Source organism: Manis pentadactyla, chromosome 9 (genome assembly GCF_030020395.1).
Source record: "Manis pentadactyla isolate mManPen7 chromosome 9, mManPen7.hap1, whole genome shotgun sequence".
In the NCBI taxonomy this organism is placed as follows: Eukaryota; Metazoa; Chordata; class Mammalia; order Pholidota; family Manidae; genus Manis; species Manis pentadactyla.
The window spans coordinates 70,192,773-70,336,951 of NC_080027.1; positions in this window are offsets into that span (position 1 = coordinate 70,192,773).

Genomic DNA, 144,179 nt, shown 5'->3' on the forward strand with positions numbered 1-144,179 from the left:
ATGGCAGGGGTTCCTTCCTTTTTTAAGGCTGAAAAAAATTTTACTTGTATATTTCACATTTTCTTTATCCATTCATCTGTTGCTGGGTGTTTAGGTTATCCCATGTCTTGGTTCTTGTGAATAATGACACAATGAACAGGACAGGGCAAATATCTCTTTGAAATCCTGAACTTCATTCTTTTGGAGAATTACCCAGAAGTGAGATTGCTGGATCATATGTCAGTTCCATTTTTAATTTTTTGAGGAACCTCCATACTGATTTCCATAGTTTCTGTGTTCATTGTACATTCCTATCAACAGTATGCAAAGACTCTAATTTCTCCACATCTTCTCTGACACTTATCTTTTATTTTTTTATATGTCTTATTTTTTTTTATAACAGTCACCTTAAAAGATGGGAGGTGTTATCTTGGGGTTTCCATTCACATTTCCTTGATGATTAGTGATGTTGAGCATCTTTTCGTGTACCTATTGGTCATTTGATGTTTTCTTTAGAGATGTATCTATTCAAGGCTTTAGCTCTTTTCTTAATTGCATTATTTGTCTTTTGCTATTAAACTGTAGTAGTTCTTTATACATTTTGGTTATTGACCCCTTATCAGATATATGATTTGTAAATATTTCCTCCCATTACATAGGTTGCCTTTGTGTTTTGTTTATTGTTTTCTTTGTTGTGTAGAAGCTTTTTAGTTTGGTGTATTTCCACTTGTCCTGTTTTGCTTTTCTTGTCTATGCTTTTGGTGTCATATCTAGGAAACCATTGCCAAGACCAATGCCATAAAGGTTTTCACTTATGTTTTCTCTAGGAGCTTTCTCCCAGAAAAGGTTCCAGACCATGGTATCCATTTCTAAATAAACACAGTCAAAGATTTTAGCACAGAAGGCATTGTGGACATACAGTGACCCTTGGTGGTTTATTATTCAGTTGTAAGACCTCAGAAATTTTTAAGAAAGAGGAGGATTTCAAAGTGCTTATAGAAATGTTATTACAGAAATAAAAGTAAGTATGACTTAAGGAGGTTAAGTCAAAGATACAATGTAAAACCCAAAGAAAAGTCCCAATTTTTTCCAAAAAACTGAGAGCTGGGAAATCAACATTTCATAGAAATGACAATTATAGATATAAAATCTTTTTTTGGAAAAAATATAATTTGTCAGCAGACATTCATAACCATTTACTTGCTGCTTTATTTCCCATTTACCTTAAGAATGAATGTGCATTATTATTTATTTGCACTGTTTTTCTAAATCTAAATCTATTTTTCTAAATCTAACTCGGTAAGCCCTGATACCAAAGTTGACAAGTCATCCATACCAGTTATTCTTCATGAATACCTCTGCCTCTCTAGGATTGTCTAATCATCCTGGGGTTCACATTGTCTAAACGTTTGAAGGTAGACTTCCGGTCTTCAGTCAGTCAGGCTCACACGGCCAGGCTCAGATGGACCATTCAAACACCTGAGATCCAGCTCCCTACCTGACAATCTGGGGAACTGAGAACATTTGCCATAGCCCCAACTCCAAGCATCAGCCTTCATTCTCACCTTTCTGACCAACTGAACTTACAGTCTTTCTTGGAGCCTGAATCACAAAATATTTTGCTCTCCTCTCCCATATATACATACATACTTGCTCAGGCTTCAGAAATGTACTACTGTCTTTTCTTTCCCAGAATATGGGAATAATAAAAAGAAATTAATTTTTCCCTGATGATTTAACAGCACAAGAAAGAGGGAAAAAATATAAGGTAATTTTTTTTCCCTTGAACATTCAGTTCATATTTTAACAACCCATATTTACTTTTTTGAGCACTATTTTATGAAAATGGAAATATGACTCAAGATTTAAAAATTCTTACTGAGCTCCTTTAGTCCCCATCTTGTTGATTTGTTAAATTACAGTTGTCAAAGAAATATCAAAATATCTGCAAGTCTCCTCAGGAGGCCAATCGCACTCTTCTCTAGGCAAACTTGGACTTGGGCAGCAAGGACTCTGGATTTAGGCTGACAGGAGAGAGGAGAAAACTCTCTCAAGTCTAATGGCTATAGGATCAGTATCTCCTTTCTACTAAAATTACTTGGGAAAGGTACCCCATGGAATCATCAGCCCTTTGAGGGTTTCAAACTAGGTACCTTTTATTTATATCTAGGGTGATAAAAGGATTTAGAAGAGGGAATTATGTTATATTCCATGTGAAGTTTTCTGGGATAAACTGCTGCTTTTGTACTGAGTAATATTTCTACAATAACACAGATTTGTATATCAGTTAATAATTCTCCTTACATCACCTCGGGAAAAATGGTGGGAGAAGGGCACCTGAAGAAAACCTCTACTTTCTGGGGAAATGAGGTATAAAAGATGGGTCCCCACATCAGCACAAAGGGATCCCCATAGGAGGACATAACTGGAATTGCTGCAATTAATGCCACTCTGGAAATCTCAGCCAGCCGGAAGACCAGGGACATTCTCAACAAAGTTTAAGCCAGAGCAATAAACACCAATAAATGGTGCCAAACTCCAGCCAGGACAGAGGTGAGTTTGAATAACACAGCTTGCCCGCTGACCCTCCTGCCTGGCTTGCGCATTAGGCTTCCCCGTTCATTTCATTAACCTTCTAGTAACATAGTATTTTATTTTCTAAAATATGGTCTAGTAACCATATTTTAGTTGGCTGAATTATTTGGATTGGAATCTGGTATGAATCTTAGTATGCAAGGCAGATAACATTTTTCTGTTATCCAACGTAATTTTTATTTAACATTCACAATTTATCAGAACAACATAAAGTAATGTCAATCAAAGTGGAGCTTTCCCTTTGTACTGGAATGTGTCTAAGGGGCTTACCTACTTCCAAGTCAGGAAGGGGGGTAGGGAGGTGACTGTTCATCAATATTCCTTGAGATGTCCACCATTCCAAATGATCATCTATTGCTGATCTCAAGATCACTTTTGTCTCTTTACCATCTGTGGGACTGGAAGTTCTCTGCTATGTCCGTAACACACACAGAGATTTGGAACTATCTACAGCCTTTCTAAGAACTCAGCTATTTACTGTTCACAGACATATCAACTCCCTGGCCTCTGACTGGCGAAAAGACACAGGACATTTCTGAATCATGTCTCCTTCCATCCCTCTTACCCCAATCTGGAGTAATCTGTTTTCTGATTGTCACAGAAATCCCAACTTCTTTTAGAAATACAGCCTGGTTCCCAAGGGAACTCTATCCCTAGACCAATTTCTATAATGACTCAAGGTTCCAGTTTGTTCATGGAAATTGACCTATCTCAAAGTTTGACAATAATTATGGATGGCTTAATTTTAGATCCTATTGCTAAGGCTTTATCTGCATTCTCTGACATCACAGGTATGCAAATCTACATAAACCACAGTCTCAGGCAGTCATTGCTTTCTTTTGACTATATTTCCTAGGCTAGTGAGCCTGCACCTGCCCCAGGTTTCATGCAGTTAACTTGATCCTGGTCTCCTACCTCAGACCTGGAGCCTTGACTCTCATCACTGCAGGAGGCACATCCTAGCTGTACCCAGACCCAGAGCCCCACAGGCCCTGGCTCCAGTCCCTGATTACTGACTTAGCACTGTGATTTTCGATTCCTTTGCTGGTCCATGGAGACATGTTTCTTGTTTTGAGTTTACCATATATTAATCATTTCCTCATTCTTTAAAAATTTTCTTTCCTTGCTGTGTTTAGAGTTGATGGATAAATTCAAGCTTAAACTCATAATGTCATCCTGACCCTTAGATCCAACTTTTATGTTTCCAGTTGCTTAGTGCTCAGAGTGAATTTGGGTATCATGTATGTGAACACCCAAGTAGGCAGGAAAGTCAGCACTCCACCCTGTTCACAGCCCACCTGATCCAAGAAGGAAGATTAATTGTAATTGTGCTCCATAACCTACCTCATTTGAGATGCAAAGACAGAATTAAACACTGTAAGGTGTTTTTCATAATGGAGTCCTCGATCAAAAACAAAATAAAATCCCAAGAAGGGCTGTGATTGAATTGTCTGACAGAATATTTCCAAGCATGGACTTGCCTTGGAAAATTTACTATTGTGCCTAATTGCATTTGCAGTGCACACTCACATTCGGAGCACTGGTTAGTCAGTCATTGAATTAGTGGTTATAGAATCCTATTTCCTGCATGAACATTCACAAACATGTGAGTGATGGTAGGAAAGCCACTGAATCCTTCACAGCATGTCATGTATTTTTCCAAAGTAAAAATGGGAGTATTAATCCTTACCAATATCATGGTACAGCTATGGAGAACAAATGAAACATGGCCAAAGGATGCTATAAATCTGTTTTGAGACTATCTTCAGCACACTAACCCACTAGGTTAGTTTAGCCTTAGCTGCATTAATTTTAAGAGTTTTTTTAAAAAGCTAAGAGTAAATCCAAGGATCTAGGAAAATAACTGTAGAATACATGATACAATAAACAAATATTAAAATTATTTAACCAAAACAGCAGGTGTTTAAAATATTAATATAACTAAGACAAGACTTTAAATATTTTATTTACTGAATTTATTGCTGAAAATATCTTTGTGCTTTCCTTTTTTTCTTTACAAGATGATATTAGAACCATTTTATGATTCTAATCCTTGAAAGTGTTGATAGAATGAGCTTTTTTTCTAGGTAAAATATATCTATCAAAATGAGATCAGAAAAACTAACCAGTTCGAATAAATCAAATACAGCAAAGAATCTGTAAGCAAAATCATGGATTCCCAATGCCCTAGTATTCACCTGATGGTATTAGATTCTGGCCAAAACAAAAAGAAACAAATAAGCTTTACATATTATGACCTTTCCAGATTATAAAAAGAGGAATAACTGTCCAACAAACTTTACTATTGTGTTTAGTTTGTGATGATAAGAATGTCCATTTGCTGATAAATTACTGGAACCATTATTAGACTTTATTATTATTGCTAGAAAACTAGGTCAATATGCAAAGGTCGATAGAATAGAAGAGTCAGCAGTAATAACAAAAACGGGTAGAGCTGGGGAAAATATTCACAATGGCAGAAGAACCTTTAAGATACTAGGAATCGAACAAAATGGAAACAAATCATTATGGAATAAATAGTCACAAAATATTGGTAAAAGATTTACATGAAAATAAAAACAAGTGGTGAAATCTCCTTAGTATGGATGGGAAAATTTATGACAGAAAAGTGGTCAATTTTTCCAAAATTAAAGTAGAGCCTTCAGCTAACAATAGTAATCCTGTCCTTTGATCATACAGTTATATTTGTGATTCCTACTCAATACTAATCTTACAGATTCATCTATTTCTAAATGGTTTTGTTAAAATATTTAATTTAGTAAAATAAATATGAATTAAATACACCAAAATAGCAATCCTTATCAATTTTAGTTAGAATATAAGAATATACATGTTTCTAAACTTCTTTTCAACATTTCTGTATAAATTTTTATCAAAATATAAAGAACAAATGAGAAAATACATATGCATAAGCCTTATGACTTTTGAAGTGGTTTACAAATGTTAAGTATATATTATACATAAATTCCGCATAGACAGTGAATCTAAGCTTCTATTATTGCCTTATATCTTACATTCTGTTCATTTAAATTTTCATAAAATACTTCTTTAGATCTGGTCAATTGTAGTAATAAATGATTACCTATGTCGATGTGATGTTTGAGTATAAAAATGTTCTTTCAACTCAACAATACTTCTCCAGATCAATAAGCCACTGAAATTTTCATTCTGCCTTTTGCCTTACCCTCAATTGATTAAGGTTTTTTTCTTCTTTATTAGACAGTCACTGTTAAAGTTGAGGATATTCCTCAGGAGAAACAATACTTGGCTCAGGGACAAGGCAGATAACAAATGTGTAAAGTTGTGGTCAGAAGCATTCGAAAATAGAGGGAAATATATGAATTTGAGAGTGTATTTGTTAACAAATTCATTAATTGTTAACACAGAACCAAAGCAAACAAGTCTTCCAGCGTTTGTCTAGAGTCACCATTTTGGAATCTTGTTTCAGCTGAATGGATAAACTATCTCTAAATACCACCCTGTGAAGGAACAAGACTGGTGAAGTAAGTTTTAATGAAGAACAGACAGGGAAGAAAAATAGGATTACTCTCTAGGATCTGGGAGCCTAAAGTCTCCTGGCTTCAGCCAATGCCATTATAGTATCCTTACCTTCAGAGGCACCCACGCTTCCCTGAGGGCTCTGATGGGCAGGCTGGGCTCATGGGAAAGGAGCCTCTACCGACCTCATGGCTCTTTCTGTATCACTTACTATAAATAAATCCTTTTCAAAATAGTAGCTGTTGCACTGTTCTCATTATCTTCTTAACCATCTCAGAGAATTATGCATAAAACAATAGTGGAGAGTTGTTCTTTGAATGAAACAATAGTGAAAGTTGTATCCTAAACTTTGTTTAGGATAAGACTCAACAATGAATGTCACTGTTTTATTTCTGATAAAATCTAATTTTAATCTTTGGCCTTCAACTTTGACATTGTGCATAGTAAGCTGGGAAGACAAAGAAGCTCAGAAACCTAAATATTAGCAGTATTATTGCTGAAATTCTGTTAAGTGTAATGCAAAGCTATTGTGAATTTTTAAGGTCTTATAACTATTATTATCATTTTGCTCATCATTTTAATCAAATTTTTAAGCCAGTGAAATTTCATCATTTTTATGATATTTCAGCCAATGACATTTGGGAGACTAAGAAATATTTGCCAAACTGTGGTCACCCCCTGTATGAACAATACTATACTACATAATACAACATTTTCCATTGTAAAGATCCTTGCCTGTGTTTTAGAATATCTAAATAATTTTTAAATATAGGAAAGTGTCTGTTTGAAGAAAGTATCCCCATGCTACCTAATCTTTAGGTAGTCTTTCCCAACACACAGTTAAAACTTGACAGAGCCATCAAAAGTTCCAACTCCAAATCAAATGCCTTTTCTGCTATTCTCTGCTTCCATTTACTGTACTAGATCATCAGCTAAGGAGGAAGGTTGCTGCCTGTCACTGAGTTGGTGAATGCCATTTAATTAATTATTCATGTGCTCATTCAAAAAATATTTGTTGAACTTTTCTTGTAGTTCTGCTATTAAATAAGATGATACAGGGACAAAATACATGAAATAAAAAGTTATATGATGAATCATTTACTTAGAATTTTAATAAATTATTTGAAAGAGTAATATAGATTCCATGAGTGTATAAAAGAGGGGAAGTTAACTTTGTTTAGGATAAGACTCATCAAGGAATCATAAAAGTAGGTACTTCTAGGAAATTGGTAGTGCTATGAACAGAATGTTTGGACCCGTAATTCATATGCTGAAATCCTAACCCCCAATGCGACAGTATTAGGAGGTGTTTTCTCTGGGAAATGATTAGGTCATGCAGTGGAGCCTTCATTTACGGGACTAGTGCCCTTATAAAAGAGGCCCTGGAGAACTCTCTCCCACCTTCTGCCATGTGAAGACACGGTGAAAAGATGGCTGATTTGAACCAAGAAGCTGCTCTTCACCAGACATCACACTCTGTCAGCACCTTTCTCCAGAACTGTGAGAAATTAATTTCTGTTGCTTTTAAGCCACCCTACCTATGGTCTGTTGTAACATCCCAAACTGACAAATACAGGGATGGATAGAATCTTTTCAGGAAGAACAAATAACTTCATACAGGATCCTCACACACTGGAGTAGATCTTTGTACATTAGAAAAAAAATCAAGTCGTATGTGGTGGACTATAATGAGTCAGGGGCAACGCTGTGCTTGCAACGGAGAAAAGCTCTGCTCCATTTTTGCCTTGCAAAGAGCCAGTGTTGTCCCTTGCCTAGGATGCTGATGTGTTTTCCAGTAGCCGAGAGCAGCGATTACCTGGAACAGCTACTTACCCTCAGAAACGAGAGGCATTTTAAATTTCATATATAATTCACATCTTGCCATTGCAAACTTTCCTATGTGAATGCCTACTGTGGTACCTAGAGATGCAGAAATGGAAACAGATAAATAACCTAGCTGTACAGTTTGGAAACACTGTGTAAAGACTCAATTTCCTCAGGATTCCCATAGAGAGAATATTAAAAAGGAATAAAAATTAAGCTATATCCAAAGCAAGGAGGAAAAAAACTACACACACTTTAAATTAGAGTGTTATTAAACTATCTACTTTATAACTTGCCCAGGTAATTAAGTCCCAGCAATTTCAATGTCAGGGCTTGCAAAGATGCCAGCTGCTAAAGGGGAAGAAGTTTTTTTTACCTGTTTTCTCTTACAGTAAAACCATGATGTCAGTTTTTATGCCTTTTCTCTCTGTTAGTTTCCTCTGAATTAGAAAGTTTGACGGTAAGTAAGTTACTTTTCATTATCAGAGGTGTAGTCTATGACTTCCTATGTCTAGCATTCATTTTCTTCACTATTAGGAATTCTAGAGAGAGGGAAGATAATTTTCTCCCAAAGATTACATTTTGTATATATTTCTAACCAGTTAGTCATCTTTCTTCCTTTTTGTTTAGGACTAATTTTGATGAAAGAATTACACACATGTATTTGTGTATCTTCAAACTTTACTCATTGTCATTATCAACAAAAGTACTATTTATAACCTAACTATGCAAAATTATTGGTGATGCAAATGTCAGCTCAGCACAACATTTGACAAATGATTACAAGGTCACCTATTAATTGGATGAGAAAGTGCAATATGCTGGCAGTTGCTAAGAGCAACATCCTCCTATCTGTCAATACCATATATATTAGGACTTTTCCTGAAATAGAAAAATACCCTGACATAATTTATGAGTGAGTATTGCATATAATATATTCATCTGGCACATTGTAAATTGACACAAATCCAGGGAGAGTTGATAATGTCAGACTTAAGCATATACCATTCATCTTCGCTAAATAATATCAAAGGCCAAGCTAAGGGCTAAGAAATTAGTTGCTATTGTTAACACTGAATTCAGGAAAATTCAATCATGCCCACAAAACTCACCTGCACAGACAGATCCATCCATTGTCACGCTAAATTTTGCACTTCATGAATGTCTTGGGTGATTCACTATTTATGACGTTAATTCTGAACTGGATTTCCCAATGTCTGAGATAGTTCTGAACATACCCATTCAAAACTGACCTAATATTTATTGAATAAATGTGCTAGATAATTCTTTTCCAAAGTGTGGTACACTTACCTCACATAGTATACTCTTTGGTTTTAGGTGGCATATATCTGTACTTTAAAAAAATTATGAATTATTTACTTGAATGTTTATTAGAAAACATAGCTGGCATTCTAAATTCAGGATTTAATGCTATGATAAATAAAAATTTTAAAAAATTTAAATGAAAACACTAAATAATAGTATAAGTGATAAGTATTTGGCTATGATTACAGTAGTGTGTTTTTTCTTCAGGAGGAATAAAATGAATGCTTGCCCACCTTTAATTGCCTATATCCATTAATTGAAGAAAGTGTTTTTAAATTATAGTTTTTAGTATTTGTGGATCCCTTGGTTTTTTTTTTATGTAGTCTTGGTACCCATATGTTGAAACTTCATTACCTATCTTCGATACTTGTCATTTTCTCTTTTTATCTCTTTTTCATTTCTTTTCTCTCCACATTTTTCATCTCCTAATTGCTGTAAAGCATTATAATCCAGCCTCTACCATGACACCAGTGATCCCTGTCTCAGGAGAGTCAATGCTTTGCTGGAGTTGTGGGTTCACCTAGGGACTCCCTTCTAATAAATGGAATTCACCAAAACCAGTGGGATTCCACTCCTGGGATTAGGTCACAAAAGCACTGGGACTTCCACCTTCCTTGCTTTCTTTTACTTTCTCATTTGTTCAGTTAGGCCTACCACCAAGGCATCAATGTCCAGGTAACAGCTGGGAAGGACCTGAGGCCTGAAATATACCATGAAAAGGCTTGAAGGCAGACTGTCCCCTGTTGAACCTTCAGATGAATTCACTCAGGCTGACACCTTGACTTCAGCCTTGGGAGAGACCCTTTGTTAAGGGCATCCAGTTAAACTGTGCACACTCTCTAGCCTGCAGGCACTGTGAAATAAATGTTTTTTTGTTTGAAACTACTACATTTTGGGATGATTTTCTATGCATCAGTAGATAATACAGGCATTATGTTTGTGTTTATTCAGTCTTGTGTTCTTCTACATTAGTATTCATTTCTGAAATCACTTTTTCTTATTTTGAGTTCTTTCCCCATGTTCAAAAATCTCACATCAGAGTTTTTGTAACTATGATTTATATGTTCTTTATCATTTTCTTATTGTGTCTTAGCACTTTAAGGGTGGGTTACAGTTTTAATCTTTTTTGTAGCCGTGGCTATATTTTATGCTGTCTGTAAAAATATTTTGCCCCTTATTTTCCTTTTGTAATTAACTTGTATAGCATTTGACCTAGATACTCATTGAATACTCATTTTTATGTGAAATTAGTTTTCCCTGAACTTTTTGAAAGCATATTCAAGGTAGCTTTTCTAACTTCATAGAGCTCTGTCTTCTTATATTTTCATGTAGAGTTATAAAATATGGCAGCCTGCTTTCTGAGCTTTCCTCTCTCTGTTCTCTTCCCATGCATACCTTCTCTTTTCTCCATCTTTGTTATCTCTTTTCCTGCTTAGTTTATGTCCTAGTTTCTGAAATTGCTTCTTGGTAGGGGGCTATGTCCTAAGAAGAGAGCTCTGGTTGGTCAGTTTTAAGAGTTTTCAGACCTTGGACTGGTCCATCCTCTTCCATCCTTGTTCAGGGTTCTTTGTGCTCATTCACCCACTCTCAGAATGGACAACCTTTCTTCAGTTTCAGCTGCCATTTTCAAATTGGCACACCACTCTTTCCAGTAAATGCCTCTTGGCTATTTTGGGGGTTCTCTTGTTTTTAGGTCTATAATACTCCTTATTGTAGTACTCCTGCTTTCTGATGCCAAATAAAATTTGTAACTATAGGTGGTTTTTTTCTCACCACTTGTATTTTGAGGTTTATGGAGATAAATTGTGTCTATATTTGGTTTAAGTGTCCATGGCTTTTTTATTTTGCTATCTAGCTCTTTTTCATATTTTTGTGTGGGATTCTGAGGAATTAAAAATCTCTGCCCTGCCACTGCTGCCATTGTCCTGAAATCTGTACAGACTATGTATTCAAACCCCAGCTGGACCTCTCCTCATGACCAAGAGCATAATTTGCAAGAAGATAGGTGAGGTATAGGGTAAAGTAGAAAGAAGGTAAGTTTGCCACAGTGAGGAAATATATCATTTCTTAAAATTTTTATAAAATACGATATCTAACAATTGATAACAATTAGCTATAAAATGCATCTTCTCCCAGCCTCTCTGCTTATAGTCTCCATCTTCTTATTGTTTAGTGAACATGCTCTACTTCCAAATGAGTCTGTTGAGAACAGAATATTAATCTGTTTAGGCACACTGGTTTTAAGAATGTCATAGAAGGAAAAAAGTATATCATCAATTTTTTAGTTGCAGAGAATGGACCACTTAAGTCTCTGATAGAAAAATCCAGGTTCCCACATGCTACTTTCATTAACAATAGATGGAAGAGCACTAAAAAGCAGAAATTACCATTTAAGAAATAAAAACATAATGAAAAGCAAAACTGGAACCCCTAGTTTTGTTTTTCTCTCATCTCTTTACTTATGAGTTAGTAATGTTAGTCTACAAATGTTTACCAGTTACACTGCATTTCCTTAGGTACTCTTTTTTATGGTAATGTGGCAGGGAAATGGATATAGTATTCAATTACCAAAGTCAAAATGCTTGATTGAGTATGCTTCTAGGCAGTTGTCTGTGCCTCTGGAATAGACCTGCTATCTAAGAACTTCCTTCTTTCCCTGTATTTATGAGCCAGTGCTCAGAATATGAAGCATACTTTGTGACTTTCATAAAAGTTGGCAGGAATGAAAAGGAGAAAATTTTTTACAATGGACTTGCTTCAAGACCAGGTCTGCTCCTACCATTGTATATGAAAAATAGGGCTATGAGCAACACAATGATGAGAGTTCAAATTATAATCTAGATTGACAGCATTTTTATCCGAAATGCTCTTTGATAGTCACATCTATGGAACAAACAACTTTTATTTCCACAAACAGTGGGCTTAAAAGCAAGCCAGGGCTATTTAAATACATGTATGTTGCATGTGTATTACATCAGTGTGTCTCTGTGCACACACACACCCAGGCATACATATCTGTATCCAAGGAGCAGAAATGAAACAAGAACTCATGAAAACATATTTGATATTCAGCTGCTGAGAAATTTGCTCTGATATCTTTTAAGGAAATGAAATATATTAAACTTACCTTCCATTTGAGCAAATGTTATTATACAGTTCTTAAGGATAAATTGATGTCCATGAGGATATTGAAGGATTTTTTTAAATATAATTTTTATTTTTAACTCATCTCAGGGAGAGGACAACAGAAAGATAATACTATGTAATTAAACAAATTCTGCTAGTAGCAACAGTTAATATTTAAGTCTCCTTATTTTTTTCCTACAGAATTAAGCAACAGTGACAAGAATTAAGACTAAGTATTATCCAAAGTCAACACTGATGATCCTATCTTATTATAATCAGTGTACTTGCAAAATCAACAGCAAAGGTATAATAAAAGAGAGTCCTCATTAACTAAACTGAGGAATAGAAATCCAGAGTCAAATGTGAATAGACACTTCTATATATTGATAACAATTTTGAAAATCAATGTTGTCTTCAGATATATATATATTACCTGAAGTTTCTTTTTAATAGACATTTTGATTTATAAAGACCTCCATGTCAAACATACATGTACATACACATAAATACTGCCATATAAATAGTAAGTGCTCAACAAATATTTGTGAAATTATCTAATTTATAGCAGTTATGCTTTTAAAGGAATCCTTATTAGCCAATAAAATATTTTCAGGTCTTTGCAATGAAAAATTTGTGTAGGTAGACACATGCTATATGTTTTTCACAATAGCCAAGGCATGAAAGCAATCAGGATGTCCATCAATAGATGAACATGAGTAAAGAAAACATTGTATTACATACAAAATGGAAAAATTATTCAACCTTAAAAAAGAAGGAAATCCTACTATTTTCAACAACATGGGTGAACCTGGAGGACATTGTGTTGAGTTAAATAAACCAGACAAAGAAAGAACAAATACTACATGATATCAATTATTTGAGAAATCATAGTCAAACTCATAGAAACAGAGAGTAGAATGGTGGTTGCCAAGGGCTTGAGGGAAGGGAAAAGAGGGCTATATTAGCCAAAGAGTATAAAGTGTCATTTTTACAAAGTAAGTCAGTCCTAGAGATCTACTGTATAGCAGGAAACCTATAGTTAACAATACTGTACTGTATATTTAAATATTTACTAAAAGGGTAGATCTTATATTACATTTTCTTATCACAAAAGATAATAAGTTAAAGTGGGTGGGAAGAAACTGTTGGAGGTGATGGATAAGTTTATGGTATAGATTATTGTCGTGGTTTTATAGGTGTATACTTATCTCCAAACTCATCAAATTGGATTAGTTTAATATGTACAGCTTTTTGTATGTCAACCATATCTCAATAGCTTTAAAAAATACTATACATGAAAATATTCACCAATGACTAACCCGTTATAAAATTAGTCTTAACAATAGATTCTATTTCCGTTATTATGTCACCCTCTGTAGGCAGGTTTCTCCTATACTTAGCAATAGAGTGAAAATGTAATTCAAATTAATTTTAAGATAAAATATCAAATTTTACAAAGTTATAGCATTATATAAAGTCTCTAAGTGGGATGCAGGATGTGATTGTTGAGTTTCTTGAATTACCGATTAAATGAAAAAGTTAGATTAGGTAGGATTCTATCATTTAACAATTGAAGAAAAAGAATTCACATGGATGATGCTATAGTAGTTGCTTCAAAATCATAATGATATTAATATCAAAATAGTCAAAACCCTTGTATATTTTAATGATTTTTTATACTCATACTATGAAAGTTAAAAAAAGAGAACATTTCATTTATTTTTCCTTATTCTAATAAGCAGCTCACAGCTTCATTTAGAACCTAAATTTCATTAAGTGTACAATCAGACATGGGTGCTCACTGACGACTCCTGCTCAATTGCAATAGAAGTCCTAGAGAGAGCAATCAGGCAAGAAATAGAAATAAAAGGCATCAAAATTGAAAATGAAGAAGTAAAATAGTCTCTGTTTACACTTGGCATAATTTTATATTTAGAAAAACTAAAGCCTCCACAGAAAAAGTTATATCTAATTAAAAATATTAGATCAAATTTAATCAAGTTGTAGTATACAACATACAAAAATAAATGACATTTCTATACACCAACAATGAATTATTTGAAAAATAAATAAAATGATCCCATTTATAATAGCATAAAAACCAATAAAATATTTAAGCATAAATTTAACCAAGGAGATAAAATATATTTACATTGAAAATCACAAGACACTGATGAAAGAAATTGAAGACACAAATAAATGTAAAGATATTTCTTGTCTGTGTATCAGAAGAATTAATATTGTCAAAATATCCACACTAACCAAAGCCATCTATAGATTCAATACAATCTATATCAAGATTCCAATGGCATTTTTATAGAAATAAGAAAAACAATCTCACAATTTATATGGATGCACAAAACCCCTTAATAACCAAAGCAATCCTGAGAATGAAAAACAAAGGCATCATACTTCCTGATTTCAAGCTATATAATAGAACTATAATAATCAAGATTGTATGGTACTGGCATAAAAATATACAAATAGACCAATGGAACAGAATCAATAGCCAAGAAATAAACCCATGCATAGATGGTCAACTAATACTTAACAAGGCAGCCAAGAACACTCAACAGAAAAAAGATGGTCGGTTCAATAAAAGTGGTGGGAAGACTGGATATTTAGATGTAAAAGAATGAAATTAGACCTCTATCTTACACCACTCCCCAAAATTAAGTCAAAATGGATTAAAGACTTAAATAAAAGTCCCAAACCATAAAACTCCTAGAAGAAATAGAGGAAAAAAGCTCCTTAACATGGGTCTTAGCAATGATTTTTTTGGATATGACAAGCCAAAAAATCAAGAATAAACAGGTGGGACTATATCAAACAAAAACTTCTGAAGATCAAAAGAAATGATCAAAAAAAATGAAAAGACAACCTTCATAATAGGAAAAAGTATTTGCAAACCATATATCTGGTAAGAGATTAATATCCAAAATATACAAAGAACTCATACAATTCAATAACCACCCCCACCAGAAAAAAAGAAAGAAAAAGAAAAAGAGAAACAAAAATAATCCAGTTTAAAAAAAATGGGCAAAGGACCTGAAGAGATAATTGTCCAAAGACAATATATGAATGGACAACAGGTTTATAAAAAGGTGGTTAACATCTAATCATTAGGAAAATGCAAATCTAAATCACAGTGAGATATCACCTCTGGCCTGTTAAAATGCCTAACATCAAAAAGATGAGACAAAAATTTTGGCAAGGATGTGTTGATTGGACTATAAATTGATACTATGGAAAACAGTACAGGCGTTCCTCAAAAAATTAAAATTAGAAATACCAATTGATCCAGCAATTCCACTGCAGGATATTTATGGGAAGGAAACAATCACTCTGTTGAAGAGATATCTGTACCTCCATGTCCCCTGCAGTGTTATTTACAATAGCTAAGACATGGAAACCCCCTAAGTACCCATCAAAGGATGAATGAAGAAGTTGTAGTGTATACACATACAATGAAATATTATTCATGCATGAAAAAGAAGGAATCCTGATATTTCAGACAATACAGATGGAACTTGAGGGCATTATGCTAAGTGAAATAAGTCAGAGAGAGAGACAAAGACTGTCTGATCTCACATGTGGAATCTGAAAACAAACAAACAAATAAATAAATAAAGAGATCAGATTTGTGTTATCAGAGACAAGAATATAGGAAGGGAGAATTGAACGAAGGTAGTCAAAGTACAAACTTCCAGTTATAAGATAAATACTATGGATGTAATGTTCATCATGATGACTACAGTTAACAGTGCTGTATGTTATATTTTAAAGTTGTTAACAGAGCAAATCCTAAGAGCTCTCCTCATAAGGAAAAAACCTTTTTTTCTCTTTCTCCTTTTTTGGTACCTACATGAGGTGACAGATGTTAATTAAACTTACCGTGTTAATCATTTCACAATATGGTAAGTCAAATCCTTATGCTGTACACCAGAAACTTGCACAGTACTATATGTTAATTATATCTCAATAAAACTGGGGTTTAAAAAGAAAAATCGAAGATATTTATTTAGTAACATTTACTTTCATTTGTTAAAAATAAAATATCATTTTATTTCACATTTACTAAAATCTGATGGTTTTTATTCTAATAGAACCATTGAAAGAAATATTTTATTATCAACTGTCCACAGATATTTCTACAGTGCCCTTCAGGAAGCTTCCATTTCATTATTGTATAAAGAAAGGGTTGGAACAAAGAAATAATTTCTTTTCCAAATCTTGGCTTTCAATTACATAATCCTGTCAATTATTTCATTATGATTTTGATAGGCAGAAAGACAGAAATGAGGGGGATGTAAAGGAGAAAGGGCCCCCCAAAGATGACTCATTGAATTGATCAAATAGAGCCAGAAAGCCACAAATGACTCAGAGAGTTAATCAGATGAAACCACAGGGTCCAAGAGTGACTCAGGAAATGTCCAGGGTCTCCCAGGTAAGAAACACCAGAAGCACAGGCACAGCACAGCCCCTGTCCCCATTTCACCAATCAGAACAAGCCTAGAGAGCTGACAGCTGTCAATCAAGGACCTCTCTGCACTGCCAAAAACCACATAAAAGAAGTCAGAGTGAGCAGCCAGGCCTGCCTGTCTTATCTTAGGCAGGCCCACTCTGTGACTGTGCAGAGTGCATTAAAACTTACTTTGCTTTCTTGACTTTGATATCTCATCTCACTATATCTGACTTCCCTGAGACACTGAGCCGAGTCCTTTCCTTCCTAACAATTTCACTCACAAAGATTCTTTCTTAACATTCCCACAGTTGCCCCTTTAGCTCATGTTTAGCCTACTCTACTCCATACCTTATGTTTAGTAGGCATTACAAATATCTACTGAACCAATTTAGATTATAATGTCAAGAAATAAGCATACGTAATACAATTACAAGCAATCCTTCCTACATTAATTAATGAACATAAAAAAATTTTAGATCACTGTTGTACAAAGACATAAGAATTGCTTTAAGTTAAAGAAAAGTTCAGGAAAGCAGTTTATCATAATGGTCGAGAGCACAGGCTTTATAGTTGAGTCCTCAGATCAAAGTCCACTTAAACAGGGGCAAGTTAAACCACTTTAAGTCCTACTTTCCTTAACTGAGAAACTTAACTATAATAGTATTCAATAATTATTTGTTGAGTGAAGGATTAAATAAGATACTGCTTATGAAATATACAGTGACCACCTAAAACATAGAAATCTCTCTTTGAATGTTAGCTATTATTGAGTTTCAGGATGAAGGCTCCCTTATCTCATACTTGGAGATAAGTCAGATATCCCAACCACTCAAACCTATAGTATGTTAACATTAGTGAATCATGCAGGGTCCCTGCAGGAAGTAACATACTCACATATATAAGAAAATTACAAGGGGATAGTGCACAACCATGAAGCTAGTAACTGTAGAGCTGCCATCACCTGTAGGTCTGAAGAAATAGGGCACAAGAGATTCTCAGCGTCTGGATGGAGAGTCCTATAGGCAGAGAGGCAGGGACATTTCAAGGAAAAACACAGCTAGCCTGGAGTAACCTCTTGCTGAGAGAGCCAGGGGGGCCCAAATCCTACCTTTTTCCTCTCTTCATCTGATCTCTTGCCCTGACTTCTTTATTGGCAAAATGCTATCAGAAACCAGAAATCAAGGGGGCTCCTCCATGTGTTCACAAAGTTTAGACCCATTCAGAATGGAGATGGCTGCAGAGTAGGTCTGGAGAGACAGAAAGTGATACCTGATACAACTAGCTTGTCTCTTTCTGTCTCATTTTCTTAACAAATAATTAACTCAGACCAAACAAACCTAAGAATGGTTCTGACATAGGTTTTACTCTGATTTAAAAAGTAGCAAAAGAGAAAAACTCTAAGAACGCAATGAACATGTGATACCATCTATTATTGGACTTTGCTATCCTAATGTTTCCCTTAGGGAAGTTAAATCTATAATGTTATTAATATTTAAACATTTACATTTTATATCAATCCAGCCTTCAGACTGATACAGAAAGAGTAAAAACTTGGATATATTTTCCTTAAGTCAAAAAGATTTACTGCATACTTAGAACTGGGAAGGCACATTTAATGTACACATGAGTAATTGGCTTTGATGCAACTGGCAGAGTGCTCTTATGAATTTTGATAAAATATTATTAATCCCAAATGAGAGTGATTGCTTTGCTAACATTATTTAATGTCAGTCACTGTCTCTATGCTTTGCCCCACAGCAAAACAGCTACAAATTGCACAAGTAGTCCACTAGAAAATAAAAGTCCAAGATACATATAGGGGAGTAATGGAGCAGCAAAAATTTCCAATACCTTGTGAACACAGTAACTATCTCTAAAGAACAGTGGTAGCCAAATGTTTTCTGGGAAGCCAGGCACAGCTGGGCTCAGACAAAGCCGTTTATCAGGGAAGGAGATGAAGGAAATATACTTAGAATCTCCCAAACAAAAACAAACTGCTTTATGTGAGGTCAATGGAGTGCAGGATTGATGTTATTAAAAACGTTGTAAGAATGAATAGAAGAATCTAGAAATTAGCAAAGGCAATGGGGTGTTACAGGACCATCTTGCTTGTGGCAAATAAAAGTGTATTTTATAATGACAACCAGATAAATCTCCACAGGGTCTAAAAATCTCACAGTAAAATCAAATGAGAAAAGCATCTCTGGACCTCATGAATACCCTTGAACAAATGGTGTACAAAGGCTAGTGAATCAAGCTAAATCATCAACAAATGGTATTGATGATCTGCTGTGAAAAAGATCATTCTGTGCCTGTTACCCCAATAAGTCGATAGTGTAGTCTTCTTTGAACTAGCCTACATTTTATTTACTTATTGAATAAGCTACCTACTTATAGAAAATACAAGTCAGAAGGTTTAGAAATCAAAACATGATTGTGTAATGTCCATTCAAAAATATTATATATCTGATTGAATTTCCACTACTGAAATTAAATGAGCTCTATTATTTGTTTTGCCTCCAACTCTGAACCCTTCTTAGAGGACTGTAGAGACTCATCACTGACCCAGAGACATCACTGAGAATGAATGCTTTCAGAGGGATAGCTTTATTAAAAACCCTCACAGGTGATCAGATATTCAGGGATTACATAGGAAGGCCAAAATTCCTGTGGGTCCTCCCAAGGGTTCAAAGCCTTCATTTTCCTTCTGTCTATTCACCTTTGAAAAATGATCATCAGAATGGAATCTGCTAGTGTAAGCCATTGATGCATCCTGTCCTCTGGATCTTATGACAACTACAGAAAAACAAAGAATTCTGTAAGAGAAAAACAGAACCATTTGATTTCAACAACCTGAACTTGCCCGCCCCAAATTTATACCCGGGGCACTTGGTAGTGAAATTTTAACTCTTAGAAGGGAATATTCCTAAACCATTTACATGACCAATTGGACATAGAAATTTTATGTAATCCAGTAACTATGTAAGCATACTTTGTGCCCAAATCCTCACTGAGCTCAGAGCAGCCACAGGAGAAACCAGGAGTTAATGCTGGAAGGGTTTAGACATCCAATGTAATGAAAGTCCAAATAGAGGCCTAAATATTCAGTGCCAGGTTCAGAGAACAAAGGGAAACTCAGAAATGCTAATGTTTTGCAGAGCATGGATAAATGGATCAAATTAAAGTCTCCACTTGTTTGAGTAACAGTGATTTTTTTAAAAGCATCTGCTGAAATCTACCTAAATCTTCAAGGCTTGTGCAACAAGACAAGACATAGTAAAAGCTTGCTAAATCATAATTTAACATTTTTAACAAAGTCAATGATAGACTTAGTCATACTTGTTTATTGAGATTTCATTGCTATTGAGGTTTTCCTGGAGAAGAGAAGACACAATCCTACCTTTACAGCTGGTTAGAATTCCTGAACTTAAATGTACTTTAGTGGGCATCTAATGTTGGTTCTCAATCTTCACTATGCAACAGCATGAGCTCTGAAGATAAGAAATGGTATCGTAGCCCCACTCCTGGAGGTCCTGGTTCATCTGCTATGGAATGAGGCTGGTCTGGTATTATCTCTTGTGTTCCCAGGGTAATTTGGTTGCACAATGAGAGCTGATAACCACTGGTGTAGCTGAACCTGAATCAGCCATTTTGATGCCGGGGTTCACGTTCACGGAGCCAAAGAATGAACTTCACAACTACTCAAGGTAGGAGAACAAGGCAGAAGCTTTTATTTAGAGAGAAAGCAAGACGACAGAGCTCCTGGCTCAAGCCAGGAGGGTACAAGAGAGCCCCAGGGTGGTGCATTACCTAGGGGTTTTATAGGTGGTTGAGACACAAAGGGCTAGGGGCTGTACACCTGCTAAGTTGTCCCAAAATATTTACCTTTGAAGAAACACTGAGTTTCTTATTAGTCTTCCTGGTTATTTACAAGAATTTTTACTGCTCTGATTTCCTCCCAGGATAGCAGCTTCCTCTTCTGGGGGCGTATCACTCAAGACTGCTTGCTTTGCTCCCAAGGTGGGCTGAGTTATTGTCTGTTTGTTAAGAAACTTAATTTTTAACTAATTGGGTTTTAAGATGCAATCTTCTTTTCAAGACGGAATCCTTCCTGTTTTTACTATGTTGTTTGGGCTTGCTTTTGCTACATTGCCCAAGTTGCAAATCATTCGTTTTAGGGCTGGAGGAAGAAAAGCAGCCCCTGGGTAAAGTTAGAAAAATAAACTGGGCCCCTTAGCAAGCCAAAGCAAATCTCACAACGGATTATCTTGCTTTGTTTTTTCCGGAGGCCCTCCCCCTACTCTGTCTAAACCCATGGTACCTGTCTCAATTTCACCATGTAAGAGAAGAGCTAGAGAGGTTGTGTGATCTGCATAAAATCACTGTTAGTCAGCATAAGCAACACTGAGCTTGTGATCAGAGATACGGGTTTAGCGTGGCTTTCTTTGCTGAATAATAACGTGAGGTTGTGCAAATCCCATTAGCTCTCAATTTTAAGATACTCATAAGGAAAATGAAAATATAGTGTCAGCTTGATTTACTTCACAGAGTTGCTGAGAGGATCAATATAAAAACTATGCGACATAAACGATGTAAGATCACTTGGTAAATGCAAACTATTGCACATGTATTAGGAATGATTATTACTGGTAGTAGAGGCAAGGCCAGGACAGAAGTCTCTGCTATCTCCTCCTAGTTCATTAACTTTTTAAACCGTTCTCTTTCTGTATCAGTGACTACATTATACTACTATTTATCAGGTATTATATAAATTAGCATGTAGTATTAACTAGGTTATTCCCAGACAGCGGCAATTAATTTTCATAATCATGACCCAGATGTTGTACAACTTCACTATTCAAAGTATGGTTGGTCCAAGAACCAGCGGCTTCAGCAATGCCAAGCAGCTTGCTAGAAATGCAAATCTCATGCCTCACCTCAGACCTCCTGAACCAAATCTTCAGTTTAACAAGATCCCCAGTTGATTTGATGCACATTAAAATTTGAAGTGAAAGGAAGGGAGCAACACACAGCAGCAATTCACCGGAGAATTCCGCTTTATTAGGGAAAGGTGCTGGGTTATATAGGAAGGGGCATGGGGTGATTGTGGTGTTACTTCTACAGGGCTGGTGGCTATTGGCTAGGTGCTGGAATTAGGGGGGCGAGGGGTGATTGGGGTTCAGATGGCGCCGGCGGGAACTGAGGACCCGGAAGAGAAGCAGGAGGTTGGCCATCTTATGGGTGGGGGCCCTTCATGAAGAGTACTGTTCTACAAGATCTCAAAATGTCTTTGGCATAATGAAACTAGGTTCAGTGCCATTTGAGCAGTTCCTTTTCTGTTTTAATTTTTCAAAAACTAGAAATGTGTATGATATATACATGTGTAAAGAAGTAGGTTCTAATTCAAACTATTGGTATAAGTATGTCCCGTTTCTCTGTTTCAGCTGAAATAACAGCATTCATTGCATTAAATTAATCAAACTCTCTTTCAATTTCTCTTCGTAATAATCAATTCCTAGCAGTAGTTTAGATTCATTTGAACTAATCACTATTAGGTCCTGTGGAGGATTAGGGATTCAACATTTTCATTTCAGATGAGATTTTTTTGAACAGATGTGATTAGACTCTATATGATCAAAGACCCCCAATGACTATTACATGCCTTTCCTTCCATTCTCCAAAGCCACAAGCTCCTTTTACCCAGCTCCGGGTGAAACTAATTTGTGATTCTTTAGCTCACTTAAGGCATGCAGCTTAGTTTGTTATTTGATTACATTTTCTTAAAGAAGACATATCCTTGGTGATTCTAGTTAGAATATCACAATTTTAGAGGAGTTAAGGAGAAGAATATGGTTTAATTATTCAGACATTTTTTTAAAAAGGAAAAAAAAGAAGTAAATAATTTTCTCTTTTTTTCTCAAAGATGCTATGCTCCAATTAATTACCCTGTCTTAAGTCATTCTCGAGGCTCTGCACAAATTAAGAGTGTCTGAGTGGAAATTAAATAAGGTGAAATCTTAACAAATGACAGTTACATCACTTACTCAGCCATCACACAGACTCTGCATACTGAGTGAGTGGAAATTTTCCTGCAACCCCAGATTTCCCTCCACAACTAATTGGGTGTAAATTGCTACCTATTTATAGTTGATCTATGAATAGATGTCAGTCCAAAAGTGTCATGGATTTGAGGTATGTTGCAAGAGGCTTATGATGAATTTGTTTCCACAGGAGGTAATGATTTTTGAAAAGTGTGGCCACTAAACGTGAGCAAGGCAACAAGACGTGGCAGGAAAGATGTTTCCTAGAACATCTTTTAAACCTTTTGTGAAATGAGCCAGCAGTAAGAAAATTCAAAGTGATCCACAGAGTTTTGGCAGAAGAAGGGGAACAGCATAAGGACAGAGAGAGAACCTAAGCCCCAGACATAAGGTAAAAGCTTGTTGAGGAGGATGAATTTGCTCAAATAGATTCCATCCCCCACCTCCACTCCCAAGAGAAATACTGTCAGCTATTAAAGAGGTGAGAGCTCATTATTTCTGGCATAGTTCTCTGGAGTACAATATAGTAAATGAATTAAATAGTGCAAAATATACAACCTCAGTGCTAGAGATAACGTTATCAGCTATGTATAGCACTGGGCTTGTTTTACATTAATTCCCCTAAGTCTATATCATGTCACATGTCCTTTTCAATTTAATATGACATAGGGCTAAGTCTTTTTTTTTCTTCACCTTCTATAGGAACATTTCATGCTAAAGTGACAAGAAATGCTCATTGGTATATTCACCAATGTTGATTGTCACTTTGGCTATGTTCTCAACGTCCCTCTCACTGGTAGCATTTCTCCCTGTGCTTCCTCATCCCCATTCCAGTCATAAGGACTCATCTCTGTCAGGGTTTGTAGGCAACCTGTACAAATACATTCTTCATGGCAGTGAGTGTGTTCCTCCTCCGTTTATAGACAAAGAGATAGTCTATCAAGTACAGTGCCTGGGGATGATAGAATGGGTATTTATAATTAGCAATAAATAACTCTAAATTTCCCAGAAGTTTCCCTGTAGATAGAGAAGTGCCTAAAAGTTTTTACTTTTCAGTAAATGCTCTACATTATGGAGCACTTGAGAGGTTCCAGGTCCAGTAGGTTTCATGGGCCACAAAAACACTTAAATATTCTAGCTTCTGGCAGAAGGGAATAGAAAAAGAATCAGACAAGCAGGTTTCCAATATGGCTCTACTGCTTATTTACAAACCTTCCTCAAATCCTTTAATATCCTCTCCTGGAAAATGTCCACCTTGATGTGTTATTGCAGTGATAAAATGGGATAATAAAATACATCTAAAATAGTGCCCAGTAGACAGTAAGAAGGTTTTCAATAAAGATCATTTCCTCTGTTTACTTATTTTAAAAATCATTCACAGTATTTTCAAGAAGATCAAAGAAAATAAATGGTGCACAAATTAACAGGATAACATAAAGATAGGCTATGAAAATATAGTAAAGGGCAAAATGTAAATACCCATATACTATTTGCAATTGGTAATTCGGAGACCATGGAGGTTGATTTGAGTTTCTCAGTTTCTAAGTTAATTTTGAGTATACTAAGAATCATTGAAAAATGGTATGTTTCACACACCCAAACTCTGTGTCTAGATTTGTTCTATAACTTCTTTTTTGTCAGTCATGTATTTAGCACCTCATACATTTTGGAACTGTACGAGCTGTTGCTTTTGAAAAATAAAATTCAATTTTTATCTGGACTTTGTAAAACCAAATGCCTCATCTATCCCATCCCCAACCAACATCTTCTGAGACATGGATATAACAATATTTCTGCCCCTTTGCAGTGTTATATACTCAGAAATGCAGCATATGCCAGCAAACATAGCATGTGTATCTTCTGATCCTCTGATATTCTGCTTCTATGTATTGATAGAAATGTATCGGTGACCAAATGAAGACTGAAATACTGCTGTCACTTGGTAAATAGCTAGCTACTGCCCTGAGCCTTTAAAAGGTCCTCCTATTCTAACTCTTCCCCTGGAATCTTCTACATATCCTCATAATTCAGCAACCAAACACATTTGTGCTTCCAAGGTCCTGCTCTGGTATTAGTCTGTTGTCCTTTCTCTGCATCTGTGTTGTGCCTATTATTAAGTAGTTGTGCCACTTAGTCATCTGTGTCTGGGTCCTGGTCCTTATTTCTCCCCAACATAGCATAGAACTCCACCACCTGCTTGTTTCCATGTCTGCTTTGATTTCTGCTGCTCATGCTCCCTCTGCTATTCCACTGACCCTTGACAATCATGGTGCTGAAAGAGGCTGAAGATAAATTTCCTCTTTTCAGTCCTCAGTTTTATCTCCTCTGAGTCACTTTGGACCCTCCCTTCCTCACATTGAGGGCATGAGAGGTTGTTCTTAGGGCTGCGGCAGCAGTCCTGTCTGGCAGTATACCCTCTTAAGAAAAGCTAGATGCTTCTTAAAGGGCTGACAGAGAGATACAAAAGAAGAACATGTGATCCTGGCTGGCTCTGCCGGAATACCTTCCAGGATGAGGTGTTTTCCAGAACAATAAGATGTCAGGATAGATCATGGTCAATGCATGAATGAGTTATAGTGTGGCCATCCAAAATTGATCAGTTTCATTATTTCATTCTTTGGGGGTATGGGTGATGAGGCTTTCTGGAATTGTAAGATTTAAATGAAAGATCCTAGGCTGAAGGACTTTGCTCTAATTTTATATATGCCATTTCCTCTATTCCTGTCCTACCTGCAGAGAGCTTCAATTGGTCAAGTTCTGCCTCAATTCTCTCCCTTCTGCCTTGCTCCTTGTTAACCTGTTTTTTTCATTCACCTGGCTTCTGACTTTTTTATCTTTATTCTAACCACCCTTCAAATCTGATGATTGGTAAGAGTTTCTCCAACCTGAATCATTGCTCCCAGATTTTGAGGACAAAGATTTAAATTAGCCCTATGAATCTATCCAATTTCTGTGACTCTTAAAAATTACCCTGCCCTCTTCTACTTTCCACTTATTCCATTGGCTTATATATAACAGTAAGCAATAAAATGTAACCTTCCTAAATTGCCTGTATATATTTCAGAATTATTCAACATTAAAAATTGAATATAAAATTATTTTCCTACTAATAAATAAGCCATTTATACCTATTCTTCCAATATGGGGAAAGGTCACAGGACTTGACACAGGCTCTGAATTGGTCTGTGAAGCACTGTGTATGAAGGATGATCTCTTTTCTTTCCCAGTGGCTTGACAGCCACTGTATTCAATTCTGGTATTGGGCTTCTTGCTAAAGCAATGTCCAGAGATTCCAGCCAGAGACGTCAAGTTTTAAAAAAAGCAGAGGATCTCATGTACCTGCAGCAGGAATAGGTGACATTGACCTATGGAAGCACAGGGATATTAAGCTCTTTTGTGAGGAACTGCCGTCCTGTGATTGGTTCTGTTTTTACCCTTTTAATGATTTTATATGCAAAGTAACTAATCTTAATTGTTGATTCAAAATATGGTGAACATGTTAGTGCAATGACCTATCTGGCATTGATTTTTCTGGATACAAAAACTCTTCATGTGTTCATTATAACATGCTGTGGCCAGAACTGAGACAGAGAAATTCAATTAAGCACTTAATCCTCCTGGTTGTCCCCACTTGGCTTATTTTCCAGTGTGGCCTGCCTCAGTCTCTCCGATTAGGAAGACATTAAGTGATGCCAAAGGAAATCACACCTGTTGATTTGGGAGGTGTTAAAAAGTATTGCATTTTTAGCTATAATAACTCCTTCCTAGTTTTGTAGCTTATTTGGTGAAACAAATGTTTTTCTGTGCACTTAGGCAGTGATAGAATGAATAGAAACCCATGAGAAAACTGCCCTATGGATTTTCCTTCCCTCCATCTCTGAACTTTACCTGGAAATTGGCTGTTGAGTTTACTTTTAAATGTGGCTCACTGGGCCCCACCTCTAAATATTCTGAAGCAAAAATTTCTTTAGCAGTCAGAGCTCAGGAATCCAGATGTTTAACCAATCTCCAGCAGAATGTTGGTGTAAACTATGCATTGAGGCATACTCCATAGGGACCACCAGGCCAATTCAGACCAGATGCTGCTGCCTTCTTCACTGTTCGGCAGATGCGGCCACTACCTTAAATGTGCATCAGTTACTTGGTCAAGAAGACAGACCAAGGAAATACAATAGACTATTTAAAAGTAAACCAGAGTTTATAAGGCAATTTGATATTATTATAAAGGTGGCATCTCAAATTAAGAGGGAAAAGAAATTTTTTTTCAAGAAATGCTATTAGGACAGTAAGCAAGTGGGAGAGGAGTTAGAGACAATGGACTGGATTGTTAAGGGCCATGTAGGCTTAGGTTATGATTTGGATTTCATTCTGAACAAGGCGGAAAGCCATTGGTTGTAAGCAGGGGAGAAACCTTCTATGACTTATATTATGAAAGGATCATTTTGGCTGCAACGTAGAGACTACACTAATGGATTGGCCCATAGTTCCCTTCTCATAATGATCTGGCTTAACATCCAGTAACTGTGCACCCATGAGCAAAATACTTACCCTCCCTAAACCTCAACATCCTCATTTTTTCATGGGTTAGTAATCAATACTTCACAAGATTGTTGACAGAATTAAATGAGGTAATGTGCATAGGCACCTAATTTTATATGCCTACCAATCATTTCTTTCTTTTCCTTTTATTCCTTTTAGGCTGGTGTCTAAGTCTTAACTATCCATATGTAGAGTTGTTTACGTAAGGTGACAAAGCCAGAGATGGGGACCTGGGTAGGAAACTGTTGTCTACCGAGAGGTGGGAGGTCCCACCCTCAGAATCCTCTTTGTTCTTGACAATGTTCACAGTCCAGCTTTAAGGTAAAAAGGATCTTCCATATTTGGTAGATAGAATGAATAGAAACTCATGAGAAAACTGCCCTATGGATTTTCCTTCCCTCCATCTCTGAACTTAACCTGGAAATTGGCTGTTGAGCTTACTTTTAAATGTGGCTCACTGGGCGCCACCTCTAAATATTCTGAAGCAAAAATTTCTTTAGCAGTCAGAGCTCAGGAATCCAGATGTTTAACCAATCTCACTTCTTGTGAGTTCCTCAAAATTGTAATTTTTTTCCTCTCTAGTCCCATCAGGAATTTGAAAACAGAATTCACTATGCCTTATAGTAACCAAAATGGCCTTTTCCCTCAGCTTGACTAAACTTCAGACAGGTTTCTTCCTGGCATAAGCTCCTGACCTCCCTTTGCTTAGAACTTTATTTTAGAAAACTTTATTTATTTATTTTACCTCCCTTTGCTTAGAACTTTATTTTAGAAAACTTTATTATAAATTCTTTCTCTGCCTCTTTGATATATAAATGTTCTCCCAGCCTCTTGCCAGTTTTGCAACTCGGGAATGTCTTTCCCAAGGACCTGAGAGCTATCTCTTTGGAATGCAATCATCTAGAAAGACAGTGCCCCTGTCTCTTCCATTCTCTATGGGAAGGCAGGAGCCTCACTCTGTGAAACACCAAGTAGCAAACACAAGTGGCCCAATCACATTGACCAACCTCCACACTATAATCCTTCTTTACTTTCCCCTAGCTCACCCAGTACCTAAAAAACTCTCCTGCCTCTGTTTAGTAGATTTGAGCTCAATATTGCAATAGCTTTGAATAGTCTTCCCTGCCTGTTTAACTCAGTCCCGTGCAATTTTTTTTTGACAGCAGATACCATCTTGCCAAGACCAGTGTGCTCATTGAAGCCCATGAATGAGACTTAAAATCCAAAATTTCAAGGAAAAAAGTGCCCTGTTTCAATGCTACATGTGACATTCTTATAGTCAGACTGGACAGTTACTCATACAGTAAGGACCTACTTAAACAATTACTCCTAGGAATAAAAAATTGTTCAGAAAGGCATCACAGCCTGCTAATAAATCTTCCCTACCTAAAATATTACTGGTTATATTAACCAGAAAATAAGAACAGCAATGAGAGGCAAAGCATTTATTTGCTATCAAGGAATTGTAATTTGGGGAGCTGAGATTCGGGTAGAAACCCAAATAGTGTCTGTTTATAGGATGAAAGCAAGGGGTTTATTATGGGGAAAAATAAAGAGGGCAATTATACAAGATGAACAAAAGGGAAAAATTTCTATGGGTGTTTACAAGCTAAGCTCATCTGGGCTCTACATTGATTGATTACTCATTCTATATTCAGAAAGTCCTCAACCACCAGTCTTGTGATCAGGATGTGTGTTCACCCACTGACTTTTCAACCATTTGCTTGAAACAATTGTCATTTGCCCAATCCAAAGCCCCAGTTCAAACAAAGCTGGGTAAGGCAGTTTCTCTGCAGTGGCCACTCTGACTTTATTTTAAAATGGCTCCAATCACACCATTTTTTCAGTTTGCATATTCAGTTATTTAGTAGTGTTCTGTGGGGAAAGTGAGTTGCTAATCTTCTGCAAATGACCATGTTCCCTCCATCTCTGTGGATGTCCAGTAAAATGAACTTCTTACATTGTCCATCTTTGAAGCATGTCTGGCTTCTTCAACAGGTAAACTAAGTGCATCAGAGACCATTGGTTGTGGGGCATACGTTCAATGTATGTCTTTGATACTGAAACTGAGGAAAAAGATCCCAGATGCCAGAAACATTTGTAGACAGAAGGTTGTCCTAGTTTTCATTTGCATCTCTTTATTCTCAGCATCAAAGATACTTGTGTAACAATTGTCATAAAGGAGAGCTTTCTACTTGCTCATTATATCCATCTTCCTGGGGTAGCAAAATAGCTGGCATTTCCCTTGCTAAATCTCAAAGGCTCTGAGTAAGACACCGCCCTGGACTAGTGGCTTAGCCTCAGGTGAAGCATAAGCCTTCTGCTTCTTGGAGCTTTCTTTCTGTGCTATGCCTGAAGGAGCCTTGAAAGAGGAATAAGGTCTGTGCCTACACTAGCAATGAAGGGCACATGAAATAATGATCATTGCTTAATCAAGACCGATGGGAGCCTTGATTATGTCCAATTTCCCAAAAGAAAAAGTTGCTTTGACATGTTTGGAGTGAAGGCTGAAAAAAAGAGCTATTTATTAAGTCAGATAAGAGATAACCTCAAATCTAGAATTATACCATTGTGAATTAGCAGAATTAGAAAACTGTGGCAACTTAGTACAGAATGGAGGCTAGAATTTGGGGGTCAATTAAGGGAAGAAAATTTTAACAGTTAAAATGTACAGAACAAGTTGGTGGTAAAGTTTCATGGAAATTCATGAATGAAAGAATCAATTATTTCTACCATTTCTGAAATTACTGAATTCTTTATGTTAGATTTCCAGCAAAAATAAGTTGAAAGCATAATGAATTGCAACAGGAATCTGCACAGATTCTACTGGACTTTTCCAAGAGATTATTTTTGCAAGGCTTTCCTTTATGTAAGTTTGGATGAATACATTCAGCAATGGAATTATTTGGCAATTGCCAATTTTTTCTTTATATTGATTATACCAGGTTATACTTCTGCTAGTGAATTATAAGAAGGCTAGTTTCTCTATGATCCAGCAAACCCACAGTGTATAATCAAACCTTCTGACCTTTGCCAATCTGAGAGATAAATATGAAGATTCATGTAGCTTTAGTTTACACTCCTTTTATGATGTGTGAGCTCAAACAGGTTTTTATATGTTTAAGAGTCACTTGTGTTTCCTTTTCAGTGAGATGTTTGTTCATTTCCTTTGCTTTTATTTATTGAACTGTTGGCCTATTTCTTATAGATTTATAGAGCTTACAGTCATTTTTCTATGATATGATTAGCAAATGCCTCCCAGTTTCATATTTGCCTTACGATTTATTGTATTTTTCTTATATAAATTTCAAAACCCTTTTAGTGGAATTTGTCTTTTTTCTCCTTTATTTCCTTTCACTTCTGAAAAAGTAAAATACTATAAAAACATTTGTGTCATACCAGAAAAATATTTTAAGAAATTACTCTCCATTTATTTGACCAATATTTTTAGTAGTTCATATTTCATGTTTAAGCCTGGAGTTCATTTAGGTGTGGATTATGAATGCAATTTTATTATTTTACAACTGAGTGCCCAGATATTCCAACAACATTTATTAAATAATCTATCAGTTCCTCACCAATGTGAAATGTCACATTTCCCACATACTTCAAATCTCATACTTATTTGGTATATTTGTTGTAATTCTATGTTGTCCCATTAACTGGTCTGTATGAGTAATAGTACTACACTGTTTTAATTACTCTAGTTTTATAATATGTTTTAATATCTATTAGGACTATCCCTTTCCCAGATAATCAAACATGTCCCTGGACATTGTGATTTATTTTGTCATAAGCAATTTTTCCAGTATGAAAATAATGGATGAAATTTGTATTGATATCACATTCAACTTATAGAATGAATAACTTAATATGAATTGTTAGTACTATTATGTAAATCCTTATAAGAATATAGTATTTTATTTCATTTCTTTGAATTTGGGTCCCCCAGGAGTATTTTAGTTTTCTTCATGTAGATTTGCATATTATTGGCCAAGTTTATTTTCCCATGTTTGTTCTTTCTTGTTTCATTCTTTGTTCCTTCTTGAAAATGTGGAATTTTCAATATGGGACAGAGATTTTTATTTTTAAAGGAGAGAATTGGTGTGTCTGGAATAAATGGTGTATGATAAGGAGTGGCTGGAGTCTGTACTGGAAAAGAACATCGGAGACAGGTTTGAAAGAGCCTTGAGTGAAGGAGAGAAAGGGGCACAAAAGTTCTCAGTCAGAATACAAGTTGGTCATGAAGATGGAAGTACAGCGTGGAGAGTACAGCCAATGATTCCGTAACATCTTCCTATGTTGACAGTAGTAACCACACTAGTGGGTGGAGTGGATTTAATAAAATGGGTAACTGTTGAACACTGTGTTGTATATTTAAAACTAATAGCAGACTGTGTATCAAAAATACTTCAATAAAAAATGTAATCTCAAAAAAAAAGCCTAAAGCCTTGAGTGCTATGATTTTGAACCTTACTCTTTAAATGACAGCTTGTTTCCCTGGGTCAGGGCCTATCTGTGTGACTCACACCTTGAATCCATGCCTTTGGCAGTTTCGGATTAGACCTCATTCTCATCTCCCATAACATTTGGGCCTTTATTCTTCCACACCAGTGGTGGCTCAGCCTGGTTTCTGGACCAGCATTTGTCATGGCCTCAGATAAGAGTCCTATTCATCAGTTCTGGTCCCACAGAACCACATCCTCAGCCCACCACTGGACCAACACTTTAAATTTGAAGAGGGAAATTGAAGGTTGATTGTGTCTGAAGATCAATAATACTAAATTCAGAAGTCAGCATGAAAGTGAAGTCACACTTCATGTGTGCTTGGCTTTCACTCGTTTGATGTCCTCCATCTGCAGAACAGTTGGCTTGCAGTAACACCTCTGTCCCTCATTATTTGAGGTCATCTTCCTACTTTAAAATCTTAGAAGGCTGCCATTGATATCACACTATATTTACAAATCCCTTTGGTTAAGGTAACCAACTTGTCCCAGTTTTCTCAAGGCTTTCCTAGTTTAGCATGGGAAGTCCCCTATTCTGAAAAATCTCTCAGTCACGAGCAAACCATTAAAATTGGTTACCTTACATCTGGTGTGCAGTTCAGGCTCCATCTTGTGTCTTTTAGCATTGCTGCGTGTCTTCATCTGGAATGAAATTTCACATCACCATGGCCCCTACTCAAGCAGGTACCCATTTCCAAGATACTAACACTCCCATTGTCTGCTTTGTCACCATCCTGCCTCTAATTCTGACACTTCTGGTGCTTGCCTCTTGCTAATCTACTTAAGCACACTCTATTCCTTTTATATTCCTGCATCTCATTGTTCTCATCAAGAGGGGTCCAATACAATATCAGCAATACTAGGAAAAATTCGACTGAGCATCTAGGTATTACAAATACTTTAATATTTATAGATTTCATACTTCCCTTTCCTAGGAAACACACACACTACTCAGATGGTTGCTTCTGACTGGTTTCAAGTACACAAATAATGCACTTATTCTTGGAGTTTCTTTTCCCATATGACCCTCAGGCTCTATTGTGGAATCTGGCCAAGTTAAATCTTTCCTTTGCTCAGGTTGGATGAATCCTTTTCTGAGACTTCTGTATTCAGGTTATCCTTGCACCACTCCCATAGGCTTTATAATTGTTCATATCTCCCTGACTCCTAAGCTTGTAAATTCATTGCCAGGAGGCCCCAGATCCCCATGCAAATCACTGAATAGTTAGGTACAGGACTGTAGGTAGGTATATATAATCTATCTTTCATGCAGCTCTGGTCTGTAGCAAGTTGATGCACCCAGTCCAAACTCAGCAATTTTCACTCAACTTTCAAGTAGAATGTGGTTTCTTTCCTAATTTTCTCAAGTGTTTTATATGTATGTTTTCACATCATGACTCAGACCCTTTTTCTACTGTAGCCCATATGACTTTCTATTATAGTTTTGTTATTGATGATCTACATTTTTACTTTGTTATGTAACACCTTTGTATATCAGATTTTCAATATATAGTTGATGCTCAAATATCTGTTGTTTGCTTAACAGGCTGAGAGTAACCTCTGGCTTCTCTGATGGCTTTCAATTGCTCTCTTGGTTCACCAGTACTGATTAACCGACCTTGTGTTACCTTCTTATTCTATATTTCCATGGATTAGCTCATTCCAAAAAGGTGACATGAAAGACTTGGGGCCCTACATTGTTGGTTTGAGTCCTGGTTTCACTCCAGAATGAAACAAAGCAAAATCTCCTATCTATAGTCTTGTGTTCATGCCACAGAAGGTCATTGGTTGCTCAAATGTTAGAAGAACTAGTAGTTGTTTTCACTTCATTTTCCTTCAAATGGGCTCAGTACTTCCTTTAAAGTATCATCACTAGCCAACTAATGTTAAATTGTGAATCCAAGAAGTCATAAAACACTGTAACCTACTTTCTATAAGACACACACAAGAGACAATGGAAAGTTGAGAATTTTTGAAAACTGAAAACGAGAACTGATTTCTTATCTATACTTTTCAGAGAAATTATTTTGTACGTTAACAGATAGCTGAAGAATTCAAGCAGACTAAATGGAGTCTAAATTTCCAGAAGAATCATAATTTTCTGTCCAATCAAACTTTCTAACACACAGTCTCAACATCAGATCTAACAAATGATTTTTAGGGCCTCATATATTCCAGATGCTCTAACCAATATTGGCAATTACATTTACTGACTTGATATTCATAATAATTCTGTGAATAAAAAATATCATTGACATTTAAAGATGAGAAAACTGAGATTCTCAGAGGCTAAAATAATTAACCTCGCTATATTACACAAGTACTACATTTTGGAATCATTATTAAGGCCTAGAGCTAATTCTATTTCTCAAAAAAAAAAAACTTCTCATTTTCTACTGAATGAAAGGATGAACTATTTCTAGTAAGTATTTGGACTTACACTGTGGTAAGCAGACTTCTAAAATGGTCCTCAGAGATTCCTGTCTCCCGGTGTCTCCTTCACATATTTGTGTAATCCACTTTTTAGAGGAGGACTGGATTTTGTGACTTGCTTCTCCTGAATAGAATACAGTAAATGTGATGGATGGCACTTCTATAATTAGGTTTCAAAAGATTGTGACTTTTGTATTTGTTATTTTGCTGACATTCTCTTTTGCTTTCTTGCTTTGATTTGAGAAGTTATATGGAGAGGCCCATGTGGTAAGGAATGAAGAGAGCGCTCTAGCCAACAGCTTGTTAGTCACTGATGCCTTAGTCCAACACTCTGGGAGGTAGTGAATTCTGCCGACAACCACATGAGTGATTAGGAAGTAGATTTTTCCCAGGAAATACCTGAGATGACTTTGGTCCTAGCCAATATCTTGATCATAGCCTAGTGAGAGACCTTGAAGTAGAGGACTCAGATAAGCCAGAACCAGATTCCTGTACACAGAAATTGAGATAATAAAATATGTATGTTCATATTGCCAACTTTTGGGGTAATTTGTTACACAGCAGTAGATAACTAGCACACATGCTCTCTCTGTCTTCCTTGTTTGTTATTGCTGTGTAAAAAACACTCCAAAACATAATGATTTAATAAACAACAATCATTTATTTTGCCCCAGAATTTTCAGTGTGGTTAGGAATTATTTGGACTCATCTCTGGTCCATAATATCGGGAGCTTTAACTGGAATGATTAGAATTTCTGGAGATTGGAAGGAATGAGAATTCACTGGGGATCTCTCTTTCTTCCTGTAGTGCCCTGGTCTCTACATGTGGCCTTTCCATGTAGTATCCCCAGCAAAATGGCCACACAGTACTCAACCTGATTACTTGGCAGTTCAGAGCTCCAAGAAAATCTTCTGTAGGGGACCACAGCAAATACTAAAAGGTTTCTTATGGCCTAGGCTCAAAAGTCACATAATATCACTTCTAACATGTGCTATTGGTCACACAGGCCAATCACAATCCAGTGTGGGAGATGCCAACACAGAGCATGAATACTGGGAGATGAGAATATCTGGGCACTATCCTAGAGTCCAGCTACCATACTGTTCTATACCCATATCTCTTTCTCATCTTATCAAGTGGCAAATACTACTTCAAAGAAAAGCTTGGCAGTTGGACAGATCTGATTCTTACTGTCTTTGTTTTGCTTTTAAGTAAAACAATTAGCCTATATGTGTTCTGATGCATAAAATTAGAGTAAATGTGTATACTTTTATTGGGTTGTGGTAAAAATCAATGAGGTAAAGAAAACGTGAACTCTGAAATAGACTGCTAGCACATTATATGCTCTGTGCAGTGGATGACATTCCTGGGTTTCTAATTTCCATATTCTTCCCCAACTCCAGGTTTTCTAATCTTCTGTTCTAAGGCTTACCACATCCTGCTTTCTATTATAGTTGTTTGTATACATTTATCATCTTACCTAATAAGCTATAAAAATATTGTGGAGGTAAGAATTACATTCATCTTTAGAATCCCATTAATTTAGCACCTGGTAAGTGCTTAATCAATTGTCATCGAATAAACATTTAATACTTATTCTATGCACTGTTCATCTGGCACTATTTATTCATTGCCTTGTCCTCAAATGAAGGGTCAGCTCTGTAGTGACCAAAGTGGCTGGCTGTGCCTTCTAACACTTTGTCTCTATTGCCAGCCTCAGGCCCCGTACAAAGTATTTGTTAATTGAAGTCTTATGGAACAAATTGAAGTATCTGCTGCTTTCTTAATGCATTGCCTTATTTCTTCAATTGAAACTTCCTATCTCTTGGTAGGAAACAGTAGGGCAAAGTGGAATAATGCAGTAGAGCAGAGGTTAGGCAGTCGTACTCAGGGGGCAGACAACCTGGTTTTGAACAAGATTCCTGCAGTTACTTTTATAAACTTCAGAAATTACTTAATCTCTCTAAGTCTCTTTTTGTCCATTGTAAAATGACAAAAAATAGTTTTTCCTTAAAGTAATTGTGAGAATAAGATGGGATGATACACACATGCGTGCACACAGACACACACACACACACACATACACAAGCTGGTATTGGACCTTTTTACTAGACAGCACTTTGGATGAAGCCTGTCACTCTAATTACTATTTTTCTGATAAGCAGAACCAGATTTCTCTTGTAACCAGCATGTCTCTGTCTGTCACTTGCTCTCTCTCTTTGAAGCCCCACTTAAGTATGTGTTATTGTCACATATGTCCTCCTTCTTCCCCCTCCTTGGACATGAGGAGATGAGTAAGTACCTGAAGTTTATTTTACAACTCGATGTTAACCAGAGTCTTGCTTTATGCTGTATTCAGTATTAACTCAATATTGTTCACTCTGCTTGTGTTCTAGTTATGTATTTCTCTTTGTCCAGAATTCTGCTGGGAGGCAAGATAAACAGAGGACAGGACCTGCCTGTACCTTTGTTCTCTGAAGTAATACCATCAAAATCCATCCCCTGAATATCGGGTATACATTATCAGCAATACTAGGAATAACGAGAAGGGTTAGTATGCGCTGAGCTCTTTGTGAGCCCTTCTGAATGTCTAGTATTAACTCATGAAATCCTCAGAACAATCCAATGAACTAAGTATTGAGGCACCAGTATGTCAACCAGCTGATAAGTAGCAAAGCTGGGATGCAAATCTAGAAATTCTGGTGTTATCAAGAAACAGCTTTTTTGATAATATATAGTATATTTTTATAATATACTGCCTTTCACTAGGTTACTATATGTAAGGGGTGGATGCAGAAATTGTATGACTCCAATCTACCTCACTATTATTCCTAAATTAGAAAGGTCAGACAAGTCCCCTACTAGCTTGATCTGAATTAAATAAAAATAAAGCAAATATAAGTCCACATACAGGCAGAAATATGGAAGAAAAAACCTTTGAGAGTATAACAGAATATATGTAGGACAAACACCTGACATTACTGGTAGGGAAGCAAGATTATCAAATCCTAAGTGCTGTCAGCAATACTGGCTTCTTTTCTCAACTGGTTCTTATTTTTTATATTGAAAAGTAAGGAATCAGCTTCCATTCACATTTCCACTACTAAATTTTCCTATAACAGAGGCTCTCCCATCCACTAATACAGAGTTACATTCATCTTTGTGGAACCTAACACTCCTTCATTCCTTTGCTTCTCTTGGCAGTGGATAGGTCTAAAGCCAATATGCCTTCAAATTGACACTGAGCAGTCTGAGGTTAGTAGGTTTATTCCACTAAGTTCAACTTTGGTAATTTACCTGCAAAATCAGAGAGCCAAGAACACCAGATTCCACTGCCTTTTAAGATTTGTAACAAGATTTACAACCTTGAAAAATAGACAGGTCAACAATAGACACACTGATGCGGCAACAGTCATTCTGACCACTGATCAATGTTTATACACTCATGACCTCTATAAACAGGAAGAAATGCAACAGCAAACCAACACATTTTGTTCAACCACATATCAATGCCAGGGTCTATCCAGCATCACAGTAATGAGCCAGGTATGGACTCTACCTTCAAGGAGCCTAAGGTCTGCTTATGTATTAAGACTTAAATCAGTAAAACAGGATAGCATCAAAGATATCAAAGGCAATGAGGAGACAGTGGTGATTAGGGAAAAAAGTGAAAGTATTTCTCATCTAGCAGTGAAAACACATATAATTATATATCAGGTCCTGGACACCAGCATTCATTACACATATTATTATGCACTCAGAAACTTTAAAAATGTTTGAAAATGCATTTTTCATATTTCTTACATGTATTAGATAAAAAGATATAGCTGAAACAATGGAATCCCGGGATATATGTGTTCTAGGGATGAGGAAATGTCAGTAATGGAAGGATGTATGATAACAGCTAAAACCTCCTAATGAAACAAGTAGCCTGTGTTTTTCCTTTGTGGCACATGTGGCTATTGAACTTAGAACTCATGTGATTGTTAGGTTAAGGCCAGACTAGACCTTTTCAAGAAGGAATTCTGGTTTGTGTTACTCTTGTTAATCCCAGAGTCTATTACAGCACCTGAGGCAGAGGAGGTGAATAAATATTGAATAAATGAATGAATAAGCAAACTGTTGAATAAATGAACAGTGGATAAAAAAGTACTTAAGCAGTTAAGCACATGAACCAATCCTGTTCCAATTATATGAAATTGAGAGCTATAGACTGACAACAACCCAGTTACAGGGAGAATGAGCTCTCCTGGATCTTTATGAGGAAACTCCATGTGTGCACTATGTACATAAGTTCTGCCTGACTGTGCACACTCAGACTACACATCCCGTTTCTCCATTTGTGGCTCAAATGTGATTTGCCTAACAGGTGAGAAAGGGACATTTTCCTGGACTCCAGGAATATACTGAGGGGACTTGTTAAATGGCATGTTGTACAAAGGCCAAACACCCCAAGTAGTCAGCATTCCCCAGTCATTCCATAAACAAACTTCAAAAGTCAATTGGTTTAATTGAACTGTCAGAGTTGGTCAGACTGAAAGGGTGGAGAGTACATATAAATAGTCCAAAGTCTCTCAGTGTCAGGGAGCTAGTCATTAGGGTTCAGTCTGATCATAATTAATATGTTATTAAAATCCACACAAGATCAATTGGCTTCCTTTAAACAGATGGTTGAAGTCATGCAAAAGAACTGAGGAGGGATAATATTCAGGATAAATTTCTATACTTTCCTAGAATTTCAAATTTGGGAAAACCTTTAAAGGCTGTGCAATTTTTTCGGCTTGGAGAAAATAAAAGCTCTTCTCATTTAGTGGTAGTCTGCTCATATTTTAAGATCTTGAAACTTAGAACAAATATTCCTAAATTTGCCCATATTAGGTGACAGTCATGATTTTCTTAATCCAATATTTTGTGTCCATAAAAATAAACAAGTGAAGTATTCGCCCGCCTACACATAAGCTTCAAAGTTTAGATATGCCCACAAGATATATCTGTACCTAGCTAAGTGCCTAGAACAGAGGAGAAGAGAAGACACACAACAAATATTTGTTGTAATGACAAATTTTAATTTCTAAGAGTATGTCATTTGTGTATTTTCCAAACCCTTTTCTAACATTTGATTTATATTTTCTTACTGAATCTACTAGAGAATTATCCTGTATCATGCAGAAAGTACAATATTTGTAAGAAATTTTTACTGAATGCTTGCTCTGTGCCAGGCACTGTGCCTCATTTTAACTTCATAACAACCTTATAAAGGAGGTGCTATAGGAATGCCTATTTCACAGATGAGGAAATTGACATTTTGGGATATTGAATAAGTTGCCCAAGTTTCTGCAACTACAAAATGAGAGAGTCAAGATTTAAACAACATCCTTATTCTTCAAAACATCAATTTCCCTGAACTCCAGTTTTCAAATGACATGTAGGGAGAGAAACATTATAACCCTCTCTCCTCTAGGGCAAGTCTATGTCTATGTCCTGGAATCTCCTACTTCAGAAAGCTTGGGGCTGAGCCAGGGGCAGGGAAGAGGTCTTGTTAAAATGCAAATTAATCAGCTTCACATGGACCTACTGAAGAAAGGAGGAACCCTGAAACAATGTAAGTAAACACCTGTTACATTGGGAGGAAGCCGAAAAAAAAGTAAAGCTAAATTTTGTCTAATTATTGATATTTTCATAACTGGTTAATGTGAAAGGGAAATACATTGTGTATCTATGGCAGCTAAGTCTAAGTTCAAAGCAGAATCTTAATCACTTCAAATACTGTAATTACTCATACAGACCAAGGGTAACAGGTTAACTGAACAAGCTCAGTAACTGTTGAAAGAAAGGGAAGAATTCTCAAGATTGAAGTAGGTGCCTTATTTGCATACTTTACTGAGTGTGCCTGAACATGTTATTGAAACCTCTCTAAGTCTCAGTTTACTCATGTATAAAATGGGGAAATAACATCTGTAAAGAAGCAACAGTGATACTGTAAGTAAAAATATATAACTGAGTGTCTGGCATGTAATAGGCACTTAACTAGAAGCATCATTTTTTTCCTAAAAATAGTCAATTGCTCCTGTGTGGATAGTTCTAAATTCTCTATATTTTTACAGCCCCCTGTTTAATTCTGGCTACATACTAAGCTAGAAGGCTGTTCCTATAATCTAACGGCTGTACTGCAAAACCACTCCCCAGGATAAAACAAAAAACAAAAAGCATGACATTGCCTTGTTGTTCCCTGGAACAGCAATGTGTTCACTTTCTAGCAAACCAAATGCCCTGTACAAACACTGTCCAATGCCAAAGTCATTCTGTTCCAGATATTCTAAAAATGGCATAAAGCCTTTTTCCAGTTACTATTTTTACTGGGCCAGACACATGACCTTGAAGCTAAGACAGCAGGAGTTATCTCAGAGAAATTCAGCAGCCACTTTAGAATCAGTTCTGCCGGGTAGAGTTGCTAATAAGGACTGGGTCACAGGTGCAATCCCTGTGTGGGCCCGTCATACCTTCTAAGGCCTCTCTGGCAGTGTGACTGGGCCAGTCTTCTCAGAGCACAGCAATGGCCACAGACAGGAAAGATGGAGCAGAGGGGAAGGATTTGTGAGAAACCATCTCTAGCCTTTGAAAATGTCTATGCATTCGTTGAATGTGGGGCATTTCTGTCATATTCCCTCAGGAGTGACACCCACCCTTGCTCTGCCTCTCCAAGCACATTCTGAATATGTTTTCACGGCAAGAAAAGCTTGAAGTGAAAGTGCCCTCTCAAATCAGTGACTGGGGAGGTGGGTAGAGATATATGTACTGAAGCATAAGGCCATGTGGGTATTACAATATTTGTGTTTTCAAAGATGTGCTTCTGGTGTTAGAAAAAAAGGAAAGAGGGAATATAGGAAAAAAGAGGGAGGAAAGGCATTCACATTTGTTAAGCACCATGAGAACTACTTTATATAGAATCTTTATTTACCCACCATTAACTATTCCTAGGTATCAGGCAATGTGCTGATAAGCACTGGGAAAGATAGGAAGGAGGCAGACAAGACAATTTTTGCTGAATTTACTCTTGGTAACTGAAACAAGTATCGAAACAGTAATTACAACAAGTATGACCTGCTCTAAGAACTAGAACAAAGGGCACAATGAAGGCATATGGCAAGGGGTAGTTCAGGTCAAGATGTCTGACTATAGATCACAGGAGCCACTTCTGACTAAATTCTAACTGAAATGAGTTTATGCAACAAATGTGCCAGTTCACAGAATCCAAGAAAGAATATAGTATCCAGGCCTCTTATGGAACAGGTTATGGTATAATCTGGGACTCTCATCAGCAGGACGTCATGACCCTAGCCTGGATTTCACTGTTGTGTGACCCTGCTCCAACTGCTGTTAGTCTGTCTGTGTAAGAAGAATGGAAGAAAAAATACCTGATTTGGTTTCTTTCTGGTCATGTGCCAAGGTGGCAGGATCTGTTACCAAACAAGATGAAGTGGGAGTGAAGCAGCTATGTTCTACAGATGAAAATATCACAAAGACCTTGCTGGCACGGTAGAATCAGGGAGTGGAATTTCAAATGAAACCTGAACTATAAAACAAGTATCACTATGTCCATTTTATGGAAGAGGAAGGTACAGATGAGGTCCATGGAGGTTTGATGCATTACTAGAGTCACAGACCATTAAATTAAGGAACTAGGAATGGGATTTAAGACTTCCTGATTATAAAACTCATGACTTTTCCATTATATTACATTTTCCCCAACTTTTAAGTCATTAATTTAATTTAAACATGGACTCCTTAAGGTATCATGGGATGGTTTTTGCATACTGAATTCTGATGTCCTTGGCAATTCTAGAGAAAAAAACGGACCACCTTTCATTCTCTATCCCTCATATATTTTACACAAAGTCTAATAAAGTTGTAGCAAAATCAGCCTTATAGGACAGTGGTTTTATTATATCCATATATAATAAAACTGCAAGAAAATCAAACTTAGAGGAAATATTCAAGGTGGCACTTGACTTCTGCTCATTCCTGCCAGCATGGTCAATATCAAAGGTGGCAACTGGAGACACAGTTAACAGATGAGGGGTCTTTTTTCAGCTAGTCTGCTTCTCAGTGTCTCAAAATGTTGGTGAATTAATCCTCTTCCTGATGTAGTACAGTAATAAATGGTGAATTAACAATAACTAGAATATCAACCATTTTCATTTTTTCACCACTTTAATCGTGGCCTCATGATAGTTGGAGCGATACCCTATGGAGCAATATAAGAAGTAAGATAGAAAGTTAGTTTTGAACTATTCCAAGTACTCTCTGTAACTTTATCATCTTTCTTCCCATTTGAGAGAACATACCAGGAAATCCTGAGACTGACAGGGATATTATAGGAACAGTTTAAATTCTAATGTAATGTAAAACAATCCAATTTTGCGGATTTATTGTGAACCACACTCATCAGTGATCATGATACAAGTATATTTTGATATGGTTGTTGAAAAAAATGAATAACTGCTCTAAAGCCCAGATCCCAATTCACCGTTATCATGGATTATGTTTGAATACTCTGATCTAAACTTTCACTTTAAAAAGACCTATTAGGACTCCACCCAAAGATGGTAGTGTGAGTAGGGTGGAGGAAATCTCCTCCCAAAACCATATATATTTTGAAAATACAATAAATACAACTATTCTTAAAAGAGTGACCAGAAGATACAGTACATCAGCCTGGCTTCATCTGTGAGAACCCAACATCTCATGGGAAAGGGTTAAGATACAAAGCCATGACCCAGCAGGACCCAAGCACTCTCCTCACCCCAAGCTCACTGGTGGGAAAAAAAGAAGCAGAATGGGGAGGGAGTGGAAGCATAGGATGGCTAAATAACCAACCCTAGTAATCTGCCCCAGGATCACAGACACACATTGCATGGTGTACTGGATATTACAGGTAAGGAAAAGCAAAATCTGAGACTAATACTGCAAAAAGGATCCCACAGCCAGCTGCCCTGAGACAAAAGAAAAGCAGGAGCTTTAAAAGCCTTAAAGGAACAAGGGTTTAACAGGTGAAAAAATCATCCTGGAACACTCAGCCCAGCAGGCTGGGAACTTAAAGGAACTTCAGGCACCCTATCCCCCTGGATGGCAATGCAGCTCTGAGGCCCCTCACGGCCATAAGCTGCCTGCCATTTCTTCTTCCTTGCTGGCACCTGCAAACAAGCTGACTGTCCCTGCCATTGCTGCAGACTAGCCAGGGAGCAGCCCTGCCTATAGAAGCCACACAGAGGCTTCTCCCTGCACAGCTAACCAGCCCAGATCCAGAGGCTGCCCCTGCCCACAGTTGACCGGCACAGACAGCAGACTGGTGCAGAGTCCCGAAGGCACAAAGGGGCTTTGTTCTCACACGAACATGCTGACCGAGCCACAGAGAAATATTCAAGAGCTAGGGGTGAATTCAGGAGGGAGATAACAGAAATGAAACAAACAATGGAAGGATTTAAGAGCAGACTGGATGAGGTGGAAGACACTGTTAATGGAATAGAAATCAGAGAACAGGAATACAGAGAAGCTGAGGCAGAGAGAGAAAAAGGGATCTCTAGGAATGAAAGAACATTAAGAGAACTGTGTGACCAATCTAAATGGAACAATATTTGCAATATAGGGGTACCAGAAGAAGAGAGAAAAAAAGGGATAGAAAGTGTCTTTGAAGAAATAATTGCTGAAAACTTCCACAATCTTGGAAGGAAAGAATCTCTCAGGTCATGGAAGTCCATAGATCTCCCAACACAAGGGACCCAAGGAGGACAACACCAAGACATACGATAATTAAAATGGCAAAAATCAAAGACAAGGAAAGGGTATTAAAAGCATACAGACAGAGAAAAAGATGACCTACAAAGGAAAACCCATTAGGCTATCATCAGACTTCTCAACAAAAACCTTACAGTCGAGAAAATCAGAGAAGAAATAAATAAAATTGAGAAGAATAAAATAATAGGAAAAAAAATTAATGAAACCAAGAACTGATTCCTTGAGAAAATAAACAAAATAGATCAACCCCTAGCCAGAGATATAAATAAAAAAAGAGAATCTATACACATAAACAGAATCAGAAATGAGAAAGGAAAAATCACTATGAACACCCCAGAAACACAAAGAATTATTACAGAATACTATGAAAAACAATATGCTAACAAATTGGGTAAACTAGAAGAGATGGACAATTTTCTAGAAAAATACAACCTTCAGAGACTGACCCAGGAAGAAACAGAAAATCAAAACAGACCAATTAGCAGCAATGAAATTGAAATGGTAATCAACAACTACCCAAGAACAAAACCTCCGGACCAGAGGGATGCACTGCTGAATTTTATCAGACATTTAGAGAAGATATAATACCCATTCTCCTTAAAGTTTTCCAAAAAATAGAAGAGGAGAGAATACTTCTAAACTCATTCTATGAAGCCAGAATCACTCTAATAACAAATCCAGGCAAAGAGACCACAAAAAAAGAAAACTACAGACCAATACTCCTGATCCCCTGATGAACATAGATGCAAAAATATTCAACAAAAAACTAGCAAACTAAATTCAAAATACATCAAGAGGATCATACATCATGATCAAGTGGCATTCATCCCAGGGATGCAAGGATGGTACAACATTCAAAAATCCATCAATATTATCCACCATATAAACAAAAAGAAGAACAAAAACCACATGATCATCTCCATAGATGATGAAAAAACATTTGACAAAATTCAACATCCATTCATGATAAAAATTCTCAACAAAATAGGTATAGAGGGCAAGTACCTCAACATAATAAAGGCCATATATGACAAACCCACAACCAACATCATACTTAACAGTGAGAAGCTGAAAGCTTTTCCTATAAGATCAGAAACAAGACAAGATGCCCACTCTCCCCACTTCTATTCAACATAGTACTGGAGGTCCTAGCCATGGCAATCAGACAACACAAAAAATAAAAGGCATCCAGATTGGTAAGGAAGAAGTCAAACTGTCACTGTTTGCAGATGACATGATATTGTGCAGAAAATGCCCTAAAGAATCCACTCCTAAACTACTAAAACTAATATGTGAATTCAGCAAAGTTGCAGGGTACAAAATTAATACACAGAAATCTGTTGCATTCCTATACACTAACAATGAACTAGCAGGAAGAGAAATCAGGAAAACAATTCCATTCACAATTGCATTGAAAAGAATAAAATACCTAGGAATAAACCTAACCAAGGATGTGAAAGACCTATACCCTGAAAACTACAAGACACTCCTAAGAGAAATTAAAGAGGAGACTAATAAATGGAAATTCATCCCATGCTCTTGGGTAAGAAGAATTAATATTTTCAAAATGGCCATCGTGCCTAAAGTGGTCTACAGATTCAATGCCATCCCTATCAAAATACTGACAGCATTCTTCAACAAACTGGAATACATAGTTCTAAAATTCATATGGAAGCACAAAAGACCCTGAATAGCCAAAGCAATCCTGAGAAGGAAGAATAAACCAGGGGGGATCTTGTTTCCCAACTTCAAGCTCCACTATAAAGCCACAGTAATCAAGGCAATTTGTTACTGGCATGAGAACAGACCGACAGACCAGTGAAACAGAACAGAGTCCAGATATTAAACCAAACATATATGGTCAGTTAATATATGATAAAGGAGCCATGGATATACAGTGGGAAAATGACAGCCTCTTTAACAGCTGGTGTTGGAAAAACTGGACAGCTACATGTAAGAGAATGAAACTGTGTCACTGTCTAACTCCATACACAAAAGTAAACTTGGAATGAATCAAAGACCTGAATGTAAGTCATGAAACCATAAAACTCTTAGAAGAAAACATAGGCAAACTCTCTTGAACATAAATATGAGCAACTTCTTCATGAACATATCTCCACAGGCAAGGGAAACAAAAGCAAAAATGAACAAGTGGGACTATATCAAACTAAAAGGTTTCTGTACAGCAAAGGACACCATCAGTAGAACAAAAAGGCATCCTACAGTATGGGAGAATATATTCATAAATGATATATCTGATAAGGGGTTGACATCCAAAATATGCAGAGCTCATGAACCTCAACAAATAAAAAGCAAATAACCCAATTAAAAAATGGGCAGAGGATCTGAACAGATGCTTCTCTAAAGAAGAAATTCAGATGGCCAATAGGCACAGGAAAAGATGCTCCCCATTGCTGTCATCAGAGAAATACAGATTAAAACCACAATGAGATATTACCTCACACCAGTAAGGATGGCCACCATCCAAAAGACAAACAACAACAAATGTTGTGAAGGTGTGGAGAAAGGGGAACCCTCCTACCCTGCTGGTGGGAATGTAAATTGGTTCAACCTTTGTGGAAAGCAATATGGAGGTTCCTCAAAAAACTAAAAGTAGAAATACCATTTGACCCAGGAATTCCACTCCTAGGAATTTACCCTAAGAACACAGGAGCCCAGTTTGAAAAAGACATACACACCCCTTTGTTTATCACAGCACTATTTACAATAGCCAAGAAATGGAAGCAACCTAAGCGTCCATCAGTAGATGAATGGATAAAGAAGATGTGGTACATATACACAATGGAATATTATTCAGCCATAAGAAGGAAACAAATACTACCATTTGCAGCAATATGGATGGAGCTAGAGGGTATTATGCTCAGTGAAATAAGCCAGGTGGAGAAAGACAAGTACCAAATGATTTCACTCATATGTGCAGTATAAAAACAAAGCAAAAACTGAAGGAACAAAGCAGTAGCAGACTCACATAACCCAAGAATGGACTCACAGTTACCAAAGGGAAAGGGACTGGGGAGGGTGGGTGGGAAGGAAGGGAGAAGGGGAATGAGGGCATTACAATTAGCACACACAATGTAGGGGGCGGTGGGCATGGGGAAGGCAGTATTGCACAGAGAAGACAAGTAGTGACTCTATAGCATCTTACTGTGTTGATGGACAGTGACTGTAATGGGGTATGTGGTAGCAACTTGGTAATGGGGGGAATCTAGTAACCACAGTTTTGCTCATGTAACTTTATATTAATGATAGAAAAAAAAAGACCTATTATACTTTCACTCTTAACTACAGAATTTCCACCTTAGTTAAACACCATCCCTTCAGAACATGCACCTTTTCACAGTTTTCTACTTATTTCATGTGTTTTCCTCCCTGCTGGATAAGAAATGCACTGAAGACACTAGTCACCTCAGAAGAGCAGAGGTGGGCACAACTTTTACAAGTATAGGGATTTCTCCTCTACAGTTTTGGTCCTTAAAGTCTGGAGGTAACCTCACAAAGAATATAGAGAACCTTGAAAAATTGTGTTATCTTCCTGAAGTTAACTGGCACACAGGAGCAAACTGTAAACTGACTTAAACCCATTCCTGAAGAATACCTTTTTGACTAAGACTTAAGGTTAAGATTGCAGATAAATGTCACTGGATCATGATGTAGTAAATTTTTTAGGTACCACTCAGTATGATTTGCTAATATTTGGTTAATGATTTCAATGTTAATGTTCATGAGGCCAATTGATATATAATATGCTTTTCCTATAATGTCTTTGATTTTTGGAATCAGGTCGACTGTGTCTTCATAAAACAAGATGGGAAGTGTTTCACCTTTGTCTGTTTCCTGAAAGAGTTTGTGAAGGATTGGTGTTATTGCTCCCTTAAACGTTTGATAGTATTAACTAGTGAAGCAATCTGGGCTAGAGTTTTCTTTGTAATAAGGTTTTTGATTATGGCTTTTTAATTTTTTTTAATTAGTTTTAACAATTTGTGTCTTTCAAAAAATTTTTCCATTTCATCTAATTTGCTAATGTATTAGCATTAATGTCCTCGTAGTATTTCCTATTATCCTATTAATGTCTGTAGGATCTCTCCCTTAACTCTAATATTGATTGCTTATATCTCTTTCGGTCTTAGTCAGTCCAACTACAGATTTATCAATCTAGTCCCAAAGGTTAGGAACAAACCATAAATGCTCAATCTAACCACTTCTATTCTACGTTGAACTGGAGTTACAGGACAATATAATGGGACCAGAAAGGGAAATAAAAGGCATATAAATGGGAAGGAAAAGTAAAACTCTTTCTTTACAAAAGTCTTAATTATACATGTGGAAAATCCTAGGAATCCACAACACACAAGCTACTAGAATAAATGGTGATGACCTTAACCAAGGTTGCAGGTAACAGGGTCAATATGCAAAAATTCATGGTATTTCTGTATGCTAAAATAAGCAATAGAGAAATGAAATTTACAATATTAAAAACATCAAATATTTAGACATAAATTAAACAAAATATAGTACAACAAAAGTACAAAATTTCACTGAGAGAAATTAAAGACAGCAGCAAAACAAAGGATGGCTAACCTCATGGATATAAATACTAAATTTTCTTTGTAAAACGACCTATGGAGTTAGTTCAGTCAAACTCATAAATCCCAGCAGAAATTTGTATAAATTTGTAAATTGATTCCAAATTGTATTTGGAAATGCAAAGGCCATAGAGAGTAGCCAAAAACTTTGAAAAAGAACAAAGACAATTTACAACAGCTAATTTAAAATTTTCCTATAAATTAATGTAACTAAGGAAATGTGATATCAGGAAAGAAGAGTCATACATACAGATCAATGGTAAAGAATACAAATTGCACACATAGATCGCCATATTTTTCATCAGTTGGTTTCCATAAGTGTGCCAAGATAATTGAATAAGAAAAGAAAGTCTTAACAAATGGTGCTGGAACAAGTGGACACCCATACAGGGAAAAAGCAGCTCTCAACCCTTGCCTCATACAGTACACAATATAATTTCTTTAAAAGGACCATTAACCTAAATGTAAAATCTTAAACTATAAAACTTTTAAAAGAAAACATAGGAGAAAATCTTCATGACCTTACTATATTCAAAGATTTCTTAGGATGTAAAAAGCAAAAGCTTTGAAAATAATATAAAAAACTTTGACATTGGGGGTCAAGAAAATCCAAAATTTCTGATTATTGAAAGACAACTCTAAAAGGAAAGCTGCAGGCTGGAAGGAAATATTCACAATACATATATTGGATACAGCACTTGTATCCAAAGTACGTAAAGAACTCCTCCAACTAAGGTGGCAAGCAACTCAATAAGTGAACAAAAAATCTGAATACATATGTCACAATTTTCCAGTAAGTCCATGAAAAGATGGTCAAAGTAATTATCAGAGAAATGCAAACTAAAACTATAGTGAGAGACGACTACATATTGGAATAGATAAAATTAAAAGGATCGATGATGCCAAATGTTGACAAGACTGTAGAGAAATTAGAACTATTGTATATTGCTGGTAGGAATGTAAAATGCTGTAATCACTATTGAAAACAGTTTGCAGTTTCTTATGGAGTTAAATGTACAATTACTATATAACCCTGTAATTTCATTCCCAGGAATATACAAAAGAGAAATTAAAATATATATGCATACAAAAGCTTGCTTGTGAATGTTGATAGCAGCTTTATTCATAATGGTCCTAAACTGTAAACAACCCAAATGTCCATCAGCTGATGAACAGATAAACAAATTGTTACATCCATATAATGTAAAATTATTCAGCAGTTTAAAAAAAGAATAATCTGCCAATACACACAACATGGATGAATCTCAAAAACATATCAAATGAAAGAAGACAGATACAAAAGAGTAAATACTATAAAACTTCAATTATATGCAACATTACAAAGACAAATCTCATCTATAAGGAAGAAAGCAGGCCAATAGTCACCTGGAGCTAAGATGGAGGATGAACTGTGATGGGGCAAATATTAACTTTTTAGAGTAATGTTCTGTATCTTGATTGTAGTAGTAGTTACATATCCATTTAAATTTGTCAGACTCATAGAAATGTAAAATTAGAGCAGGTGCTCTTGAATATATTTAAACTATATTTCAATAAAACTGATTTAAAAATTAAATACAGCTCCCAATACAATATTTCTCATCCTTTCCTAATTTTCAGTCCCTTCCAAATGCCATCACACATGGTGGAACATAGCAGGAGTGGAGGAAACACATTGTCAAGAGAGATAAATGTTGCCAGTCTGTCACTGGATTCTTTACCACCCTTTCAACGGTCTCTCCTCTTCTGTTTGTTCTCTATTAGAACTGTGTGATCTTCAGAACCTGCCCATAAACACTTGAACATCTCAGCTTTAGAGAGCATTTGGCACTGAAAAACTTACTTGAATGAACCTGAGTCCACACCAGAGAAACATCTCCATTTTATAGATGTCTCATCAACTAAAGAAGAGGTGAAAAGCATTACAAGGGAACAAGGGAATGCTGTTTATTTCCTGTGTTCCTGCTTAATTCATATGGATACAGGATGACAGGGGACTGCAGCAGTATCTAATCTAGGTCAGCAGTGATGGACAAATCTAGAGCAGAGAAGACTGAGCAGAAGAGTCCAGAGAACTCCACAATTTCAGTAAATTATTCATTCTTGTGTGTTTTCCAGACCTGATTAAAACTGGTTTATTTAAGACAATTTCATCTTCTCATTTCATAGACAGGGGAAAGCTTTATTTTTTGAAGTGAAGAAAGGAAGAGAAAAAACTGAATGGAGGGAAGGAAGATGGGCAGGTGACAGGGATAATATGAAATAAATAGGTAATTAGTCTTGTTTGCTTGGTTAACGCTTGAAACTGCACATTCTTTCTTTGATAGAATATGATAATATTGGACAAGGGAAAAAAGAGAAAACAAAATAAACCACAAAATCTCGGTTAATTTACAAAGAAAAAGAGGATGAACTGGAAGGAAGAACAAAGGAAAAACCCAGAGCATCAGAATCCACAGTTAGCATCAACTTGGGAAGAGAGACTGCAGGATGGAGGCTGGCATCGTGAAAAATGTACAGAACACTTGAGAACCACTCCAGTGCATGTAAGAGAGATCACAGCAGAGTTGGGAGAGAAGATGGTGAAAGTTTTGCTTAGATGTGAATTAAGATACCATTTGATATGTTTTGAAAGACTCCAATAACATCTGAATTCAAGTTTTAATTATTCTTGGTTATAGACTGGTATAATTGGAATATGATGTCACGCAGATAGTATTTTCAAAGAGCTTTGTGGTTGATATAAATTACACAAGGAAGAAAAGACCTCTTCAAAAGTCAAGGAGAGAAAAGGAGAGAGAGAAATGGCATTTCTTAGATGCCACATTGGATACTGAAATGTTTTCAGTGAAAAGCATGAGATTCCCATTAAATCAGCTTTGGATTTCTATCATCTTAGCTTCCTTCCTGGATGAGACTCTCAGGGTTAGAGGTGGTTTGGATCCCTTCTCGGAAACTCAGAAAGGTTACAGTTGCATCCCTTTCAGTTCTCTTTGTTACCTTCTCAGAGTTTTTGTTTTTGGTGAATGGTACAACTGTTTTTACATATTTCTTATTTTTTAAGATCCTGAGGATAGTACGCAAGGAAATATATCCTGGCTATAGAATGGTGAGAGAGAAAAAGTTAAGGATAATTGTGTTTATAAATATACTTTATTTGAGGTCAAGTAAGCCATCAGACTCACACATACAACAGCTTAAGTAACCATGGTTACAGGATATGAGTACAGGAGTATAATGATCCACAAGAAGATATGATTCAGCAACCAGGAGTTTCTGCAAAGGCCTTTTCCCATCCCCTGTGGGACAACTGGGGAGCTCATGTTTTAAATATTTCATATTTGTAAACATATGTAAGAAACAGCCTGGGATCTCTAACTGGAGAAGACATAATAGAAAGTTGGATTTGGGGCATTAGTATTAACAAGAACTAACTAAACTTCAGTGATTGGTGTTAATACAGTTCTACATTTTAACCTGGATTTGGGGTTGGTAGTCTGAGAAAACTCAGGATATATAAGATTATAAATTACCCCTAACCTTTTGGCAAGTAAAGACAATACATAAAAAAGAATAATGCATCCAATGTAAAAACTTGAATGTTTCCTCTGTTACACCCCCTTAATCTAGCTGGTCTCTTTTGAAAATTACATAAGTGCTTATTATGCACATCTAGAAATTCTGGATAAGCAAAAACTAAATTTCACTGCTTCTAACAAAGGTTCCAAACTTTTTTTTTTTTGAGAGGGCATCTCTCATATTTATTGATCAAATGGTTGTTAACAACAATAGGATGCTGTATAGGGGAGTCAATGCTCAATGCACAATCATTAATCCACCCCAAGCCTAATTCTTGTCAGTCTCCAATCTTCTGAAGCATAACGAACAAGTTCTTACATGGTGAACAAATTCTTACATAGTGAATAAGTTCTTACATGGTGAACAGTACAAGGGCAGTCATCACAGAAAATTTGGTTTTGATCACGCATTATGAACTATAGACAATCAGGTCAAATATGAATATTCGTTTGATTTTTAAACTTGATTTATATGTGGATCCCACATTTCTCCCTTTATTATTATTATTATTATTATTTTTAATAAAATGCTGAAGTGATAGGTAGATACAAGATAAAGGTAGAAAACATAGTTTAGTGTTGTAAGAGAGCAAATGTAGATGATCAGGTGTGTGCCTGTAGACTATGTGTTAATCCAAGCTAGACAAGGGCAATAAAACATCCACAGATGCAGAAGATTTCTCTCAAAACAGGGGGGGTGAGGTTCTAAGCCTCACCTCTGTTGATCCCCAATTTCTCACCTGATGGCCCCCCAGCAACTGTGCCTGTCTTAGGTTGTTCCTCCCTTGAGGAATCTTACCTGTCTCTGGCTAACCAGTCATCTTCGGGGGCCATACAGGGAAGTGTAAAATTTGTAAGTGAGAGAGAAGCCATATTGTTTGAAAAGGTTAGCTTTTTACTTCTTTGCAGATTTATGCCCTGTGGCTTCTATGCCCAGCATTTGTCTTGAGGTATCTTTACCACTTGGAGGAATTATGATACTCAGTAAATTCGATATGAGGCACGAATTCTATTTAAGGGTTGTAATTGGGAAGGAAGAAGAAAAGCTATAAAGGTAGCAGATGGAAGAAAACATGGGAAGATTGATTATTTCTTTGACATATCTTCTTGTGGAGTAACTTAAGCATGTATAGGTTTTAAACTACTAATTAAATTGTGCACACACATTAACATAATAGGAATACAGTTACATAACCAAAGCAGATCTATAATTACCAGCCATCTCCAGTGAAGCCAAGAACACCAGTTAGGCACCCAAGGCATTTGTGGAAATTTGTCTATGATATGACGGATATTGTCCAACTGTACCTGAACAGTCTGAGAGAAATCAGGCAAATTAAAACAGCCCATTCCTGGGAACTGTTCACATCCCATATGTTCTTTTAACAGTAGATAGTCTGTAATTATAAGATTTTGGAGCACTACAACTTGCACTTCTCCTAATTCTTGGTTGAGTTCCAACAGTATAGATCCAGTCAAATTTGTTGTTTTACTGTATGCACAGGCCAGCTTAGATATCTCCTTCTTCATTCCAATGGCACGTCCAGGAACCAGTAGGATGAGTGCATCTACAGCTGTAGCAGCGCCTGGATTTTTGTTGAGGATTTTGATGATCATCTTCTGGTATGACTCTTCCAGAGAGTGCTGATGTTGGAAGTTCTTCTTCATATCTTATCTTAGTTCATTTTCTGGGTAGCCAAACTAGGCTTTGATCCTCTGTATAAACACAAACAGACCATTTGCCCACACTTTGATCGGCCCTTTATACCATTGTGTAGAACTCATTGGAGGTCACCACACAGGAACTGCTTTTTTTTTTTTTTAAGAGAAAGGAATATTATCAGAAAAGTGTACCTCCATAGCCAATCATCTGACACCCTTTAAGTGATCAAAATTAAGGATATTTAAAGCATGCATTAATCGTTGATTTACAGTTAGTTTTATCCTATCATGGAGTAATCCCCCTTTTCTTTCTTTCTTTTTTTTTTTGTTATCTTTAATCTACACTTACATGAAGAATATTATGTTTACTGGGCTCTCCCCTATACCAGGTCCCCGCTATAAACCCCTTTACAGTCACTGTCCATCAGCATAGCTAAATGTTGTAGAATCACTACTTGTCTTCTCTGTGTTGTACAGCCCTCCCCTTTCTCCCACCCCCCCATGCATGCTGATCTTAATACCCCCCTTCTTCCTCCCCACCCTTATCCCTCCCTACCACCCATCCTCCCCAGTCCCTTTCCCTTTGGTACCTGTTAGTCCATTCTTGGATTCTGTGATTCCACTGCTGTTTTTTTCCTTCAGTTTTTCCTTTGTTCTTATACTCCACAGATGAGTGAAACCATTTGGTACTTCTCTTTCTCTGCTTGGCTTATTTCACTTAGCATAATACCCTCCAGCTCCATCCATGTTGCTGCAAATGGTAGGATTTGCCCTCTTCGTATGGCTGAGTAGTATTCCATTGTGTATATGTCCCACATCTTCTTTATCCACTCATCTACCGATGGAGATTTAGGTTGTTACCAATTCTTGGCTATTGTAAATAGTGCTGCAATAAACATAGGGGTGCATCTGTCTTTCTCAAACTTGATTGCAGCATTCTTAGGGTAAATTCCTAGGAGTGGAATTCCTGGGTCAAATGGTAAGTCTGCTTTGAGCATTTTGATGAACCTCCATACTGCTTTCCACAATGGCTGAAGTAGTTTACATTCCCACCAGCAGTGCAGGAGGGTTCCCCTCTCTCCACAGCCTTACCAACATTTGTTGTTGTTTGTCTTTTGGATGGCAGCCATCCTTACTGGTGTGAGGTGATACCTCATTGTAGTTTTAATTTGCATTTCTCTGATAATTAGCGATGTGGAGCATCTTTTCATGTGTCTGTTGGCCATCTGTATCTCTTTTTTGGAGAACTGTCTGTTCAGTTACTCTGCCCATTTTTTAATTGGATTATTTGATTTTTGTTTGTTGAGGCATGTGAGCTCTTTATATATTCTGGACGTCAAGCCTTTATTGGATCTGTCAAATATATTCTCCCATACTGTAGGGTTCCTGTTTGTTCTATTGATGGTGTCTTTTGCTGTACAGAAGCTTTTCAGCTTAATATACTCCCACTTGTTCATTTTTGCTGTTGTTTTCCTTGCCCGGGGAGATATGTTCAAGAAGAGGTCACTCATGTTTATGTCTAAGAGGTTTTTGCCTATCTTTTTTCCCACGAGTTTAATGGTTTCATGGCTTACATTCAGGTCTTTGATCCATTTTGAATTTACTTTTGTATATGGGGTTAGACAATGGTCCAGTTTCATTCTCCTACATGTAGCTGTCCAGTTTTGCCAGCACCATCTGTTGAAGAGACTGTCATTTCGCCATTGTATGTCCATGGCTCCTTTATCAAATATTAATTGACCATATATGTTTGGGTTAATGTCTGGAGTCTCTAGTCTGTTCCGCTGGTCTGTGGCTCTGTTCTTGTGCCAGTACCAAATTGTCTTGATTACTATTGCTTTAAAGTAGAGCTTGAAATTGGGGAGTGAGATTCCCCCTACTTTATTCTTCTTTCTTAGGATTGCTTTGGCTATTTGGGGTCTTTGGTGTTTCCATATGAATTTTTGAATTATTTGTTCCAGTTCATTGAAGAATGTTGCTGGTAGTTTCATAAGCATTGCATCAAATCTGTATATTGCTTTGGGCAGGATGGCCATTTTGATGATATTAATTCTTCCTAGCCACGAGCATGGGATGAGTTTCCATCTGTTAGTGTCCCCTTTAATTTCTCTTAAGTGTGACTTGTAGTTTTCAGAGTATAGATCATTCACTTCTTTGTTTAGATTTATTCCTAGGTATTTTATTCTTTTTGATGCAATTGTGAATGGAATTGTTTTCCTGATTTCTCTTTCTATTGGTTCATTGTCAGTGTATAGGAAAGCTACAGATTTCTGTGTGTTAATTTTGTATCCTGCAACTTTGCTGTATTCCGATATCAGTTCTAGTACTTTTGGGGTGGAGTCTTTATGGATTTTTATGTACAATATCATGTCATCTACAAATAGTGACAGTTTAACTTCTTCTTTACCAGTCTGGATTCCTTGTATTTTTTTGTTTTGTCTGATTGCCATAGCTAGGACCTCCAGTACTATGTTAAATAGCAGTGGGGAGAGTGGGCATCCCTGTCTAGTTCCCGATCTCAAAGGAAAAGCTTTCAGCTTCTTGCTGTTCAGTATAATGTTGGCTGTGGGTTTATCATATATGGCCTTTATTATGTTGAGGTTCTTGCCCTCTATACCCATTTTGCTGAGAGTTTTTATAATGAATGGATGTTGAATTTTGTCAAATGCTTTTTCAGCATCTATGGAGATGATCATGTGGTTTTTGTCTTTCTTTTTGTTGATGTGGTGGATGATGTTCATGGACTTTCGAATGTTGTACCATCCTTGCATCCCTGGGATGAATCTCACTTGGTCATGGTGTATGATCCTTTTGATATACTTTTGTATTTGGTTTGCTAATATTTTATTAAGTATTTTTGCATCTACATTCATCAGGGATATTGGTCTGTAATTTTCTTTTTTGGTGGGGTCTTTGCCTGGTTTTGTTATCAGGGTGATGTTGGCTGCATAGAATGAGTTTGGGAGTATTCCCTCCTCTACTACTTTTTGGAAAACTTTAAGGAGAATGGTTATTATGTCTTCTCTGTGTGTCTGATAAAATTCTGAGGTAAATCCATCCAGCCCGGATGTTTTGTTCTTGGGTAATTTTTTGATTACCGTTTCAGTTTCTTTGCTCGTAATTGGTTTGTTTAACTTTTGTGTTTCTTCCTTGGTCAGTCTTGGAAGGTTGTATTTTTCTAGGAAGTTGTCCATTTCTTCTAGGTTTTCCAGCTTGTTGGCATACAGGTTTTCATAGTAGTCTTTAATAATTCTTTGTATTTCTGTGGAGTCTGTCATGATTTTTCCGTTCTCATTTCTGATTCTGTTGATTTGTGTTGATTCTCTTTTTCTCTTAATAAGTTTGGCTAGAGGCTCATCTATTTTGTTTATTTTCTCAAAGAACCAGCTCTTGGTTTCATTGATTTTTGATATTGTTTTATTCTTCTCTATTTTATTTATTTCTTCTCTGATCTTTTTTATGTCCCTCCTTCTGCTGACTTTAGGCCTCATTTGTTCTTCTTTTTCCAATTTCGATAATTGTGATGTTAGACTATTCATTTAGGATTGTTCTTGCTTCTTCAAGTGTGCCTGGATCGCTATATACTTTCCTCTTAAGATTGCTTTCGCTGTGTCCCACAGAAGTTGGGTCTTTGTGTTACTGTTGTCATTTGTTTCTATATATTCCTTGATCTCTATTTTAATTTGTTCATTGATCCATTGATTATTTAGGAGCATGTTGTTAAGCCTCCATGTGTTTGTGAGCCTTTTTGTTTTCTTTGTAGAGTTTATTTCTAGTTTTATACCTTTGTGGTCTAAAAAATTGGTTGGTAGAATTTCAGTATTTTGGATTTTGCTGAGGCTCTTTTTGTAACCTAGCATGCGGTCTATTCTGGGGAATGTTCCATGTGCACTTGAGAAGAATGTATATCCTGTTGCTTTTGGATGTAGAGTTCTATAGATGTCTATTAGGTCCATCTGTTCTACTGTGTTGTTCAGTGCCTCCATGTCCTTACTTATTTTCTGCCCGGTGGATCTATCCTTTGGGGTGAGTAGTGTGTTGAAGTCTCCTAGAATGAATGCATTGCAGTCTATTTCCCCATTTAGTTCTGTTAGTATTTGTTTCACATATGCTGGTGCTCCTGTGTTGGTTGCATATATATTTAGAATGGTTATATCCTCTTGTTGGACTGAGTCCTTTATCATTATGTAGTGTCCTTCTTTATCTCTTGTTACTTTCTTTGTTTTGCAGTCTATTTTGTCTGATATTAGTACTGCAACCCCTGCTTTCTTCTCGCTGTTGTTTGCCTGAAATATGTTTTTCCATCCCTTGACTTTTAGTCTATACATGTCTTTGGGTTTGAGGTGAGTTTCTTGTAAGCAGCATATAGATGTGTCTTGCTTTCTTATCCATTCTATTACTCTGTGTCTTTTGATTGGTGCATTCAGTCCATTTACATTTAGGGTGATTATTGAAAGATATGTACTTATTGCCATTGCAGGCTTTAAATTCGTGGTTACCAAATGTTCAAGGTTAGCCTCTTTAATATGTTACTGCCTAACTTAGCTTGCTTATTGAGCTGTTATATACACTGTCTGGAGATTCTTTTCTTCTCTCCCTTTTTATTCCTCCTCCTTCATTCTTCATATGTTATGTGTTTTGTTCTGTGCTCTTTCTAGGAGTGCTCCCATCTAGAGCAGTCCCTGTAAGATGTCCTGTAGAGGTGGTTTGTGGGAAGCAAATTTCCTCAGCTTTTGCTTGTCTTGGAATTGTTTAATCCCGCCATCATATTTAAATGATAGTCATGCTGGATACAGTATCCATTTAAATGATAGTCATGCTGGATACAGTATCCTTGGTTCAAGGCCCTTCTGTTTCATTGTATTAAATATATCATGCCATTCTCTTCTGGCCTGTAGGGTTTCTGTTGAGAAGTCTGATGTTAGCCTGATGGGTTTTCCTTTATAGGTGACCTTTTTCTCTCTAGCTGCCTTTAAAACTCTTTCCTTGTCCTTGATCTTTGCCATTTTAATTATTATGTGTCTTGTTGTTGTCCTCCTTGGGTCCTTTCTGTTGGAGGTTCTGTGTATTTCCGTGGTCTGTTCGATGATTTCCTCACCCAGTTTGGGGAAGTTTTCAGCAATTATTTCTTGCAAGATACTTTCCATCCCTTTTACTCTCTCTTCTTCTTCTGGTACCCGTATAATACGGATATTGTTCCTTTTGGATTGGTCACACATTTCTCTTAACATTGTTTCATTCCTGGAGATCCTTTTGTCTCTCTCTATGTCAGCTTCTATGCATTCCTGTTCTCTGGTTTCAATTCCATCAATGGCCTCTTGCATTCTATCCATTCTGCTTATAAACCCTTCCTGAGTTTGTTTCATTTCTGTGATCTCCTTTCTGGCATCTGTGATCTCCCTCCGGACTTCATCCCGTTTCTCTTGCGTATTTCTCTGCATCTCTGTCAGCATGTTTATGATTTTTATTTTGAATTCTTTGTCAGGAAGACTGGTTAGGTCTGTCTCCTTCTCTGGTGTTGTCTCTCTGATCTTTGTCAGCCTGTAGTTTTGCCTTTTCTTGGTGATAGGAATAGTTTGCAGAGCTGGGACGAGTGACGGCTGGAAGGACTTCCCTTCTTGTTGGTTTGTGGCCCTCCTCTCCTGGGAGAGCAGCGACCTCTAGTGGCTTGTGCTGGGCAGCTGTGCGCAGACAGGGCTTCTGCTTCCTGCCCAGCTGCTATGGAGTTGATCTCCGCTGTTGCTGTGGGCGTGGCATGGCGTGGGTAGCTGTTCCAACGTGGTGGAGTCGCGTTGGAGGGGGAGCGGCCTGGAGGCTATTTATCTCCGTAAGGGGCCTCCGTGCTCCCTGCAGCCCAGGGGTTAGGGTGCCCAGAGATCCCCGGATTCCCTACCTCTGGATTAAGTGTCCCGCCCTGCCCCTTCAAGTCTTCCAAAAAGCACCTGCCAAAACAAAACAACAACCACAAAAAAATAAATAAATTAATTAATTAATTAAAAATGGCCGCTCATTTTTCTTTATTCTCTGGCGTCAGCCTCAGGCACCCGCTCACCGGTCTTGCTGCCCTGTTTCCCTCGTATTTGGGTCTCTATCCCTTTAAGACTTCCAAAAAGTGCTCGCCAAAACAACAACAACAACAAAAAATGGCCACTCGCTTTTCTTTTGTTCTCCGGCGCCAGCCTCCGATACCCGCTCGCTGGTCTTGCTGCCCTGTTTCCCTACTATTGGGGTCCCTGTCCCTTTAAGACTTCCAAAAAGCACTCACCTCAACAAAACAACAACAACAACAAAAAAAATGGCCCCTCGCTTTTCTTATGTCCTCCGGCACCAGGCCTCTGGTACCCGCTCACCGTTCTTGCTACCCTGTTTCGCTAGTATCCAGGGCCCCGCGCATGCACTGTCTGCGCTCTGGTCCGGATGGCTGGGGCTGGGTGTTCATCAGTCCTGGGCTCCGTCTCCCTCCCGCTCTGCCTGCTCTTCTCCCGCCGGGAGCTGGGGGGAGAGGCGCTCGGGTCCCGCGGGGCCGGGGCTTGTATCTTACCCCCTTCACGAGGCGCTGGGTTCTCTCAGGTGCGGATGTGGTCTGGATGTTGTCCTGTGTCCTCTGGTCTTTATTCTAGGAAGGGTTGTCTTTGTTATATTTTCATAGATATATGTGGTTTTGGGAGGAGATTTCTGCTGCTGTACTCACGCCACCATCTTGACTCCTCCAAACTTTTTTTTATCCCCTCTATAAAAATGTAAACTGAAATTTTCTTGAAAATGGAAGAAAGAATATCTTTTCTATGAGATTATAAATGATATCTTTTTCTCACTTATCACATAAATGGGAATAGGTAAAATTTGAAGAAATAAGAGCTGATTAAACCAGCAAAACTCATTCACAGAACAACTGGGCCTTCTGCTAACTCCCTTGGAGAGGGATCATAAATCACATCAAAGCTTCCTTTCTCTTCATTTGGACACTATATTAAATAATGGAATATAATTTGAGTACTCACTGTCAAAGAAGCTATCAAGGTTACCTACAGAATTCTATCCTATATCCATCTTTCTAGCCATTTATCATCTTCTGAAATATTATCACACATTTAAAGCCAGAATTTAGGATAAATTTTTAACCATAGCATAAAGGCTTTGAATATATTATAATCAAGTCATATTTCCTGGAAATATTCCATATTTATGATTTAGAAGGAGAAAAGTCCCAACCAACTGTATTCATTTTTATACATTTTATATCATTTATCCAAAACTGGTATGTTATCCAATAATTTTTATAATTATGTGTAAGTTTCATTTCTTGTATATGGTTCAGTTATCCTTTTTGATAAATATTTGTTGAGAATCTATTATGTGCCAGGTAACTGATTTTGGCATGGGGGATACAGTAGTGAATAAAACAAAGGAAATCCCTACCCTTGCATGTTCATGTTTTAGTTACTGAGGATTTCCCTTAAAAAAAATTTATTGAATATTCAAAAAATGTTTGTGTGAGCCCATTGGTGCTTTGTGCATTGTGTAAGCCCAGAGATGAAGCTGAGTGTGCCCAGCAAAGAAAACAGACTAATTAGGATGGTCTCTTCAGTAAGATTCTAGAGAGATAATGGTGGAGACACCCAGCATTTTCAATCAAAGATATTCCCTCTTTGTGTTCAAAATCACTTTTAATTTGCTCCTATGCCCTGGCAGAGACTGAACATCTGGTCTTTGGATATCAAGTGGCTTTGACATCCAAGCAACTGCTTTGAAGAAAACATGGGTGTTGTGGTAGAAGTGGGAAAAATAAATACCAGCCATGATCCTGTGACTGAAAGAAAAATACAGCCACTGTATCTATGCATGTTTTCTTTCTTAATGTTTATTTACCTTAAATGTGTTCTGTTTTCCTCTTCCTTTTTCCTCCTATTTTATGTCAGATGTGTTATTAGTAGTTAACATTATAATTTACACCATAGCTTAAGGAATATCAAGGGGCTCACCATGGAACTTGGGGCAGAATAGATGTAGTAACAGATGAGCAAGTATATATATATATATATATATACTTGCCCTATGCAGAAACAGTTTTGTTGAGTATGTAGGGCACATGTACATCTCTATCCCAGAGGAAATACTGCAGATGTTCTAGAAGAAGCCTCCAGCATCCATATATATATATGTTAGGGCTTATTGTAGGCCACTTCACCTGCCAAGCACTTTACCTACAGTAATTATTTAGTCCTTCTAAGAAGATAAGGGATAGGTACTTACAAATGAGAAAAATGAGGAGGCAAGAGTGGTTAGTAAGTTATCCAGGGTCAGAAAGCAAGAATATGACAGAACAGGAGTTTTTGCAGGCAGCTCTGGCCCAGTCCCTGCTCTTACCCACAGACGTATAGGGATCGTGATCAAATGTTGGATTGGATTCCATATGGCAACTTGATTTTGCAAAGTTATCTTGAATACTACTGGATTCTTAAAGTCATAGGAGTCACAGGAGAAGTGCCTGCACTACAGGCTGGATCAGCTCGACATGGAACTGAACTACTGCCTAATGAGACACTTGCTGTAAATATTACCCTCGCCTACTTTTTTAAAGGAGAAGGAATGAGCATTTTTTATTTCGTTTATAGAATAATACATTATATCAGGCAGAAACATTTGTTGCTGTTGTTTTAATTTGAAATTTAAATATTGTCTATGTGTGCAATTCAGTATTGGGCAAAAAGTGGTGCATTCTAGCAGATAATTTTCTTTAATTCAGGCACATCAAGTCTGAACATTCTCCTTACATTTATGGGATTCAGTGCCTTATGGAAACCCTGAGTACCTTTATAGAAGCCACACATAGAAGATCCTATCAAAAATACACATCCATATCAAATTATTTTGAACAAAAAGATTGTGATCTACAACAATATGAATGTATTTAATACCACATAACTGTACACTTAAAAATGATAAACTTTGTTACATATATTTCACCACAATAGAAAAAATAAATATTTTTAAAAAGGTAGTGATCTGAAAAGGCATGCCCTATGCAGAAACAGTTTTGTTGAGTATGTAGGGCACATGTACATCTCTATCCCAGAGGAAATACTGCAGATGTTCTAGAAGAAGCCTCCAGCATCCATGCAGTTAGCTATGCAAATTTAAGGGTCTGCAGTACTGTCACCACTGGATCAGTTCTAGAACATGATTTTGGATATTTTTCCCACCACAAAGCATCAAAATCTGGTCCTCTCATCCTCCTAGAAATCCAGTGAGCTACATAACACCTTTTAATAAATTTAGTTTTTGTTTAAACAAGATGGTATAGTTCTCTGATATTTGTAACAATGATCACTGATTGAAACAAACAATTTTAAGTACCATTTATTAGTGTTTAGCTTCTGCTACACACTGCATTAAATGATTTATCTTTATTACCTCATTAATTATCACAAAGATAAAAATAGAGGCAAACTATGATTATCCCCTTTACTGATGAAGAAAATTAAGCCAAATGGGATTAAGTAATTTTTCCAACACCATATGGCTAGCAAATGGTAGAACCAAGATTGGGCTCAAGCTTTGCTTGATTCCAGCACCTATGCTCTTAACCTCTGTCCTACAAAAGTTACTGATTGATAGACTCATATTAATATATTCCAGTGGTACTGTGCTTTGAAAGACTCAAGAGAAGTAATATAAGATTGCAAATTGATAACTACCAACCCTAAAGTCTGATTAGTGGGTATGGCTTTTCTCTGTTATATCACCTCAGCTGAGCCAGTGACCCATCTTCCTGAGCCTGAGATTTCTCCTCTATAAAATGAGGAGTTGGATCAACTAAGAATCAAAGTACTCTACAACTATGCCATTCCACAGTTTCAGCTCTCTAATTAGAAGTCTCTTTTCTTATCTGCCTTGTTAAGATGGAAATGTGTATAAACCTATTAACCATCCACAGAGCTATGAAACTGTCCTCACATCCTCCTTGTCCCCCTCCACTCTGTGCCTTGATAGAGTCATGTTCTTATTAAAAGTTTGAGGAAATTTTTTATGGGCAATCTAGATAATCCGAGGTCAGGCTTCAGAAGCTGTTATGTAACTGGCAGTTCAAAATCAATAGTACACATCCTGTATTCAGGGACATACACATACACAGAAGCACAAATCACTTAGGATGACATCTGGCTCTTCCTTTGATTTCATAATAGAAATACCAAAGGTTATATTTTTCTCAACATCATCTCATAAAAGCAGGGTATTCCAGGGGGCAGCCTTTGGACATAAGAATGAGAAAGGTCACTGTTGAATTCTAGGATTCTCCCTGGGACTCTAGGTGTCACTGTAAAGGCTATGTTTTCTTTGGCCTTGAGCAACCAAAGACCAGACACCAGTTCTTTTTTCATAATGACTGTTATCAGTTCGAATATTACTGATACTTTTATCAACCAAATGGTTTCAGGATCTACTTCCAGACTACGGACTCCAAGTTAGAGACTGTATCATCTTACTGCAGTATTTGGAGACGGCTGGCTATTGATAATAAAAATAGTAATGTCTGTCCTATTTATTTAATCTATGCTAGTATTAGAATAAGAGGTCTATAAGTGTTATCACCTTATAAGCATGTCAACTTTATATGATAGGTACTATTATCATCTTTATTTTACATATGGAGGAGCTGAGACTTAGAAAGTAGGAGTGGTATCTCCAAAGTCACATAAGATAATACAGTGGGCCTGCCTGATTTCAAGGCCTATCCTGTTAACCTCCTCATTATTGAGATAATAATTGCCATTAAGAATCAGCCTATCTAAAAGATACCTGAAATGAAGTCTTATTTAGAAATTTAACAGAGTTTCTGAACCCACCCTCCATCCAATACTGAAAAGTTTCTTTTTATCTGAGGAGGAGGTCATTCTCTTAGACTGAGTTTCACTAGTTGGAGACACATGCAGATATACCAAAACTGACTGGATCATGGCAATGAGTTAGCAACAAAGAGCATATGAGGACAGAAGTCATGATTTAATTTCAAGTCCAGTAAAGGCTGGATGACCAAAGGCAAGATCACTTGCTGGATATCCCAGTGAAACATGACAAGGGAAGAAAGAATTCATAAAATTATAAATTAGCAAATTGGTCCTTATCAAGGAATTGCAGAGTGGTTCAATGTAAATTAAAAGACAGCCTTGTAGGTTTAGGACACTTTTTGAAGAGACTGATTACTGCTTCCTCACTGAGTTATGACTATCTGAAAAAGTGGGCTGAATTAAAGCTGGACATTTAATAGAAGGAATGGACAGACCACACAGTCAGATGAGAAAACATTTACAAAGACTCTTGTGATGTATAACAAAGAAAAAGTCTGTGATTCTAAATTTGATGAGCCCAGATTTTGATATAAATACCTAGAATAGAGAAGGGCAAATATCAGGCTTATAAAACTTGGTACCTCTTATATCCCATTATGCAAGCAGGCAACCATCTCCTGGGAAGTTAAGCCTTGCTGAATAAGCCCAGCCAGCTTGGGAGGAGGGAATTGGGAAGGGCACGAGCAGGGCACCACTTGCAGACACCAGGGTCTGACTGATACAGGTTTCTCCCATTGTGTAAGTTTATTCATTCTTATTTATTCAGTAGCAAATAATTTTCATGTATATTTTGAGTTTAGGAATCTAATGGTGACGATAGCAGACAGGGTTTCTACCTTCATTAAAATTACAGTCACTTGGAAAGAACAAAAATGTGAACAGTCAATGACAGCCAACTGGGACAGCTGCAGGGTGTGAGGGGACCTAACTAGAACTAGGGGGTTGGTGATAGCTTCCCAGAAGAAATTATACTTCATGTGGGGGTAAGGAGTTAGCAGGAATGATTCTGGACAAAGAAGCAGGAAGAAGAGTGTTTTAGGGTGAAAGAACATCTAGACAGCCTCAGAGCCTACTGAAACTCTGATAAATTTTACAAAGTGTCAAAAGCTTAGTATTCTTAGAGTATCACTTAGGAAAAGTGGAAAGAGATGAGGGTGGCAAGGTTCACAGAAGGCAGAACAGGAGGGCCTTGTAAGCTTGTATTAGGAAAAGTGTACCTTTTCCTAAGACCAATGGGGAACTATTGACGGATGCCAAGGAAGGAAATGGCATGATTATATCTTGCATTTTAGAAAGAGTGCTTTGGTTTACCTCTATGTCATGTTAGTTTGAATGATGTGTTATTTCCCAATAGTGACTGATGAATTCCTTTGGGCATACCAGAGTGAGCTAATGAAACTGAATTTCTGAACCTATGCGACTGACGCTATTTCCTCAAGGTGACACCATTGATAGAAACAGTTGGGTGCCCACACCCTTTTATTACCAAAATATGATACACAATAACAGTAACTTGGGAATCCCAAGTCCTGTATTTAAAAATCCAAACCTTCTAGTTAATTCTGATTGCAAACTGACCACTAACTCACATATAGCTATTGTTGGCAGACAAAAACAATAGTTCAAAATAGCAAAGGTAAAGGGACAATATTAGCTCTTCTGGACCAAAATTTTTGATGGCCTTACTCTTTTAAAATAGAATTCCAAAAAATAATGCCAACTATTGATTTTAATAAGTTTCAGGCACTATTTTAAACACTTTATGTATATTATCTCACTTACCTTCATGATAATTCTCTGATTTTAGTTCAATTTGTAGTCTACTTTTTTAGATAACTTAGATTTAGTGCAGTTAACAGCTTGTCCAAAGGCACACAGTTAGCAAGTGGCAAAACTTATCTTCAATCCTGGATCTGCTTTATTTCAAAGCACATGCTTTTAATCACAACTCAATCTTGTCTCTTTTTTCATAGAGTGATAAGAGAAATATCACAGTGCTAAATATCCTATCAGGAGATGGCAAAAACCACTGAAGAAATCCATCAATTCTAATTTCAGTCATATTTGATCTCAAGTGTAAACGTGCTATAGAACTTAGTAGAACAACCCTATTGAAAATGACAAATACCTGTGATTATTAATAATATCTGCATTCCCTACTACAGGCAAGAACCTGGAAACTCAGACTTAGATGAGGAATGTAGGAATCAGAATTAACTGTGCATGTGCTATAGGGATGGGAGATTATTGAGCCTGTACCTGCAGAATAAGAAGGTGGTAGGAAAAAAATGTCTAATCAAAAAAGAGACTACACAATGAGACAAAATTTTAGTTCAAATTAAAGGTGAAGCAATTGATATCAGTTCAACTGACTGAAGAATTCTTATACTTGGGAGAGTAAAGAAAGGCAGACAGAATCTGCAGATGGTCCCTAACACATAGATTCAGGCCCCCTTTATAGAAAACAATGAGTTGGTTTGGACTCACTCACCAGTCATATACGGGAGATTTACCAATAAAAAATTGACAGAAAGCTTTGTCATTTGCCTCTACTTCAGGGAAGACCCTTCACAGTAGATTAGAGTTATGTGTATGCCAGGACACTTTCTGGAGTCCAGAAAGTCCCATCCAATGTAAAAGGCAGTGTAAGGGAAATGGCAGAGAACAAAGGTTCTAGAACACTTCTTCAGCGTGATACACAACTTCAGCGCTGACCGTGTGTCCTCCCCCACCTGGCTTATCCAGCACCTCCAGCACCTCTTTATGCTTCTGTTTCCTCAAATATAAATTAAAAATAAATTGATATTTATATCATAAGGCTTATATAAGGAATAAATGAAATGAAAAAATCCAATGAAATCAAAACCCAATAAATATCATCATCATGAGGAATATAGTTATTATTGTCGTAATTGTATTTGTGTTTGTATTCTATGCTTATCAAGGTACCTCTTCAAGGTACAGAATTTTGGTAAGTAGGGTAGAATTTTAGGAGACAAAAAAATAAAATGTCTATAAAGTTGAGGGATCTTGAATAAGGTCAGTATGATTTCATGTACTGAACAAAGGAGAAAGTGCTGAAATGAGATTGTAGAGGTAGCAGGGATCTGACTGCGCAGGCCCTGCAGTTCTGTTTTATTTTATTTTATTCCAAGGGCAGCATAAGTATCAAAATATGAGGTGCCTTCCCCAGTGGGGCAGGCATACAAGTAAGTAGATATGTCAGTGCAGTGTAATAATTACGGCAGAAATTAGAACAGGGTTCTTGGAATAAAGACAAGAGAAACTTCATTCAGCCTTCACTAAGCTTTCCACACTTTGCAAAAAGAGAGGGAGCATATGCATAGGCTACATTTCCATAAAAAGAGAAAAAAGAGGCCTTGGTAGGACCCACATCTTATCAGAAGATATTTCCTTTCTTACTGAATAAAATACATCAATGATCTGGCTCACTATCACAGTGAAAAACAGCAGTAAATTTAAATTATATACATGCCACCAAAGTGTGTCGGTGTATATGTTAGTTCTTCCAGCTTTCTCATTAACATATCTCTTGCCAGAGAGTCCCTGCTGTCAAAAGGCTCAAAGCTATAACCTTTCTTACCATGATAGACTGGGATGAAACTCAAATCCATTAATGGTCAGCTGGGCAGAAATTAGCAGGCAAGCATATGCATGTTGCAACAATATCCTCAAAGGAGAAATTAGAGCCAGTTACTTATTTCCATTACTGTACATATGGAGAGAATTGTTTGTGATAGGAGAATCTGTGAGAGTCCCTGAGATACTGAAGGACAGAAGGTGCCATCTTCAGACTTCTCCAGACTTCTGTCATTCTGAAAGCAGTTAGCCAAGCAGGTTGCCAATATTGTCTGGGAAGTTTTATTTCATGTTCAGACAACAGCAAGCATGGTTCCAGGGCTCAGAGGACTGGGCCATCACATGAGATGACATCTGGCACTCGTATTAATGAAGAGCGTTTGAGTTTTGGCTCCTTAGCCAAAGCCACTCACTAAAGGTGTTGAGAGGCTTAAATATGTCCTAATGTCAAGAGGCAGATAGCTAAACTCCATTGTAGGAATAAGATTTCTAATTATGTGAAAATATCCTACATAACAGTTAAGCAAACATTTCATTCTTACCTCCCAACCACCTCTAATAAGCCTTCCATTCCAGCCATTTAGCCTGGGCAGATTTCCATATATGCAATGCACCATCTCACCATCCCTCCTTGACTCCTGCGGGTCACCCCTCTTCTCTAATTGTCAAAATCCTATTAATCCTGTCAGATCTAATTCTAAAGATAGTTCCTTGGAAAAGGCCTGGAATACTCCACACCAGAATAAAGTAGTTTTCTTTCTCAGAAATCCTCCATAATCAAGCTGATAGACCTAGAAGGAAACCTCTGAATCAAACCCAGATGACATAGTTAACATATATAAAAAGGTAACCATCATAAATTTGTATTCACAAGAAAGATATCAAATGAAATTGACCATTCCTAGATTTTCCATTAAATGTATGGTTACTGGTTCATTCATTTGGTCTTTAGTAAGTACCTGTTAGCAGGTTAAATGTATAGATATTAATATTTGGAAAAAAAGTATATGAATAAAAGCTTAAGCTAATGAGTAGAGCTTTTTCATTTTTAATATTCTTCTGGAAATTGGAGAAATGTTAACATTAAGAGACTTCAAGTGCAGGATATTAGAGCATAGCCTGTAGATGACAAATGGTTGTTCTAAACATACTGAGATCCACTGACCCAGATCCTTTACTAGCCTGTGTTCAGTTCTGTCCAACCATACTGAGTGTGCTTCCTCCAGATAGGGCCTGAGTCTCCTGCAGCAGCCAGAGAATGCTAAACTACCTGCATGTTTGCCTGACTTATCAGCTGATGGGCAGACTTAATGTTTGGCAGAATGACTGGCAAATTCCACTGAAAATACAGAAGCCCAGTAGAAATATATACAAAAAAATGGTATGCTTAAGAAGTCCTGTAAAGAGTCATCTTTAGGGACTAGAGTAGAATTTTACCAGCTTTGTTAAAACACTCAACTTGCTTCTGGGATATGTGGGAGATAGAGCATTGCTGTCAGAGATATCTATGGTGACTGAACCGATGCATTCGAGAACTTAAACTAACACACGGAAACATCTTCTCCATCGGGTACTGGTATGGACACATGACAAAGGGCTGATCGTCCTGCTGTTGGATATCTGTGCAAATGACTCCTCAAATCAGATGCTGTCCTTGCCCACCCACCGCTCAGAACCCTGGAAAGACAAGGTATACAAACACACACACACACACACGCACACCCTCCCTCAGTTCTCATCTCAAGAGAAAGTTCTTAAAAAGTGTCCTCTTTAGACTGAACAAAACAAACAGGACTAGATATTTGTATGTTTGTTTTTAAACAAAATTTCCCAAAATACATATTTTCTGAAGAGGGGGAACCAACTAGGAGCATGTGTACCCACAGGAAACTGGCAACACAATGTTCCATAGATGGTGGGGAGGAGCCTTTATTGCAACCCATGGTGCTCTCTGCCTTCGGCTGGTGGAAGCAGCCAGGGCTTGTTCGAGGCTTGCTGTTTATCTTCAAGAAGGCCAGTTAGACACAGAATGCAGAATCTGTGTGTCGCCTGAAGTTGTCTTGGCCAGACTCTTGGCTTGGGACTGAGTAAACTGTAGGACACCGAGGGTTACACAGACATCAGTTGGCAACCTGGCTGAAGCATTGCTTCTCACCAATCAAATCCCAGCAGCATGAGAAGGCACTTCACCCCGGCTTTTAAAATTTGGTTTGAAATCCATTAACCTGTAATACCCTAAGATCAGAAAAAAAAACTAAAAATTCTCAATTCATATGAAAAATGTAACATTTTACAGCCTCTTAACTTTCTCTCCTAACACCTCCCCCACTCTGTTTCATACACATAACATGTACATGTTCACCATATATATATATATGTGTGTATATATACACATATTATGATGACTTTTAGAGCAAACACAAATCAAAATATTCAAAATGAATGAGTGTATGTATCTGATAAAGACTGACTGTACAATTATGTATCATATAAGACCTAGAGGTGTGATTTCACACTTGGCTGTATTAAATTTTATCTTGTAGGAACCTTGAGACAATCATTTAATTTTCATTGGTTTCAATTTACCTGTAATAAGAAGAAAATAATTTCAGATCCACTGTTGCAGTATGATTAAATGAAATCATAAATAAAATGTTTTTAATGCTAAGCATCAATTCAAAAAGATATTATCAAGAAAACCATGAGATGATGAAAATTATTGAAAATCATGACTGAGATCTTCAGCTCTGGAAGCTCTGTAGTCAATAGCATTGAATTCAAGTCCTGAGTCTGTTACTTTTTAACTGTGTAAACTTTGCCAAACCACCAAACTTGAACACTGACTGTCTTAAAAAAGAGAATGATAATAATAATATCTACCTCACAATCGTTTTGTCAGGTTTTAAATACATAACAAATATGAAGCTCTTAACATAGTCTGGCAAGGAGTAAGTGCTTAGTAAGTTATCAGCCAAGGTCCCATTGGGAAATATATGGGTCACACAGTTTAGAATAATTTGAAAAGAATTCAATAAAAGGGACAATTTGCAAAGATGTGCAAATATATTGGGGAATTACATGACATAGCGTAGGCCTATCATCACTGCGTGGGGAGGGATGAAGTTGCGGAGTTATCTGACATAGAGGAGAGTACGCAAGAGAAAGCTGCCTTGAGAGAATTAAGAGCATTGATAGAGGGAATCCCTACAGCTCAAGGAAAACTTGCATTGAATTCGCTCTTCGTCCTTTCTTCAATCTTTAGCTCTGTGTTCCATTGACCAACCCCAGTGAAATGTAGATGGCAAGGCGGCCCAGTGACATAGTCTGGAATTCAACAATTTCATTGCTGTTGTGAAGAGCCGGATAGTAAATATTTTATGCTTACAAGTCACTGGGTCCTTGAAAAGAGCCACAGACACTATTTAAATGATGAATACAACAGTATTTCAATAAAACCTTATTTACATAATCAGGCTACAGTTTTTGGATACCCGATGAAATCCAAGGAAATAGATTCCCGGTAGAGAGAAGACTGGGAAGCGGATCAGGAGAGGCAGATGGAGGACAGGCGGCTGACAGCAAAGTTAGCTGTTTTAGCTTTGGTTACGCTTGCTCTTGACATGAATACCACTTTAACTGTGGATGAACTGAACCCATAGGCATGATTTATGCAGCCGTGTAGCGGCTTTCCTTAACGATGCCATCCTGACACCGCTTACTGCAGAATGCTACAAATAATCAAGGCTGTATAGGCTTCATGGAGGTAGAGACTACATTTTATTCACAACTGTACATCCTGGGCCTAGCTCAGGGTTCAGTTGTATGGCAAGTACCTAATAACTGCTTGACAAAGTGTATTAAATGTCCTGAGAAGGATGAAAGCATGATTTTACATAGAAGTACAGAAAAAGGACAAATTTAAATATGTAAGTTCAATAAATTTTGACAAAGTTAATGCATCCATTTAATCATCACTCCGATTTAAAAAAAAAAGTACTTTTCAGATACATGTATTGTAAATATCTTTTCTTACCCTGGCTTGTCTTTTTATTTTCTAAATGGTGTTTTATCAAGATCAAAAGTTTATTCCAATGTTAACTGATTTATCAATCCTTTATAGTCTCCTTTTAAGGCCTCTTTAAAAATATTTTCTTACTCTAATAACAATGAAATATTCTCATATTAATTTCTAAAAACTTTATTGTTTCTACATTTTAAAGAAATATATTTTAAAGAAATATCCTTTTGTATATGGTATGAAATGAAAGTCAAGATTCAGGCTTTAATATGGGTATCAGATTGGCCCAGAACTATTTACTAAAAGACCATTTTTTACTCACTGCACAGGAATGTGACCTTTGTAATAGTGCAGGTGACTGTATACATGTGGGCCTCTTCTAAGCTTTCTATTCTGATCCATTGTTCTATTTACCTGTTACCTATGTTAATTATTGTACCTGAATAAGAAGTATTAATACCTCAAATTCTCTTCTTGGTGATTCTTGTCCCATTACCTTTCCAAACGTATTCTAGGATCAGCTTTTAAATTTCTACCCAAGTGTGGCAGATATTTTTAATTTCATCTGTATTTGTCTACATTGAATCTATAGATAAATGGTTATTATTCTAATATTGAGACTTCTGGTACCTGAACAATGGTATATTCCTCAGGCATTTGTGACTTTATTGAACATTTTGTAGACCTTTTTACTAACATATCTCACAAACCTTTTACTAGATGTATCCCTAGGCATTTTGTGTTTCAGATGCATTTTAGATTGTTTATCTATTATTTTAGATTATTTATTTAGATTATTATTTAGATGTTTTAGATTGTTATAAGTGGTATCATTTTAAAGTGTTCCTTAGTGTCTGCCATTAGCAAACTGAAATACAAACACTTTTTGTATATTGACCTTAAGTCATGCAATTTTTCTGAAATCAATTACTACTTCTGTACTGTATGAGTCTGCCGAGGCTGCCATAATAAATACCATGGACTGGTTAGCTTAACAATGGAACTTTATTTTCTCACAGTCCCACGAAGTCCATGATTCAGGTGCCAGGAAGGCTGATTTCTGATGAGACTCTGTCGTACGACTTGCAGAGGTCCACCTTCTCACTGAGTCTCACATAGCCCTTCCTCTGTGCTCATGAAGGGAGAAAGCAATCTCTGGCATCTGTTCCTTTTCTTATAAGGACATCAGGTCAGATGAGGGTCCCCCTCTTATGATCTCACTTAACCTTAATTACTTCTTATATAAACATTTCCAAATACATCACACTGGGGCTAAGACTTCAACATATGAATTTTGAGGGGACACCATTTGGCCTATAACACATAGTTACATAGTGGTAAGTAAAGGTCTTGATTTATCAAAGTGAATCACCTTGGTACCTTGAACTCCAACTTTTTATCTCCACAGGCTCATTAGGCAGTCAAAAGTTCTTCCAAACATATTAGCTTCTTAGCAACAGGTTACTACTCAGCATCTCACCCTCTTGATCCATGACTCTTAGAATTCAGTGAAGATCTCAGAAACAAACAGGGTAGTCTGTCCAGTTCACTCAGCACAATATTTCCTTTCTCTGAAATCTTAACCCCTCTGTCCAGATGCCTTGGTAACTCTCCAATACCTTAAAGCCATTTATTTTAATTATTCTATCTAGCTTTTTAAGAAATTCATATAAATTCTGACTCCTGGACCAGAATTCAGGAGAGGAGAGTTTGAATAGGAGCTTCATAGGAATTATACAACATAGAGGGAGGAATAAATATTGCTGACAGGTAGAACAATATTAGGAAAGTTTCAGAGGCCAAAATGAGTCTGTGTGGTAGAGGATATGTGATAGAGACAAGATTTGATAGGCAATTCATTGAGCACCAACTACAGGGCTACATATCAACAGAATATAAGGATGCAGTGACTGACTTCTGGGAGCTTGTATCATTGGAGGGAAAAAAAGAGACACTATAAAATAACTATAAATCAGGGTTTAATGGATATATGTCTTAAAATGTTTTTTTATTTTTAATTCTAAGGGAATTCAGAGAAGGGAGAAACCAAAAATGACATTTTACATGTTGTAAGAAAATTTTGTGTGTGTGTGTGTGTGTGTGTGTGTGTGTGTGTGTGTTTTAACCAAGAAAAAGGAGGAAACATGTGCATATAAGATAAAATAAAGAGAGGAGGCAACAAATATGGTATAGGGCAGTGAGTCTTTAACATCATCATGAATTAGACTCACTCAGAGGGCTTAAAATGCAGATTTCTGGGCTCCATCTCCAGGAATAGAAGCAAATACTTGGCATTTTTAGTAAGTTCCTAGGCATGCTATGCAACTGATGCTGCTGGTTTGGGAACAACATTTTGAGAACTCTAGTATAGAGTAACCACTAAAGGAACAGTAAAAGAATGCATAAATAACAGTTAATAGAAAAAGTTGAATAAAAATTTAAAAAACAGTTGCTTCAAAGAATGGAAATGTATTTCATTTGGCTGAAGCACAGGACATGAGTTTAGAGTTCTGACATATAAGATCATAAGTAATATGAGCCCAGAAGTATGAAAAAAATCTAATTTACTAAGAAATGTTATGGCCATGCAGCTAGTAGGGAGTATAATTACTTTATAAATCATTTCTCCTGAGCCAGCATCCCATTATCTCCATAACTTTGTGTATAGTGCAATTTCTCCATCCAATATTTCTACAAAATTCAGCCTGATTACTTTAAAAACTGTTAGTAGCACTCCATGATAATTGAACATATTAATAAATGTAAGGAATAAAATCACTATACAGCATTTTGTTTTAATTACATACAACGTAACTATCACTTTCCATCAATTACATTCCTAGGATAGAGTTTAGTCGAACCATTACTTAGGATGGAATGAATCTAGTTGAAACAAGTTTTTCTTTAGGACCAGGGGAAATAATTTTTAAAAAGTGTCAACTTAGAAAAAGTCAAGTTGATACTTAGATTCAGCAAAACATTACATCTATATGTTTCTAAAAAATTAAAAGGAAATATTGATCTGTGGTAAAATTAAAATTGAGGTAATCATCACACTGCTTCCATAAACAAAGGTTAAGTTTAAGTATTGAAAAAAAATTCAATTATGGAAAAATATTTGCAACTTCATATTCCTCATTCTTTGCTTAGAAAAATCTATCTTAGTATCTTCAATAATTACACAAATATTTTCTTTCAGTAAAATTCACGTGATTGTTTTAGGAAGGCTGGACACATTTAAAGGAGGTGAAAACACTCTGGCAATCTCCCTGATTGTCCTTCCAGGCTGGTTTAACAGTTGGCAATGGGCTAACCCACAGTATTTCTGGGGATTTTTGCATGGACAAAACTCACAGTGGACACTGCCAGAACTCAGTACATTAGTACATTCACAATTTAAGAAAAGATAATGAATCTGAATGTAGAATAAATGAAAACCTGGGGAAATGTCAATCATGATAACATCAATAATGAAATTCACTCTATTCAGGTATAGATGAGATTTGGCTCGCCAAACCTCTCAGCTCTTCAAAATGATTCTAAAATATCCAGTAGTTTTTGCTACCCTCAATCTTGGTCTGTCTGCTAGCAATGAAGTAATACCAAATTAGATTTCTAATCTTTCAGCATTTTGGGTCAGCAAATCCCCTATTGGTTCCTGGCTCTTTAAATAATTGAATGCATGATTTTATTAAGTAGACATTAAAGATAGTATGTAAAAGATGCCAAAGGATGCTGTGTATGAAGAACCATTTTGATTTAATCAAAATAGAATGTTCTGCTTTTTGTAGTGAAGTATCAAATTGTTGGTGGCAACCCAGAAATAATTTGAGGAGTCCTGGAATTGATTACCTCCAATATTGAACAAAGCACAATATATCATCTCATAAAATTCCAATCTTGGATCAAGCAAATGCAGTCTTTTGGGCCTCCTGGGGTTAAGGGGGTACTATTCCTTGGAAATCTCAATCAAGTGACACTCCCATTACCATTTTCACACAGGAAAAGGCAATTATTCCATAAGCTACAATTCCTCTCTCTGTAGCCTGCTCAGACATGACAGAGAGTGGAACTACATGTTATTAACTACATTTGTGGAATAAAATTCTGTTTTTCTTTCTTAATATCAAAAGCAAATTAAAAAATAATAGATTTTGGTCTCTGCCACAAAACAAATTTAACTTCACTGCCACAAACAAAGTTTACTAGTGTGTAGCCCTTAGATGAATGCTTTCTGTATTTCAGAGTTCTGCAATATGCAAAGGCTCTATATTCTTGCTTTCAATTCAGGATGTGGCAAACTATTTCTTTAAAGGCTAGATAGTAAATATTTTAGGTTTTGCTGGCTATACTGTCTCACAAATATTCAATACTGCCATTGTGGTGACATTTAAATTGGAAATAGACCAAATTGAGTTTGATGTCTAACTGTATCATTTTGTGATCTAGATTAAGACATTTAACATCTCTAAGTCATAATTCATCTGTAAAATGGAACAACAATAGCTTTCTCATAGGTTAATTGGGAAATTTGCTATTGGGTCCCTAGTATGTTCAGGGACAGTACTGCACAATTCCATATAATACCTCATCTTCCCAGCAGCGGCTGGTGGAAGTATTATTAGCTCCTTGGAGAGTTACAGCAACACATTGTGAGATTAGTTCTGGATCACACAGCTAGCTATACAGAGTTGGGATTCTGAACCAAAGTTTCTGAGACTCCAAAATCTTTGTTCCTTTTCATCTGTGATAGTGAGTTCTCAATATTCTTACTGTTAGGAATGAGAAAGTATGCAAAAAAGGATTTGCACATTTGCTGGCCTGAGGTAGGTACTGAATAAACATTGGTTGTCTTCCCCTCCCTAGAGAAGCAATCCAAGGTTTGTTAATGGCAGGACTAGAAAAATAGCCTGATAAATCTTCCTGAATTGAGGAGAAAATGCACATCAGATAATATTGTGAGCTCTGAGTAGAAAATTCAGTAGTTGTTTAGCTCTCATGCAAGAGCAGTTTCTAATGGGCAACAAAATAGAGCTTGAGGCTTGAAGCCTGGCTGTAGCAGTGAAGGCTCCATAGAGAATTCGGGTCTGTTAAATTCGCAATTCCAGATCCCTTCTCAAGTTTGCAGCATTATCATTAGTTTCAGTGACATCTGTTCTCAGTTTGCTTAGGAATTAGCGATATGAAGTTTCTCTCCTAAACTCGCTTTTGTCCCAGCAGCCCAGAGATGAACCAGACTATGTGGTAAGGCCAAGCTAGAAAAGGAGACGTCTGCAGTCAGGCTCCTGAGTGCTGAAGAGTTCTGCACAGTCCTGAACAATGGGATGTCCATGCATTATCCCCTCATTCTTCTTTGCGTTTTCAGAGAGGACTTCTCAGTGTTGGCATTCCAATCTAACAGGGAGCTGTGGGGTCCTGGAGAACTCAACTACAATTACATATGCCAAATGACCATTTTTACTAAGCACCGTGACAACAAAGATACTGTATCAATTACAGTGAGCTAGCTGTGCTATGCCAATGAATTAAGCTTGAAATCTCAGCAATGTAATACAACAAAGATTTGTTTTTTTGCTCTTACAAACTCAGGTAATTTGTAATTGAGGAGATTTTTTTTTATTTAAATTAAATTTATTAATTAAATTTTATTTAATTAAAAATTAATTTGTAATTTCTCCTCAAGCTGGGTAATTCTCTGGAGAAGCTTTATTCCAGCAGTGACTCAGTACTCGGGCAGTTTCCACACAAATTCTTAGATGCTTTGGTCCCAAAGTAATATACATTATTTAGATTTATAGGCTATTGACTAGATTACCCAGAGCTGGTCACACGATCTCTCCTCATTAAATGGTGAACGGGAAATGGGGAAAGAACAGGTGAAAGTTCAGTCAGCCATGTTTCTGCCTGCTAACAACCATGCAGTGCAAATGTACCTTCATCCAGATGCAAACCATTAATGCTCTTTCACATTGTCTCCAAATGCCATTGGAGGATGACACTGTAAGCTGAGATGCTACTGAGCACCCCGTTATGGCAAACATGAACCACCTTAGGCTTGGCTGATTTTGCCCTGGCTGTTGTCCTTTGCCAATTAATACCTGAGGGATGGCATGCCTGTGCTCTTCCATGAGACAGACCTAAGGCCAACGGATGTCACCAGGAGATAGGCTTTGCCTTTATCTTAATAGAGAGAGTCTGTCTACATTGGGCTGAATCTGTGTTTTCATTTACCGTAGGGAAATAATGACAGCAACTCCAAGCTGCGCATTACTCTCAGCCCCTTCTTCTTTCCTGGGTGAAGGTCAGGAGGTCCTTTCTGGATCACCAGGCTCCTCAAACACAGAGCAAAAGGAGGAGAGCTCGTCGCCTGCTCTGCTCTGGCATGAAGTCAGGTGCCCGCTCTGCTGTGGCATGAAGTCAGGTGAGTCTCAGGCTCCTACCTGAGAGCAGTGTCAGAGAAAACATGCAGATTATCTTCTGGGCAAGAGAACCAGAAAATAGTTGGAAGAGTCAAAAAGAGATCAAGACCAAAATTGGAGAATCTGGACAAACTGCTCTCAAGGGCTAACACAGCTAGGATTTTTATTTCTTCTAATTTTGGTCTAGAGAAGACCATTTAAAGGGCCCAGGAATGAACTGACATACAAAGGACTTTTGAGTAAATGACTTTTGGCTAAAGAAGAAAGATGAATAGTTTCCCAATTCCTGTGAGTGAGTTAAGGAGCCGAAAACAGGTGAGGGCAGTTCAGGGTGGGGACACTGAGTACCATACGTCTATCAAAACACAGTTTTGACAGCAGGACACAAAACCGATGGTCTAGACTAAGAAGTTGCCTCCATCAGATCTTTCATCCTCCCCTGGGACACACAGTATAAATTCCTCTGGAGTGTTATAAAACAGAAAGAACAGAGTATCCCTCATGGGGGAAAGAATGATTATGGGGGAAATGAAACACCTTTAACTGGCACAGAAAGAACTGTGGCACTGAGGGACAGAAGCTAAAAGGAAGGCAGCACGTAGGAAGGTTCAGCCCTTCTTCCAGAACAGGAACCCCACTCCGAGCTGGGGTCAGTGGTGGTAATGGTGGACCTGCATGGCAGTAGGAAAGTTGGGGGAAGGATTTTCGCTGGAACTGGGGACCCAGGCTGGACTTGTAAGTCAGTAATGAAGAGTTAATTTCTCCCATTAACTTTATGTCCAGGGTATATATAGATAAGCAGGAGCCCAGATATATGGTGGAACGTGATAGAATGAACCACCACAGATGACTGCAAACAGAAACATTTAGGAGAGGTCACGATGACCACCCACCCAGGTTATGGTAGAAAACTTCCTGCTTTGACTGAAAAATGATGGAGGACACCTAAGATCCCTCTAATATCTATTAAATTGTGAACAGTCTGGTTTTTATGGGGTTTAGTTATAGCAGATTATGTGTGTGTGTGTGTGTGTGTCCTTTTATTATTCAAAGCTCTGTAAATCCATGGTTGTTTTGAGAATCAAAGAGATAATGTGCAAGGAGGAGAAAATAGGAAGAGATAAACGTGATGAACATGCTGCCTGACACATTCAGTTGTAGCTTTCTCCCTCTTTTTGCCCCTGTCATCAAGCATAGCTATCCTATCGAATAGCTGCTCCCAATCCACAATGTCTATTAATGACAGTCTGAATGGAGTATTGATTCAGAGCAAGGCTTGAGATAAGTTGGCATGGCTGCATTTCATGTTTTTCACTGTAAATAGCAACAGGCAGAGACGAAGCTTGTGAGGCCCAGTGCACCTCCTGACAGGTGAGCCTCTGAGCTCTCTCTGGAAGTGTGCCCCACTCCTGCTCCAGAGGCACCATGATTCCTGTCCCAGTTCTACCCAGGTGGCCCATCTCCTCCTCATCACAGAACAGAGGGGATGGATGTCACAGCTTCCCTTGGGGCTGGGGCCTCACTGCACAGCCATTCTTCCCTGCTCAGTTCCAGCGCTTGGGCCTGCACCGCAACTTCCATTGGAACAGCTGGCCTTCCATTTCCAAGCCTCCCACAATGAGGCTCAGACTCATTTGGATACAGCACAGCCTGCCTCCTGCCAACATGACTTTTCTTCCATTTTTGATCAATAAGTCACAGGCCTATTTGGCCTTCCACCAGCCACGAGAGGAGCATGGTTTGAAGTCACAGGGAAAGAAGGCCAAAGCAGCCCCTGCCTTTGCCTGGCGTTACTCTCCACATATTCCCAGCCCCACCATGGCAACCAGTCTCTCCCTCATTCCCAGGCCAGGGTTTATATCAAAGGGAGCAAAGAAAGGAGGGCAGAAAGAAGAATAAAAATGGAAGGAGAAATGAAAAGACGGAAGGAAGAGAGAGGAGGAGAAGAAAGAGGAAAGAGGAGGTAATTGTTTGTTGAATAAACACAGAAAGGAAGATAAAAAAAAAAAAAAAAGAAGCTCATACACTTATTTGTCTACTGGCTCTTGAACCAGAAGCCCCAGTCCACACCATTTCCTGATACTCTCCATAAACCCTACTGCTTTCCTCTAATCAGGCCCTGTGTCCCCAGCCACATGCCCACTACACTCTCTTGGGTTCACAAGCTCCCAAACTTGGAGACAATATTTGACCAAATGCTTTTACTTGACAAAATAATAGTATTAGCTGCTGACTGCTTCCTGTGATGCAGGCTCCATTCCAAGGGCTCTGTGAGTATTCTTGCCTCTAGTTGTCATTACCTTACTGTAAATTACTATCAGTTCAATTTAATGTTACATAACTTGCCTCAAGACACTCAAAACAAGTAAGAAGTCATTATTCAAGCACAGGCAATCTGAAGCTGGAACTCCCAACTCCCTTCCTTCAGGGCTGCCTCCCATGAAGGAGAAGAGGGACATGAAAAATGTTTAGCTCAGACTCTGAAAGCTGTGTCTTCTCAAGCGACAGTATCTTCCCATGAGAGAAGTAGGACTTCCTAAGAATCTGGGGACTTCAGAGATGCAGCCAAGGAGATGCTCTGGAGCAAAGTAGAAGAGAAGTTTGGTTAAAGCACAGAACTTCAGAGCTGGGAGAAAATGCATCCAAGCTCTTTGTTTTACAGATGAAAACCCTAAGGGCTTCACACCTGAGTTGACTCACAAGATTACTTTGCTGAGAGTAACTAAGACCAAAGCTGCTAATCAAGGGACCTTGGAACTAGCTGACATCTGGTACCCTAACTGGTCTAAGCCATTCATTTCTACCTGCCTCTCTTTTACAGATGTGGCACTAAGAAGCTTAAGTAACAGGTCTATCTTTAAATCACAGTATCTACTTTTCTACAAAATGTGGAGGCCACTGTCATGGTCAATTTCAAAAGGCTATTAGTGTCCACTCTAGAATAGATGGTGTCCAGAATCAGCAGATGGAGTAAAGTGCACAGTGTATGGTACCTAAATACAGAAGGCACTCAATAAACAGATGCTGGATGAATGAATGGATGTGTATATATAAATGGATGAAAATTTTAAAGTAGAAGCAGAGACAACTGAAGTCTTTCCACGAAGTTCCAAATATGCCATTTCAAAACCCTCTGTGATGATGAATTACTGTAAGAAATATCCTAGTGTCTTCGTTATTAAGGAATTCTGTTCATTAAGATAAAGTGAGCAGGACACTTTGACACTGGTATAAAATTATGAACAGAATCTAAACATTTTTTTTTAATCTACAGCTTCATAAACCTTCATTGATATGGCAAGTTGAAATAGGAGACAGGCTTCCATTATCCTAGTGACCTTGAGACACAGTTCCAGTGTCTGGTGCCTTAGGCCGCCATCCTAAACAGAACCTCATTAGAGATGTCCTCCATGTTTGCAGTTGCTCTGCTTCCTTCACATTCATCCCAAGTTACCTGGTATTGTGAGCTATGATTCTATGTAGGTCTTCACATATTTAAGGAATGCTGGCTTAAGGTACAAATACAGGGGTTAGTTAGGCACTTAGGCTCTGGCGTAGTCTAGGTCAGACAGTTCTTGTTCAAATAAACACTTAGTAACTCTAAGATCTTCTACACATTACTGAGTCTCCAAACTCCATTCAGAACTCATCTGTAAAAAGGATGGGTGTAGTCAATAATTTTCAATAGCTTCTTGGTGCAGAGAATTCAATGTGGTAGTATTTTGTAGAGATCTCATTCTACTCTCTAAGAAGTTGTTCATATACTCCAGACCTGACCTAAACAACTCCTTTCCTGACCACTAGTCGACAATAATATAATGACCTCATCTCCTTTCTTACTTTTATTTTTATAAAACAAACTTCTCCTCTGGTTAATCATTAAGATATTTAATCCCCAGGCACTAGCTATTGAGTTGGAGTCTGAATTAAGGCTGTTCCCCAGCTTTAAAAGACAATTTCAGGCTAGAGTGAAGACAAATTGCTTGATAAAAGAGGTTTGATTCCATTTATACATATATTCACTATCCCCATGGCCACTGAACAGTGTCTCATTTAAAATTCAATTTAGGGAATTATGGTGCTTCTGAGTGAGAGAAAGAGAAGCATAGATGAAATTACAACCAAGTGACATTTGTCTATTTCTTACAGGTTGGACAAGTCACTACAAGTAGAAAAGTCCTCCTCAGATGTCTCTTCTGGTAGGAATCATGCAAGGAAGCAAAAATAGGAAAAGGAAGAAGGTTCTCCCTCTCTCATTCTAAAGAATCTCACTGGCACTGGTGAGCCCCTCTCTGGCAGCTTCCAGAAAGGAGGGGAGGAAAGAATGGCTAAAAGGAGAAGTCAGAGTTGCTATTTGTTCCCTTTTTTAAACTAACAGCACAAGAACCTGAATGACACAGTTATTCTCAGAGATGCCACATGAGACCACTAACCAAAAGATGTCCTGGGTCATAGAGAGTTCTCCTTCCTTGGGGGAGGTTATCAAGAGAAAGCCACTGTGGGTTGGCCCTGAACTGGACCCCAGCCACTAGAGGCTTCTCAGTCCTTCCCCTGTCTGAGATGTGCATCTGCTTGATTTCCCTGTTCCGAAGCTGCCCAAGGACACAACCTTTTGAGACAGTGATATGGTGTTGGGACTATCTGGATAGTATGTATCACTGAACCCAGTTAAAATCTCTATATAAACTTTTAAGATTCTGGTGGGTAGATGCAGAGATCTACTCCTCTTGTGACTGCCCAGGATAAGCCACACATGTAAGTCTCCTTGCTTACTAAACTGGCTACCTCCCAATGTGGGGTGGTCTGCTCCTTTCTTGGTCTCTCCCTGCCCTCCTTGTACAGAGGCTGTTTTCAGATTATACCCAGGAAGCTCCTGAAGAGGTGGAGAAACAACATCCTTTCTCTGTATTCATAAGAATTTATTATCTAACTTCATCCCCTTGTATTTGAAGCTGCTCCTAAAACTCAGTCCTGACATTTGATCCTTCTCAGGATGGTCAATTAAAGAAAGATTACTGATGTTTCTTACTTTTCCTATGTCTTTTGGTACAGAAAGGCACCCCACCTGCACTGTGGAATAATCGTGGATGAGCCAACTCACTTATGGCAGAAATTAGGAAGGATGGAAGCACACTCAGAAAATAGGATTTAGACAATGGACAGGAAGGAATATTTGAGTATTTACTCCCCAGCTGGCTTTCCATATACTATGTCGCTCAGAACTCGCTGCAACCCCCCTACATGGGCATATTAAATCCATTTTAAATATGAAGAACGGAGGCTCAGACAGGTTAAATATCTTACCCAAGGTCACATAGCTACTAAGTAGCGAGCCAGTTTAGAATTTTTAGCCTGCATAAGTCTTAATTCAGCACTTCAACTCCACAGTTAGTGCCTGAGGATAAATGCCTTAACAGTCAGCTAGAGCCTGGGAGGAAGAGTTTGTTTTGCAAAAGTGAAACTTGGAAGCGAATATGATGTCATTAGATCATTGTTCACTTGTGTCCATCCCTTACTCTTGACAAATTGTTCTCTTTCCTGAGCAGATGTGACTGTCATTCATTCACACAGATCAAGAAAGAGTTTCTTCTTTTTCACAAGGTTTTCACCTTGTTGCTGAATGACTGCAGCTAGAGAGAAAATTCTCCCTTTGCTATATGGACAAATAATTGCATGCACACGTATAATACACATCAAAGAGTTTAAGAAGGGAAATCAAAATGAATTTTAAACACTTTCATCATCATTATCATTACCATCATCCCAGGGCAAAGCTTAACTAAATAGATAAAAAATTTCTTTAACTGTCAATTTCTGCAAATGTTTCCCTTGGCTGTGAAATAGGACTCTTAAGCAGTTCTAAGAACCAGAGGAAACCAGACTCTTCCAAATGTTTGTATTTCAAGAAGCACCAGGCAGAGAACTTTTGAAGCCCCTGATAAATGTTTATCATCTCTTTACTTCCTTCCTTCCTTCATCTCTCTTCCTTTTTCCAGGAAATGTTTACTGATTGCCTATAACATGATAAGCACTGGACAAAGCCCTAGGGATGAAACTCTCACCCAAATCAGATGTACCTGTTAAATAGATCTTTGCAACTAGTAGGGGGAGAAAGGCATTAGTCAGGTGATCCCACAGATCATTTTGAAGTCACCACTGTGGCAGCCATCCTGAACAAAATGTGCACAGGGCTTTGAGAGACGGGCTGGTTGGGGAGAGTCAAGACAGCTTCCTAAAGAAGGAGTGCATGAGCTGTGATCTAAAGGATAAACAGGAACCAGCTATTCCAACTAGGTAGGGAACATGTTTCAAGCAGATGAGACTACATGTGCAATGGTCCTGTGGTGAGGGGGATCATGGCATGTTGTGGGGAAAGTAACAAATGTCCTTTTTGGATGGAGGACAAATACAAAGGGGAAGTTTGTTTCAACATGAGGCTGAAGAGACAAGTAAGACCATGAAGGGACATGCAAATTATTGTGAGGAATTTTCATGAAGGCCTCAGAAGAATTCTAAGTAGGAGATGGCATGATCAGGTTAATGTTTCTACAACTTTATTTTTGCTTAGATGTGAAGAATTGAGTCTCTGGGCAGGATGTATCTGTGGGGTAGAGAGCACAAATAACTTCTCCTGTCCAACTTGTGCTCTAAATTTCTGTCTCAATGAATATATACCATCCCCTGGTTCTATCATCAATATTCATTCTGTGGTTACAATTCTCTCTTTTATCCCTTAATCCCCAGCGTAGACATTGCCCTATTTTCTTTAGTCCTCTAAACACTGTCAACGCAAGGCAGTAGGTAGTATAGTTTCTACTAATGTTTAGTGATTATAAATGGGATTTCAGCAGAGTACAGAAAAGAAAAAACTGAATATTAAATATTAAAGTTTACTCTCTTAAAAGTTGCCTTGATAATTTATACCAAGATTATCTTACTGGCTTCCTTTTACCTTCAGCTCCACATCACTGCTATCTTGCCATGGCACCTTTTTTAAGGTTGAGATCTTTCTCCTCCATCTTCTTCAAGTCTCGGATACCACCCCCTGGCTCCTGTCTATCCCTCACCAGCAATCAGAGGCAGGTTCAAAATTCCTGCTTCCACTGATCTAAGGCTCTTATCGAGACAGTGGGGAATAGGACAAAAGGCAGAAGACTGTTTTATAACCAAAAAAGCCTACAGAGAGTTTTTTTCTAAGCAAATAGGCAAATTTCTTCCCAAAAGGAGTTCTTTAACCTAGCCAAAGAGTTTAAAGTACAGCCATCTTTTAAAGTAGTGATTATTTTCTTTCCTCTACATGTGCGAGAGACATCTGCTCCTCACCTGACTCTATATGGTTATGCCAGATCAATATGAAAGTGTAAGAAGTATAAGGGATAATAAATAAAAAATTACCATAGCAAATAAAAGTCAGAAGATAATAAATCAAATGGTGCTCACCAGAATTTAGCAGAGAGGAGACAGCAAACATAAACAAATAGATAAAATAGATCTGTGTGTGAATTTGGGGATGGAAAAAAACAAATTTGCTCAACTCCCAAAAGACATTGAAATGTGACAGCAGAAACAGCAACAGAGGCAGCAAGGAAGGTAAAAAAGAGAATGAACAAATATGAAGGCTGCCAAGATGAATAGAACAATTTGCCAATGCGGGTGTCATTTCTCTCATAAATTAACTTCATCTATGGGCTTAATTGTTTGGACAAATGGGATGGAGCTATTTTCAGAGCAATTATTTATTCTAATCACCAACTCTCTTACAATGAAGGGAACAGCAGAGAAATCATGCTTTTCCAGGCTTCATCATTTTAGTTAAATATTTACACATTCAAACTGACACTGAGCCTCTGAAAGATAAGGCTTCAGAGCAACAGAGAGCTTAGGAGGTTGCAGGCAGGTCTCCCTGAGAAGAAACCCATCTCTCTGTGCACTGCCTGCCAGCAAGGAGCTGCTTCCTTCAGTTCAGATTTCCTCTACCCCATCATCAAACCCAGAGTCCAGTCAACACCTTCTCCCCAGGCCCTGATCAATTTATTCTTCAACTTCATGAAATTTTACTTTACTCCTTTTCTAAAATTTGCACCTTAATCCTCCAGGTAATGTGTATACTGTATTCAAATAAGAGGGACAAAAGAAATATTACATATATATGATATATGATATACATATTACATACATACAGACACGTATTTATTAAGTACACATGAGCATGAAGCAATTTAATTTCTAGAGGATTAAATCAAGATTCTAGCATCAGAAGACCTGGATTCAGCTACTGGTTCCATTATTGCCTGGCTGAATAACTTTGGCCAAGTTCTTATCCTCTCCAAACCTCAGCCTCCTGTAAAATGAGCACAATAATAGTTTCTATGTCATAAGGCTGTTGTAATCATTGAATTAAGAAAAACATTAAAAAACTTTGAATCATGGCTACCATACAATAAGCCTCAAAAGTTTAAGTATTATATTATTACTTCTCCTTATTACGGTTTAATAGATGAAGTGATGTGGTTCAGTTGCAGTAATTCCTCTAGATATGTTTGTTTTCATGTGAGTTCCCTCAAAAGTTGATTGAGACAAGGAGTTGAGAGCAGGAAGTTTTTGTGGGAAGCGCAGAGATGGCCTGCAGGAAAACAAGACAGTGAAAGGAGGAGGAAGACAGTCAGTACAAGTTAAGTCAGGGGACTGAAGCTTAATCCTGCCGGGAATCCTGGAAAATGCCTGTGTATCCCTTGCAGGTCAGGAGAGTTGGTGGATTTATACATTCACTTGTGTCAGTAACTGGTTGAGAATGCTAATTCCACAGCATTTCTAGCCTACTGTCAATGGGCAGAGCAGGCACCCAGAAAAAGCCCTCAGGGTGCATACACTGGAAGTTAGATGATGTCCAGAGCACTGAGTAGCCATCTGAAATTAAATGTAACTCATGGACTTGAAGACAACTGCTTTCAAAATGCAGTTCTGAACTGTGGCAGGTGACTTCCTTGTAACCCTAGGATTTAAGTATCCTTTGAAATGATCTCTCAAGGGTGTGTTTTAGCTAAGCTGTCACTTTGTACATTTACTGACCCAAAAGAGAATTATAGAATTTTTTCAAAAGCAGTAAGGGATAAAGTAGTAAATAAAAGTGCCACTCCACTTATGCAGTAAAGTATAAATAATTTGTGATGCAGAATATATGTGCTGTGTCTTGGTTATCTCACTTAATCGTTTACAACTTTTTAACTAAGTTATATAATCTCTTTGAGCTCTTCTTCCCACTTCATTAAATTGGAAATAGCATTTATGGATCTGATAGTAAAGTCATTTAAAGATGTCAAAATATTTTACAACTGTTAGGTATTCAGATAATCATCATGTCCAGATGCCTAAAGCTGACCCCTATAAATAACAAACAACTTTTGGAGGGCATTTTAATGGAAATGTTTGTAAAATACAAATCCGCAATGAACTGTATTTGATAAAAGTTATTTCTCAAAGCTATAACACAACAACAGCCATGGTCTCCAAGCTAATACAATGTGTCACACCATTTACTTTCATTCTTTCTTCACTCTAATGGTATGCTTGCCCCTCTTTATCGGTACTGGTTCCCATGGCAACTGAATAACTAAACTCATTAAATCAGTAACCCACATTAATTCCTAAGATTAACCAAATGAGCTCCAGCCAGCTTGAGGGTGTGAACCACATAAATAAACTTTGTGATCATTATTTTCCTTACTGCTCAGAGGAAGTTTTACTTAATTTCAGATTCTTTGCAATTTAGATAGTTGAGGATTCCAGCAATCTGATCATTTCATAAAAAGTAATGCTACACTATACATTGACTGTATAGCATTAAAGATGGGCAACTAGACATTCCTCTATAAATACCTAATTCATTCACTCAATAGTCATCCATCTATCCATTCATTCATTCAACAAATATTGCCCCCTCCAAGTATATACTGTAAATATGATAAATAAGAATTTTAGCTCACTATAAAGGAAAATTTAGCTTAGAAATGCAAATAAATTTTGTAAAACTGATTCAAATTTTATTATATTCTTTATTAATAATTACATTCCATTGAAATTTTTAAGTATTATAAGGCAAGTGCAGATAAAGTGCTTTGGAGTTTAGAGTTCAAGTAGAAAAAAAATACTTCTCATCTAAGAGATCAAGACTGACCTACTGAAGGAACTGAGATATTAACAGAGTCTTTAAGACTGGGTAGAGTATAGATTTGAAAGTAGAAAGAATGGCTATTACAGGCTTAGAATAAAAACATAAACAAGGCACAGAGGCAGCTCCATAGGACACAGAGAATGTGAGAAGGTGTGTGGCCAATTTCACTTGAAATGGGTATGTAAAAAAAGTCATGAGAAATAATTTCCCTAATGTAAGTGTGGTCTGAAAGTAGAAGGCATTGAATGCCTTGCTAATAGGTATGGATAGTGAGGGCCACTGAATGATTGTGAACAGGTGTGGGCAGGGTTCATGGCTATACTTGGGATATCACTGTAATAGGTAGAGCAGGGACAGGCTAGAGTAAGGGAGACCAGTAAATAAGTGTTAGGGACAAAGGAAGAAAGACATGAGAGAAGAGGTACAGTCCAGCCTGCTGGGGAGAAGAAACATAAATGATGCCTCCTAAGGGAAAGACACAGGAGGAAGGAGAAAGAGGCTTGGGACCTTGACAAAGGCAGAAGAACACTCTGGATCAGCTCCACAAATCATTTCCTTTTCTTGGAAAAAAGGTTATCTATTATGACCTTGTTCTTTCTGCTTCCCCCTTGTCATCAAACATTTATCTCAAAATAATTATTCTTTAGTCATCTCTCACCCTAAAGAACAAGTGCAGGAATCATAATTTCTATTTTCCAGCAAGAAATAAGGGGCATCAGAAATTCTGAAATTCACTTACCATTAAAAATTCAGGTAGGAGCTAAGATAATAACCCAGGGTATTAATGAAGAAAAACAAGTCTAAGCAGAACAAAAGAACATCAGCTTATTCAAGTTATAATAAGGTATACAGTAAATAACAGGCACCCACTAACTGCAAAATAGATGATTTAATAAATGACTGAGGGAATGAATAAAGAAGGAAATGGATCCTTAAATGAATGGACAAATAAACTATTAGAGCAAAGTTCTGGATGTGACAGCAATGTAACCTCAATCTTTTATATTTACTTTTTCCAAAAAAAAATTACTGGCAGAACAAGCTTCTACCAATTCAAGTCCAAATTTATTCAACCAAGTCACATTTATCCATATGTTATATGATAAGATAGATACTCATTCAACATAAATTTGTGCAAAAATCAATGTATTCAGTTCCATGACTACAAAGGAAGGACCTTGATCTTGAAAAGGGTATGATCTGGGAAGATAAGCTATTAAACAATATAAACTGTGAGAGGAGTTAAAAGTAGACATTTTTTTCTTTTTCAGGCTGCAATGAGATCTTCATAAAGTGAAGAAATGATTTCTATTTATATTCACTCTTTAATTTGTAACTTTTTTTTTCCCAAACAGAGGATGGCAGTAATGTTTGACTTTTCCATAAGATTTATGGTTGTTTTAAAACATTTCTGAGTTAAAACTTTAGATACTCTGATATGAGATACTTTTATTATAATTTTATTCACTGGACATGTATGGCATTGTTGATTGCATCAACATTCCAAATAGGCTACCAGCAAAGCTTTTCAGATCTAGAAATTAATGAAAGCAGTACACAATGACCGAAATCTCAGAAAGTTCTCTTCAATTATGGAAGTTGAATGATTACTTTTATAAGAAGAAAATTCTGTCACCAGAATTTAAATATCCCCAGATTTCTCAGACAAATACTTTTCTCTGAGAAATGATAGATGACCAGCCCTTTAAATGTGCTAGGAACACTGGAAAAATATCCAACCACTTAAAATATAATTATTTAAAATGTTATATAATAGAATGGACTGAGCTCCAGCTGAGGACACTTGAATTCTGATCATATTCAAGGGAAAATTTGCAACTCTGACTTGCATTCCTGTTGTAGTTGGTATGAAAAACCTGGAGTTTATGTACAAAAGCTCATCACTAAGAAATGAAATGCTTTTAAAATAAGACTGCTTATCAACAGAGAATAAAATTGACCTCTTACCACTGATAAAGTTTGGGCATTGCTTGAGTGCAGGATACCTGCAAGAGGCAGGGGAAAGTGGATTAGGTCTGCTGAATTTTTTCAGGGATGTTTCACTTTGTACTCAAGTCTCACTCTAGATTCCCTTCAAGGTAAGCTGATAAACTGCTTTGTATTTTGGTTGGATTTATAATTCATGATATTACATTATAAGTGTAAAGCAAAAATTAAAGAATAACATCTTGCTTTCTTGTTGCCAAACAACATCCATCACAAAAACATTAAATGTTGGATCAGTACTAGGTTATTATCCTGAAATCGACGAACGTTTGAAGTTTGGAACCAGAAAGAATCTTGGAAACATCCTCTCCGTGATGCACTTTCCCATCTTGTCACCTTCACTTCATAGATGAAAAAAATGAGAAATGAAGCTACTGTTTCAAGGAATCGAGGAAAAGAAAAGTATTTTCTACCAATTCAAGACACACTATCTATGGTAACTGTGTGTCCTAAATTGGCATTATCAGGCCAATTCCCTGAGCTCAGAGCTGTTTCAGGTTTTATTCCTTTTATCCTCATTGTGTAGCATAGCACCTGATGTTTAATAATTGCTCAATAAATATGTATGGCATGAATGAATAACTGTCTCATTAAAGACATAGCTATGAGCAAGCCAACAGCAGAGTGTAACTTAGAACCCAGTTTTCTTGTCACCCAGACTTATGTGCTTTTCACTGTGCCACAAGCCATCCCTAAGTGTTGGTTCACAAACTCAGGAGCTTCCCAGGTGAAACTGGCCCCCATACATGGAGGGCAAGGAGAGACCTGAAAGAAGAAAATGGCAGACCATTCTGGATCGGTGGGTAGCAGGGTTAATAAGCAAGGGAATTTATACATAAGGCTTGTCTTGGGTGGGGACAAGACAAGTAGACCTCCACCTGCCTGCCAGAGTCTTTAAAAGATTTATACAGAGGCCTTAATGGGGTTTAGTCACATATACCATGCACATGGTTTCAATAGCACATTGCTCTCTTTAAGGCTGCATCCTTGAAAACAGCTCCTAGTGTGAAAATGTTGGGCAGATCATACAGTCAAGAACAGGGTAAGAAATAAGGAGCCTCCTGTTCAGGGCCAAGTTGTGGGTCAGTGATAATCATATTATCACAGTGACCTCTTTCAACACCAAAGTTTATAATTGGGTGCTTGCTAACAAGGATGAATCTTTGAGAATGGTGAGTCCTATTAAATTTATTCATGAGCAAATATGCACAAAAATGACACTTGTCCTATTTCAAGTTGAAACATATTTTCTAGATCTTTGGTGATATCTGGTAACTGTTGCTTGATGTAACTTTTGAAGGTATACTTGCCAGAGAGCTTGACCAAGGTAAAGTCCAGAATCACAAACAGTCCAGTCTAAGCACCATGCCAATAGTGGTTTAGCAAATTAAGAGATAGTCTCAAAACAAGAGCAAAAAGATTAACTCCTAACATCTCATTCAGCTTTAATATTCTGTGACATTGTTTACATTGAAAGTTTTAGAGAAAAAATGGAAAAATAGAACCAGGAATACATAAGGATTTATTCATTTCTCATGATGCCAATAATAGAAAGCTGCAATTATACAGCATGTAAAATTCACAAAGCAAATTTACATAAATAAGATAATTGTGATGATTAAATAGCACACATAACCTACTTAGATCAAAACTTGGCACTTGGGAGTATCAAAAATGTTTACTCTCCTCATTATTATTATTTATCATAGCAATAATCACATTTGGAATTTAAAGTCAGTGAATCATAGCTAAAAGAATCATGTGGACATGGTTGGAAATTAGGTTCCTCCACCTTCCAGCTGGGTATCTTGAGAAACCTACATAACAACTCTGAGTCACAGTCTGTTCATCTATAAAATGAGGATAATAATAACCCTTCATTGCAATTGTCACAAAGGTAAAAAAGACAGTGTATGAAACACATTTGTGCCTGGTGGTAGTAGGGACAAAAAATGTGTTGCTCTCTTAATAGTTTTATTATTATTACTACATAATTCATGTGAGGTAGTTTTTACTACATCCACCCAATTGAAGAGGAAACTGAAGCTTATAGAGAGACAATAACTTGAATAAGTTCCCCTTAATGGATAGAACTGGGATAATGACATGGATTTACTGTTTCCTAAGTAACCAATTTCCACTTAGATAAAACTTCCTGGTAGAAAATAGTCCTCTCCTGCCACAATTTGTTGGTGAAAGCTCATGGGTGTGTGTGCAAACTGTCCTAGCTAATACCATTGATATATTTGTGGGAGGTTTCCAGAGGCACAGTGCCTTAAACAAGCACTTTCCCAAAGTGCACTCTATGGGAAAAAGCTCTCCTGTGATACTTAGAAAGAAAAAGATTAAAAAGGAATGAGGGGGGATGGTGTCCATATCTTAATTTGAGAATTGCTCTATATTATATTCACCTGTTGTAAAGTCACAATACACATCAGCATATCAAATGAGTTCTGCACAAGATATTTAAAAAATAAATTGTATTTAAGCCTAATCCCTGAAATATTTGAACACAGAAGCCCAGTTAACAGCCACAGAACCCACTTGGAAAACACCACCTTTCAAGGTGCTGGGACTCACAGATAGATACACTGGTACATTGTTGGGACAGATTATGAAGAGTGGCATCCTCTCAGATGCCACAATATATACAGATTCATGATCTATCCATACATTACCTTTGAAATTATTAAATGCTTTGTTAAAAGTTTTGAGCCACAAAAAATGAGAATGAAAGTTAAAATGAAATATTGGAGTCTAGGTTCTGGTTCTAATTTTATAACCGACCTTTGTAACTGGCTAGATTTGGGGTAAAATCTTATCCCAGACACTTAGTAGCTATGTAACTTTGGGCAAGTCTAGGATCTCAATGAACCTCCACTTACTCATCTGCAAAATGGGAATAATAATAAATACATTTTATGGTTGCTACCAAGTTGAATGTGAAACAGAGCTAATATCACCTACTTGGAATGGCTATTGTAAGGATGATGATCATGTGTGGAAAGTAACCATCAGAGCTGGACATTGGTGGGTAACCAATAAATCTTAGCTATAAGTATGACCACTTTAAATGGTCCTCATTGTTACTTTTTTTTATCAGTAAACTGGACTTGATACAGAACATGCCCTTCATTCAGGGTCACCTCCATTCTTTCACTCACTCGTTCATTATTTTTTTCCCTTCTTTTATTAAATATTTGATAACTATTTGCATACATGGCAGAAATGAATAATGTATATGCTTGACATTCAAAGAGCACACAATCCAACAGAGAAGACAATGTCTATGTGATACTCACAATAGAAACTTTAAGGCTACAAGAGAATTGTGTAAGACATGATATCAGAGCACAGCAAAAGAAGAAAAATTATTCCTGCCATAGAGGGAGAAAAGGAAGTTGAGAATGTTTCAAAGAAAAAGTAGTCTTTGAATTGGACTTCAGAGGTTATGGAAGAGTTCACATGGCAGAGAAGGAATACCATTAAAGTGTGCTACCCTTATAGAACCCTTAAAATAGGCTAAGCATATGGGAAACTGCAAATGCAGTGGCAACCAAGGCCCACAGGAGGGTCCCTACGTCAACCACCTTGATAAACATATTCTGGGAAATGACTGACTGCATCACTCTTAAGCGTCCCCTCTAAGAGAACTGACATCACCATGCTATTTGAGTTTTGAAAGTTTACTGTTCTCCCTTTTGGCTTGTTTTAATTTTGTCCAATTTATACTTTAACCAAGATTTTAGAAGGCAACTATATGGCGTCTGAGGAAGAGGACCATCATCCATACAAACAGGGTAATTTCCTTACTTCTCTATCCATTTCCTAATGCCGTGCCTTCATTAACACATCTTTGTAAGTTAGAGTTATCTTTAATATTTACAGATGTGCTATTTTAGTTCCTTACTGTAAATTTTAGTGGATTTTTTTTTTTACATTCAGTTAACAAAAATCCATATTCCCCCTTTGCTCAATACATAGTTTATATGTTATTTTCGGTTTTTGAGAAAAGAGAATGCTTTCTCTGCCCAGGCCTGTGCAACACTAGATCATGTCTTCCAATTCATTAAGTTGAAATCAGATTGATTTCTTTGGAGCATTCCTCGGAAAGACTTAAAATTTCTAGGGAGTTCACATTTTAAAGTTCCCTTTTGGTTCTGATTTTTGAGTCTGCTGTACATTATTTCCTGGTCTGAGTCTTACCTCTGCATTCACCTAACCTTTCCACACTTTTTCTCCTTTCCAGGAAAATTTGAGGGTCCTTATGGAGGCTCACATAGCAAACAGCAAATAACTCAGCCAGGTATCAAAGCACTCACCTGAACAAAGAGTCTTTAAAATAACATAGCTGTCCTCAAAAGGCAACTGTGTTTATAAATAACACTTTACCATTTCTATTAATCTCTTTTTTGTATAATCTGAATGGCTGAAAATAACCTTTTCTTTTCCACCTTACTCACGCATTCTTTTGACAATATTTACTGAGGATCTACTGTGTGCCAGGTGTATTCCTTGACACTGGTGGTACTTCAGGAACAAAGAAAATTAGCTACTCTGAAGTTTGTTTTTTCATTTGTAAAGAAACGAAGGTAGGAATAGCTGCTTTGAAATTTTGTTGTAAGGATTAAATGAGATAAATGCATAAAGTAGACAATAAAGTGACTGATACATTATTGCTACTACTGCTGGTATCACCATCAAAACCAACAATAACACTAGGGGGAATCTTTGACTTGGGAAGAAACAAGGGGAAAAACATGCCTTACATTCTACCAGTGGTGACAAGGTGGTTGTAGTTAAGATAATAGCATATTAAGTGATAATAAACACATAACCAGAAAAACATTATTATAGAATGTATAAATATTAAGAGAACAAAACATACAGTAGTTGATCAGGGGTGGGAGAACTACATGAGAACAAATTGTACATGGAAACATGTAAGTCATGCCCACAAAATATCATGGCATGCAGAACTGTAATTGTAAAAATCAACAGGATACTGCTCATAACGACAATTTTTCATGCGTGACAGAGAGTTATATCAAAGTATAGTTAGAGGAGGATTTAATCTTTTTTTTTCTTTTGGAATACTTTTGCTTTCTATAAAAAATATAATTAACTTTAAAAATGAAATATAATTATCACGATGAATATACACTGACAGGCTCCAAGACACATACCAGCGCTGAGGTGAGAAACTTTCCATGCAGCTGCAATCTTACAATCTAGGATACAAGGTGCTAGAAACTGACAGGACAGTGTTTCCAGAATGGCAGCCTACCAAATGATAGCTCCAAGGAAGGCGTGACCCAGCTCCTTTCCGAGCTTTTGGTGCCACTAGGAACAAGAGCAATGCCCAGCCCTCTATTTCTTCCTGGAAGTGATTCTCTTCTGGTCCATTTGCACCTCCTGTAGAATTTGTGCAGCTCAAGAAAACTGACGGATCAGGTCTCTGAGCCCAGATGTGCTTTTAGGATGAACTCCCTGCCCGCAGGTGGGCATTAAGGACCGAGTAGAGAGGTAGTTAGGTTGTTTAGCTGGATGAGTAACAGCCAGAGACTCTCTTCACAGCATAAGGAATGAAGTGAGGACAGAAGTTACAATGATTCGCTGCTCTGCCAGATAACTGAGGTGAGATAACTGTGGTGGCTAAAAAATGTGCCAGCATGCAAACAGGGCAGACCAACAGAAGGCTTTCTTCTCGGTGTGATGTTCTGACTGGCTTCCAAGTATTGACCCCCTACCCAGTTGCCATTCTTTCTTTCATCATTTGGCTTCTCCATTTCAATTTCTTCCTCCTTTTCTTCACCTCCACAGGCTCCCTTCTGAACCTGCTCTGAGGCTGTATTGTAAGGAAATTTAAGGAGCCAAATGCAGTAACTTGGGTGACTTATCGATCAATTACTTTTACTTTCTTTCCACTATAACCCAGTATATCCCAACCTTAAGAAAGGAATTTGGTCCTTATTTTTAACTGAAATCCCCATCTTAGACTATATTTTGAAGAATATTTTCCCCACATTTCTCTCCAAGCCTGAACTCCATCCTTATTATTGTTGCTGGTTTTGTTGTGATTGCTACTAGTACTAGGAGGAGAAGGAGGAATAATATTTATATCAGACACTTGTTACAGCTTTATGCATATACTATTCATTTAATCCTCAAAGAAAAAATCAAAATAGCTATATTTACTCCCAATTATTTTTTAGATAACTAAGGAGCAGAATATATAACATGCTCAAGTTTGAAGAACTAATAAAAGGAGGGACAAAGATTTACATCCAGATCTGTGCAATCTAAAGCTGATGGTTTAACCAGAATACTATCTTTATAAACACCCTATTGACCTATCCTATTCTGCCGTATTATCTCCAGCTCTTCCAACATCTAAGGTCATGCTACATGCTTTCAAACCTGCCTCCCACCAATTTCCTTCTTGTATCATCACATACCATTTCCTGTTGAGAAACCTTAGTGTGATACCTGTTCTTTGTTAGACCCTGAATGTGTCCTCCTGACATCTACCAAGGACCAAAAGCACACACACTTATTGTTGTGGAGAGCAGGCACTGTACCCCCTGGACTCCTCCTAAGGAGGAGGGTCAGCCTCTTCACCACGGGTGTCTATTTCCCAGTCTGGTTCCTGCCTGGTTCCTTACTATTTCACTGCCTGCCAAGTTTCATCCATCACATGGCATAGACAGAGTTGATAGCCAAATTCAAGGAGGAGGAAAACTCATTTTTCTCTAAGCAAGTCCAGAGAGAAGCAATACCAAATAACTGGGAGGTATACTTAAGATTAACATACTTCTTTATTTCTAAGTATAATTTTAATTGTCTGTTCAATTAAACTTGCCCATTCACTGTCCTCATCAAAGTCATTATGAGATAAAATCTCTCAGGTAGATAATATGTCCTTAAAATTCCATGTATCTAAACTCTCTTAGGAAATGCCTGTTGCTCAGTTGTTCAAATGTGTAGCACTGAAGGACTCCCCTTGGTTAATAGCTGATTAATTGACTAAATATAGAGGCATGCTTCCTACAACTCAAAACTGGTTTATAGTTCCTAGAATATTCATTTCTGCATATACACCATTGTTGTTTTCCTGAAAATATTTCAGAAACTTTCAAATGTCATCTCAAAAAGAAAAAAAGTACCCCTCAACTGTAATAACCCCTCCTATTCCTATTCCGTACACTTTCTCTTCTGCCTCGTGGTGCTGCCACTCATCCCAAAGTGAACAGGAATCAGTATTTTCACTCCATGAATCTCTACTGATCTTGTCACTGCTTTGACCATTCCATGTAGCAGAAGTGATGTGATGCAGGTTTCAAGCTGAGGCTTGAAGAGGCCTTGATACTTCTGTACTTGTTCCCTTGAAATCATGAGACCATTAGACTGTGAGGAAGCCTGGGTTGAAAGATATGGTGGAGAGAGTCCAGATATTCTGGCAATTCCAGCTAATCCACCAGAATATTTAAGTGACATGACTGATGTCAAGAGAAACCAGCAGAACTACCCAATTGTCACACAAAGTCATGAGAAATAATAAATTGTTGTTTAAAGATAGTGAGTTTTAGGTGATTTGTTATACAGCAATAATAACTAAGAGAGAAAGTAGTATCAGAAGTGGGTGCTCCCACAACCAAAACCTAACTCAGGTGGCACTGGTTCTCAGACCAGGCAAGAGGCAGGGATAGGACTAGCAGCCAGGAGACATTTAATGGAGGCTGGAATATACCTCATGTACCTGAAGAAACTACTCTCAGAGACTTGGACAAGGGAAACCTATATTATATTGTGGGAGATTTGGAAACTGTCTCCTGGGATGTCAAAAAATGCAAGTAATGGATTTGTGGATCCAGCTAAAGTTTCAGGGCAGAATGTTAAATGTGTCAATTGACTTTTATTTTTAAACTGACCATTATAAATTATGATACTGGAATGAAGAGCTAAAAAAGGAATTCTCCTTTATGCAAACAGCATTTAAAATAAATAAAAAGGAGCCCAGACTTTCTGGGTTGGAAAATAAAATGATTTCACATTTCTGGTCTCTCCAAATGACAAAATCTTCTCAAAGTAAGAAATGACCTAAGGACCGAGATCAAAACAAGGATGTGGCTCGAAGTCCCTTTGTTAAGACCTCAGAAAGATTCAAGGTGGTGGTACCAGACACTTCTGAAATCCTAAAGATGTAGTTCCTTAGCAGCTGTATGTGCAGCTCCAGGTAGAGAAATGTCTGTCATACAAGGAACTATGGGTATGTCTTTGGGGCACAGAGTTAACCTCAATCATACTTATAAAAAAACAAATTTTTTATGGGTGATTTACCAGCTTGGACCAAAAGATATAGTTCAAAATTTAAAAAGGCCCGTTAGTTTCCCAAATTCTATAAGCAAGAAGCAGCATGATTAAGTCACCTAACTATAAACATGGAATATTAACGACACCTCAGTGGGCATAGCCAAGAGCCCAGAGGTCAGAATCAAGATCAGAAGAGAACAGCAGACTAAAGTAGTACTCTCAGGGAGCAGCAGTTGACCCTAAACTAATCTAAGAATATATTCTTTCCCATGAATAGGAGAACCTACAACATGAGTCTTTCATGTATGAAGGTAAAATTGGAATGAGACACGGATACTACAGCAGGGTTGAGTATGTTTTGCATGTGAAAAATGTGAAGAATTTGTGGCCAGAGAGCAAAAAACTTCCCAAATTTACTGGTTAAATTGTAATAAGTTATAAAATGTGGCCAGATTCTTCCATTCCTACCATGCAAGCCTCTTTGCAATATGACTGCTATTTCTCTCAATTTGCACAGTCTACTTTTTCACTTCTTACATCTTGTGACTAGCCTTCACTAAAAGAGTATGGAGGAAACCATTCTAAGCTGAGGCCTCAGTAGGACCTGTGGCTTCTTTCCTCTCATAACCTGAGACCACCAGGCTGTGAAAAAAGAACAAGATGAAAAACCAAGGTGCATGGTCCAGCCCTCCTACCTGATCCAACAGATAGATGACTGTGGCTGCATGAAATCTCCAGAAAAACAATCCAACCAACCCACAGAATCATAAGAAATAACAAATTGGGTGTTTTAAGCCACTAAATTTGGGGCTTAGTTTTGTGATTTGTTATACATTCATAGATAACTGAAACACTGTGATATATTGTGAAAGCATTTAGCTTTAATCAGTCTCTAACTCATCTGTAATAGAGAAATGATTATATGAATTTTGCCCTCTTTCCAGGGATATTGAGGTAATTAAAGGTGATCCTGGCATTTGAATGAACGCTGATAATAATACTTTCATTTATGCTGCCTCTTGTATATTTCAAATTAGTTGTATTCATGGAATATTATTCAACTTCATTTAAAAATTTTGGCTACAAATTTCTCAGAAGAAACATCTGAATCAATAGTAGTAAGGAAGTGGTATGGTAAATCATTCAAAGGCAAGGGAAGGAAAGAAGAAAAGGAGGGAGGGAAAAATGGAAGGAAGGAGGAATAGAAAAAAGGAAAAGGAAAGGATAAAATTAACACTAAACTGTCATTGAAAAATAGAGGTCTTAACTGAAATAAAGAGGAAAATTAGTTTTGGGCTGTTTAAGGCTTGATGTACAGAAGCACAGATATCAGTGTTAGAAATGTTTTAAAAGATGTGGGATTCTCCTTCCTATACAAAATTCAGGCAAGGGAGTATATATGCTAGGCTAAATATTCAGGAATGAGTAATCTGCTTTTTCCTTAAGTAATCTATTTTATTTCAATAAAGTTCAAAATGCCAGATTTTTCCTCTTTTGCACTGATATCTGAGAGTTCACACAGAAGAAATCTTACCATAGACTCTCATATTTATCTAAATCAGAGTTCTCCAGATACTGGCCTCAAATTGGATTGATCAGCATCTCCTGGGGTGCTTGATGAAAATGCATATTCCAAGTCCATTTACTCTGACCCACTTAGTCTTAATCTGCAGCTCAGAGAAGGTATCTATATCTGAATTTTTAACTTCTCCCTACATCATTTTTGTATCTATTATAATCTGTGAACCTCTTCCTTACCCTTTAAGCTCCACATGGAAAGGAAAAGAAATCATATATAACTTGGATCCCCAGCACTTAGCATAGTGCCTGATATATATAGAAACTCAATAATTTTCCTCAAAGAAATGAATGAATGCAAGAGTCAGTGATGAATAAATGGCATATATCATTCTAGGATTTGAATACCGCCATGTCCCATGAGTCACTGCCTCAGTTTAGATATCTGCTTTAAAGAGAACCAAACCTATATACAATCTGAAACTATAAGAAACAATCATATCTGAAGCTTTATTCATTTGGTCTTACTCTCACTAAGTTCACTGATCTTCATTCTCAGATACTACACCAGCCATGCTTGACTGTAGTCAGGGAAAATTTTGGAACCTTGGTCTAATATTTCAGTCCCAGTAACTGGCACATGGCTGGTGGTTGACACAGTTCTTGAAAGATTTTGTTTTGAAATGTATGCTGATCTATTTCTTATTACTTGTCATAATCTGAGTAGTTGGGCCTCTGTTCTGACAAATGATATTTTAGTACATATTTGTCCTGAAAAACTACAGTCACTCCAGTTCTCTTTTATAAAGACTTGTCGATCTTTCACCAAAATCTTCAGATAGGACACCTGATCCAAACCACAGGATTGTTTTATTGACTTGCTTCCCAGAACTCAAATAAGTGCCTGTTCTCACACAGCCCACCTTTCAAGGTAACTGAAGTCCTCTCAGAAGGTGACTGTTGGACTGATGCCATTGTCTATTTCTATGTCCTTGGAATAACATGGCCTATGTCCTTCTCCCATTCCTAAGTTCAACTTCAGATCCTGGCCCTTGTTGGCTAAATTCTTCTACTGACATGAAATACCATCGCATTATAAACTGACTGCTTTGTTCATTTCCAGTCCATGGACTACAGAACAATATGCTGTGAAAATAATGAAAGGCTAGGGAATCATTACTCTAATTTGATTTGAGACCTGAGAGTTTTAAACTAATTATATCCAATTTTCCATTTCCAGTTGTGCTTGGAACCTGAAGTCAACCAGAAATGGACTTGAAATCAATTCTGCTATTCACACCCAAAAGGGTATTAAACTCCTCTAAAAAGTTTCATCAGTAAAATGCAAACAATATTAGTGTTGCCTCATTGGATTCTTGTCAAGATTCATTGCGATAATATGCTTCGCACAGTTCCAGGTACATAGTAAATGCTTAATACATGGTAGTAGTATTATTAGGATTCTCTGTATGGCCATCATTTTACATACGGCAACAGAGCGACCATCATCTATGTAAGGCAACAGGGGGTTAGGAAACAGAACCGTGTGGGCATTTTTCAGTGTCCTCTAAAAGAAGAATGTGTGTGAACCGTCTCTGGTGCATAGATAGCTCCTCTTGCCTAAAAATAGAACAACTTCTGTTTTGTGTCAAGAACTATCATTATTCCATTAGCAGCTTCACTGAAGCCACAGACAGCTCCGCAGAACCTCTGTGTCTGCAGCTTGCTCTTTGACCTCCTAAAGGACCACAAAGGCTGGAATTCAATTCACTTGCTGGCACATCAGACCACACATCCCTCATAGCTCTCCTAGTCCCTTATATCTCCTACCCCATTTATATATATATATATATGTATATATATATATATATATATATATATATATGTATGTATATATATATATCACTCCTCTCTAGATAGAGGGAAATCACAGAAACCACCAGAGTCATGCTTATAATTGATCCATCCATTCATTTCAAGAAAGTGACTAATTATGAAGAACTTACAAACATACTAAAAAACAATTTATGCAGGTTGGAAAATTCACATTCTGGCTTCTCCATGTGAATGGTGAGAGTGGTGCCAGCCCAGGCAGCCATGCATTTGTAGTTTATACACAACTGGGCAAATACTAATAATTAGCCCTGGTACAAATGGCCTAATTCATAAGGGAGCTGTTTGCATTTTCCACTTAACTGTAAGGATCTTGGATTGGGTACGCAAAGAAAGAATTTAAGGCTTAATAATGGTAAAGCAAAAATAATGATGATAAAATAAATTACAGCTTACATTTACTGCGTATTCACTATGTGTCACCATCACATTAAGGGATTAACATGTACTAATACACTTAACTTGGAGAAACCTCAGGAGGTAAATATTATCATCCTCCTTTAGAAAAGTGGGAAACTGATGCTGAAAGGCTGAGTATCATGTCCAAATTTCCGCAGCGAGGGGGTGTCAGCCAGGATCTCAACACTGACAATTCAGCTCCAGAGCCATGGAATGAGCTTCCATAATGCTCATGACTAGGGGCCAACAAATATTTTCTGTCAAGGGCCGCATAAATATTTTATAATTTTTTTAGGCTTTGTAAATATTTTAGGCTTTATGGGCCATGATATTTCTGTTGAAACCAGTCAGCTCCACTGGATAGTGCAAAAGCAGCTACAGTTTGTAAATAAATGAGTGTGGCAGTGACCCAGTAAAACTTTACAGATGTAGGTGCATAGTCAGCCCCTGGTCAATACCATGAGTACACTGAGCTTCTTTCTTTAAAGTGACCAACAATCTCTTCTCCAGAAATTTGACATTGAGTGGAATTCATTCACAAACAAAGGTTTTGCTTCTCCCACCCTCTGGCTAGACTTTCCCCTTTGCTCCCTGGCAAAGTGACAGCCTGAAGGAGGAAGTAATAAGGGTTACTCTTTCTCCAAACGGAGCCAGTAGTGCCCAGCAGCAGGCTTGCAGTCTAGACTAAGCTGGGTCAGAGGGAATGTATTTCTCCCATCACCTCTCTGTTCACTCTTTTACATTTCCTGTGAATAAAGGAAGGGAAAATAAGTGAATAAATGTATTCTCAATATGGAATCCTTGTATGACCATCCCAACAGGTGAGTAAAAACAATTCTGACAAATTATTTCACCTCACCATTAGTTATTGCACCAGCAGAACTACTGAATAATTAATCGTTGGTTATTACCCTGTACTACTTTCTTACAAAGTAATTAGTCATTACTAAGTAGAGAGGCTATCGCATGCAATGAATGACCACCCAGCTTGAAATCCTAGCTCTAGCATTGCTGGTTATATGACCTTGGGCAAATTAAATCACTTTTCTGTGTTGTGGTTTGCACATCTATAAAATAAGGACAATTATTAAACTCATATAGTTTGGTAAGGATAAAATGAGTTAATATGTGCACATTGTGCTTAGAAAAGTACCTCATGCACAACAAATACTCAAGAAATATTAGTTGTTGTTATTAAAGAACATAAGGAACAGAGTTCTTTATTTTGCCATTTCTTTTGTTAAGGAGCTGTTGACTGAGCTCTTAGCTTGAACAAGGGTCTTTTCTTTGGTGTTATTTTGAAAAAGAGAGAGTTCCAGCCCTCAGGGAGCCTAAATCCAGCAGTCATTAAAACTTTGAGTTAGTCCAAGGAGGCTTTAGGAAATAATGTTTCTGTAACATTAAAATACTGTAAACACAGTTCCATTAATTCTGTTTCCCTTCCTTGTATACCACAGGCATCTATCAAAAGCCTCATGTGTGTACTTCCTGAATATAGTGAGGAAAGCATAAGGCATATTTCACATGAAAAAGGACTAGAATGTAATGATTCTTTAGTGAAATATAAAACCAAAAGCTAGCAGGGAAAATACTGGGGCTGTAATATAAAAAAAAGAAAAGACTTTCAAGGACAGTGTGAAAGCTGCATAGCCCTCAATAGGTCAGATTCTGTTGTGATAAATTGTAAGTGAGATTCAAATTCCTAGATAGAACTGGGATCCACTGGTATTAAAAACTTCTTTTTGTTTATGATGATGGTTAAGAACTATGTCATTACAGCATATGTAACCTTGAGTAAGAACCATAATCTCAATAAATTCATTTTCTTATCTGTAAAGTATTAAAATACTAGTGGCTACCTCATTGCATACTTAAATGTAAATACATGTAAACTGCCTGGCATGGATATAGTTCATAGAATAAAATGAAAACATGGCATTTATTATTATCTCATCTTCCCCAAGGACTCAGAAAAATCTGCTGTCCGGAGTCTGAATCACAAAGGGATATGTTCTATATTATTTAATCCAGTTTAAGTACAGAATGAGTGATATCGTGGTCCACTGGACACTGTGGCAGCCTGGAAAATGTGCCACTGAGATCTGCTGCAGGGACTATGATTGATTGACTGCCCCAGCAGTTGCCCTTCTGAATTTATCCCCACATTCATGCCAATGCCCCACTTCCTCTGGGCTGCTCCCATGCAATGGCTGAGCACGATGGGAATAGTAATGTAGATCTATCCTGTAAGACACAGGATTATTTTAACAACAGCCTTTGGCTCAAGGACTCTCTATCGCCCTGCCAAAAATTTCTTCAACTGCCTCCAGACTGAGACTTCCTACTCTGTGCTCCTTGCTCCCCCTCTCCTCCTCAAGTGTCAGAACTGCAGAGTGGTACGAACCCTCCCCATCTTCCTCTGGCTTCCCCTCTCCTTTTAAGCTTCACAGACCTTTACCTCAGTAAACGTCCTGCAGTTCAATCCCATCATGGCATCTATTTCTTGAGGGACCAAAACTAACACAGACACCAAACCTTTATTGACGTAGATCACAACTTATTAGGAAATACCTGCCTTACCCTCACTCTTGACTCAATTTTTCAGCTCTGTTCTATTGATTATTCAAAACAAATCAACTGGACACATGACACAGATTTTTCAAACCACTGGGTTCTTCTCTAGTTCCAAGCCAACATATCGTTAGTGCTTCTATATCAGCAGCACCCTTTCCCTTCACCCACACCCAACACAGGATGTGTGAGCACTGGGCTCCCCCTTCTGTAGACTTCCCAGTGACTGCCAAGGCTCTCTCCAATGTCCCTCTTACCCTCATACAGACTTTTCAAAATTGTTTGTAAAAGGAAGGTAGTAGCTGGAATCTTCCTTATTTCTTAATGGCGCTTATTAAAAGGAAGAGACAGTTGGCTTTTTCCATACTAGGAGGCTAAGGACAAAGATACCAAGTGACTTTGCTGAGGTCCTACAGGGTATTGAGTGGGATAAAAAGAAGTACTGCGTTCCCAAAGAAATAAAAAGCATCAATAGCACATGCAGGAACTTTATGAAATGCTGCAGCACCCAAAACTGAGAGAAATGGGAAGAAATTTTAAGGTGACATGTAGAGACAAGGGTTCTAAAAGAGGAAAGGATGCATGCTTTTAAGGAGTTTGGTGTAAAGAAAAAAAATAACTGCTAATACAATTATGATTCAGAATAATGTTCTAGACAATCAAGTGCTTAATAAATCAATTTTAGTAATCAAGGGTTTTTCTTTGGACATTTAGTTACAGGCTCAAATATAATGATGAGTATTCTACTAATCACCACATGCAAATATAGTACCTTGGCCCTCTAAGTAAAGAAAATATAATTTAATAGACACTGCTTTCTTTGCTAACAATAAAATTTGATCACTTATCCTCAAAGTTGTTATTTTTTCCTTTAAATAGTGATGAATTTGCTTAATTACTTGATGTTACCTTGGTTACTTTCATCTTAGATTAATAATCTATAAACCCTAACAACTGTCATCATAAACAGCTATAAATAAAAATTTTTGAGTACACATTTTGCAACAAAAATACATTGCTTTATAAATTATGCATAGTACAATACTAGTTGAACATATTATGCATATTATAATACATAAGATAAAAGTACTTTAAGGACGAGTAAAATAATAAACATTAATGTAAGGTCTAATTTTTTGTTCTCTCCCTCATGAATCATTTTGAAGACCCTATATTTTACACCACTGGTCTATTTCATGAAAGTAGAAATAAAAATCCTCAGAATTCTTCAAAACAAAATTTGATTTCACTTTCTTCATATCTATATTTCTATCAGGATGCATTAAAAACATTTTTTTTTCTGCTCCTCTAGTTCTTGACACTTTCTAGATTAGTTATATACTCTATATGCAGCAAGGTTTACACCTACACCAAGGCTTACAGATAGTTAAGCAATGGTGAAACCAAACCCATACATATGTTCTGTATGGTCTAAGCAGTGTTTCTTGAATATCTGAAATCTGAAGTATGCAGGAGAAGGATGCCCTCTGATGCGCATGCTCCCTAGCACTCTTTTTATAATCCCACACCTGTCCTGCTTCTCTCATTATAAATGGCCAGAAGTACTTTGGCACTCCTCCCAACCAGAGGTGAGTCTATTTCTTCTCCCTCGAAACTGAGTTAGCCCCATGATTTGCTCGGATAGAATGGAATGGAAAAAGACACCATATAAACTTATGATACATGCAGCTCTATTTCCATACATTTTCCATTCGATTTCAGATGTCCTTCTGTAGTAAACCCAGGCCATATGGACAGGCCATGTGGAGAAGAGCAAATACACTCCAGTCAAAAGGCCAGCAAAGCTCCTAGCAGACAGCCCTCACTATGGGTGAACTGAGTAAATAACCTTGCTTTCCAACCGATTCAAGCCTCTGACCTACCACGGCTTCATCTGACACCTACAGAACAGAGGAACCACCCCACAGAGCCCAGTCTACCTACAGAATTTTGAGTGATGCGAAGTGTTTGTTATCCTTCACACCAGGTTGTAGGGTGGTCAGTTACACAGCAAGAGATACCAGAGATTATATTATCTTTAAATGGCATGTGAATTGTGATACCTTCCCCATACATTTTTTCTTTCCAGTTAGATTGGTCAGTAATGGTTTTTAATCTGATTTTCATGGATATTCTCTATGCCTTTGCTTGTGATAAAGGGGTTGTGCCTATGAGCCTATGCAAATTCTAACCATCTTTGAAGGCACAAATAGTTATATATTCTAGCTTCCATGTTCTTTTAAGTAATCATGGATGAATTGCTTCATATCCCTGACCCTCTCCTTATTTATATAATATTTATAGTAATAGGAACTATTTCAAAAGGTTATTAGGAAGATTAAAAGACATATAGTTTAACACAGTGAATGAGTATTCAAAGAAAACTATTTATTGTTGAAACTCACTTCAAGTATTTAAATAGCTGTTATCTTCATTCATTCCAGTATTGTTTAGCTGAGTGACTCCATTTCCAGAACTCTGTTGCCAAAGATGTGAATGAATTCCTATCCATCTCTTCAAAACCTTCTCTCTAAATAGATTATTAAAGAGAATATCTATCAAAGAGCTAGGATTCATCCTTTAAAGTGGAAATATTTTAGTCAGGATAAGCCCTCTAAACAGTAGAAAGTCAACGGATATTTGTCAAATCAATGAACAAGTGAACAAACCAGAAAGCACAATTGATGTTCACCCAAAAATGGGAAAAACAATCATTTCAGATGTTCTATGCTTTATAATGTGTTACCAACACTTTATATTTCAATCACAAATTGGACTGAATATTAACTTAATTAGTTATTTAGTATATGTCCTGTGTCATGCCATCTTAATGAATGTATAATCAATAAATGTGTGGAAAGTAAAATAAAGGATTTGAATTTCATCAAGTCCCCTAGGAAATGTCTCAGAGTCCATGAGAAGCTTGACATTATTTAATGATGTTGTATAGCCTAAGAGTAGGTCTAGAAAATGCTAGTATTTTGCACCATTTCTAGCTATTGAACCTCATTTTTATGAGCATACCTCTTATCTTGCACACCTCATTCAGTAAGAGTTCTAGACACCCCACTGCTATAGAAAAGAATAGCAGAGGAAGTGACTTTAGAGGGGAGAAGCTACAGAGCCGAGTGCCAAGACAACAGCTTAGAAACACAGAGATGTCCGGTTGTAGATAGCAATTCACTCCTAAAATCTTATTTGCTATGAAAAATTAAAAGTAAAACGAAATAATTCCTGGAAGATCTTCCCATTATTTTATGTAGGAAAAAAAAGTCTCAACCAAAATCTCATCATATTTCTAAATATGACTAAAACATGCAGTAAAAATACTTCAAGAGAATTAACAAACTATCATGTTAGTATATATACTCAGGATATGTCTGTGGTTATCAAATAATTAATATAGTAATTTCTTTTAATTACATTTTATGCAGTAACATTTCAGTTCCATTTCCATCACTTTCTTATTTGCTTTGCTTGCACCCCCACAATTTTCATGAATACTTCCTTTATTTGGCCTGGGCAGGAGGAGGTCCCATTGTACAATTCTTGGCAAAAACTTGGCAACAATATGGAAGACATTCAATACAAATACCTGGTGGCAGAGAATGGCTCACCTTGAGTGTGACACTGTGGTGCCTGTTAGCACCAGACACATTCAACCTACCTGCCTCCTTTGTTGACACTCTTTGTACTTTCTACATTTTGAAATATTTGTCATGATTTTGACAGTCTACTGATTGGTTTTGGAATATAACTCAAACCTTTTCCTAAACACCATTTTGCAATGTTATAGAACTCTGGGGACAAAAAATATAAATTTTATGATGCAAACATAGGCTAAAACATGTTGCAGTTGAGGGTTTTGTCAGCTCCATGAAGTTTGAATTTTAAAAACCAGAAGATATTAGTCCATCAGGAAATGTTAACTACAGAGACACTCTGTAGGGTATACCTGTACAATGTTGTCTAAAGTAATAAGGAGATAATGTATACACTGAAAATATATAATATGGGCTTTTCTTTTGGCTGCCCAGCCTCATTTCACCCTATTTTAGTAATAACAGTTATATTTCATTTTGGGGAATCACTCCTCACTCATTTTTAATCTGTATGATTTGGGTGGGATCAACCACATTTTTTGGCCTCTGGCCTGGTCAACCACAACACATTAAATCTACAGTCATGATTCATATTCATGAACAAAGAGATAAATGCATAATCCAAGTTAATACAATGAAATCCAATTCCATGTTTGTTTGTTTTGTTCAGAGTAAGTCAAATATTGGAATTTAAAAAGGCCTTTGTTTTTGCTTTGTTTTGTTTTTCTAGACTAGTAAACTGGGTAAGTAGGCTGAAATATTTCAGAGAGACAGCCTGTCTAGGAGAAATGCAAACAAAGATGAGAAAACACCGAAGTCCAGCTATTCCTAATGTCAGTTACCTCTGGAGTGTTAGGCTATGTGCTTTGTTTGTTTGTTTTTTGTTTTTGTTTTTGTCCTGAGACTTATATCACTATAATTACACTAAGCCACACTAACTTAGAGTATCAGGCAAGGCATATAAACAAGACTGTGATAACAAGTAAATGCTATAGTTTAACAGAACAAAGATTTATTACTCACACGTCTGATTTAAATCAGGCAACTCTCATGACAAGTTCTTCTCCATGCAGTGACTCAAGAATCCAGGCTGATTCAACACGCGGTCTGCACAGTTACCATCAGAGGGGAAGAGACAGTGTGAAGTGACACATTTTTAAACACTTTGGCCTAGATGTTACACACATTGTGCTGCTCATGCTTCATTGGCTAAAACTAGTCATGTGTTTTCTGTGCCAGGAAAAAACAAATATTGTTTGCAACATTCACTTCCACAGAATTGTTTTTGGATGTCTTTGACTGAAGGTCCTGACAAATACAGAAACATTTTTTAAAGTAAATTATAAATAGTTCCTTTCCCATAATTCCCTACTAGAAACAGGACTGACAAAGAAAGGTATTGGGGTGAAATATTGTGAAGAAGGTAGAAGTGAGTTTCTTTGGAGAGAGTATGCCTGTGTAAAATGTCTAATATGACTTGTGATGGATATACACTAACACCATTCATCTTGTCACTTTCCAGAAATATTATTTGCTCAAACAACATAGTATTATATACCTCACCCCAACACCCAGTAATCACCCTCTTTTAGTTCTGCATCCTGGCATCAGTCACACTCTGTAGCTGAGAAATGGCAATGGCAACTTGGGCTCAGCTGGGAGATACAGGGTGTAGAGCTCTCATTCATCTTTATCAGCTCCTCTATCAACTTTGCTGCCACTCTCACCAGCACCACCAGGTATTTTTCTAAGCCACCAAGTAATGGTATTACATAATTTAACCTTTTCAGCTCCATTTGTTCAACAAATCTTAGCAATATTTTCTTTCCATTTTGACTGACAGTACTCAAACCCAGGCCCTTGTCATCTAGCTCCTGGTTCAGTTCAATATACTTTTTTTTTTCGGTTTTCTTGACATTAGGCTCATTTCTCTCTGATCCATCTTGTACACCTTTACAATTTTACACAAACACCCACCATGTATTCTCCTTCATATTATTTCATTGATTTCCCAGTGGGTCTCTATTTTCTATCAAACCCAGTGTAAACTCCATTTCCTCATTTTATTAATATAGCCCCATCCTCTCTACCCAAGCAAATGATATATTCTTTCTAACATTTATCTGTTGTTCCAGACAAGAATGTCTCCAAGTAATCTTGTGGAATATTCTCAGTGGGGTTGACTGGAAAGCCTGCTAGTTCTTCAGAAGAAAGCTGGTTTGGAATAAAAAAATTTGCAGTCGTTGTCCAAAGAAATACTCTTACTGGTAGACTTGGACTCCAAGGTGGGTAATCAGCAGTCTAAATGTTCAGAGATATGGTAAGCTCATTCATTGGATCTCAAGGGGTCTTCACCATATATACATAAATATATACATAAAGATACTACAGTAGAAGTTTCCAGGATAATGAAAAACAAACTCAAAATTCACATCTTGAACACAATTATACTACTGAATTGCAGTCTTTAAAAGGATGAATTTTATGGTAAGTGAATTACATTTCAATAAACGTTATTAAAAAATTGTAACTTAGGTTTGGCTATAAGCTTCAGTACCAAATGTACAAGCTATAGTAATATTTCTCAAACCTTAATGTAGTGTTTATCAAACACTTTTATCTCCAGTTTTATTCTGATGTAATTGGCATATAGCACTGTATAAGTTTAGGGTATATAGCATAATTATTTGACTTACATATATTGTGAAATGATTACCACAATGAATTTAGCTAACAGCCATTATCTCATATAGATACAAAAAAAGAAAAAAATGCATATAATTTTGGTTTCTCAAACTTTTGAAAATTGTGAAAGGTTTTCCACTTGTAAAGTACAGGGTCCTACATACAGTGTACAGCAGGACACTGAAATATCCACTTTTATTAATCAGTCTAGGAGAATGTGGGAATATGTCATGGCACATACTTCAAAATAATATTAACAATAACACTGGTCTGCATGGTAACCAATCCTAGGAGCAGTTGACCATGGATGAAGGAGTTGTCAAACTGCCAGGTAAATGAATTGTTTTGAGGAAAATTTGAAATTTTACAGACTGGAGTGTAATCAGAAATGTAAGAACAACATATTTCATTCAGACTATCTAAATATGACAGGTGCAGTGGTTAGGGAAAAGTTGCAGTTCATTAACTACAAAAGTATTCGCAAGATGATCTGAGAGATTCCCACTATCAGCCTTTATATAAGGCTTAACACATTAAGACTAATTTAGGCCCCACTTATTCATAGGTATGATAAGATGTACACCACCCACTTTGGACTGAATTGTCTCAGCATCTGGGGTAGGTAGCTGCATGGTGAAGACTTCAGGGCTTGCACTTAGTAAAGGCCGGAAATATGAGTGGCTAACAGTGCAAACACCTATACCCATTGCTGTTTCTTTACATCAGGGGATTTTACATGCTCAAAGCTTCCTCTGACTGGTATGGTGCCTAGAGTGACAGAGGAAGTAGATAAAGTGTATTCCTGCAAGATCAATTCTGGGGATTTCCAGGCTGCTGACCAGCATAATCTGTGATTTTAAAGGAAGGTTTAAGAGCAGATGAATTCTAAGGGGGCATAATGTGATGGTTAGAACTCACCAACAAAGTTATCCATTTGTTTGTTTTCAGGAAGACGTCAAGGAATGACACCGGAGGAGTAACTTCTGCAATTAGGAAACAGAAATATGGATTCAAGCAAAAGCAAAGAAGTAACAACTTTGTTATATACAGTTATTTATTTGAGGCCACAATTTAAACCATGACTTCAATCAAAGTCATCTTAAAAGTCACTATTCAATATATGACATAATATCTTAAGCCTTCTAGCTATTTTTTATTCCTTCTTATCAGGGCTTTATGGCAAGAATGATCTATTCTGAATCATTTAGCCTCAAATTATTTCCTTTCCTTTACAAATGTATCATGTATTCATTTAGTAAACATTTAATGAAGGCTGTATTGAGCTAAATTGCAAAGAAAAATTTCTTGTTCTCAAAGGGCTTAGAGTATAGTATAATCCCCCTTTGCCCCAAATAAATAAGAAATAGTTCAGACAATGACTGGACCACATCTCCCAGCTGTGTCCATTTTAACATCTGTCACAACCAGATTCAGTATTGTCTTTTGAATACATTTTTGCTGATTATTGAACACATTTATTTAACACTAGCTTTCTTATGAAAAATATTCCAGGCACTATGAGTTATGCTGTGCCTCAGAAAGACCAGGGCTAATAATCTACAACATTGGATGACATCAATATCTATAGTTACTTTGAATGTTTTCACTGAAATGAAAAATTGGTTCCATATTTTAAAAGTTATCTAATATTTGGGTTTTTAATACAGAACAAAGTATCTGGAGTGGTTCCCAGATAGAGGCGGTTTGTATAGGTACCAGACAGGCTTTTATTGTTTCAGTCTGAAAGAACACCTAAGTGTCACCATGCCTACATGAAGATGAGATCCAATTAAGTGGGAACAAGGTTAAAATGGTTAAGTGAATTAGTTGTTTGACATGAATAGTCTAAACAAGACAGCTGGAATTCAATCAATTTCAGAAAAACAAGGTGTTAAATTAGCTGCCTCTACTCATTACAAACACCAACAGAAAGTTAGGAGCTGGAGTCACATTTACATAAATTATTTATTCACCATCCTACTATTTGTTACTATCAACCAGTTTCAGCAGGTTTCATGGCCATCTGGACAATGTCAGTTATGGAGCAAAAGAGGAGTCTGAGACACGGTGACAGGCACTATGCTTGATAAAAATCAGTATTGTTCTTTCTCAATTTTATATTTACAGTTATCATTATATTTGATCCAGGGCTTTCCCAACAAAGGAAGGGATGATTTATCTTCACTTACTTCTGTAAGCAACATGCTTATAGACAAAGTCACATTTGAAATGTCTTTGGTAGGGCATATGGGGGTAGCAATGTAGGCTTTATTTTCCAAGAACATTAAACCATCAGATTAAGAGGACCCAGAATATCAAATAAGAGATTTGGTCAGATGTTTACTAACAATTATTAAGATACTTGGCTATTATATTATGATAATATATTAAATGAGGAAACTGTAAAAAAAAAATACTAGGGCTCTCTGTTCTTTTAAAATGATTATCCAGACTTGGTGGGTTTCCTTTGTTAATATGAGGGGAACATTTAAATGATGTCACTCTACATCTAAGTTCCATTTAGGAGACTAAGAATGTCTCTTTGCAGAGATCATGTCAGTATTATAAGGGAGTACAAATACCAAATATTGTATATGTTATCTATAATTGCAATAATGGTATGGATAAATGACATTACTTCACTAAAACAAATCTAAATTCATGTTGAAACCCTAGCTAGAGGATTGTTATGGGTCAGGGTCAACAGAGTCTTTGGGTGGTTTCTGGTCACCAAAATTTGCTTAGAAGAAAGAGAAGTATGATAGTTTTGTAAGGGCCTATGCACGAAAAATGGTCAGCTGAAAGAGAGGCTATGGTTATTGAAGGAAAGTGAAAGAAAAAAGTTATGAGAAATATATGATGTCACATGATGGAGTGTCAGTCAAATTGAAAAATGAGAATCAGCAGATGACCAAGATAGATTGATGAGTCAAATCTGTATGTTGCCAGGAGTGGAGAGAGAAGAAAATTCTGCCTGGACACACCTCTGATTCTAATTTACTAGGAAAGAGAAAGTTACTGTTGAAAAGCCAGTGAAGCAAAACTGTTACAGAGGTGAGGCTTGTCAACAGCACTGTATCAATGTTACCTTGCAACCACATGGCCTCATTTTTTGCTACTACAGCATCTTAAGTAAATGGATGCCCTTTCAACAAGAAGTCTATAAGAAGGAGAAAAATGAAATTATGTCCTTGTGTCAGTTCAGTTGCTTCAGGAAGCAAATGCCATGACAGCCTTAGAAGTACAAGACCTTTTGTGGAGAAAGACCAGTGAAAAACAAAGGCAAGAGAAAAGGGATTAAAGATGGCAGCATGAGAGGAGGGACAGAGGCTTCCTCCTAAAACTGGATACAATTAGAAAATATAGCTGGTGCAACTAATCCTGAGAGAGCAACAGGAAATAAGATGGTGCCAGACTGCATACACCTGGAGAAAAGAGTAGACCTCATGGAACAGGGTAACATACCAAAGCTGTGGCCATGTGGGACCCAAGCCCTTCCCCCACCCCAGCTCACCGGCGGGAGGAAGAGAAACGGAGCAGGGAGGGAGTGGAAGGCCTGGGACTGCTGAATACCTAGCTCCGGAGATCTGCGCTGGGAGCACAAACCTACATCTCATGGTGCTTTCAAGATACTTGCATGACTACTGGGTTGGAAAGTTAATACAGGCAGAATTCCTGGAGAGACTGAGATTCCAGCCACTTGTGGAAAGCAGGGATCCATATCCAGCTGCTCTGGGACAAAAGCTTATACCTGTGTGCGCAGCCCACCGGTTCAGACAGTGGAGACAGGCACAGCAGGCAGAAAGTAAGGAACAGCTCTTTCCTCTCCCCAGGCACCAATACCGCTCCCCTGCATCCCCGACATTGCTTCAGGGGCTGAGAAGCTCCAGAGTAGAGCTTCTGGACACTAGAGGGTGCCATATACAAATATGAAATGCCAAAGGAACCTGGTCAAGAGAAAAATTAATATAACTCCAGAGAAAGATTTAAATGACATGGACCTTATAACTCTTCCTGAAAGGGAGTTCAAAATAAAAATCAGCAACATGCTAATGGAGGTACGGAAAGATATCCAAGAACTCAGGAATGAATTCTGGTCAGAGATCCAATCACTGAAGAGCACAGTGGAGGGTATTAAAAGCAGGTTGGATACAGTGGAGGAGATGATAAATGAAATAGAAACTAGAGAAGAGGAATACAATGAAGTTGAGGCACAGAAAGAAAAAAGGATCTCTAAGAATGAAAAAATATTGACAGAACTGTGTGACCAATCCAAACAGAACAATCAAAATTCACATTATAGGGATACCAGAAGAAGAAGAGAAAGAGAAAGGGATAGAAAGTGTCTGTAAGGAGGTAGTTGCTGAAAACTTCCCCAGTATGGGGAAGGAGATAGTCTCTGAGGCCATGGAGATCCACAGATCTCCCAACACGAGGAAGACAACACCAAGACACATACTAATTAAAATGGAAAAGATCAAGGATAAGGACAGACTATTAAAAGCATCCAGAGACAGAAATAAGATCACATACAAAGGAAAGCCCATCAGGCTAACATCAGACTTCTCAGCAGAAACCTTACAGGCCAAAAGGGAGTGGCATGATGTAGTTAATGCCATGAAGCAGAAGGGCCTGGAACCACGATTACTTTATCCAGCAAAATTATCATTTAAATTTGAAGGAGGGATTAAACAATTTCCAGATAAGCAAAAGCTGAGAGAATTTACCTCCCACAAACCATCTCTACAGTCTATTTTGGAGGGACTGTTATAGATGGTACTGTTTCTAAGGTTGAATAGCTGTCACCAGAGGTAATAAAACCACAGTAAAGAAAGTAGAACAGCTAATTACTAAGCAAATGCAAAATTAAATTAACTATCCCCAAATTCAATCAAGGGATAGACAAAGAATACAGAATATGATACCTAATATATAAAGAGTAGAGGAGGAAGAAAAAGGAGGAGAAAAAGAAAAGAGCCTTTAGATTGTGTTTGTAACAGCATATTAAGTGAGTTTAGTTAGACTCTTAGATAGTAAGGAAATTAACCTTGAACCTTTGGTAACCATGAATCTAAAGCCTGCAATGGCAATAAGTACAAACCTATCGATAATCACCCTAAATGTAAATGGACTGAATGCACCAATTGAAAGACATAGAGTCACTGAATGGATCAAAAAACAAGACCCATCTATATGCTGCCTGCAAGAGACTCACTTTAAACCCAAAGACTTACACAGACCACAAGTGAAGGGATGGAAAAAGATATTTGATGCAACTAACAGAGAGAAAAAAGCAGGAGTTGCAATGCTTGTATCAGACTAAATAGACTTCAAAACACAGAAAGTAACAAGGATCAAAGAAGGATATTACATAATGATAAAGGGGTCAATCCAACAATAAGATATAACCATTATAAATATCTATGCTCCAAATACAGGAGCACCCACATATGCGAAACAAATACTAACAGAATTAAAATGGGAAATAGAATGCAATGCATTCATTCTAGGAGACTTCAACACTCCACTCACTCTGAAGGACAGATCAACCAGACAGAAGATAAGTAAGGAGACAGAGGCACTGAACAACACATTAGAACAGATGGACCTAACAGACATCTACAGAACTCTACACCCTAAAGCAACAGAATACATATTCTTCTCAAGTGCACATGGAACATTTTCAAGAATACATCATATACTAGGCCACAAAAAGAGCTTCAGTAAATTCAAAAATATTGAAATTGTACCAACCAGTTTCTCAGATCACAAAGCTATGAAACTAGAAATAAATTATGCAAAGAAAATGAAAAATCCCACAAACACATGGAGGCTTCACAACATGCTCCTAAATAACCAATGAATCAATGACCAAATAAAAACAGAGATCAAGCTATATATCAAGATAAATGACAACAATAATTCAACACCACAAAATCTGTGGGATGCAGCCAAGGCTGTGCTAAGAGGAAAGTATATTGCAATATAGGCCTTCCTCAGGAAAGAAGAACAATCCCGTATAAGCAGTCTAAACTCATAATTAATGAAACTAGAAAAAGAACAACAAATGAGGCCCGAAGTCAGTAGAAGGAGGGACAAAATAAAGATTAGAGCAGGAATAAATAAAATTGAGAAGAATAAAACAATAGAAAGAATCAATGAAAGCAAGAGCTGGTTCTTCAAGAAAATAAACAAAATAGATAAACCCCTAGCCAGACTTATCAAGAAAGAAAAAGAGTCTACACACATAAACAGAATGAGAAAAGAGAAAGGAAAAATCACTATGGACACTACAGAAATACAAAGAATTATTAGAGAACACTATGAAAAATTATATGCTAACAAACTGGATAACCAAGAAGAAATGGACAACTTTCCAGAAAAATACAACCATCCACGGCAGACCAAGGAAGAAATAGAAAATATGAACAGACCAATTACCAGCAATGAAATTGAATCAGTAATCAAAAACCTATCTAAGAACAAAACTCCTGGACCAAATGGCTTCACCGCTGAATTTTATCAAACATTTAGTGAAGACCTAATACCACTTCTCCTTAAAGTTTTCCAAAAAATAGAAGAGGAGGGAATACTTCTGAACTCATTCTATGAGGCCAGCATCACTCTAATACCAAAACCAGGCAAAGACACCCAAAAAAAAGAAAATTAAAGATCAATATCCCTGATGAACATAGATGCAAAAATACTCAACAAAATATTAGCAAACCGAATTCAAAAATACATCAAAAAGTTCATCTATCATGATCAAGTTGGATTTATTCCAGGGATGCAAGGATGGTGCAACATTCAAAAATTCATCAACATCATCCACCACATCAACAAAAAGAAGAATAAAAACTATATAATCATCTCCATAGATGCTGAAAAAGCATTTGACAAAATTCAACATCCATTCATGATAAAAACTCTCAACAAAATGGGTATAGAGGGCAAGTACCTCAACATAATAAAGGCAATATATGACAAACCCCCAGCCAACATTATATTTAACAGTGAGAAGCTGAAAGCTTTTCCTCTAAGATTGGGAGCAAGACAAGGATGCCCACTCTCCCCACTTCTATTCAACACAGTACTGGAAGTCCAAGCCACAGCAATCAGACAACACAAAGAAATAAAAGGCATCCAGATTGGCAAGGAAGAGGTTAAACTGCCCCTGTTTACAGATGACATGATATTGTACATAAAAAATCCTAAAGAATCCACTCCAAAACTTCTAGATCTAATATCTGACTTCAGCAAAGTTGCAGGATAAAAAAATTAATGCACAGAAATCTGTGGCATTCCTATACGCTAACAATGAACTAGCACAGAGAGAAATCAGGAAGATAATTCCATTCACAATTACATCAAAAAGAGTAAAATACCTAGGAATAAACCTAACCAAGGAAGTGAAAGACCTATACTCTGAAAACTACAAGACACTCATGAGAGAAATTAAAGAACATACCAATAAGTGGAAACACATCCCATGCTCATGGATAGGAAGAATTAATATTGCCAAAATGGCCATACTGCTAAAGCAATCTATAGATTCAATGCAATTCCTTTCAAAATACCAACAGCATTCTTCAACAAACTAGAGAAAATCGACCTAAAATTCATATGGAAGCACAAAAGACCTTGAATAGCCAAAGCAATCCTGAGAAGGAAGAATAAAGCAGGGGGAATTATGCTCCCCAACTTCAAGCTCTACTACAAAGTCACAGTAATCAAGACAATTTGGTACTGGCACAAGAACAGAACCATAGACCAATGGAACAGACTAGAGAGCCCTGATATAACCCAACCATATATGGTCAATTAATATATGATAAAGGAGCCATGTGCATACAATGGGGAAATGACAGCCTCTTCAAAAGCTGTTGTTAGCAAAAATGGACAGCTACATGCAAGAGAATGAAACTGAATTATTGTTTAACCCCATACACAAAAGTAAACTCGAAATGGATTAAAGACTTGAATGTAAGTCATGAAACCATAAAACTCTTAGAAGACAACATCGGCAAACATCTCCTGAATATAAGCATGAGCAACTTCTTCCTGAACCCATCTCCTTGAGAAAGGGAAACAAAAGCAAAAATGAACTCATGGGACTACATCAAAATAAAACGTTTTGTGTGACAAAGGACATCATCAACAAAACAAAAAGGCATCCTACAGTATGGGAGAATATATTTGTAAATGACATATCAGACAAGGGGTTGACATCCAAAATATATAAAGAACTTACATGCCTCGGCACCCAAAAAACAAATAACCCGATTAACAAATAGGCAGAGGATATGAAGAGATGGTTCTCCAAAGAAGAAATTCAGATGGCCAACAGACACATGAAAAGATGCTCCGCATCACTAATCATCAGGGAAATGCAAATTAAAACCACAATGAGATATCACCTCACACCAGTAAGGATGGCCAGCATCAAAAAGACTAAGACCAACAAATGTTGGCAAGGATGCAGAGAAAGGAGAACCCCCCTACACTGCTGGTGAGAATGTAAGCTAGTTCAACCATTGTGGAAAGCAATATGCAGGTTCCTCATAAAACTAAAAATAGAAATACCATTTGATCCCAGAATCCCACTTCTTGGAATATACCCAAAGAATACAACTTCTCAGATTCAAAAAGACATACGCATCCCTATGTTCATTGCAGCACTTTTTACAATAGCCAAGATATGGAAGCAACCTAAGTGTCCATCTGTAGATGAATGGATAAAGAAGAGGTGGTACATATATACAATGGAATACTATTCAGCCATAAGAAAGAAACAAATCCTACCATTTGCAACAACATGGAAGGAGCTGGAGGACATTATGCTCAGTGAAATAAGCCAGGTGGAGAAAGACAAATGCCAAATGATTTCCCTCATTTGTGGAGCATAACAATGAAGCAAAACTGAAGGAACAAAATGGCAGCAAACTCAGAGACTCCAAGAATAAACTAGTGGTTACCAAAGGGGAGGGTCATCGGAGGGTGGGTGGGGAGGGAGGGAGAAGGGGACTGAGGGGTATTATGTTTAGTACACACGGTGTGGGGATCACGGGGAGAACAGTGTATCACAGAGAAGGGACATAGTGGATCTCTGGCAACTTGCTACACTGATGGACGGTGACTGCATTGGGTTATGGGTGGGGACTTGATAATATGGGTAAATGTAGTAACCACGTTGTTTTTTCATGTGAAAACTTCATAAGAGTGTATATCAATCATACCTTAATAAAAAATTTTAAAAAAAACAAAGGCGAGAGGAAACAAGAGCAGGCAGGGACTGCCTTCAGACTGGTGTAGGTCTGACACCTGTGAAGGGAGGGAGGGAAGGAAGAAGAATGCTGTAAGAGCCTCATGCTGCACTGTAGCTCTGAGTAGGTCTCAATCAGCTCAATGAGGAGCCTAGAGAAGACAATGCCCATTAGAAGAGCACTGCATTGAGCCAAAATAACCAGAAGATGGTACCTCTGCTGAGCTCAGTCACCAGATGGAGGGATCATGACCTGGCTGTGAACCATGTGGCAAATTCCAATAACAAGGCAACTGGAGGCTATCAGCTTCTATACTCCTCACAGGAACTTCTCTCTTAACACACCTGAACGGCAGAACTCTTTTGCTGCCATAATCCACCCCTTGCTCTGCACAGGTCAACTTTCCCATACAGTTTCAAACCATTTTTCCTTTGACCCTCTCTCTGTAAAAGGAAACTTATATAGAGAGGTTAATGAGATGAGCTGCCCCCTCTGTCGTTGCAGCTGGTCTGGGAACTGCACCTGGTAATCATTTCCCTCTGCTGATATTCGTTCTAAATTCCTCTCATCTTCAGGTATCACCACTAAGTTCTTAGCAGCTCATTAGTGTGACAAAGCCTTCATTCCTAAGAGGCCTAAGTCTCTGGTAACCATACACATCTGAAGCTAGTATAATTTTATGTAATAATTCACAGTCATAATTGTTCAAAACAAAAAAGGAGGAACCAAGTAAATCACTTGAGATATGAGAAATATGCAATATTCTCCTTTGCCCCAAAGTGTAAAGGCAACCCTATCTCCTCCCTTTGATAGGGCCGTAAGCTTGTCCCGACCAGGATGGTGACTGTTCTCACCCACTGGCCCCTATTCACAAGGAGTCAAAAGTTCTCAGGCAACAGCCATAGCTAGTAGTTCAATGAAATCTGCTCTGTCAATAATATTTTTCCTTTGGGGACCAGGGCCTCTAACCTTGCGTATCCCAGAGTTTCAGGGATGAGAAGTATAAAATCCCCAGTGGTTCAAGGATCTGATGACAAAAAAGGAATAGACAATAAATCTAAGGATACATTGAATAACTGCATTCTACCAGACCACTTTCCCTCTTGTGCAAATCTATTTCTATTATATAACAGAGATGGGCCTGAAATAACAATTTTATATATTGAAACAATAAATTGGCAAAGGTCATCATTAAGTAGCCTTCTTCTCTCAGGCCATTTCAAATACACATTATAAAAAAAAAATAGTATATATTTTTTGAAGTCTTTATTTTCAAGGGCTTCCTGGACCTTCATGACCATCACTTCACCATCAATGTTCTAAAAAGATGATACACATTGGAACAGGAGATTTTCTTCATTCCATTATTACAAATCTGCCCACATCCTCATTTTTCTAGAGGAAAGTTGATCATTTCCCAATTTACTTGTCAGTATCCCTTGCTTTAAACTTGGTGCAAGATTTCCACTCTCAGGGAATCTGAACCTTCATCCTCCTCCAACATGCACCTTCTTCCGTGGCTTCTGGATTCATAGTCCCTTCTGAGGGTTCCTTCCTGGTGCTGATGTGTTAAATATACACTTCTCTCTTCTGAGCCTCACTTAATAAATAATAGGAAAATGTTAATTGAACACCTCGAGTTTAAGGTGTCTTCTCATTTATTAAATCTATACATGCAAAATATTTTTAGTGCCTCCTCTATGACTATGAGTATGAAAAGCTGTAGCAAGACCAGAACACTTGAATTTGAAGTGAGTGGGTTTGAGCCCTGCTTTAACAAGCCACATCAGCATGAGGGGGAAGCAGTCTTCTGGCTTACTTTTTTGTTTGTAAAATGGAGATAATAAAAATCAAACTGATGAATGTTTTCTGAAGACAAAATAAGATAAAATATATGAACATGATAAACTCTGAAATAGTTTACATATGAAATGAAGTAATTATTAGTAATATTTTTATTTATAACCCAAAGCAGTACATTATCATTAATTGAATCTTCATGTGCTCAAAATGAAATAATGGGAGGACACTTGAAGTGAGGTGTATTTTTTGGAATCCTTTATATTGCACAAAGGATTCCCTATTCAGTGTATTCTAAGATCAACCAACTTCTTCTCTCTCTTTTATAAGTGATCCTAGCCAATCATTTAAAGTTTAGCCATGTTTATTTTCATCTATCACCAGGATCAGTAACACTTGTCTTACTCATATATGAAGGTAATTGTGAAACCACATAAAATAATAAAATCAAAACATTTTATACACAGTAATGTGACAAGAAAATTACAAGTTTTGTCTTGTTCACCTTATTGTTTTAGATAATGCTTTAAGAAATATATCTTTGCTTGGTCCTCTACTTAAAAAGACTTAAAAACAGTATTCAAGGTCATATACACTTGAAATTTGTTATCAGGAAGACTCCTATCAAACACATTTTGTTTCAAGTCTCTTTTTTCTGTCCCTGTGTGCTATGTCAGCTGTATGGTTCCAGGCCAGAGTTGGTCAAAAGAGGAACTTGCTTGTGATTTGGAAGACAAAAGTGAGACAGAGCCAATACTCCCTGAAAGTGGTGGCAGTCAGACATAAAATGACTAACACAATAAGGACGAATGAATAGGAACCCAGCAAATCAAGGCTTGTCATGTTCTCTTCTGCTCCATATCCAGCTTGTGCCTGACTACAGGCTCTGCTGGTCAACAGCAGTACCAGACCCAACACTAGAGACTTGGCTATAGATCCACAAAGTTTGTATCTGTAGAAACAACAGCTTCCACAGACTCCTCTGCTTTCCACTCTGGCTCTGACCTGTCCAGTTGCACTGGAGTACGAGGCAGACTGGTTAGCAACTGTTCCTCTGACTCTCTGACTTACACTTTTCAGAACTCTGCTTCCTCAACTCCTCTACATTTCTATAATAAACACTCAGTTTACATGAAACTTACACTGCCTCTGTTTATTGACTGATACAAAGATCCTATAATTCTCATGCCTCCTGCAAAACTCTGACAGATCTGATACCTATCCAAAGCTAAATATGCAAGAAAAGTATAAGAAATGTGGTGTCATTAGTTTAAAACCAATAGGAACTTAGGTTTTTTTTCTTTTGACATATGCATTTTATTAAGAATAACACTGAGTAGCCAAAATAAGTATTTAATGCCCGAGTATTCTGGAAAACTTTGAGACGCGATTAACAAAAGAACTTAGAAACTACTTACTCTATGTCCCTATGAGATAGAGGAGGAAACTGATTTCCAGAAATATCAAGTTACTTGCCTAAAGTTCTTCTGAGTCAGTAACCTAGCATTCTGTTAAAAGCAGATTTCTTAGCCCATTCCCTGAACTGATCATAAGGAATGTAAACCATGTTATTCAATGGATCCATTTAATTCAGAATGTCTGAGTCATATTTTAAACAGTTTGTCCTGTCCATGATTCTACTCCTTATTCTTTGCTCCACTTTCTTTTTTGTCTCCCAAGCTGTAAGTTTATGTGTCATGCAATGTGAACTCCATTGCTTTTATCTTACCTACACATATACTTAAGATTTCTTCCCCCCTCATTTTGGCCTTAAATAATAAAATACACAATCTCCTACTTGTATCAGACATTTGGTGCATTTTTTAGAAATTACTCTGATAGTAATATCCATTCTGTGTTACTTTGCTTAGTGGTTGTTATTTCAAGGATAATGAAATAGGGAGACTTGGTGCAGATTGGAATTTTCATGAATAAAACTATCAAATGAATGGAGCACTGAAATCTATTCAGGCAGAGGAAGTATATATATAACAAGATGTCAGTGCATATTGATGAGCACCCATCTGAAGATAATCATTAGAAAGGGAAGTTTCAGAGGCCTGAAATACCTGCAGGCAGCTTTTTCTTAGGTCAGCACTGGAAAGTTTTAGAAATGATGTATTACTCTCTCAAAATGCATTGGTAATGCAGTGGCCTTCTCCAAAATTAAATCTTGTCTTGCCTGAGAATGTTTCTTAAAGCAGCTCACCTGTATTCTACTTTTTCCTTTGCCCAGGATATTTGCAGAATAATTTCTATTTATTACAACTAGATATTAGTAAATCCCATTATTTAACAGGTTTGTTAACTACAAATTTAGCTTTTCATTATTTATTCCAACACCATTTCTTGATTACTTCCTGTATGCCAGGCTTGGTGGGAAGTGTTGGGGTATGAAATGAAAGCCCATTAGATTCTAAATTTTGCGAGAACGGGAACTTTGTACTTCTTATCCACCAACAGTATTATCTATGCCTATTGCTCACCAGATACAGAACAAGTGCTCAATAAATACATGATTTTTTTGATTGAACAAATGAGAAGTCTCTGGTTGCAAAGAGTTCAGTCTGGTGAGGATAATTACACGACTTGTAATAAGTGTGATAAAAGTGATGTAAATGCAGAGTTGCGGGAGCTGACAGGAGGAAAAATCTGAGTGATATTCTGACTCCAGAGTTCCAGCACAGAAAGTGAGGTGGATACCTTTTCGGACAACTGAAGAATGAAACTCACAGTAAAATAGTGAAGGAGAAGGTCATGCCTGATCTCATTCTAGTAGGGCATGTAGGAGGGAAGAATGTTCAAATATAAAAAGACCCCAGACGTTGTATAAAATGCAGCTTTCAGTATTTACCATACTCATGGAATACTGAGAAGTGAATGGATTTACTAACATCACAGAGGGACTTTACAGAGTAACAAGGAGGACTTTTAGTCTGACTAACTAGCCTTGTTGGAATATATTTAAGCTTCTTCCAAATAGATACAAGAAAAATAAAAAACTGGCAAAAAGCCAGCTAATCAAACAAACAGAAGAAACACCACTTCATTACCTATATCTCTATTGACTTTGCCAATGAAAACCAAGTTGAATATAAATAGAACTGTAAAGGATCTAAAGATTTGGGTCCTGGCAAAAAGAGACAGAACAAATCAGCAAGTTCATACTAATGGGCCACTGTCTCATTTTGTGTATTTACATTAACGTCTAAAACTACAGAATCTGCTGGTAAATCATAAACGTTTTAAATTCATTTAGGAAATCAAAACTATCTAAAGTAGTAGGAAAAATATGAAGCTTAAATCTAAAATTAAACCCATGAGTATAAACAATTCAACCAAGAGCCAGGTGTTGAATGCTAAATCAACTAAAATTTTTGTGACTTCAGTGTTATTTTAGCTAGCAGGAATCATTTCAGGGGGCTGGAAGGCACAGCTTGCCATACCCAAGAGATTGAGCTTACATCCCAAACTTAGAATAGAGCCTTTCCTGGTTATGCTGTTGGTATTTTAAGAAACATGACAGCCCCATCTGCCATCCATATGAGAAGTCACTCTTTCCAAGATGTCACTGAATTTATGCCTGTAACCCCAAACTAACAGGAAAAGGAAATATCATTCTCCCCAACTCCTTCCAAGAAAGGTTTAATGTGCAAGAGTCTAGCACTCTTTCCAAGAAGATAACCAAAGACTTTTCTACAAATTTATATCAAAGTAAGTCAATATCCAAAGAACGTAAGAGGTGTAAAAGGGTAGCAATACCCACAATGATTATTTTTACCCTAAAATTTCCCTGCCAAACCTTCAGTAATTATGCCACATACATTATTTCTCTCAAATCTAATCCTTACAACCACTCTAAGAGTTTAGTTACAGTTATAATCATTTAGTAGATGAAAAAAAAATCCTTAGAGAAGTGAAGGTACTGGTTCAATCAATCTACAAAAATAGCAAAGGACTGGGACTTAATCCCACCTTTTTCTGATGCCTGGTTTCATGCTCTTAACTATTCTGATTGTAGTATCTATAATCACGTTACTCCCTGGATTACAATCTTTTAACAGATTCCATCACCTGTAGCAAGGTTTCTCATTTTGCTATAAGTTGGCAATGGGTAGAATTCTGGGTATCTATGAATATGGATGAGAAAAATATTATATCTTTATTTTTACCAACCTCTAATACTCTTTCACATATCCTTCACTTATTAATAGAGGCATGATACTAAAGCAATATTAGTAATACCTTTACCTTTGTCACTAATAGGAACAGCATGTTTTCACATAACTTCACAGTTGCAAAATATCTCAAAATATTATTTCTTGTCATCACCAGCTTTGTCATTATGTTAGTTGTTAGGCCTGCCACTTAATCTTGTCATTTAATGCACTAATAAAGAAGAAGTATATATTACAATATCACAGTTTTAAAAATATTTTGGTTCAGTCCAAATACCTTCCTTTGAAATTCCAATAGTCTTGTTTTTTAATAATTAAAAAGCATCATTCTGAGAAGGGATCCATAGGTTTCACTAGATTACCAAAGAGATTCATGGCACATGTGCATTTCAGAAACCCTGCTCCATAGGCTCCAAACACTCATATGGCATCCCAAACTTTCCATGGAGTCTATTGGCCAAGGACATTTCCCAGCCAGGCTGAGCCCATCAGTATCTTAATGATGTTTGAAGTGGACTCAAAGATTGCATCAACTTTTTTCTGGGAACATAATTTTGAAGTTATTAGGCTGTGGAGTCTTTGGTGGCTCTGTTTCCTCTGCTGTGGTCAACGGAGCCTATCTGTGTTAGGGGAGGATAAAGGTGAATAAAAACATCCATAATATAGCAAGTCAGTAGAATTTAGTCGCCTCTATTGTCTTAGTGTCTCTCCCCAAGCTGAAAATTCTTCTAAGTGATTAACCTCTAGTTTTCTATCTCCTTCCAAGTCCATCCTGTTAGTCATTGAACCACCAACTCAGGTTAATCTTCCTAAACAACAACTATGTTAACGGGACGTCACTTCTCAATAAACTTCGATGACTCCGCATGGTCTGCAAACTAAAGTCAGACTATTTCAATGGATTAACATTCCAGAATTTCCACATAATGCACCCAGCTAGCCTTTCCAATGTAGTCTCGCAATTTCTTCCTCTCCATAATCCTGTGAAATAGCTAAACTGTATCACTCTCTATTTCCTGTTTGTGGCCCTGTACTTTTGTCCCTCTGTGCCTTTAATTAAACTCCTCTCTCTAGCCTGAATGCCTTTTTAATCCTCGTTATCTAAATCCTACTTACTTGTCAAGGTCTAGCACAAATACAACCATCCTCATCTTGTCCTAATTCCTTATTCTTCTCAGTAGAAATCTATTTTCTGAGCTTTATTTATATTTTGCCTATGCCTTCCACTGGCCATTTACCCTATTCTATACCAGCCTACACAGTGCCCAACATTGCACTTTGGATATAATCTGTGCTCAATTAAGATTTGGGTAAATCATTTCTCGACATTACCCAGGAATCACAGTGTTTGAGACAAAATGAAACTTAGAAAAAATACGCTCTCTTAAAAAATCATTTTATTCCTTTATAATAAAGTGGCACCATCAGCTGTGAACGTAACTTTTTTAAAAAAATTTACTTAGCTAAGTAAAATATATAATGTTGTGGCACCACTTAATCATCGTTCAATAAATTTTAGTGGTAGTGATCGTTTTCTTTTTTCTTGTTGTTATCATTGCTCTTGGTACCACAGTGAGTAGGAAGGCATGCTTAGGAGTCCCACTGTACTCAGAGAATACTGAGTCTTCAGTAGGTTGAACAGTAAACTGAATATTATAGTCTAGTCGTTTTCCAAGCCAAAACTGAAACCAGTGGCTTTTTATTCCCAGCTGGGGACTGAAACCAACAGAACCCAGAGCTATCACCTAATCTCAAGGATCACATCTGCTTCCTTAGCAAAGAACAGAAATGAAATCCATTCATAACTGGCCTGTGACATATTTAGTAGCATTCAGAAATCCAATTTCTATGATCATCTTTATTCATTTATTTAAAACAGAAGTTGTAATGGAAAAAAAATTGAGGACAGTGTGCTTCAATTTATGTGGTTAACTAGCACCAGAAAATACACGATGTTATGCAACTTCAATTTTTAAATAGCATTTTCTTCCACCTCAGAATCACAAGCTTAGGAAACAAACCAACCTTGGTTTTGAAGTCCCTGGCTTTTGTCATTTCATGGCAAATTTAAAAATGCCTAAAGATAACATCTTTGATTCATTCTGGCTGGAAAGATGAAGCTAGTCTAATAACAAATGCTGGTATTCCAACTTCAAAAGATATATATACTGCAAAGTCATTCCCTGTTTATGATCTATCATCCTTTCTGAGAAATGAAAAATGTTACATAGACTATATGGACAGAAGGTGAAGAATCAAATTTAACAGCTTTCTGCAACAGACATGGCTGTCTCCAGGGACAACTCCAATTATCTTAACTGTAATAAGAAGTTAATTGTTAGTAGCCTTCCCTCTGCCAGCTTTCTTCAAGTTCAGTCCCCAAACAAGCAGACTGCCTTTAAAGTAAATAAAGATTCATTGCAGGGATGGGGGAATGTGAGGGCTCAAGCTGGAAGCAGTGACCCAAGTGCTTCATATTCCATTCCATCTCTGACTTTCATCTTGACTCTAAGCAGATGACAAATTACCCCTGATTTGAACTCAACAGCTGTTGGTTCTCCCCATTTCAGTCCCATTCCTTCCCCTCCCCTTCCCTAATATGATCCTCTTCCAGTATATTCTACCTCTGTTAATAACATCATGATCTGCCCAGTAACCATGTCCCTTCGCAGTCCCTACAAAGGTGTCTGTTCCACTGTGCTGGCCTCCCTCCTAATAATCTGCTCGGATGTTCAGGAATCAGGTCCTTCCCATGTTATTTGTTCTACTTCCCTTCCAGATATTGTGAGCTCACCTCACCTACTTTCCTGTTTGGCCCAAAGCAAAAATAATGATTCCAGTCACTGTGTCATGCCACCTGGAGGAAATCTATTCCTTTAAAGTCACAGGGAACAAGTAGCAACAGGGATGTCATAGTCCTCAGCAGCAGGAGGGGCTCAACTTGTGAAGCACTTGGCAAATTGTCTGACCTCAGCTAGCATCCTTCTCTGGAGGTTGCTAAGCTGTCCTTTCTGACCTGCATCTTTCTGGTCCCTCAGGCATAAACTGAGAAGGGAACCCAGAACAAAATGCTGATAGCACCCTGTCCTAGAGTTTTATTGTTCATGTCAAAAAGTACTGCCAACACTTTCCTTATTTGGGACAGTTTTAGAGTTTTCCAAGTGCTTAGAAGAATGCTGCTTAAAATGGACCAGAGCCATCTTTGCTTTCAACCATATCATACATGTACTCTTCTAATAGAGAAAGAAACAGAAAGACAGAGAATGTGATACCGACATAGCTTTTGGCCTTCTGGCTGGACTTCAGGTAGCAGAGAAATTCTAGAATGACTGTGGCCAATGCCACATCGACAGGAATAGGCCTTTTAGATCAAGACACTGTTGTCCCAGGTGAAGGCAAAATCATCCATTCAAGCGTGAAAGAAATATCGAACTTCTTTCCTATTTTTTATCCCAGCATTTCAATTTTATTTTACATAAATGTTTCCATATGTATATAGAAAATTGATAAAGTGATAAATCTGTATACTTCATTAAAAAATCAGCATGCAAATACAGGTGGAAGTTCAAAAATGTTTTACCTCAACATTGGTGTGTTATCAAAACTATTTGGGAACTATTGGATTAGTATATTACCCAAATAACAGAAAGATGCTTAATAATACCAGTTATTCACATTTGTTAACTATTTCCCCTTATCCCATGGATTCAGAGCCACAGTCATTTTCCTGCTTTTATATATAGTCCAGTTTATAAGAATATAAAGAGCTGCGTGGTTGGCATTTCTGTCTGTAGGAATACCCTTGAAATACAACCTTCAAATCTTTATTTTCTTCTAAATCAAACCTCATAGTCTCCCTAGAATCCTCGTTCCTCACCTAAATACTCACTGCTCACCACGAACTCTGACTTGTACCCCTAAATACTGCCTCACTCTGCCCCTCTGCTCTGTTTGCCCTACAGCTGTGCTACAGTGCATACCGTGAACAGTATATCTCCTCACAGCACAGGGTCTGGTCTGGGTGTACATTTACCTCCCTAACTTGGGTACTTACCACTTCTCACCTCAATGACTGCTATTGCCCTTGACTTTTATTACCTCCTTCCAACCTATCTTTTTCATGCTTATATATCTAAAAGCCATATTTGATCATAACCCACGCATGTATTCCTGAAAATCTTTTGGGATTTACCATTGCCTTCAAGATAAAGTTTGAGCTCTTTTGAGTGGGTAGCACATGCATTCTACCACCTAAGTCCAGGTTTATCGCCTAGCATTCCCTTTACACTCACACCCCTGAAATACTGAATTTGTTGTAGTGGACCACACATACATGGTATTTTTTGAATTTCTACGCATTTGTGAACTAACTTCTAGTTGCTTAAGGTGCCCTTTACTCTCCACTTTCAACCTTTATTTGCCTAGGTAACTCCTGTTATTTCCTCAAGATTCAGCTCTGTTCTATTCTCATAGAAGAAGACTTACTTTAACCTTTGCTCTTGGCTCAGTCCCCTGTTTGACCTCTATCACTTCATTTAATTTATTAAATATATTCTCATCATCTTATATTCATATTACTTGTTTATATGTCAGCCTCTTCCCATAGATTGGATGCTCTTTGAAGTCAAGGACTTACTCTTATTATTTTTACATTCCCAGTACCTTACATATAAGATGAGTTCAAAAATATTCATTGACCTGAACTGAATGTGTACTTTTATTTGTCAGGAATACACAATAGATGATTCAGGTGTTTACCTAGGGCATTCCCAGCCACATGCCCAGTCAACACATCCCTTAGCACTGAAATAGTCCACAATTTACACATGTGGGTGAGCCTACAAGTAAAATAGAAAAAAAAAGCCCTTTTTATTATAGCAAGTATTTCCTAAAGAACATGGACTCTGTTAATTCAGAGTTTCTTTGTTCTGCTATACTTTGATGGGTTTGGGTTTGCAAGTTTTGCTCAGGAGCTGAGAATAACTGAAATTCTATGCACAGAAGAATAGAAAAGTTAGAGCAGAAAGGATAATCGGGGAAGGAGGAGGAGTGAGAAACAGAAGCAAGCCAGCATGCTGATCCACAATCGCATCGCTGCAGGAGGTGCCTCCCTCTGTCCACCCCACCTTTGCGTCTTCAGTTATATTACTAATGAACGTAATTTGGGCATGAGCATATTTCTTGTGGAAACTGGAAAAAAGGATAAAAGATAAGCACATCTGTATGGAAGAGCAAGAAATAGAGAACATGGGAGCAAAAGTCCATAGAAATGAATAGCTGTCTTGAGAAATTTGTATTTCTCAGGTATGGAATTAGCTGGGATTGAAATTGATCATATTCAGATCTCTGAGAAGCAAAGGAGCCCTGGCTCACATCTGGAGCTACAATAATAATAATAATAATAACAGTAATAATAATAATATATAATGCACAGTCCTAGCACTCAGTGCATTTGAAAAGACATGCCCGGAATCCATTGAGAGGGTCTTAAAGTAATTCAATGCAGAAAGTAAAACTAATAGAGCATCATCAGATTCTAGAGGGGACGACAATGGTGGGCCAGTTTAGTCAGAAAACCTTTCAGGGAAAATCAGGATTGAAACTGGGTTCTGAGTTATCAGGAGGAATGAGTAAACTGGACATAATTTAGAAAGAAAATAATCACCAATACAGAAGCAGCAGTTAACAAAACTCAATCAATCTGACCAGGGCAGAGGATGCCTTTGAAACAACAATATATTTTTCATCCAGAAATGTAGCATCTCACCTGGTTTAACTGGTACCAATAGCTGAGCATCCTGACCAAATGCTTTTGTTCAGCTGTCAGTTGACCCATTGCCAATTTTTATGCTCTAAAAACCAAGCCATCCTATTAAGAACTTTCAGGAATAAGAGCACCCTAAGCATTTACGACTAATAATTTCAAATTTCCCTTATGACCCTTTACTAACCACAGTATTTGAATTGCTTTGATGAAAACAATTCTCTCTCTTATTATATTTTGAAGACTGACCCTAGCTCTTTACACAGCATTATGATCTTTCTAAAGTCCTTGGTATCACCAAGGCTCAATTGCTCACATTGGCATCTAGAAGATGAGGTAACTAGGTGATGTTTTATAAAGTTCCATTAAAATCATGAGGAATTGTACCTGTCACTTTATATTTATAGTACTAGGGATGCTCACTGCTCTTACCAGATCGGCTGAGTTGAATTTTCTTATTTGTTTCTCATGTAGGCAACAGTTAGGGGGCCCTAGAAAGGACTGCTCAGGGTTAAACGATTGGTCAACTCCCTACTGAGATATCTGACCTCACACAAGTTACTTCATTTGTCTTTGTAATTCTCTTCCCATCTCTAAAACGCTGATGCTAATACTATAGTACCTGCCTTGTTTGTATGGATTGAATGAGCTAATGCTAATGTATGTCTATTATTCACAACTAGGTTCAGCTATGAGAAACAAAGACCCAGAGGAAGCAGTGCACAGGTGGGCAATTCGGTATGGCGGCTCCATGGTGTCAGGGAGCCAGGTTCTTTCTTACTCTATTTAGCTTCTGCTCTCATATTCATTATCCTAGAGAGCTGATAACCTGGAGACATCACATTTCAGGCAGGAGGAAGGGGGAAAGGACAAAGTATTACAACTTACCTGTAAAGGACACTTCTCAGACACCCCATGCAACAGCCTTACTATCATCATCTCACCAAGTAAAATTGATCACTTATGATATACATGGGAAGAGGTTAGGGAAGGAGTAGAGGACAGTTATTGTAATCTTTTTAGTTTGTTTGCTAGTTTGTTTTTCGAAAAACCCTACAACCAATAGATTTTCTTATCTTCAACCTTATTGTCAGAAACATAGCATAACATACAAATTCTACTAAGAATCTCAGTTAGTTACATGATAATCAAACACAGATTTCAAATGTATAAATCCACTTTAGAATGTCAGTATTATTTAGCACTTGTATGAGCCTCAAAATATATTTTACCTCAGTATGACCCACTGCAAGTATCTCTTTGGGAAAATATGAAGACTAGTTATTTGGGAAAACGAGATTTATTTGTTGTTCTAAACTAAGAACTTTCCAGTTTATCCCATTTTGATTTGTAGCATTTATTCTTAAGTTTAAACCAGAATATTATAAGTTCTTAGCATGATAAGTAGCCAAAAGAAAATAGGAGTGAGTATAAATGATTAGCTAGCAAAATGTCATCCATTAACATTCTTTCTGAACAAACACAAAAGTCCATGCTTCCAATTTGTTCTCCTGCCCAATAAACTCATTACTTAGGATTCGATTAATGTACCATTACTTCAAAAGCACTGACACGTACACTTAGTCACATGGATCACATACTTAGAATAAAACCTTGCCAGAAATGAATTGTTGGAAAAGTTGATGTCTGAAAGCTGCAGCATCACTTGTAATTCAATCATAATATCTTCAGGAATTAAGGCATCTGTTCCAGTTGAGAAAAGAACTGCTCTGAAAATTTCATGGTTCACTTTCCTATTTCTTCTCCTAGGAATAAAATGATTTTGTAGCACTGTATTGGACAAGAATTTGGGTACGTGTTCAAAATGGCTGGAAGTATCCAAAATTAGACATTTTTTAACCATATGCTCTAAACTGCAGATATCTCATCAAAAAACTAATTATAGTAAGGGTTGCTGTTGTTTTAAGGACTTTCTATAGATACGTTGGTGTCTGATGAAAATAATTTTTAAAATTTGGGGGTAAGGTGGTAGGAACTGTAAATAGAACAAAGATGGGTGATAGACTCTGGATAGTTTTGCAAAGCAGCTTTAGGAAAGCAAAGCAAATGGTACTCAAGCCAGAATTTGCAACCCTAAATTGGTTACTGAGAAGAAACTAAAATGCATATAAAAGCGTAGTAAAGAGGAATGATAAAAACAGCTTTTATGATGTTTTGTGCTGTTTTCTTATGTACTCTGTCATGAAGCACCCAACCCTGCAAATTGGATGAGGGTTTTGAAAAAATATATTTTAGTGCATGTGGTTATTTCTCCCCAGCTATCTTGGCTGAAAAGAATTTTTTTAAAAATCACCTATTTTTTTTCCCCAGTTAAGGAAAATAATCTAAAAGTATAGTGGGGCCTAGGAAACAGTAGTCAACTGATTATTTTACAGAATAATATATGTAATACATAGGATCAAATTTTTCTTTACTGAGTACAGTTTCTGTATTTAAAATATCTATCTATCAAAAAATGATATGTGGGAAGGATGAGTTCTCTTGTCTGTGTGGTCACATCTATACTGGAGCTGCTAATACTCAATAGCTAGAGCCAACTGTTAAAATTTCAGGAATTTTGCCAACTCATTTTTAAACATAGTTACTATTGAAATATTACATTATATAAAATTACAATTGAAAAATGACATTAAAAGCAAAGTATTAAGTATTTAAAACACATCACTCCCTAATTATTTTTTACCATATTTTACTATTAACTATGTTATTGAGGTTATTTACATCTATATTATCTGTGTAATAGAAATACTATGTAATGGTAGATTCTGTGAATCTCTTCCCAATTCCATGTTCAATGATGTCGTATTGATAGCTTGAAGTGGTATTTCCAGCACAGAAACATCAAATGCTATTAATCAAGCATTGATTTATTGTTTTGCTGATTGTCTAAATTTAAAGTGATGGAAAATGTTAATAGTCAAGATTGAATTTAGAGTGGATCATGTCTCTGCGTTATATTATGAATTTTCCCCTAAAATGGGGAAATGTCCTTCCAGCATTCAAAAACTATTATCCAATTCAGCCAATAAGTCACTTGCATGATTGAGAAACAAATAAGTGTTGCAAGCGATGCCTCATAGTTTCACGTTTATTTTATTCATTAAAGTAAATGAAAATATCAATCAACATTCATCTTGGGTCTATACTCATTTATCAGTGTCATGAGTGACTCCTTCATCAAATCTCAGTAATCAGGCATTTCTTTGTAGTCTGACTTTGTCAGATCATTGTTGCATTGCAACCATGGGTAGGATGCAGATGTTGAGGATCAACTGATTATGTAGAATCTACAATAAAGAATATGATTTCATTATTATTCATAAATGTTGTGTTAAATGTGAAGGTTTAAGAGCAAAACCTGAGGTTTCAAGGAGAAGGAATTCCACCTGAAGATGACAAAACAGATCCTGCCTGAGTTACCAGCATGCTGGCCGGCCTTTGTATTGTTAACATTTATTATAAACTTAAATACACATATGTATGTATGCTCTTTCATCATAAAGCCTGTTGTCAACCATCTCCAGTACACTACTGTCAATATCTAAGTTCTTGAGCATGCCTCTAAAGGTATGCTACCCAATAATAGCATGGCTTTGTGCTCCAAGAATTTAACCACTTCATTCTTGAACCTACTTATATTTTTAACCTGCATTGCCTTTTGTCCTTAGTGGTATCAGTTACTGTGTTGTAAGTTATTGCTTCTTTCAAATCAGCTGAAAACTTTAGGTATACTATTTAAGAATTTGATGAAGATATGTTCATCCTACTCACATTTTGTCCATTTGTGAGTCCATCTGTTTCAATCACATCTCTCAGCTTCCATTATTTCAAAATGAAGAATGCTCATCTTACTGACTGGGCCTCTGTCTTTGCTTACTTCTGTTATTCTATTATTTTGAAATCCCCCATAAACCAGATACCATGATATGCACACATTGGATCAAAGTGTTTTTCCAGATTATCCACTTATACTTCCAAGGTCTGGAATCTAGAAAGCAGAGGGAACTTCTACTAACAACAGGGACATCAAAAACAGAAGTTTTGAGATTTCTACCCTCAATCCTGTGCCAAAGAATGCAAATGGAAGATGAATGAAAGGATCAAGATCCAGATAGAAATGAGACCACATTGAGAATGGGAAAAGAAAATAAAGAGTACTGGAATGTGATCACAAAAGCAGTCTAGTGCCTGTAGATTAACATTGATGGTTTTCCAAGTTGAGGTGCATGTATAAGGCATTAGTTGCAAGTAGAGGGCTCTTCCATTTTAAAAAACAAGAGCACCTACAACATACCATGCACTGTGCTGGGTATTAGGGTTACTACAGTGAGCAAGACAGACTTAGTACCTGCCCTCAGGAAGTCTACACTCTAAGGTTGGGGGCATAACTTCGTTGTCATTTTGCTTCCTAAGGAAACATATTTTTTCTATTCCTACTGCAGTACTTGTCCTTTCCTTGCCCTTCCTTGGAGCTGCACCATCCAAAACCATTCTGAGAAATATCTTGATTGCAAATATCTCTATAAATTTATATCACTATATCCCACACACTTAGTCTTATATTCATCCACACCCTACTTACTCTTCTTTAAGCTTTTCATTAAAATAGTCTACAAGGCCTTACATTATTTGCTTTTTTCACCTTATTCTCTGGCCACATACATTGTTATTTTCCCACTCCTTCTCCAGTCCAGCCACACTGGCCTCACTGCTGCTCCTCAGACATGCCAGGCACACCCCAAATTTAGGGACTTGGCACTGATATTCTCTATGCCGGGAAAGTTCTTTCCTACATATATTCACATGAGTAACTGATTCACATCCTTCAAACCTTAGTTCAATGTCACTTCCTTAATAAGCCCTGACTACCTGTGGTGGGTATTAAATGTGTTAACTTGGCTTGGCTGTGGTACCATAGCCTAGTTGTTTGGTCATACATTAGTCTAAAGGTTTCTGGAAAGGCATATTGTAGATGTGATTAACATTTACAATCAGTTGACTTTAAGTAACGGAGGTGATTTTTGACAAGATGAGTGGGACTCATACAATCAGTTGAAGGTTTAAGAGCAAAAAACTGAGGTTTCCAGGAGAAGAGGGAATTGTACCTCAAGGTAACAAAACATCCTGCCTGAGTTACCAGCATGCTAGCTTGCACTATAGATTTCATTCCTTGCCAGCCCTCACAAATAGGTGAGCTAATTCCTTAAAATATTTCTCTCTCTTTCCTTATGTATGTATGTATATATGAATGAATGTGTGTATGTGTATAGGTATGTATGTATATAATATCTATATGTATAAATATTTAAGATTTTAAGGAACTTTTTAAGGAATATATATATGTTTGTGTATGTGGGTGGGTGTGTATAGAACCAGCAGGAGAACCCTGACTGACACACTACTCTATTTGAAATTGCACTGCTGAAGCTTCCAATTCCCCTTATTTTTTTATGCTCATTTCCCCTCATAGAATTCTTTACATTAAAACACACTCTTCAATTAATTTTTTTTTATATTATTATATCTCCCACCCACTCTAGAAAGAAATACCTTAAAGGCAGGGAACTTTGTCAGTTTTGTTCACTGATGTGTCCCAGTAAATAAAACTAACCTGTTTGCTGTACAACACAGAGAAGGCAAGTAGTGATTCTACAACATTTTGCTATGCTGATGGACAGTGACTGTAAAGGGGTTTATAGGGGGGACCTGGTATAGGGGAGAGCCTAGTAAACATAATATTCGTCATGTAAGTGTAGATTAGTGATACCAAAAACAAAACAAAACAAAACAAAACAAAACAAAAGGGCAGTTCCTGTGTGGTAACCTCCAATGAGTTCTACACAAGAGTATAAAGGGCATATACAAGTGTAGGCAAAGGGTCTGTTTACGTTTATACAGAAATCAAAGCCTAATTGGGCTACCCTGAAAATGAACTAAGATACGATATGAAAGAGAACTTCCAACATCAGCACTCTCGGGAAGACTCATGCCAGAAGATGATCATCAAAAAACCCCAACAAAGATCCACGCACTGCTACAGCTGTAGATGCACTCATCCCACCAGCTCCTGGACTTGCCATGGGAATGAGGAAGGAGATATCTAAGCTGGCCTGTGCATACAGTGAAACAACAAATTTGACTGGATCTATACTGTTGGAACTCAACCAAGAATTAGGAGAAGTGCAAATTGTAGTGCTCCAAAATCTTACAACTACAGACTATTTACTGTTAAAAGAACATAAGGGATGTGAACATTCCCCAGGAACGGGTTGTTTTAATTTGTCTGATTTCTCTCAGACTGTTCAAGTTCAGTTGGACAATATCCACCATATCATAGATAAGTTTTCACAAATGCCTAAGGTGCCTAACTGGTTTTCTTGGTTTCACTGGAGATGGCTGGTAATTACAGATATGCTTTGGTTATGTAACTATACTCCTATTATGTTAATGTGTGTGTGCAATTTAAGTAGTAGCTTAAAACCTATACATGCTGAAGTTACTCTACAAGAAGATATGTCAAAGAAATAATCAAATCTTCCCATGTTTTCTTCTGCCTGCTACTTCTATAGCTTTTCTTCTTCCTTCCTAATTACAACCCTTAAATAGAATTCGTGCCTCATATCAAATTTACCGAGTATCATAATTCTTCCAAGTGGTAAAGATACCTCAAGACAAATGCTGGGCATAGAAGCTACAGGGCATAAATATGCAAAGAAATAAAAAGCTAACCATTTCAAACAATAAGGCTTCTCTCTCACTTACCAACTTTACATTTCCCTGTATTGCCCAGGAAGATGACTGGTTAGCCAGAGACAGGTAAGATTCCTCAAGGGAGGAACAACCTAAGACAGGCACAGTCACAGGGGGGCCATCAGGTGAGAAATTGGGGATCAACAGAGGTGAGGCTTAGAACCTCACCCCCCCGTTCTGAGAGAAATCTTCTGCATACGTGGATGTTTTATTGCCCTTGTCTAGCTTGGATTAACACATAGTCTACAGGCACACACCTGATCATCTACATTTGCTCTCTTACAACACTAAACTATGTTTTCTACCTTTATCTTGTATCTACCTACCACTTCAGCATTTTATTAAAAATAATAATAATAAAGAGAGAAATGTAGTATCCACATATAAATCAAGTATAAAAACCAAATGAGTATTCATATTTGAACTGACTGTTCATAATTCATAATGCATGAGCAAAACCGAAAGTTTCTGTGATGACTGCCCTTGAACTGTTCACTATGTAACTTATTCATTATGTAAGAATTTGTTCTACATGTAAGAACTTGTTTGTTATGCCTCAGAAGATTGGAGACTGACGAAAATTAGGCTTGGGGTGGATTAATGATTGTGCACTGAGCATTGACTCCCCTATACAGAATTTTATTGTCGTTAACAACCATTTGATCAATAAATATGAGAGATGCCCTCACAAAAAAAAAAAAAAAACTAACCTGTTTGTCCCAGTAAATAAAAACAATGCCTGACATATGGTGCATGCTGAATAAATATTTTTTGAGTGTATTAATGGGGTATTTCCTCCAAATATAATTACAATACAAAATTTATGGTAATTACTTACATGATTTAAGACAACTTTGCCACTAAGATCTGAATGTTTAATAATAGTATTATTAATATTAACAATCTACAATTTATAGAGAAATTAATGCATACAAGATGCACCACAATCTCATTTTTTTGTGTACACATCATTTCAAATTGCCTATGACATAGGTGCTATGATTCTTCTTGATTTTCTAGAGACTACTGCTTTACAGAGAAATTTGCTGACTTGCCCAAGCTCACATAGCTCACAAGCAGAGGATTTTGTAAGTGGACTGAAACTCATATAAGTCTTCCTCTGGAGCCTATGCTTTTAATTACCCTGATATTGGGAACAATTTGAAGTATTAGACCTTTATATCAATTCTCTAAATTACTCCACATGACTGGAAAGACCAACGAAGTTCAACCAGGCCAGGTTACTTTGTAAAGACAGCAGAGCTTTGTCCTAATGAGTCCCATCCCAAATGTATCCTCATCTAGTAATCAGTCTTTTTTTAATTCTGATCTAAAGACTGGGGCTTTATTTTAGCAAGACTTTTATCTCTCCACTCATATTCTTCCACTGTTATGAACAGTTCATCTGTAATTTAAAATTGTGAACTATAAATCTTTTTAATAGCCATGCATATCTCCTCAGAAGACCCTTCATACTGCCTGCGTTTTATTATTACAATTTGTCAGATTTGGTTGGCAATTGAGAGGATTGTTCTTATCTATCAGCTATAATAGGTGGTGAAATAATAAGCAATTTAAGCACATATTCATTGATCACCCCTCCCCAGTTCTTTTCTGTAGTGAAATTCATGTGATTTTGAAATAAACCTGCTTTACAAACTTTCAAGAACTAACCAGAGAATGGATGTGAGGAGAAGCAGCTCCAACTAAAGGTCTGATTCTAGAATATGCTCATGTAATAAGGCTCCAAGGAATGGAAAGGATCAGCATGTACAGGAGAGTTCATGGTGGCTGCTGACTTTCCTGCTTGAGCACACAAAAATTGTGAATGTGATTACATTTTGTCCTCAGGATAGGTATAAGTCAAAGGATATTCAAGTTATGTCAAAGATAATGGCATTTTTTTTGCTTTTATTATATCAAGATCAAACATTTTTCTTTCTTTGAACAGTTTATTTCTAGTTTAATGCCTTTGTGGTCTGAAAAGTTGGTTGGTAGGATTTCAATCTTTTGGAATTTACTGAGGCTCTTTTTGTGTCCTAGTATGTGGTCTATTCTGGAGAATGTTCCATGTGCACTTGAGAAGAACGTGTATCCTGTTGCTTTTGGATGTAGAGTTCTGTAGATGTCTATTAGGTCCATCTGTTCTAGTGTGTTGTTCAGTGCCTCTGTGTCCTTACTTATTTTCTGTCTGGTGGATCTGTCCTTTGGAGTGAGTGGTGTGTTGAAGTCTCCTAGAATGAATGCATTGCATTCTATTTCCTCCTTTAGTTCTGTTAATATTTGTTTCAGGTATGTTGGTGCTCCTGTATTGGGTGCATATATATTTATAATGGTTTTATCCTTTTGATGGACTGAGCCCTTTATCATTATGTAATGTCCTTCTTTGTCTTTTGTTACTTTCTTTATTTTGAAGTCTGTTTTGTCTGATACCAGAATTGCAACACCTGCTTTCTTCTCTCTGTTGTTTGCTTGAAATATCTTTTTCCATCCCTTGACTTTAAGTCTGTGCGTGTCTTTGGGTTTGAGGTGAGTCTCTTGTAAGCAACATATGGATGGATCTTGCTTTTTTATCCATTCTATTACTCTGTGTCTTTTGATTGGTGCATTCAGTCCATTTACATTTAGGGTGATTATTGAAAGGTATGAATTTATTGCCATTGCAGGCTTTAAGTTTGTGGTTACCAAAGGTTTAGGGTTAGCTTCTTTAGTATCTTACTGTCTAACTTAACTCGCTTGTTGAGCTATTATAAACACAGTCTGATGATTCTTTATTTCTCTCCCTTCTTATTCCTCCTCCTCCCTTCTTCATATGTTGGGTGTTTTGTTGTGTGCTCTTTTTAGGAGAGCTCCCATCTAGAGCAGTCCCTGTAGGATGCCCTGTAGAGGTGGTTTGTGGGAGGCAAATTCCCTCAACTTTTGCTTCTCTGGGAATTGTTTAATCCCTCCTTCATATTTAAATGATATTCATGCTGGATACAGTAGTCTTGGTTCGAGGCCCTTCTGTTTCATTGCATTAAGTATATCATGCCATTCTCTTCTGGCCTGTAGGGTTTCTGTTGAGAAGTCTGATGATAGCCTGATGGGTTTTCCTTTGTAGGTAACCTTTTTTTTTCTCTCTGGCTGCTTGTAATACTTTGTCCTTGTCTTTGATCTTTGCCATTTTAATTATTATGTGTCTTGGTGTTGCCCTCCTTGGATCCCTTGTCATGGGAGTTCTGTGTACCTCTGTGGTCTGAGAGGCCATTTCTTCCCCTAGTTTGGGGAAATTTTCAGCAATTATTTCTTCAAAGACATTTTCTATCCCCTTTTCTCTCTCTACTTCTTCTGGAATGCCTATGATTCTTATATTATTCCTTTTCGATTGATCACTCAGCTCTCTTAAAATTCTTTCATTCCTGGAGATCCTTTTATCTCTCTCTGCATCAGCTTCTCTGCGTTCCTGTTCTCTGTTTTCTAGTCCATTAATGGTCTCTTGCATCTCGTCCATTCTGTTTTGAAGTCCTTCCAGAGCTTGTTTTATTTCTGAATTCTCCTTCCTTAGTTCTTGCATATTTCTCTGCAAGTCCATCAGCATGGTTATGACTTTTGTTTTGAATTCTTTTTCAGGTAGACTGGCTAAATCTATCTCCCCAGATTCCTTCTCAGGGGAAGATGTAGCAGATGCCGAAGCTGTCTGGGTTAGTCTTGTCTGGATCATATTTTTTTGCCTTTTCATGTTGACAGGTGCTATTGACTGTCAGCTGGGAGGGCCAAAATTTTCACTTGCTACTGGCCTTTCTTTACTGGGGCAACTGCGACCCCTAGTGGCTTGTGTTGGGTAATTGCGTGTAGAGTGGGTCTTTGTGTCTTGCCTGGCCGGAAGGGAGAAATTTCCCTTTCTGTGGGCGGAATTTGTCTCAGGCTGCTTCTCTGCTTTCGCAGCGCCCGGTGGGGTAATGGATGGGGGGGCTGCTTGACTGTTTGCCTCCGTGAGGGGTCTCAGAGCTGTTGCCCAGGGGGTTAGTGCACCCGGTTTTCCCTGTAATTTCCAGCTGCTGTACTGTGACCTGGGTTGTTTCCATCAAGCTGTTAAGTTCCTGTCCCTTTAAGACTTTCAAAAAGCCCCCGCTTTTCTTTGTCACAGGGGCATCAGCTTCGGCACCCGCTCAGAGGTCTTACTCCCTGTTCCCCCAGTATCCAGGGCCCCCTGGGCACGTACTGTGTCTGCGCTCTGGCCCGGATGGCTGGGGCTGGGTGTTCGGCAGTCCTGGGCTCCGTCTCCCTCCCGCTCTGCCTATTGTTCTCCCGCCGGGAGCTGGGGGGAGGGGCGCTCGGGTCCCGCCGGGCCGGGGCTTGTATCTTACCCCTTTCACCAGTCGCTGG